The sequence below is a fragment of the Bubalus bubalis genome, chromosome 14 (assembly GCF_019923935.1).
Source record: "Bubalus bubalis isolate 160015118507 breed Murrah chromosome 14, NDDB_SH_1, whole genome shotgun sequence".
NCBI lineage: Eukaryota > Metazoa > Chordata > Mammalia > Artiodactyla > Bovidae > Bubalus > Bubalus bubalis.
Genome location: NC_059170.1, coordinates 29,134,851 through 29,274,594, shown reverse-complemented (window position 1 = coordinate 29,274,594; position 139,744 = coordinate 29,134,851). Strand labels below are relative to the sequence as shown.

Below are 139,744 nucleotides of genomic sequence, written 5' to 3'. Positions count from 1 at the left end.
AATGTCACAGCTGGTTTGAAGCTCAGTGGAGCAGATGCAGTCAGCTCCGCCCCTCTCCTAGGCCGCCCCCTCCCACGCTCCAGTTTATTCCCACCTGCCTTCTCTCTTTCTCTCTACCTTGGCCTTTCTCCTGAGCCATGGGGGAAGTGAGAAGGCAGGGAACAGCGTCCCCGCATTGACTGGGGGCGTCAGAACGTGCACACTGGGGCCTCCACCCTCCAGGTACACCCACCTCTGGGTATGCTGTTATCCAGAACGCCACTGCACCCTCCTGACTGCCCTACCCCGACCAGATTCCCTAAGAGCGCCCTCCCTTGTGTGCGTGCATGTGTCTCTGCACTTGTGTATGTACATCTGTCTCTGGGGGCCCCAAACAGAGAGGCAGGTCCCAGGCATCAACTCTGGGCAGTGACATGCCTGGCTTCCTGCCAGGAGCAGAATACAAGGGCCCAAGACCCCAGCTCTGTTTCAACCCCCACTGATGCTCTTGTGATGACAGAGTTTCTGGCAGCAAATGGTTTTGTGGGCTTAGTGCTACCTGCCGAATTTTCTTCCCATTCTGCTTCCTAAAGACATACTTGATGCCTCCTGAGTGCTAACGCCTTATTTGTTTGACTTTTGTTCAGAAGCAATTTTATGTTCCAAAGTCTCATTTTTCCAGTGTGAGAGTCCCGGCCACCCTAAACAAAAATATCTCAAGGGTGATCATGACATCTTGCTTTAACTGCTAAAAAGAGAGAAAGAGAAAAAAAAATCCACTGGAAAGAGATGTGGAAATTCACCTAGAAATTGCCAGTTCACTAATTACCTGAAAATTCTTAAATCTACATCTCACTCCATCACTTATTTTAAAGGCTATTTTTTAGAGCAGTTTTAGGGTTATAGGTGTCATCATTTCATGGCAAATAGAGAAACAATGGAAAGTAAGAGTCTTGATTTTCCTGGGCTCCAAAACCACTCCAGATGGTGACTGCAGCCATGAAATTAAAAGATCTTGCTCCTTGGAAAGAAAGCTATGACAAACCTAGACAGTGTATTAAAAAGCAGAGACATTACTTTGCCAACAAAGGTCCAACTAATCAAAGCTATGGTTTTTCCAGTAGTCGTGTACAGCTAGACCATAAAGAAGGCTGAGCCAAAGAATTGATGCTTTCGAACTGTGGTGCTGGAGAAGACTCTTGAGAGTCCCTTGGACAGCAAGGAGACCAAACCAGTCAATTGATGCTGAAGCTCCAATACTTTGACCACCTGATGTGAAGAGCTGACTCATTGGAAAAGATCCTGATGCTGGGGAAATTGAAGGCAGAAGGAGAAAGGGACAACAGAGGATGAGATGATTGGATGGCATCACTGACTCAATGGACATGAGTTTGAGCAAGCTCCGGGAGATGGTGAAGGACAGGGAAGCCTGGTGTGCTGCAGTCCATGGGGTCACAAAGAGTTGGACACAACTGAGCAACTGTACAACAACAGAAGGGTCACAGGTCATCACTTTTTTAAAGGATTTTTGGTAGATGGGTGACAGGCTTGCAGAGGTCAAGGACATCTTGGGTCAAACAAGACAAAGAGTAGTACAGCCTGTTTGTGTGCAGAGGGGGCCAGAGACCTGGGACAGTTATTCTGACAGTTTGTGACACCCTCAGCACCACGCCCCCGCTCCTGTATGATGGAAACTTGTAAATTCCCCGCCAGTTGGATCTGCTCAGGGTGGTGTAGGCAGGGGTGTCACAGGCCCCTGATGCTCTGACTGATTCTGGCTTTGCTGAACTCACCTGGACTTGGAGGGCACCTGGCCTGGGGACTCTCAGCCCCATTTTGAGCCTGGCTTACCTGGGAAGGGCTACTTCAGAGAGGCTAGGTCTCCTTCTCACCAGCAAGACCCCAAGGGAAGGGCAGAGCGAGCCGGACAGGAGCTGGAGTGGGAGCCAGGGTTGCAGCAGACTGGCACTGGACACCTCACCCGACCTCCAGCCTCAGTCCCCTGTCTGGGGAATGGGACATCCGGCCACCTCCATGGGGCTGAGGACCAATGCCTGGTGTTAGTGCCTGGGGTATTAGTAAAGTCTAGGGGCTGAACAATTGTTACTCGTGCCACAAAAGCCCACAGCCCCACCCTCTGGCTTCTCCCCACTGGCCCCACCCCTCTGCCTCTGGCTCTGTATCTTCACTGCACTGGGAACCCCCAACGGGTCTGTCCTCTCCTGCGCAGAACTCCCCATGGCCTTGGGCTGCCCTGGGTCCAGTCTGCTGTCCCCACAGCCCTTGTGCCACCCTCACCCCCCGTCCTCTCCCCACCCCTAGCTGGTCTGGACCCGCACGGCTGTTGCTGCCAGGGCACCAGGGCAGGACCAATCTCCAGGGAGAGGAGGGACTGCCCGCCCTGAGGAGCCAAGAGAGGAGCCACTGCAGGGGAGGCCAATCACCCAGGGACCTCCCTGACCACTGCCATGTGCAGGCCCAGCTCAGGTGAGTGAGGCTGGGCTCCAGGGCATGACGGCGGAGGCCCAGGAGCAGGACTTGAGGTCAGAGGTGAAACAGGCCTCAGGAATGCTGATATCCACCTGGCTCCCCAGGTGTGTCTGAGCCCAAAGCAATTCTTTCCAGAATCTCGGGCTCAGTGGGATTTAAAACTTGGGCCATGATATCCCTCCTGAGATCATTGTTATGAAGTTTATAAAACATGTTTATATCCAAGGCTTCTGTGGATCTTTCTTCAGCCATGGGGCTAGGGGTAGAATTATGAGTCTCATGTTATATGTGGCAAGGGCTGGGAGGGTCCCCAAAGACATGTCCTAGGGAGAGTCTGTGGCCTGAGACCATGACCAACCAAAGTGGACAATCACTGCCGAAGGGAGGCTCCCAATCAGGCCACAGGTTGTGGCTAAGACTTGAGTCCAGGAGGCACCAGCTGGAGGGGGCATGACCTCCCCAACTCCGGGCCTGGGGCTGCAGGGACACCTTTGGAGGACTTTAGTCCGTGGTGGCCCACATGCCTGTAGCCTCTGGAATGCAAAAGTCTGCCCTCTCCCCCACCCACCTCGGTGCCTGCAGGAAGGTCCCAAGCCTTCAAAAATGCTGGTTCCATGGTTGCTTCTTGGTTGAGTGCATCTCTGCGAGATGGGTGGGTGCAGCGTTCCATGGAGACATATTTACAGAGCTCACACCAGCTCCTTGAGTCCCTGAGGTCATCTCTTTGTTGTGAAATCTCATTAACCTAGCTCTTGCCAAGTTTGTGGTGATTTGGTGGCCACAGAGGGAAGGTAGCCCATGTGCCCTCTCTCAGAGGTAAACCAAACAAGAAAGGTTCCCGGAAACCACTGAGAGAACCTGCTTCCAGGTACCTGAGAAACTCCTCTTACATGCCTACAGCCTAATCCACTGTGCTAGGCTTTCGTTAGCCTGATTCTGTGTATTATATAGAATTGGAACCAGCAAGCATTGCTCTAAAATCTAAATCTTCATGTTGGTTGTTCTGAATCACCTGTGTTTAGGAGGAACTCCTAGAGAAAAATTAGAACATTAAAACCATAAAGTCCCTATGACTTTGTTCATAGGTGTAGCCAAATTGGCCATCGATCAGGTAAATTTTGAGACCTAAGTTCATTTATGAAAAGACATAAAGGACTGTATGCAAATGAGTTGAGTGTTCAACTCAAGAAGCCAGAGGAGAACCAGAGAGCACACCCACAGAAGGAGAAGGAGGGGAATAAGGGCAGAATTTACTGAGGAGAGAAGTGGCAGAGACCAGTCCATCCCAGAACTGGTTCCTCCAAAACTTATCAGATAGGAAAAAAGGGAGTGGGAGAGAGATGCTAAAAATAGGAGAGAAACATCACGATATTGAACCATGAGTTACACAGACCAGGGGGTATCTGGGCCAGAGGCCCCACCATCCAAGGTTAAGCACGGGGTGGACATTGTCCATCTCCTGAGTTTTGGCCCCGCAGTGGGTGGGGGTGACTCTGGCCAGCAGAGCTGGCCATGGCCCTGGGCCCTTCGGTCCCCACAGTGCAGGAGTTTGAGCTCCATCTGAGCAGGACATCCGCAGATTCCAGGGGGAGCATCCCTAGCTACTCAGAGAGGCGTGGGCAGCGCTGGGTCACCTGGCAGCGTGGCTGTTTCCACGTCCCCATGGGGGGACCAGGGGGTTGTCTTTTGGGAAACGGTTTTGCTGAAGGCCCCCTTGATCCCCTCCCTTCTATGCGCCCCCACCTGGAGGGAGAAGGTTCCATCAGGCATCAGACTGTGACTGCTGACCCTCTGCCCACTCTGCCTCTCCATGGAGAGGTAAGTTCTAACAAAGAGGAGGATGGGACCCCAAGAGGGGTCTCCCACCGCCTCAGCAGAGTGTGTTGTACAGGGGTTCAGTGGCCACACTGGTGTCTGACCCCTAGGGGTGGTCTTTGAAATCATAAATCAAAGGCCACTGCCTTCAGCCCCAGAGCTGGGAATCTCTCCTTTAGGGGGTTTGGGGCATCAACAGCAGCAAGGTGCTCAGAGCCCTGACTCAGGAGCAGGAGGGGGCACACAGCTCTCCCTCCTCCCCGCCAGACCCCCAGCCCTGCCCACAAAGCCCCCAGGCTAAAGACACCTTCATCTTCCTCCCCTCCTCCCACTAACTCGACTTACTAGAAGCCCACTCCCCACCCTGCAGAGCAGCTTAATTACATGGTCTGTGGGTAAGGGGTGCAGAGAGGCCCCCACCCCCATCTGGGTCTATGGTGTCCCTGGCCCGCTTAACCTTGTCAGGAGCAGCCGTGCTGATTGGCCACTGTCCTGAGGTCAGAACAGCATTAATCACTGTGAATTCATTAGGCATTTCACAGGGGACCTGGGGACCCAATGCGACATCAATTACATTGAAATTAAGTGACAGTGGGGACACGGCTCTGGGACCACATGTGCCTCCCAGAGCTAATGGCCAGCAGCCAGCCACACAGCCTGGCTCCCAGGCAGGCGAGACCTGACTGCAGGACTCAGACCCAAGGTTGCCTGGCCTCCCCCTCCAAAGGGGCAGCCAGCTAAGGTCCCTGGTGGCAGTAGGGTCTGGTTCATGTGGCCTCCAGGGCTAATCCAGCCCCATGGTCCCCAGGCATGGCCACTCCTCAGAGCTCCTGCCACATCAGCTGGGCGCTACTTAGAGATATGGAACTGGACCTTCAGTGTCAGAATCTGCACCCTAACACGGGGTCCAGGAGGCTCCCGGGTGCATTGGGTTGGAGAAGCCCGGCTCCAGGGGTCCCTGGCTCTTAGCAAGAACCTGGGCCCATCTGGGCTCTGCTCATAGCTGCCCTGGGCCTGACCCAGCCGAAGTGCAGGGAGGCGGCTAGCTGCGTGCCCCATTGACCGTCTCCCTAGCCAACGGCCGCTGAGTGGTTGATAAGCATATAGCAGAGATGGCGGCTAAAGTGAACGCCGGTGTCTGCCTGGCCTGTTTGTATAGTTCTGATGGCGTCTGAGCCCCCAGGGTCCTCCTCATGGATGGCCCTGCCCGGTTCCCTGGCCAGGTCTCTGGGCCCGTTGTGAGTTGGGCAGCTGGGGAGCAGCCACAGGGTGGGAGAGACCGCAGTCACAACTGTATGTGTGACGCTTTTGGGTGATCCAGCAGCGGCTCGGGAAACGGGATTTGCAGAATTTGAAATTTAAGGAAAATCTCTAAATACTTTAATTTTGATAGAAACGATTTCCACTGCTGACATGTGTCTACACCTATAATTTCAGCTGATGAATTGCTGTAATTTCTCCTCCATTTCGTGTTCTTTGGAACATTAATTGTCGGTTGCAGGGGAGACACTCCAGAAGAGAGAGGGCGGAACAGAGCCCGGCTGGCGCAGGCGCGTCTGGAGGGCGGTTGTGTGCGAGCTGGGCTCCCACAAAGATGCGCTGTCGGAGCCCCTCCCCCAGCCTGCAGCCCCAGACTGAGAGGATGTCGGTCACTTGTCACCACAACATGTGTGTGTGTGCACGCATAACACTGACACGTGCAGACTCTGACACACACGCACACTCACACACACACACACACACACACACACACTGGGGCGTGTGTCGCTGTGACTGTGAGAGAAATTGTCTACTCCGTCTCTCAGACCCCAGCCCTGAGCTCTCCGTGGGAATCTCAACCTGGTCTCAGGGCAGGGCCCATGGTCCTGTCCTCAGGCCAGCCTGCCAGCAAGCTCTTGATAAGGCAGCATCCACAAAGCCTTTCCCAGTGTCCCCAGGCCTCACTCACACTCACATCCAGCTGAGAGGCAGACAAGAATCTGTCTGGATGCTCCATGTGCAGGTGGTACCTCTGCCTTCAAGGTCAACCCCGCATTCATCTCCACCTTCAAGGTCAACCCCATGGCCACATCTGCTATGGCCGTAAGTGATTGGCCAGAAAGAGACATCTCACTCAAGCTGAGTAGAGAGGGTCTCCATCCTAAGATCTGGCTCCAACCACAGGACCCCGCCCACTTGCATTGTAACCTACCTTTGTGGGGGTCCTGTGGACTGTTTCCACAACAGCCAGGTGAGGCAGGGGTCTGACCTCGGGTGTCTGAACAGAGAGGACTAAGGAGACCCCTGGGCCTGGTCCATGGGGACCCAGAGAGATGTCCCCTCACTCTTTAGTTAACCCCCTGCGCTCAGTTAAACAATTTCTCCAGATCTTTGGTGACTCAAAAAATTCCTGATGTTTGCCAAAGAGGAAGAAGAGCGGTAGGGAAACGTGCATAGGGGTATGGAGAGGAATAAACACACGCCCACCCGAGAGGCCGATTTGTCACTGGGACTCCTGGGCTGTATGCTCTTCCCTGAATTTTTGAGAAAATAAGGAGTTGGCCCAGCTGGCTGGTCCAGGCCTCACCCGTTCAGCTCAAATGCTCTCAGGATCCAGTCCCAAGGTCCTCATCCACCCAGGATGCATCCACCCTGCTCTGCCTCTCTCAGACCTGGATGTTTCCCATCAATGAGGTCCTACAGTGTGCATCTAGCTTCCTTAAATCAGCCTCGGGTTTGGAAGGCTATGTCAGAGATTCATCCTTTCACAGGCTGAATCATGTTCCACTTCGCAGAAGGACCACGTTTTGCTTATCCTTCATCCACTGGTGGACATGTGTTGTGTCCATCTCCGTTTTGGTACATAAGGCTGCTATGAATGCGCATGCACCAGTTTCTCTGTGGACATGTTGTTGCTTCTCCTGGGTAGATCGTGGTGTTGTGACTGCTGGAGAAGCGGGATGTGGTGTAACCCTCCAGCCTTCCTCGGGGCCAGTGCAATGTAGACAGTCCCTGTGAGGCGTAATGACAGCCTGGGTTCTGAAAAGCAGGTGCACCAGGTCCTGCCATCCATCTGCTCAGACACTCACGTGAGTGATGGGGGGATGGTTCCCCCAGGCGCCTGGCTCTGAATCTGCTTTGCCCCTGACCTGGAAGTGGTAAAGAGGGGCCCCCAGGCAGGTCCGCATTGGAGGGAAGGGGCAGGGACAAGCTTTGAAGCATGACTGCTGGGCAATCTAGGCCCCCACTCATCCTTCCTGGTGGGTTGCTGCCTCCAGCATCTGCATGGATTTAACACCTTCAAGGTTGGACCCCAGATGGTGCCCTGTACCACGGGGGTGGTTTCTGCGTCCCACATGCAGCCTGTGGTCACTGGGCCCCTTGGCTCACCCTGGACCCTGGGCCTGACTTACAAGAGTGTCTTTGTCACTCCTGTGAGCCCCCCGTGGCCTCCCACCCTGTTACTACTTGGTTGGAACCAGACGATCAGATAATGACCTGCTCGCTTCAGAGTAGACACAATCTGCAGTTACTGCACTGAGCAAGGATTTGTTTCTGGAAAGAAACCTCAGTGCGACTGTGAGGAGAAGGCTGTCATCAGGGGCCTCCATTCCCAGGGCTCCCCTGGGACCAAGAACCATCTGAGGATGGGGAACCACCAGGCCTGGCAGCGAGGACATGGGTGCTCTGGAATATCCCGCAGAGTGCCTGCAGGGCTTTGCGTGTCCACACTGGAAGGACATCCTGACAACCACGATCGGACTGTTGGGATTGCCACCCACTTTCCCACAGGTTTTTCCAAGGAAGCACCCATTCCTGCTGGTGCGTCCAGCACCTCTGTTCACAAAATGGGCCTGAGAACCCGCTCGGCCGCGTGGCTCCAGAGTGTAACATGTCAGGAGCCTTTCTCAGGAAGTGTGTCCTCCTAAATTCTCTCTCCTGTACCAGGTTTAAATTACATTTAATTCTTTTTCAGTAAAAGACAAAGTTATTTTTAAACTGCACATCCGATTGAATAACAATGTGATGGACAATGAGAGGGACCTGTTTTGTTTTTTCATGTTCTTTAAAATTTATGTTGAGTTTCCTTTTTGTTTTTTCATCCTTCGAAGTGTCCCCATTGCTAGGGAGAAGGTGGGGTCTGTGATGAGGTCGAGGCCATTGGGTTGAATGTTTGCAAAGGTGGGGTCACCCTCCTGCCCCCAGCTCTGCTCACTCCCTTGCCCGTCAGCAGATCGAAGGGAAAATCTAGTTTGCTTCCTGCGTTTATCCCCACCCCTTCGCCTCTCTGCAGAGGAGCCTGTGTCTCCTCTGGGATGAAGGAGTGTGGAGATGAGGGTACCTCGGTGCTGGCTCCATCTGTGGGTCAGAAAGGCAAGAACCAGGACCTTTGAATCATGGTGTCCTGCAAGAGCCCAGGAGCCAGGTCAGTCTCGAAAGTTCTGGAAACCATCTCCGCGTGTTGACCAGTGGTCTGGTCCTCTGATCACAGTTGAAGTTGTGACCAGCTGGGTCCAGGGAGGAGCCTGCGAGGATACAGCTGCGAGGACACCCTCCGGGCTGGTCAGTCCCGAGTCTCTCTCGGCTTGTCTGTTGTCTGTCTGTCTCTGTCTCTCCCTCTCTCCTCCTTTTTGTCTCTCTCTCTCTGCCTCTCTCTCTGTCCCCATCTTCACTTGGCCATCTCTCTGCCCATCTCTATTCAGGGCACTGTCCTTGGGTTCACGCAGGGTGATCTCAAGACTCTTTTTACCAAACAGCGTCCCTCTAGCCATTTCCAGGTGGACGTACTTCTGGGGGGCTATGTTCTCACTATAGGAACAACGTAGGAGATTTTGACCAACACCACAGTGACCTAGAATTCACGCTAAACAAATGGTGCAAGCAAGAGCTCTGGAGCCGTGAAGAGGAAGCACCAGACAGGATTCCCCTGGAAAGGACACAGCTGGTGCCCGGGAGCCGCCTGTGCCTCCAAGGAGATCCTGACCCCCTCTGAACCCCCTTGGCAGGAGGGCAAGTGTCCCTGGGGCCCAAGGGAGCTGCCTTCCTCGCTAGGACTCACCCCACTTAGGGGCTGCCGGGTTCCCCTCCCTGGAAGAAACCTATTCTTAGGGTGGGCATTTCAACATAAAGTGAAGAGACAGACAAGAGGAGAAAACTGAGGAATAAAGAAGGTGCAGAGTGAGAAGCAGCTGGAGGTAAGGATGTGCAGACAGGGAGGGGGCAGCCCATGGTGCTGGGAACCAGGCCTAGTGGCCTTGAGTGTGACTCCAGAGCCTGAACACCACCCCCAGCCCCCAGCCCCCAGTCCTCCCAGCCCGGCACCAACCCTGGAGATGCGCCCCAGCCCCGCTGCTAGTGTGAGGTTTGCAACACCTCCAGTGGGCCAGCCTGTACCAGAGGCCACAGTGGACAGCCTGCACGCGTGTGTCCCCAGCCCCTCCCGCTCCTGTTACCTGCCCCTGTCACCCCAGGGCCCACACACCTAACCTTTTCTTCTCGCTGCTAAATTGCCGCTAGCCAGTGTCCCCTACAGAAAGGAAGAGGTTGGTCTAATTCAGAACAATATTGACCTTTTCTGCTTGCCCTTTTCACTGTGACTAAATTACCGGGTACAGCTCCAACTCAGGTCTTTGAGTGGCTGCAGCTCCAAGTGACCTGGGTCAGCCCCCTCTCCCTGCTCAGAGTTTAATCAACCAGCGGTCTCCTTGCTGATGGCATAGGAGGGAGGGCTATGCGGGTGGAGTCGGGGTCATCTCTGTACCTGCCTGGCTCTTCAGGTGGGGCCAAGGTGCAGAGGGAGAAGGGCCCACAGGTGAGGTGGCTGCAGGGGGAGGCAGGGCCTCTGGGGCAGCTGAGGGGGTGCCCTACACTGGGCTCCCGATGGGAGTATAGCAGAAGAGGGACTGCTGAGCCCTCCCACAAGGACTCATGAGGAACCACTTCCCCATGTGACTCCACGGCCACAGCTTTGGTGTCCTTGCATCAAAGTCACGAGCAGGCCCAGGTTTCAGGGGCAGGCCCAGGTTTCAGGGGCAGAACCAAGGGCCCCCTGCGGGGTGACACGAGCCCAGCCAGATGGCCTTCAGATCCCAGGTCAGTGGGGAGGGGTGAGAACAGGCTGCAAGCAGCATTGGGACAAAAACACCGGATGCTGAGGGAGGGGAGGTCCCTGGGTGCCAGCCTGGACCTTCCTGGGGATGATGGAAGGTTTCCCCGGTGGTGCCCGGGCCCTGGGAGGACCATCTAGGTAGAGGGGCCGGAGGGAGAGGATTCCACCAAAGGACTGGGCATTGGGTGCTGGGGACTGAAATAGGACTCATGAATCCGGGCCCTCAGGTAAGAACGCTCTCAGCTGCTTTGGGGCTGTCAATCAGTAATAGGCCCCATGGAGCACCTACTGTATGGGGTCGTTGGACCAGAAAGACCAAGGAGGGCCACACATTTGTCTGGGAGACCCCAGCTCCCCTCCCAAGCAGAACACACCCCCGGGACCCCTGGGGTCAGCTCCTCAAGTCTGTCTCAGCCAGCTTGGCCTGCAGTAACAAAAATGTGGCAGATGAGGGTAGAGGGGGGTCTCCCCGCTCTGGGGGGCTGGAGGTCAGAGGTCAGGATGCCAGTATGGCTGACTTCAGGCTCATGATGACAGATCTCTCTGGGCCCTCACCCGGCAGAGAGAGATTGGGGCCCTGAGCCTCTTCCTATGGGGGCACTAATCCCTTCATGGGGGCTGCACTCTCAGAACCTCATGGCCTCCCAAAGGCCCCTCCCTACACATCACCTTAGGGCTTCAACATGGGAACTCTGGGCACTCCCTCTCAGGGGTAGCAGCCTCCATCTGACCACCGCACATTAGGGAGGGGGGGTCAGGGCAGGAGGACCGACAGAGTGGACAGTGAACACTGGCCTGCTGGGGGCCCTCGCCTTTCCAGGATGGGGCGAACTGTACCCAGACAGGTCGCCTGCCGGGTCACCACTAGGTGACCACTGGGAGAGGAGCAGCCTGGAGTGTACCAGGTGAGTCAGGGGTATGGCTTCTTGCCCAGTTCCTGCCTATCTCCTCCGGAGGGCAGCCAGTGCTGCCCTAGCCCCAGGGGGTTCAGGAGAGAACGATTTTCCTGCAAAACTGGCCCTGCCCAGCCAAGTCCACAGTGGGGATGTCTGGAGTGCCTCCCCGGGTCACTGGTGTCACTCGTAGGGTCAGCTGTGTGCAGGGAGGTAGGGACCGGGCGTGACGTGAGGACACCTGTGTGCTCAGCCGCTCCTCCGGCCAGCGCACAATTACACGGTGAGAACTCCACGCGTGTACAGTAGCCATGGGCCTATGGAGTACCTGATCATTGTTTCCCTCATTGGCGTGTGAATCGGTGTATAATTACCCTGCATAATTGTCCCATCTCATAGTAACACTTTAATTTGCAAAGTGAAAATAACCATGTGATTACCCTGCAATTACACAATACTCGCTAATCAATGACTTGTATGGAATTTGCTGCTGTTTACAGACCAGCTGAGGCCCGTGGCCTATCCTCGAGGATGGCTCTTGGGATGCCCGACTGGCAGCCACCCCTGGCCTGTCCAGGCATCAGTCTCCTGTCTCCCTACTTGTTAGACACACATCTGGAGCCCAGGACCCAGGAAATGCACTTCACTGCAGGAATGGGGACCAAAGTACCCTGCTTGGAGCTTCTCCAGCTGAGAGTGAGGGGCTGGGACCACCCCGTCGTGAGGTGAGGAACCTGAGACCCAGATGGGGCATGCTCTGGGGGTCGTGAGCTTCACTGTGTCAGCCCTGCCTGGGAGGAGTGAGCGCTCCCCACCTGTGTTGGGGCTGTAAGTGTGCTCAGCTGGAAGCTGACCCAACTGCCAAGGTCGTGTGAAAGCTGCTGATCCCCAGGACAGGAGGCTCCAGCAGGGTCCACCCTGGAGGGCCCAGGTGCATCTTTTTTTATTTTTTGATTTATTTTGGCTGTGCTGGGTCTTCGTTGCTTTGCACAGGCTTTCTCCAGTTGCAGTGGGGGGAGGGGCCTACTCTCTATTTGCGGTGGGCCGGCTTCTTATAGCTGTAGCTTCTCTTGTTGAAGAACACCGGCTCCACATACATGAGCTTCAGAAGTTACAGGTCTTGGGCTCAGTAGTTGTGGCACATGGGCTTAGTTGCCCCAAGGCATGTGGGATCTTCCCAAATCAGGGATAAAACCCATGTCCCCAGCATTGGCAGGTGGATTCTCAACCACTGATGCACCAGCGCTTCTTTGCAAAGTGTATCTGACTCCAGAGTTGAGGTCCCAAGTGCTCGGACTTTGCAACTTGTGGCGTTTTCCTCCCTTAAGAATCAGTGCATCATGCCCAGCCCTGGGCAGGTGTGGATGCACCAGACAGGCCCGTCCGCCTGGGGTGTGGGGAGCACAGCTCACCTGGGCAATGACATGGCCCCGGAAATAAATGCCTCCCCAGCCTCGGGTCCCCTTCTCCATAAGCAACCGGTGCGAACAGGGAGAAGGGGCCACTACCCATCCCCACCTGAGGAAGAGAAGGCATGGTTGGAGGCAGCCCTTTCCCACAGGGTCTTGCTAGAAAGTGCCTGCCCCACACTGTGCATGAGCCTTAGGACAGGCTCTGTGAGATGCTCACACCTGCGTACCCCCCACATCTCCTGTGGATGCAGCCCTGATAATGAATGGATGGCCACGCACCCCAACATGCTTGGGCCCTGGCCCCGGTTTGAGTCGACTGGAAGGCCAGTGCGGCCACTCTCTGGTGAGAACTGTGGGGGTGTAGCCGCCCTGGACACCCCTCTACCCCAAGTTCTCTTGCTGTTTGCTGAAATCCACAAGCTTCGACCCTTTCCCTCTGTCTGCGTTGCACCCACCCCGCTCTGTCCCCTGGACCCCTCATCCATTAATGAAAACAAACAGTGCTCTCTGGAGAAGCTGCTCTAAGCTGGGGAACCTGACCCAAGATCCGGGGCTGTGACTGCCTGTCTCCCAGTCTCCTCCGAGGGGCAGGTTGGCACCCAGGGCTCCTCCAGTGAGGTGGATGCAGCAGCCCAGGTCTGGTCTAAACAAGAAGAAGGACTGGAATAAAATCCCCTGCGAGGAGTCCACAGTTGTGAGCAGAGGTGGCCTGTGCCCTGGGAGGGGAGGGGACACAAGGCCTGGCTGCTCCCACCAGCGAGCATCCTGGAGGGGCAGGCGGCTCTCAGGGTCCTCCCCCTCAGCTCACCTGGAGGCCTGGTCTCTGCACAATATGCCCCCACCCTCACTCCTTTCAAGCGAAAGGCGGTGATGGATGCTCAGTCCCTTGGAGCACACCCAGCTGAGCAGTCTGGGCTCCAAGAGGTCTGAAACCGAGCAGGAGAAGCACCGACCTGTGTGCAGCCGACTCAAGATAAGCTGCAGGCTGAGCCATCGCCGGGTCACCCCACCTTTGCTTCCAGGGGGACCAAGCTCAGTGACCACGGCAGTCCTGTCCCCACGAGTGCCCGAGTGGACACACAGGCTGCTGCAGTGTCTCTTCTTGTTGTGAAAAGGCAGGTGCTGTTCTGTGCAGTTGGAGCAAACATATACAAACACATGCAGACACAAACCAGGTACATGCAGATACATGCACACACATGCACAGACTGACACACACAGCCACCGGGACACACAGACACACACTCACAGGGCCACAGACACACACTCACAGGGCCACAGACACACACAGCCACAAGGACACACAGATACACACACTCACAGGGCCACACAAACACACACAAGGACACACAAACACACACAGCCACAGGGACAGACAACACAGCTGAGGCTGGGAAAGGCCCTGAGACCCCAGGGACAGCCATGCCCATAACGACACACGTGATAACAAAAGAACACAATAAACACAATTAGTGTGTATTAAACGGTTTATTAGAGAAGCTCACATAAAATCAGAAGACAGCATTGCAGGCTAGGCTGGGAGAGGGCTTCTCATCCTCGGAGTGTAAAATTCCTGGCTCAGGAGAAATGCGCGTCTCTCGCTGGTAAATCCACCAGCTCAGCTCTGTCGCAATGCGGAAGTGAAGCCCAGGGGCCTGCAGAGCCCTGGCAGGAGCGGGGTGGGCGCTCCTCCCCTCTCTCGGGCGGGGATCTGCAGAAACCTGGGCACCGGCCTGGCTCCCTTTGCTGACCTGCTGGAGGGTCTTGGCCAGCTGAGAGCAGGGGGAGCAGGGGATGTTCTGCCTGAGGGTAGAGAGGGAAAGGGTGGGGAGGGGACACCTGCGTGGTCTGACCACAGACCCCAGGTCTCTTGTGCCCACAGAGGCCCTGGACTTACCAACAAGACAGCCAGTCTGACCTCCCACCCCCAACTGGCTGGCCCCTCCAGCAGCCACCTCAGGGCCCCCTCCCTGCGCTGCTCCCGAGACCAGGAAGCTCAGGGGCCCCCAGGAAGGTGTCTGGGGGGTGGGGGTGACAGGAATGGAAGAGGTGCCCCAGCCCTGACCAGATGAAAAGGATTCATCACATGTGCTTTTGCAAAGAGAAGGGAAAACAGCTTCAAGCTGATCTGAGTAGATTTTCATGGGAAATTGGACAGTAGAAGGCGGGGGTCATCTTCGACAAACCAATCTGGTTCCAGCTGGACCGTGCATCCTAGGCAGGGTTTTCACTGTCCACGATCTCTTGGAATTTCAGGGCAATGGGATACAGAGGGGAACAGTTCAGGTGAGGGCTGCATACCACGAAGTCCACACTCAGCGGGGACCCGGAGCTGCCGGGGCCTCTCCACTGGGGTCCCTCCAGGGCCAGACCTTTCCAGTACACTCTAGGAGGGCTGTCTTGGAGCTAGCCCTGGGGGGCCCTTCCTGAGCACCCCGTCACTGCTGTCCGAGGCTCTCTGGCCCCGTTCCTGGGCCCCCAGGGCTTCCCTGAGCAGCTGGGCAGAGTGGGCCCCACCCGCTAGACCTTGTAGGCCTGCCCCTGCCCCCACCCCAGGCGCCCACACAACCGTAGCCTCTCCTGCCGCCCGCCTCCTGGGGGGCTGAGGGACTGTGTGGTGGTCCCTGCTCAGAGCCTCTTGCAAAGGGCGAGATCGGCCGCCAGGAGCCTCGTGGGGCTGGGGAAGTGCCTGCGGCCCTGAGTGAGCGGCAGGCAGAGTTGTCATCATTATGCTGCTAATTAATTCCCAGTTCATTACGTTTCCTGTGGCTAATTTGTTCTCCGGCTGATTTGATTAAACTCATCTCTATGCTAATAAATGTTTTTTTCCATTTGTTTTAGTGGCTGAAGGAAAAGAGCTTGATATTTACATGTTTTGACGCTTTTCAGAGGAATCGCGGCACCGGAATTAATTCCTCTCTGGTTTAGCAGCTGGTGGGAAGGGTCAAGCATCTCGGTGGGTCAGGTTGCCCTTTCTCTGTGACCCTCAGGTCCAGCCCAGGGTGGGGGTCTCCATCCCATCACAGCCCTCCTGGGCAGGGCCCCGCTCGCCTCTCTCTGTGGGTGTGGGGGTGCCCATGCCCCTCTCCACTGACAGGGAGAGAGGACAGGACAAAACCTGCCCTTGCACCCCCCAGCACTGAGCAGTGGGGGTGACTAGGAAACACGCTACTTCCCTAAACCAACCTCATATTAACTGCGGGCCTCATCAGCCCCCCACACCACCACAGGTCCCTCCAGCCACCGGGTGAGCCCCCGAACCCTGCCTCCAACACACACCACACACACAGAGGCATGGGCAATCAGAGTCAGTGCCTCTGTTTTTCTGATGGAAAAAACTCTTGCCCCTCCTCCAAGAAGGGATCTCCAGCTCCCCTCCCACACACTTGAGCTGTTCAGGGAGAGGGACCAAGGGAGACCTGGAGATGACACTGGCTAAGATTCCTGTGCTAGAAATCGAGAGCTGGGCTGCAGAGAAGGGAGGACTGTGTCACTAGTTGCTGCCCGGGGAGGGGGTCTGCAGTCGGGGGCTCAGGGTCTCTTTCCAACCCCAGGCATCACTGGGCCCCTGACCACACTGCCCACTGAGGTGGGCAAGGAGCTCTGGCCCAGAGACCAGCTTGCAGCAACGGGTCCCTGACAACATGGCAATTTTACAGATGGGGAAACTGAGAAATGAATGACGGTTCAGAAACAAGCCATGCAGTCTTCCCAGTCCTCCAGGGTTGCACCCTTGGTGGCAGACCCAGCACCCCCTCAGATGGGAAGAGCCCAGGCTGGCCACTCTGGGCTGGCCCCTCCTTCCTGTCTCCTTCTCTGGCTGTTGGCCCCATGCATCCAGCCGTGTGGCACTTTGGGTTGGTTTTATCCCCTGGCCAATGCTCAGATCAGGCAGCCTGCAGCCCACCTCCCCACCTGGCATCTTCCTCCTCTCAGTGACAAGAACCAGGGAGGAAGGCCATGAAGGGCATGTGCTTGTCAGATGGAGCCCTGAATGCCGGATCACAGAACCACTCTAACTAACTCGGGCTGGGGTCTTTGCTTCCTGGCAGGAGAGGTTCCAGGCAATGCAGATGGCCTTGAGTAGGTTTTGGAGAATGTGCCCTGGTTATTCATCTGAACATTCTGTGACACTAAGACAGGTGGGGAATGATGGGGTGGCCCTGCCTCCTGGACCACCAAATCTTGGCATAAATTCAGGGTTAGGACCAACAGACAGGCCTGCTTTACACCGAGTGGTGCTAGGGCACATCTGCTCTGCCCACCTTCCTGAACAGAACTCTCAAGGTTGGGAGAAACCTGGACATTCCCAAGTCATCTTCCCAGGGGAACAAGCAGAGGAAGGGTGTCCCTCTCTCTCCTTTGGGGGAATTGCTGTGGGGAGGGAGGAAGAGAGGAGGGGGAGAGGAAGGGAAGGAGGGATTGGATCAAGACTGTGGCATGAAGGATCAATGTCTGACCAAGTTTAACAAAAATACTTCTGCTCCCAAGATGCGCAGGCAGAACCATAACTCACGATGTGTGAAAGAGAGGCCCAGTGGGCTGTGTTTGTCAGAGCCGCTTGAAGCTCTTGGAGGGTGGAATGCGTGTCTTCAGCACCTTGGAGAGTGACACCAGGCCCAGCGCACAGTCTTGGCTGGGTCCCAGTGCTGCGGACAGCAGGCCAGACACGCTAGTGTCCCAGAGACTGGTGGGCACAGAGCCTGGCCCTCTCCAATGGAAGTAAGGCAGGGCAACTGCCAACACTCTGCCAACAACCAGGCAAGGACACACCTTGCCCTCCCTTGAGCTGGCTGTCCTCCGTGGGGCTCTGGCACGTGCTTGGCTGTCCTTCCCTCCCTTGGTCTACTCTCAGCAGCATAAGTGTCGGCTTTCCAGGGTCCCACCTCTCCCTACTCCAGAACGGTGGTCCCCGCTTCCTGACCTCTAAAAACTCCCCTTTCCCTGGAAAAGCCCCTTGAGCTCCCCAGGAGGGAGAGGGTGTGGGGACCCTTTTGGGGTGGGTAGGGTTAAGGATACAGCGCTTCTGCCATGCCCTGGCCGGCTATTCTGTGTGCATGTTCATGGAAGGAAGTATGACTTCTTTCTTGTGCTGCCTGCCCCAGGAAGCCTAGGTGTCTCTGGGCTCCAGGAAAACAGATGGTTTCAGCTGGCGAGGCCTGGGGCCGGGATCCCGGGAGCTGCATCTGCCTCTGTCCTGGCTGCTGTGGGTTCTCCTGCTCCTGCCCCTCCTTAGCATTGGAGGGAGGTGGGGGCAGGGGGCTGCAGAGGAGGGAGAGCTGGTGAGAATTTCCAAGTTCTGAGAGGAGGGGGACCCTGTCCCTCATGGTGACTCCTTCAGATGGGTGCCGTGGTTTGATGGGACCTGAGCAGAGAGACAGCCTTGGGTTCTGACTGGGCCCGTGCTCCTGGAAGTGGCCACTTGTTCACAGTGTGTCTGACAGGCGGATGGGGGTCAGGGCCAGTGGAGAGCAGGCCTGCTCGTTCAAGGTCACCTCTTGATGGCCCCGCCCCGAGGGATGAACCTCAGAACATAAGACTTGTCGACTCCCTTCTACAGGGCCTTCCAGGTGGCAAAACCAAACTGCTATTTACTTATGTCTTAAACAAACCCTGGAAACCTTAAATTCTAAATTTTGTGACCACACATTGCCGACAAAGTCTCAGCACCACCAGGTCAAAGCCGTCAGTCCCCTAAAGAGCGTGCAGGGCCCTGTGCTGCAGAACAAGAGAGAGGGAGGCCCGGGCCAGGGTTCTGCCAGGTGAGCAAGCAGGAGAAACAGCACATAACCCGGGAAAGGGGTTCAGAGCATGACAGATGTTATGATTCCACCCCTGATCCGACATGTAAAATACAGCGTTTCACGTTATCCAACCTGAGAAAAAATTTAACTGAAAACGCTTAAAAATTTAAAGACTTAAAAATTTAAGCCTCAACGCTGAGCCAGTAAGTTCCTACCTGAGAGGACAGAGCGGCACCCAGGGAGGCAGCTGTTCCCACCACCCAGTGTTCTGTGGCCTGTGTGCCTCGTCACACATGGTCCCCAAGAGGCCTGTTTCCAACATGGCCTCCTAAAGGCTGGGAGAGTCTTACAGCCCCAGGGAGGGGGGTCTCGGGCCTCAAAAGGGTCTAGACTGGAGCCCCTTCTCTGGAGAACCAACCACCCACAAGCAGCAGAAAGCCAGTGAGATGGTGGTCATCCTGCCCAGTGCAGACCTGCCCATCAGCACCCTGAGGTCTGAGGTCCAATGAAGGCTGCATCCAGGAGCCGCCCGTGGCCAAGTTCCTGGGGGCAGCCTGAAGATTGGCTGATACTCATGAGGGTTACGGTGCTTTGCCTCCCAGGGAGAATTCTCCCCAGCCCAGCATGCAGGAGCAAAACCACTGTAATCTCGTGAGATTCCCCCAAAATGTATTATTACCCAGTCAGGAAGGGAAGCGAGGGACTTTTAGAGGAAAGTGATGTACCTCTGGCATCCACCACAGGGGTGAGGAGGAGAAGGCTGCTGGTGTTGTGTGTCTGCTGGTGGGTGGCTCCCCAGATAAGGCAGATGGTGATAACCCCGACCCCTGTCACAGCCTGTGATGGAGGCTAAAGTCTGGGGGCACCACCCCACCTTAATCCCAGAGTTGCATGGCATACCTTCAGCCAGGACAACACCCAACCAGAAAGAGAAGCCCTCGGACATGGAGGATGGGATCAGGAAGCAGCCAGGTCTGGCCAGCAGTCAAGTGGGACCCTGTGTCCAAACTTGCGGATGCTCAGGACAAGGGCAGCCTGGCCCACAGGCCAGCAGCCCAGTGCTTTGCAGGTGTCCCTGACCACGAGGCCCCAGATTGAACACCAAGGCTGCATGGTTGTGACTGGAACAGCTGCCGGGGTAGGGGGCATGGGGAGGGGAGGGTGGTAGGGGCCGCCGTTGACACCCTGCACTTGCTTCCTCCTGAGGTCTCTATTTCTGTCCATTCCCCGGCTGTCCTCCTGGTTGGCGTGTTAATTTTGCATCCTCTGACGACTGTTTAGGGCTTGTTTTTAACCACGAAAAACAGAAGCTTGTGATGAACAATAGCTTCTAAAATTATTTCTGCTCTGACAGTTTGGGGAAGAATTAACGCCTTGGCAGAAGATACAAAGATTCTCATTTTCCTGTCTTCGCTTCGAACCGATGCCAGCCTCAGCCAATCCTGGACCACGGAGACAATCAGATGGCTCCCTGGAGACACCCACGGCTCTCAGAGGCTGGAGCCAGGCCGGAGCAGGGTCACCTCTCTGGGCTGAGAAGCATGCATGCATGGGCGGCAGGGTAGCACCCTGATGAGCAGCAAACAGGCGGCCGTGGGTGGACACACCTCCAGACTGCAGGAAGGGGCCTCCTCTATGCCAGAGATGGGCTGAAACCTGGCTCAGGCTCCCAAGCTGCCTCCTTCGCCAGCCCCATGGCCTTGCTGAGCATGGAGCAAGCGAGGAGCCGTTCCTCCTTCCACAGGCCCTTTGCCTCTGGGGGCTGATTCAGACTCCATCTCTCTTGCAGGTTAATTTTCCACCAAAATAGCTGCCCTCGAAATGTTCTTTCTGAAGGGATGTCCTAAGCCGCAAGGTGCTTGCACCTCCCCTGTTGACTGCTGGACCCATGGTCCAGCTTGACTAGGTGGATGCCACAGACCCTGGAGTAGAGAGCGGAGGCTATGGGGTCTGTCTTTAAACCAAACCTGACCTGGAAGTTCTTTCCAGATGGCACCTGGCGGGGAGATGCCTCCGGCTCCATCACGAGGCAGCCCCACATTTGGGGAAACTGCGCGAAAGTGAGTATTTAAAACCGTTTCTCATAATCGCCATTAGCAAAGTCAAAACAGTAGCTCAGGGCGAGCAAGTTTTGACAAGACAAACACATACGGGTGGTGTCGTCAGCCCCTCACTGGCAGGAGATCCACACGGAAGATGAGACGTGAGCATTTTCTTAGTAGGAACGTACGGGCTGCCAGGGATTCCTGTCCGTCCTTGGGGGAAGCCGCGTGGGTTTAAGCTGACACAGCAGCCAAGAGCAAGCATTCCCTGGAAGCTGCTGGTCTCCCCTGAGGTGGGGCAGGTGCAGTCCCCAAAGCCAGTCCCACCCTTTGTTGCTTCCAGAAGCTTCCTGCCCAGAGTGCAGCCACAATGACAACAGTGAGGTACCCAGTGGGTCCCCCTGACCCCAGCAACACAGAAGAGGCTCATGTGTGTCCCCTTTAACAGGAAAAGGAGCAGAACCAGGGGCAGGTGGTGAGGCAGTCTCGTGCCTCCACCTCCGAGGGGCCCGACAATGCTGGATGGTCCAGCCTGCAGGGCCCATTGCCCAGGAGGAGGGTCACCTGTGTGGTGGCCCCAGGGAGGAGGAACATGGAGGTATCTGCAATCAAACAACCAGGGGCGCCATCGACCTCCACACTCCGGGAGGTGCTGAGGACGTGACCAGGAGCACTGTGGGGGCGGGTAACAGGCCCCAGGTCACACCCATACACACATGCCCCTGCAGGCACTCATGACCATGGGTGTACACACCCCCATACATGCAACCTCTCATGCAGAGTGTGATAACGTGAACACATGTACACTCACAGATACACACACACACTCATATATACTTGCAGGTGTGCACATGCAGGAACATGCAGACCCGGACAGGTGTGCACACTACCACATGTACAACTACTCATGCAGAGTGATAACTTGTGAACACGTGTGTACACTCACAGATACACACACCTGTACAGAGAAACCGCAGGCACTCATGTGTGTGTACACCCAATGCAGAACACTCACAAGTGCACATGTGTGCATCCATACATGGGAGAACTTGCACACACACATACACACACCTCTCGAGTAGAGCACACAGCAGGCGTTGGGCAGCAGCCACCTCCTTGGGGTTGCAGACCCTTTTCTCCTCTGGCAGAACCCCTCTTTCTGAAGCTATACACGCATGGGTCTTCCCCTGGTCCACCAGATCCCCAGGAAAGGGCTTGAGGTGGGGAGTCTCTGAGCTACAGCCCCCATGGGAAGGAGGACAGTTAACCCATCTCCCCTAGCCCAGTGCCTCAGTGGGGTTTTCAAGAGCTTTGCAAGTCTTTCAGGACCTTCCTCCCAGACCACACTGCAGCCCTAGCTCCTCCGCCCCCTGCGGGGCCATGACCATCTGGGTTCCCCCAGCGCTCTGGGCAGCGCAGCACCCCAGGTGTTGGGCTGGGAGTGGTCCTGACACCCCTTCTTCCAGCTCCACCAAAGACCAGTCACCAGCAGGGTTAAGGGCCATACGGGTGTAGAGATGGACGTGCCCCGTGGACGTGTCCTGTGGACCTGCCACTAGAGGTGCAAGGCCTTCACTTTCGAGAAGACAAGACCGCAAAAATCAGGGTCTATGTCCTGCTGGGTTCCCCACAACGTACTCCTTCACCCTAGCCCCCCACCCCTGCCCCGCCGAGTGGCTGGCCTGCCACTGCCCTCTGCTGGCCACACAGGCCCACTGCACCCTGGCCTGGAGAGGGAGGGGACCACCGCAAATTGGGACGGTGTCAGCTCCAGTCAGCATCACCGAGCTGGTTGCCATGGCAACAGGAGGATAGGGGAGGGGCTGCTGCGCGGACCTTCTGGAAAGTGAGGAGGTCGTCCTTCTTTGCTGGAGAGCCAAATTCCACACGCTCAGCCTCTCCCAGGAAGCCCATGTGACCGCCCAGCCTGGGGATCGGGGATGGGGAAGGGGCATGGGGAGGAACCTGGCTCTGCTTGGGATAGGGTTAGGTGGGATTATTCTTTCCTCCTCACTGGCCAGTGCCCTGAAGGCTCTGCAGAGACATGCCCCTCCTGATGGACCTGGAGGGTGCCTGAGGGTGGTCACCTGGGATGGTCATCTGGATCCCCCTCGCTGTGCTGGGGGGCTCAGCCAAAAGCAGAAGCCAGGGAGGCCTGACATGGAGCAGGGACCCCCAGCTCTACCGAGGCCTCTGTGCACAAGCCCACCCCTCAGGGAGGGTGAAAGCTGCTGTGGCTTAGATGGAGGTAAATGGCAGGGCTGTTTGAAGTTGAGACCTCAGGCCCACAGCCAGCAGCCCCATTAGCATGCAGCTCACAGCCCTGGGGAGGGACCCCCTCCAGAATGCCCTGGGCCAGATCGCAGCCTTGGGGCAACCCCAACCATCCTACACTCCTCACCTAGCAGGGGGTGAGCAGCTGTGCTCAGAGGGAGGGGGACACCAAGGGAGCCCTCACTGGGGACACCACCCAAGGGGAGGCTCAGGAACTATCCCCAGATGTTCCTTCAACATGAGATTTCTCCTGGTTCTACAGTTGTTACTTCATGTAAACAAACAGGAGAGTCACTGGTTCTAAATAAAGTTGTCTGTCTGTGTGAATTAATGCATCATATTCTCTCCTGAAATAGAATTATTCGTCTCTGGAGGAATCGTGTTAAAGACTGACACTGGTATAACTGCTCATTTGCATATGCAAATATGTCTAATTATTCAACTCACAATTAAAGGCTGTGTCAGCAAATGAGACTAATTAGATACATTTATCTATGATAATCAGCTTTTTACAAACAAAGTAGGTCCCCTTGTTTCTCTGGGAAGGGTCTCAGGAGCCGGCCTGGAGCTTGGTTTTGGGCTGCAGAGAACAGACAGCCTGCCGAGCACAGGCGGACGGGCTGGTGGGGGCCGCTTAGCGCACAGTGCCACCCTCAGGGAACCCCCGGCCCCCACTTCTGTCTTCCTGCCTCGAGCCTGCTGAGCACCAGGCTTGTCTGTGGCCACTGAGGCTGTACGAGCAGTAATGAACACAGCAGGGTGCCAGGCAGGAGAGGGGCCCTTGGGCCTGCGTCCAGCACGACCAGCACAGCTATGTCCGGACACAGGGAACATGGGCGGCTGGACAACAGGCAGACGGGCCCCCTGGAGGTCAGAGGGCACCTGAGCCTCTCCCGGGATGGCCGCAGCGGGTCCCCTCCCCCCTCTCTGGAGCTGGTGGGAATCTAATTAGGAGACCAGTCTGGCACCAAATGTCCTAATTTTCCCAACGCTCGGGGGACACGAGTGTCTCTTCATGGCTTTGGCTCCCAGCCCACCTGGCCTTCGCATCATCCAAGACCGTGTAAGGGGACACCCACAGGAAACCCTGGCTGTTTTCAGAACCCCTAATTAATTAGGCCTAGTCTCAAGCATCACCGCCGTGTTAAAAGGCAGCACACGACAGCAGAATCAGAGCCTCTCCTGGAAGGCACCCCTGGATTCCATGGGGGGTTGGGGGTCAGTGCCACCCCTCCAAAGAGACTCCCCTGAGCCTTCTGGACCCCTCACATCTCAGGGTCCAGGACACAGGGAGAGTCTGTGCAGATGGACACACTGTCCCGATGAGCCTGGAATGGGGCCACAGCAGCACCCAGGAGGTCGGGGGCCTGGGGGGTCAGGTCCCAGGGGTCGAGGGCCTGGGGGCTGGTCTCCATGGACAATACAGTGCCTGTGCTCTGGCTTCTGGGTGGGTTTAGCCAAGAGGGCCCAATAGGAGGAGGAAGTGGAAGTGGGTGTCTGCTTCCATCCCTCCTTTCGTGTCTGCTGTAGGCTGTGCCTCTCCAAGGGCCGGGGACCCGGAAGTCCACGGCTCCCCAAGGGTTCTGCCCTGCATCCATGGGCACTGGCAGCCTCACACTTCCCTGGGCCCACCCCCCGGCCCCCTTTCCACCGGCTCCCCAGTGTTCTGGTCGAGGCCTGTCTCCTGGTGGGGTCCAGCTGGTTCAGTCACTTGCTGGTGAACTCTGTGTCACAAATGTGCTCCCAGCCCCCACAGTGTATCCATGGGCCTTCAGACACTGGAGACACAGCAGCGGGTGAAGCGGGACATCTGTGAGGACCAGACCCCGCATCCTGTGCATGGACAGGGGTGGTGGTGGTGATGGTGACTCCCTGCCCAGGGGCCCGACAGCCTTGAAGACACTCCAGGCCTAGAGCAGCTGCTGGAAAGACACACAGTGGCTGCTGAGGCTGCCCAGACGATGGCCCTCATGAGCCCCTTCCCCAGCCTGGATGAGGGAGCTGTCTGCACGGCCCCCCAGCATCTGAGAAAAGGGGCTCCAGTTCAATGAGGGTTTCATCACTGGCCAGGGCACTCCAGATCTCAGGCACAAACTTCCTGAGGCCACAAAGCTCATGCCCACTGAGGCCACTGCTCTGGAGGGTGAGAGGGCTTCCTGCAGCTTCCCACAGTCAGGAGGGCAGGACCCTGGCAGACAAGTCCCCCACGGCCCAGCCAGGACCCTCCTGGACAAGAGGCCAGCTCCCAGACCTCTGTTCAAGCCAGACTAGTCCTCAGGGGCCTGTGGTGGGGAGAAGGGAAGGGAGCTCCTTCTTTGGCAGATGGAAACAAAAAACCGGGGCAGGTGGGAATTAAGGTTGCAAATGAGATTGGACTCGAACCCTGGCATTCTGAGAGCTCACAGTCGGGAGAAACCCCAGCCTGCATCTTGTTCCTGGGTAGGGGGTGGCCACCTGCCCACTGCCGGGCCCCGGGGCCCCTGTCAGCACCCTCACATCCCAAGCACAGGTTCCCTCCAGGATCACGCCTTGCAATCAACAGTTAACATGTTACCCCTAAATAAGCTAATTATATTATTACTTTTTGACACTGCAGTCACAGATTTTTGTTTTGAAGCTAAATTTGGTAAAACTTTAAATTAGGGTAATTAAATAATTAGTTGTAAGATGACAAGCTAGCAAACAACTCTCCTGGCCCTCTGACGCCCAGTTTCTCAGTGGCAGAAACTGCCTCAGGGAGCAGCGTGCATACAGCTGGAGCCGGCGCCGGATGCTGGTCCCGATGCCAGGCCAGCCTCCGCCTTCCCAACGGGTACCAGGGCGCGCCTCTCAGGCCAGGTATGGAAGGAGCAGAGCCCAGCATGACCTCTGCCTTGAGGCATCCCCCTCTCTTCTGGAAGCATCACTGCTGGAGGGCACTACGGCTTCGGGTTTAGGGTGGACACAGGCCTACAGAGCCGTCCTTGCAGCAAACCAAGCACTGTGTCCCTGGGGAGGCTCGGGGTGGGAGCATGATCAAAGAGCAGTTTGGGATTGAGAAGAGGTGAGCCCATGGCCATTGCGCCATCCCCAGCCCTGAGCCCTATTCCTGCCCTCCTCTCAGCATTCCTGAGAAGGTGCCCCTTAGACAGGGAGGCAGTTGTGTTCCGAAAAGTGCAGCTGTCTGAGGGGACGTTCAGTCTCAGGTTAACGTGGCACCTTTAGTTCCGAGAGTTCAAGAAAGCAATATTTACGGAGTGTTGACACGTCTAAGGCCTCGTTTTTTTTCCAGGTGGGTCCCCGTCAGCGTTAGATGTCAGCTCTGAGTCTTCTCCTGTTTCCTCCTGTTTCCAGGGGTCGGCCTCCAGGCCGGGCCAGCGCGGTGCCCATGGACCTGAGACACTGTTCGTGACCAAGCCCCAGGCTCCAGGAGAAGCTGTGGTTTTCACACTGGCTCACTTGGTGCGATAGTGCATCTGTCAGGCCACGTTTGAGGGGGCGAGAGCCTGCCGCCAGTCTGAGTATGGACAGTACCCGAGGGGGCTGCAGGCATGCTCCTTGAACCTGACCAGTTACACACATCCCGAGTGAACCATAGCACAGTCCCGGGATGGGCCCACCTCCACGAGGCCCTGAGCCCCCAGGAGCTGCACCCACGCGGACGGCAGACCTGGGGACCTGCTCAATGAGCTGTGACCTGCCCAGGACACTTCCGCCTTTGGAGTCATCAGTGGGGGTGCGGAGGGGGCAGTATCATTATTCACTAAATATGGGTGAAGCTGTGCCCACAGATACCATAGGAGGCGACAGTGCAAGGAGAAGGTGACTCGAGGCCAAGGCTGAAGGCCCCCCTGTGCCGCCTCTGCTGGGCCGGCTGCAGAACCCGGGTCCTGAAAGGACACTTTCCTCCTGCCTGACGTGGAGTGCCGGCCAGACCCTGCCCATCAGGGCTGCCCATCACAGAGCCCCCTAATGAACGGTGGGGCCCATGGCCTCCTGACCAGTCAGGCCCCACCCGCCCAGTTGCTGGCTTTCTTCCCAGCACTGGTCACGCTGCCAACATGCCAGTGGCTGTAGAATTCCTGCTGACCTCTGGGCACTGTGACCCTGGAGGCGCGGTACAGGGCAGGTGCCAGGTGACTCTGCCAGACAAACACATGCCCTTAGTAACCTGACAGGAAGCAGTGGCTCTGCCTGAACCTTCCAGAAGATTCTACCTCTTGGATACAATCACATGACCAGCCAGCCAGCGGTTGTGTGGCCTGAGGCTGGAGGCTCAGCCAGGCTGAGGAGTCCACATGCCCTGCATGCTCGAAAGGTCTGTGTCACCTGCTCAGGGCACTGCTGGTGGGTGGCCCCACTGCCTGAGCATTAAACGTTGGCAAACGTTTCTCAGCCTCCAGACCTCAGCAGGTACAGGGCATCAGGGATCCCAGGGTGGCACTTGATGCCCTCCCAGACCCAGTCTCTAGCCCAGAGCCCCCTCCTGCCACAAATAGCCCCCCAGAGCCCAGGAGACCTGGTTCTCTATCCCCAGCACGGCTGTAGCTGGCAGTTTGCAATTTTGTCCTAAAAGGATGACAAAGACAAGAAACCTGGAGGTGAGACCTGCCACCTCTTTGGTGGGGAGCCTGCACTTAACTGAGGATTTAGCTATTTATTTCCTCCCCTCTCTGGTCCAGAACATGAAACATTTATTTTCCCTTTTGCGCCTGTGCACTCAAACAGCCTCAGACCTGTTCCCCACAGGGCCAGAGAGAAAACTGTCCACTCTCACAGGAGGACACACACGGAGGGAACCATCCAGTGGAACCCAGGCGGGGCTTCTGCGGAAAGCCACGCCCCCCCATCCCGGGCAGTCCCTGTCCGGAGGAGCCAGGAAGGAGGCGGGGCCGAGCACAAGGAGCCGCCGACTTTGCCCTTGGGGACGTCCAGAGGCATGGAGCATCAAATGCACCCTGTGGCTTGGCCATCCAGCCAGAGGGATGGGGCATTCAGGCGTCTGTGAGCTTGAACATCAAGAGAAGATGGGAAAGGGCTGGAGAGTCTGAAGCGTCTGGATCCCCTGCCCCAGGGAGGGTAGAATCCTGCCTGTGGCGCCGCCCGCTATAAATAGGGCGGTTGCTTCTGTGGACCCGGTTCCCTGTTTATCCTGAGAGTCTTAAAAATGCAGAAATCATTTCTGAAAGGAGGGCATGCCTGCTCCCGGGAGCTGCTCAGGGCGGGGCAGGGAGTACGTCCTGTTTTGGGAGAAAACAAGGGAGGGACCCAGCGGACCCTACCACCCACTGGGGGAACTGGAGGATGCCTCTCAGTTCCAGAGGGAGGGCGAGGTGCCCACCCCCACCCCAACCCTCCATCAGAAGACCCATCACAGAAGAGGGAGGAGATAAACGGGAGTCCTGCAGTTGGTAACACCGCACCTTAATTGCCAGCATGTTGGGCAACCTGGCCAGTGGAGCCCCTGAGGGTGGCTGCCTGTGCCAGTCACTGGACACCAGCTGACTGTGTCCCCGCACCCGCTCCCCGCTCCAGCCAGGCCAGCGCCCTCTACTGACGATAAGCCAGATTCAAGGGCATCGAATTAACTCCATCCATCTCCACACAGTGAACCAGCCACCCAACCCTCTCTCTCTGCTAAAAGGAGAGGGAGGTGAGCACAAAGTCACACAACCTCTGCTCACTGCAGGGCTGGGTGCCAGGGACACGGGACGCTGCTGCAGCTGGAGACACGAGAGCCACAGCCCAGGTCCCAGGGTGAGTTTCGAGGACCAGCAAGCAACCCCACAGCAACGGACCCAGAGCCATTTCCATCTTGTGGGGGGTGCAGTGTGCTGGCACTTTTCTCCAGTTAACATCTTTATGCTTCACTGTCTAATTTTCGCATTGTTCTAGATTCTGACCTTATATGGAAAATGTGAGTTAATTCTGAGCTTCCACCCTGTTTTTTTTTTAATTTTATTTTATTTTTAAACTTTACATAACTGTATTAGATTTGCCAAATATCAAAATGAATCCGCCACAGGTTTACATGTGTTTTAAAAGTCGCTCACATTTGCCCAATTTCAGTACGTGGGGCTGGATCGGCTGCAACTGTCTCCCATCCCCACCAGGTGGCGCCACCGCACTGAGCCTCCTGGAGCCAAGCCCGTGGACGCCAGCGGGTGGCTGGGCTGATCCCAGCCAGGCTGGGGGCATCTGGCCGCATCTCCTCCTGGTCGGTATCCACGATAGCCGGCGGTCTGCTGTTGACACACGTTGGAAGGTTCTGGCTGCCTCGGGGGCACATGACCCTCATTTCCTCCCTGCTGCCCGTCCCCCTGATTAGGCAGAATGTGGGGCGACATCTCCCAGGACCAGTGGTCTCAGCGGCAGTCCCTCCGATGCTAGGACAGGGTCCAAGAGCATGTGCAACCAAGGTGTAGACGCCCTGGGACCGTCACGACCACCAGCCTGTGTCCAGTCCCTGCACCTGGACACGTGTCATGGCGTCAGGACTCAGACCGAAGTCCCAGGTGATGTGTCCAGGCTGAGGGGCCAAGGAGAGGCATCACCCAGGGTGGGAGACTGACCCCACGGTCTCTCCAAGGAATCTTGGCCTCTCCACCCCATTTTGTGGACAGGGAAATAGCCAGCCTCCTGTTCAGGAGGCCCATGGAAGAGCAAGGCCATCCCAGATGGCGGGTCCATGCTGCGGTCATCCAGGCAGTCCTGACCTATCAGAGCACGCGGGGTGGGCGGCTCACACAGGACTGTCCCCAGACCCATCTGAGCACACAGCGGCCATGCCTGGGCCTTGTACCCGTCTCACAGATAAGAGGGCAATCGGGGGCCCAGGGTGGGCTGTAAAGGGAACAGCAGCTTGGCCTCAGCATCTGAGCCCTGACCACTGTCCATCTGTGCCCGATGCTCCCTCAGCCTGTCCTTGCAGCTGGACCTGTTCCCTTCTGGCCCCAGGCAGCATCGCACAATCGTGCCCCCCCACCCCCGCCACCACACTCCCACCTCCCAGGCAAAGACCTCTGCCGGTGTCTGCAGCCCCCTCTGGAGCTCACCCTGACCCAAGGCTTCAGGAGGGCAGGGCTGCTGCACCCTGAGCAAGACTGGGGAGGCAGCGGAAACTGGGGGCCAGAGATGTGGACAGTGTGCCCCCACCTACAACCCCTGGAGGCACCCATCCCCCTTCTGGACTCCTGTGTAGAGCCCAACACTGATTGCCCTCCTGGCTGCATCCTGGTTACTCCAGAGGGTCCAAAGGGTCTGGCCCAAGGGCAGCCAAGGCCACAGTCAGACACCAGGCTCCTGCTGCCCCCATCACCAGGGATGCGCCACTGGCCACAGAAACCCAGGGGCTTGCTGCCCCCTGGAGGCCAGAAGGAGAACTGCCCCTAAGTGGCTGCTCTCTCCTCTGGACCCTGGTCAGAAGACGACTCTGCCTCTTATTTCTCATCATGGATGCTGGTCTGTAAGGCTCTTCTCTCCTGTCCTTGTCTGGCTTTGGTATCAGGGCAACGCTGGCCTGGCAAAATGAATTTGGAACTGTTCCCTCCTCTTTAAGTTTCTGGGAGATTTTGAGAACTGCTGTTCGTTCCTCTCGAAATGTTTGGTAGAATTCACCCATGAAACCATGGTCCTGGGCTCCTCTTTGTTGGGAGGTTTTTAGTCATTGATTCAATCTCCTTACTGCTGACTGTCTACTGAGATTTTCCATTTTTCATGATTCAGTCTCAGTAGGCTGTCTGTTCCTTGGAATTCCCCATTTCTTCAGGTTTGTCCAACTTATGGCGTCTCGTTCATGGTCATCTCTCATGATGCTCTGTGTTTCTGTGGTATCAGTCACAAAGCACATGGATGTTTATAGCAACCTTATTCACAATTGCCAACAACTAATAGAAGGGATAGACGAATAGATATTTGTAAGTATTTGGGCATTTTAAACAATATGATCAATACATTTGATCAAATTAATTTATAAAGAACACCACATCTCCCCTCAAAAAAGTTTACACAAATTGAGCAGATGAGATAGTCCTAGAGGCTGGGGGAGAGGGAGGGACAGGTAGGTGGCAAACAGGGGACTTTTAGGGCCATGAAACTACTCTGTGTGGTGGATATATCTCATTCCTCGTTGTTCAGTCACTAAGTCGTGTCTGACTCTGTGTGACCCCATGAACTGTAGCCTGCCAGGCTCCTCTCTCCTAACCCTAACCCCAACCCATGGGATTCTCCAGGCAAGAATACTGGAGTAGGTATTTCTGCCCACTCCTAACCCACTCCTAACCCATGGGATTCTCCAGGCAAGAATACTGGAGTAGGTATTTCTGCCCACTCCTAACCCACTCCTAATCCATGAGATTCTGCAGGCAAGAATACTGGAGTAGGTATTTCTGCCCACTCCACATCACTAACCCATGGGATTCTCCAGGCAAGAATACTGGAGTAGGTATTTCTGCCCACTCCTAACGCACTCCTAACGCATGGGATTCTCCAGGCAAGAATACTGGAGTAGGTTGCCATTTCCTTCATCAGCATACATGTCATTAGTGTGTTAGGCGCTCAGTCATGTCTGACTCTGTGCGACCCATGGACTGTGGCCCACCAGGTTCCTCTGTACATGGTATTCTCCAGGCAAGAATACTGGAGTGGATTGCCATTCCCTTCTCCAATACATGTCATTATACCTTTGTAAAAACCCATGGAATGTACAATACAAAGTGTGAACCTAAACTATAGATAATAATAATGTATCAAGGGCTCCCTGGTGGTCCAGTAGTTAAGAATCCATCTACCCATGCAGGGGACACAGGTTTGATCCCATATGCCACGGAGCAACTAAGCCTCCACACCACAACTACTGATTCCACACTCTGGAGGCCAAGTGCAGCAGCTAATGAGCCTCTGAGCCCCAGAGTCTGTGCTCCACATCAAGGGACTCACCACAATGAGAAGCCTGGGCACCGTGACTAGAGAGCAGCCCCCACTTGGTGCAATACAGAAAGCCTGTGTGTGGCAACAAAGATCCAGTGCAGCCAAATAAACAAATATTTTTAAAAAAGAATGTGCCAATATTGGTGTATTGGTTGTAACAAAAGTAGCACACCAGTGCAGGATGTTAATAATAAGGGTGGGGTGGGGAAACGGGGTGTGGGAACTCTGTACTTTCCCATCCATTTGTCTGTAAACTTTAAAACTGTTCTTTAAAAAAAGTGTATAAAATTTTTAAATGCCCATAATGCTGAGTCTAAACCAAATTTCAACAAAGAAAATAAGCAACCACATTCATGTCCTTAGGGAACAAATTTTTTAGATGAATCTTAACATACCCAATATAAGAGCTTAATGGACTGTTGTCAGTTTTTTCTCACCATTTGTCAATTTTTGTGTGATATATTCAATAATATGGTAAAAGACCTTCTCACACCTCTTTCAGCATCTATCAAATACTCAAATAAGAATATAAAGGATTTGAACAACACAGCACACTTGGTTGAAGACACACACACACACACACACACATATATATATATAAAATTTCAACTATGTCCAATAAAATCCCCATCATATATATGAACCATCATATATATGAAACACAATGTGATAAAATTAGAAATCAACAAGAAAGGAAAACCCCAAAGGTATGAAATGTGGGTATTTCACCCAATATTTATTTAGACTAGCTTTCCTATGAGGAAATCTTCTAACACTGTTACAGAGAAACTTAAAGACTCTGGGCCTAAATCTGGGAAAGCAGGCAGTGATCTCGGAGGGAAACGATGAGCCTTGATCTAATGTCACAAGCTTTTGGCCAAGCTTGTCACTCTTAATGAGCCACAGTGGGTGGACATCTTGTATGGCTGGGGGAGGATGTCAGGAGTGCTTCCTGGAGGAGGGGCATTCAGCCCAGCGGGATGGGCAGGGTGTGCCAGGTGGGCAGAGAGCCAAACCCAAGGCACAGAAGCCAGAAAGATGCCCACACTGGTGGCAGTGCAGCCCATGCGGCCGGCGCCGAGGGCAAGCTGGACGGGGCTCTGGAGTGGGGCTGGCAGACGCCCCAAGGAGCAGGGACTCTATCCCACAGGTGACCGGGAGCTACCGGGAATCTCAAGTGGAAGGAGATGAAGTCAGCCAGGAATCTGTGCTGATGGAGAAGGAGGGGCAGAGAAGATGCAAGGAAATCAGAGCTGAAGCCACCAGCGCCAGAGCCCTGGGAAGCCCTGCTGCCTCGAGTTTCCTGTGGACTCAGGAAGGGGCTCTCTCGTTATTACTCAGGGGCAACAGTTTTGCTGCTAACCAAGGAGTATTTGGGGAGACATATTCACGCTGATGCATTCCATGCATGCCACCTAAACACACAGCAGGGACCACCTCCATGGGGGACCCAGAGGTCCAGTGGGTGGGATGTGATGTGGCAGTCGTGAGCAACATTCGGGAGATTCAGAACCAGGGGACTGTCTCCTACATACCTCACCCAGAGGCCACAAGCCAGCGGCTCATACGGCATTAGCACCTCCTTTCCTGCAACGTGGCTAAACTTGGAAACACGCTCAGTGAGAAAAGCCAGTCACAAAAAGCCACACAGCGTGTGAGTCCATTTATGTGAAATGTCCAGAGCAGGCAAATCCATGGAGACAGAAGGCAGATGCTGGTTGCCATGGGCTTTGCAAAAGGAGGAATGGGAGGGATGCAGGTCTAATGTATGCGGGTCTTTTTGGGGTGACGAACGTGCCCTGGAATAGACGGTTGTGATGGACACATAACACTGTGAATAATCTAAAAACCTTGACTTATACACTTTGAATGGGCAAGCTGTGTAGTTAGTACTTGAATTATATCTCAATAAAGGTTTTTTTCAAAAAATTCTTCTCATCACTCTAGACTCTCCCGGCACGGTGCCCACTAGTGGAGTGGAGGGAGAGAGGGAGGGGGGAGGGAGCGCTTTATAAGCTGTCAAATCCTGTCTGCATGCAGGAGGTGGTGCTTCTGTGGGGCTTCTAACAACCTTAACATACAGGTTCTGGTAAGAGGACTGGGAGCCTTTCTCTGCCTTCCCCCAGGGGAAACAGAGACGGTGGACGGCCAGAGGCCACATCTGCCACCTGGAGGTTCTGCAACTCAGGGGGCTTGAAGGGCAATTACCAAGCATTACCCAGAGGTACTTGGCGAGAGGTACAGGGAACACACACCCCTAAAGTAAACCTCGGCCCAGGCCCTCCATCACCAGAGAGCCCCAGAAACAATGGGGGCAGAGTCTCGCCCCAAATGCAGGACCAGTGCTGCCCCAAAGCAGCTGCTAACCTCTTCCCTGCTTGGCAGGACCTGACACTTCCTGGCTGTCCCAACCTGCTGCCCTCAGCCTGCCCATGGGGACCTCACCCCAGAGGAACCGCCCACAACAAACAGCAAAGAGCCATGAGCACATTTAGCCTTCTGCACTTAGGAAATAGCCCAGAAAAAAAATCACAACCCAAAAGCAAGTGTGGGCATGCAACACAAAACCAATAAAAACATGAACAGGTTTGAAATCAGTGTTCTTTGGGCCTCTTTCAGCCATGTTCCAGGATTGGCCATGGAGCCTCTTAGTGTAAACTGCCCATTAGTGACTTTTGGAAAGAAACTGCTGAGACATCAGAAGTGACATAAGGAACAAGGAACACCCTCTGAGCAGGTGGTGGAGCAGGCGGGGTTCTTGTGCCCACCCTGGAAAGCAGCTTCTTCCCCAGGGCTGGCATGGCTTCTGAAGGTCTGGGGCAGCAGCCAGGTTTGGGGTAGCAGCTGCGCCTGGGCGCTTTGTGTTTTACCCAATTCTAGTGAAGCACTGGTCTCTGGAGCCTCCACCTCCAAAAGCAGAGAGGGGAGACTTGCCAAGGTGTCAAGGGTACCTCACTGTGCCTGGCTGTGCCAGGAAGTGAGGCTAATGGGAACCGGAGGGCCTGAGAATGCCCATTAAACAGCAAGGCCCTCAGGTGGAGTGCAATCTCCCAAGCGGCCAGCAGGTGGCAGCGTCTGCCCAAAAACCACGCCTGTCCAGGCCTATTCGGGATTCTCCACCACGGAGACTGCTTCTACTGCCGCTGTCAGATCCCGTGGTGGGGCGGGGGGAGGGCTGACATTGGATTTAACTGAACCTCCCAGCGATGCTGACCTGCAGCCACAGCGGGAGCTCTGCCCCAGCCTCTGTTCTGAAAGTCGATCTCCCGGGTGCCTGTGGTTTCAATGACTACATATTCTGATGACATTCCCACGACCCCACAAGTGCCTGCCAGACACCCCTTGGTTGGTTCAAACGTCCCCACCCTCAGTTTGTCCACTGAGCATACCCTCCCCCTCAACCCCACCCCCAGCCCTGAGGCCCAGAGGCAGGAGGCCCTCAGTTCCCATCAGGCCCCACCACTCGCATGGGCCCGGGGGCATCAGTGGAGCTAGCCCACCTCTGCTTACAACCCTTTTCACCCTGAACAGCTCTGCCAGGCCGGGAGGGACGCCCAGGAGGAAGCGCCCCAAATCCCCTGAGGGCTGCGGTGCCGCGGTTTGCAGAAAGCGTTCCCCTGAGCTCCTTCTGGGTGGCCTCTGTCCTCCCAGCAAAGACCAAACTCCCCACCAGGGCAAGCCACGCGGGCCTCTGACCCCCCACCCCCACCCCCGCCCTCTGCTGCCCCTCCAACAGCCTAGATGCCCCCTGCCCCTCAGGATGCTTCCCCACCCTAGCTCCTGGGCTTCCCCCACTCGCTCTCCAGACCTCGGCCCAGGAGGCAGTGCAGGGGCTCCTGGAAAAAGGCCTCCCCCAGACCCTGTCCTTCATTCCCAGCCGGACGCGCAGGTAGATGAGACCTGCTCTCCTAAACATCAGCCCCAGGTTCTGCTCCCCTCATCCGGGGGCCCAGAGAGCCGGTCTCTGATGTTCCCACGACAGATGATCCACGTGTTTGCGCCTGTCTCCTCGAACACTCCCATCCAGCACCGAAGTCCTGGAGAGCCAGCAGGCCCTGGAAGGGGCGCCGGGAGCGCCCAGTTTGCCCCTCAGGTTACCTGGCTGTGCGGTACTACTAGGACGCCCACTCGGGAGGAGCGCCCCAGGCGTGCGCCCGGCACCTGAACCGGACTCGGCTGGTCGGGCTCCGCGGTGTTCTGCGCGTTCCCTGCTCTAATCCCTGTCTGCGCGACGCCGGACGTAGCTCCTGAAAATGGCACAGAAGAAGAAAAGGAGCCGGACTGAGGCGGGTGCCCACGAGGGACAGGAGCGTACAGCGGCTGCACCCCCCGGGAGCGGCAGGAGGCAGCGCTGAGACGCGGAGACGTCCACCGCGTCCACCACTGTCTCCAACCAGACCCCCGGCTCCCTCATCCTAGCGGCTCTCCCACCCTTGGCCGTCGGTCTGCGCCGCCTAAGCGGCCAGGCTCCGGAAAGAGGCGGTCACCAGGTCCCCTCTGATTGGACGACTGCGAAGTCCCAGCGGGCGCCTCCGCACCTTAAAGGGGGAGTGGCGGCGCGAGTGGGAGGTAAAGCGCTCCCCAGCCCAGCCCAGCGCGCGGCCGCGAGAGGTGGGGGTGGGGTGGGGGGCGGTAGGAGGGAAAGAGACGGAATAGGAGGGGGAGGGGAGAAGGGGGAGGGGGAGGCGACCAGGAGGCGGGGCCGAGGCCCTGGAAGGCTCGGGGACTGACTGACTGCCGGACGGACGCGCGAGCCGGGAGCGGGACCGAGGCGGCGCCGGCGGCCAGCGCGAGCGTGGACCCTGGGGCAGCACGGCCTGGGCCGTAGGAGCACCTGCCCGCCCGGCGGGCCCTCGGGCCCAGAGGCGCGGCCATGGCAGAGCTCAAGTCGCTGTCGGGGGACGCGTACCTGGAGCTGAGCCACGGCTACTCGGCGGCGGGCCTCGCCTACGGGGCGGTCCGGGGGCCCGAGGCGGCCCGCGGCTACGGGATGCCGGGCACGGGAAATGACCTCCCCGCGGCGTCAGCGCCCCGAGCCCCGGCCGCGGCGGACGAGAGCAGCGGCGAGCAGAGCGGGGACGAGGAAGACGCCTTCGAGCGGCGGAGGCGGCGGCGCGGGCCGGGGAGCGCGGCGGACGGACGGCGGCGGCCCCGGGAGCAGCGGTCCCTGCGGCTGAGCATCAACGCCCGGGAGCGCCGGCGGATGCACGACCTGAACGACGCCCTGGACGGTCTGCGCGCGGTGATCCCCTACGCGCACAGCCCGTCGGTGCGCAAGCTCTCCAAGATCGCCACGCTGCTGCTCGCCAAGAACTACATCCTCATGCAGGCGCAGGCCCTGGACGAGATGCGGCGCCTCGTGGCCTACCTCAACCACGGCCAGGGCTTGGCCACGCCGGTGGCCGCGGCGCCCTTGACACCCTTCGGCCAGGCTGCACTGTACCCCTTCTCTGCCAGCGCCGCGCTGCCCTGTCCAGACAAGTGCGCCGCCTTCTCCGGGACGCCCTCGGCGCTTTGCAAACACTGTAACGAGAAGCCCTAAGGGCCCTGGGCCGTCCCTCCTTGCGCACGCGTCCTTTATTTTACCTTGCCCCCATGACTGCCACCCTCCCCCACTGGACTCCGCTCTCGGGAAGACGGCCGCACCTCGCTTCCAGCCCTTGTGCGCTGAGCAGTTGGGCCGGCGGAACAGAAGAGCAAAGCCCAGCCGGGAGTGGGACTGGACCGGACAACGGGGTGCTGGAATCCAGGTCCTAGAGCCTGCAGCGCCCCTGGGCACTCTCCGGACGTCGCCAGCCATCGATCCTGGAGACAGGACGGGGCTGACCAACCGTGTTTGTCTGGGCGCCACCGCTCAGCCTCAAAAAGAAACCCGGGGTCGCAGCGGGAACAGGGATTGGCGCGATCCCCGCGGGGGTGATCCTCCCCAGACCCACCTGGGGGCTCTCAGACCGCAGGGACGGAGGGTAGCCCGGGTCCCGGCCCTCTCGGGGCTCATGTTTGGCCTCCGTCGGCCGTCTTGCCAACCGCAAGGCCACGCTCTGGGTGGACGTATTCCGCCTCCGCCGGCTCCATGACCCCCTCCCCGCGCCGCAGGAGCGGAACTGCCGGATGCTCCCCAACCGGGTCCCGCAACTGTGGTTGCAAGGGAGCTAGACCGCGGACACAAGAAGACCCCGGTTGGTAGCTTTTCGCCTTTCCCGTCTGTTACGTTTCTTTTCTAGCCTGCCTGGAGATGTTGACCTCTGGGTGAGCGGACGTTGACGCCGGCTGCTTCCCATTGTCCTTAAACAGCCCCTGGACTCTCCAGCCACCACCGCCCTGGCGCGGCCCTGGTGAAGCTGTATGGAGACCGAGATGCGCCCTCTGCTTAAAGGCGGCTGCGTGGAGGAGGGCTCCTGGGGTGTCAGGGGAGGGCCTAGTTTAGCCCTGGTGACAGGCCAAGGCCCCTCTCCACCGACCCCGCACAATTCAGGGAGAGGTGACCCGGCCCCGGTGAGTACACGCTGCTGGGGCACGCCCTGGCCAATGATCACGGTGATGGGATCTCTTTTAAAGGCAATTCTCAACTCAGAACTCTGCCACCAGCCGGGGTCCACGCGCCGCGCACAGCCTGGGCCTCCCAGAGGGACCGAGCTGTGCTCGCCGGTTTGCGCTCGCCGGCTCTGCCACAATACCCGGCTTTATTAACCCAATTTCCGCGGCTGTCGTTAATGCTATGCTAATAGGGAGAGGACTGCGGCCCTACAAAGCGGCCTGTCTACAGCGGTTAACTTTAATTAATACATTTCAAAAGGCCCTTTTGTATTTGCAAAATGAAGTGTGTGATTAAGTCTTATTCATAAAGACATATGTTTAATACTGGTTTTTGCTAATTTCCATATTTATTTTTTATTGTCTTTCCCCCCATAACAGACTAGTTTATCCGTTTTGCACATTCTAAAAGCTGAGTGTTGGAAAGTGTGTTTCAAATGCCTTTTAGATAACTGCATACCGAGTGTCATTAACTTCTAGGGTCATTTCAAAGTGACTCTGAATCAACTTTATAAATTAGTTACTTATAATCTGAAACAGAGCTGCTTATTCTAAAGTCAGACATGTTTAGCACATCATTTATATTCAGAATAAAGTATTTGATTTCAACTAATTTTTTAAAATAATATGAAATTTTAATATCAAATTAAATAGTGTTCATTTGTGACAGAACTCATAATTTCAGTGTTCTGAGAGTTGTGTCAGTTTGGGCCACATGCTTCTAAATCAGTCTAAGAAGTCTCTAAGACACAGACAACTGATCTGTAAGCAGCCACTCAGCAAATACACCAAATAGTAAGAAAAAGAGCTTCCCTGGTGGCTCAGATGGTGAAGAATCCACCTGCCGATGCAGGACACCCAGGTTCAATCTGTGGGTTGGGAAGATCCCTTGGAGTAGGAAATGGCAACCCATTCCAGTATTCTTGCCGGGAGAATTCCATGGACAGAGGAGCCTGGCAGGCTACAGTCCACGGGATTGCAAAGAGTCAGACACAACTGAGGAACTAACACAGCCACACAATAAGAAAAAGGTGAAGAAAAAAATTTCTCTGCCCCTCTAGGTGAAAAATAACAAATTTTAAAAAGAACCATTAAAGTAAATTCTTCCAATAACTTCATTTAAGTAAAAGTTAAATTTAAATATTTTTAAAATCTGCAAACCTGTTTATCCATGTCCTCCCAAAATGGTAGCCATGCTGTTCCCTGGGGTTGAGTGAAGGAGTTTTTTAAAGTGAAATTAGGTGGGTTTCTCAACAGCAGCCGCTAATCATGCAATCTGAAATATTAAAATGAAGGCTTGTTTGGCTTCTCCCAAGTTTACACGACAAAACTCCTCATTCTAAGACAACCTAAACATTGGAAGAACATTCCCAACAGGAAGGGTCTGACCCCTCCGTGGCCTGTGCACCCCCAATATAACCAGCCAGAGGTGCCTGTTTGTGAGCCCGGAGCCCTGGGAGCTTCTGGTGGGGGTTCTGGTGTCTTCCTCTAAGGCTCATTTTCCTGCAGGGGTGGCATGAGTTGCTGTGAATGAACTTGAGAAACTCATCACCCAGCGCCTAACCCAGAGCTCCCTCCTGAACAGGGGACAGGCGGGGGCGGAGGCAGGGGAGGAATTCAGTGGGAAAGAGCTTTTTGGAGCTCAGGTTTGACACAGCTTATTTTCAAAAATTGTTCAGTCACTCAATCGTGTCCAACTGTTTGAGACCCCATGGACTGCAGCATGCCAGGCTTCCCTGTCCTTCACTGTCTCCTGGAATTTGCTCAAACACATGTCAATTGAGTCAATGATGCCATCCAGCCTTTGTCGCCCCCTTCTCCTCTTACCCTCAATCTTTCCCAACATCAATGAGAGATCAGTCTTTTCCAATAAGTCGACTCTTCACAACAGGTAGCCAAAGTATTGGAGCTTCAGCATCAGCATCAGTCCTTCTAGTGAATATTCAGGGTTGATTCTTGGAGGAGCAAGATATTAAGGCAAGCCTTTTAAAACTGGGGCTGCCCAACACAGATAGTGCTGGCCATGTGTAGAATCTTACATTTTCTGGTGGCTATGTAAAGAAAATAAAAGTAAATGAAATTAGCTTTAATGACTTATTTATTCCAACATAGCCCAGCTATTATCATTTTAACATGTAATCAGTATTTTTTAATTATTAGGAAAATATAAATTGCTAGAGAAATATTTTACATTTTTTTGTACTGAGTCTTCAAAATCCAGTGTGTCTTGCATTCAGAGCCCATGTCAGTTCGGAACAGCCCATTTCAAGTGCCCAGTGGCCACGTCTGGTGGAGATAGCAGTTCGAGATGATAAAAGCGCAAAGTATTCAAAGTGCAGTTTTTTAATTTTTATTTTTAATTGGAAAATAATTGCTTTACAGTGTTGTGTTGGTTTCTGCTGTACATCAGCCTTGCATAGGCCATCCACACTGACTCCAGGGGAGCCAGTGGAGTGACCCTGGGGTCCTCCCTGCTGTGGCCAAGGGGCTGTCTTGATTCAGCAGAGCCTCTTCCTCTACTGACCCTACAGATGAAGGATTCGACCGCCCTGGCTGCTTGCATGGGTCACTCTCAGACCAAGACTCCTTCACACTCAGGTTACGAGCCTGAGAAGCCCGGCTCCTGGCAGCTTGGGGCAGGCTTCTCAAGCCCAGTGGCTCCATGGGGACTCTGGCTGGGGTCAGAGAGGCAAATTACTTGATCACAGTCCTGCACCTCATTTTCATTTACTGACTGACATGACGGGTGTGGCTCCAGCACTTTTGGTTCTGATAGTGCCCAACACACTTTATGCCCAAAGATCATTCTTTTCTTGGTAGGAAATTCATGTACCTAAAACAGCATCCCAGTTTCCAGTAACAGGTAAGGGCGCCCAGACTCCGGGGGCAGAACTCTACCTACACCAGGCTCTGCCCCCAGAGACCAGGAGCGTGGACTTCACAGAAGCCATCCAGCCCCCATGAGCTCAGGGATGGACCCCCCGAGTACCACACACATGGCTTCCATTGTTTCGTTTTGCTGACTTCATCCCAAAGATGAGGTTTCCTTTTCACATCTGCAGAGGTCATGGAAACCTCCCGGAGCCTCATTTTCCCTTACGAGTAAGCTGAGGAGTGTCCCAGTGCAGATGCTTACTTTGCCAAATACGCCTGTCTGTCTCTTTGCAGTTTGGGAGCATTAAAAGAAGTTCTGCCTCACAAAGGACAGATACATGTTTTCCTGAATTGATGGGGAAATGCGCCAGCCATCACTCCGCATGGCCCAGCCAGCCTGCCTCTCCCTCGGTGCCTGCATGGACCCTGCTCCGCAGAGGCTCCGGGCCCTGCTTAATCCAGCAGAGAGTGATTACAGCAATTTTATCATGTGAATTTGCCTGGGATATGTTTTTAGTCTTTAATCCCTTTGGGCATCCCATTTGAAGGGATGGGATAGAGGGATTTATGATGGATTAAATAATTTCTCCCTCAATTGCCTCTTTGGGCTTGTAACTCGATGTTCCAACTCCCCAAGTCTGTTCATAAAATCAGAGTTAATACACATTTGTACATTTAACCCCAAAGGAGCAAAACCCACGTTACCATAATGCAGGACAGCTGAAATAATTAGCAAAGTAACCTTTGATCCGGTGTTTACCCCATTTTAAAAACTGACTTGTGCCATTTTCTTCCCAGCCCGAAGTGCCCGAGGCATATGCGTTCATATCATGGTATAAAAGCTGTTTTTTCAGTGTGGCTCTGAGTGGGAAGGCGGCCAGAGTTATTCTGGAGGTTAACATGAGGGGATCGAGTTTGTAAATGAGTACGTTTCGCTGTCTTAGCTCTGCAGGACTCCCAGCTGGTGCCCGGTAGGGACACAAAGGGAAGATGCTCTGTGGCCCCCGTGTCTGGGTCTGCACTTCCTGAGGGCACACCCCCCTGAATGCATCACAGAGACCCATGTGGCCTTGCCCCCCACGACCCACAAGGCCTCCTGGGGTGCCAGCCCTGCATGGCGCTGTGCTGCTGCCGGGCACGGGAGTGAGGGAAGTCCTTGCGGGAGCAGCTTGCCTGCATGTTGGAAGCAGCCCAGCCTTCCCAGCAGCCTGGCTTCGCCTCCAAGCTCCATTTTGTCTAAAGTGAAGAGTCCACAGTCAGTTGCTCTCCTGGGGGCCCTGATTCGACCTGACGGCAGCGCAGTCTCCCCAGTTCTGCGTGGACAGCTCTCGCTGCCCTAATGAGGCCAAGGCCAGCCTGGGAACCTGGCTTCCAGTCCCAAGACGCCATAGGGACCCACGGGGCTCTTGGACGGCCTCGAGGCATCTGCCAAGATGCGTTCTGTCGCCTTTGTTACTCCGCAGCCGCTGGCTCGGGGCACCAGCCTGCGTGCCTGCCTTTGACCACAGATGGCACCCAAGTTACAAGATCCTTGGGAATGAGCTGCCGGTCTCAGTGCCTCGTGCATGTGGGGTGACAGGTCTGGGTTGGGCCCAGCCTGCACCTGCTGGGGATCCAGAGACAGGCTCATGTGACGCGGTCCCAAGTCATCACCGAGCGGGTGGGAAGCCAGGTCCCCCCTGCCAAAGTCACTCCAGGTTCCAGGATGGTTTGCGTAGAGCAGCCTGGATGCTGGCCGAAAGCTTGATAGGGCCAGCTCACCACTCAGGAGTGGACACGTTCAGGGGCTTGGTAACAGGGGCACAGAAACCCTACTGTCCGTAAGTTGCTCTCTGGCCCACGGTGCCCAGATTGTGGGTGGGAGGAGCTGGATCTCAAGCCTCTGGGCATTCAGACCCTTTGTCCTTCCAGCGTCTCCCTGAGTAGCTCAGCTGCCCGGCCCTCAGCCACCCTCGAACTACTGAGGGTCTAAGACGGCAGGGCTTCCTTTGAGGCATCACAGACTCATGGGAAGGTGTTTATTTTACATGCAGGAGTCTGGGTTTCCAAAATTAATGTGAAGTCTGTAACCTGCTTCCCGGACGTGAAAACACTACTCTTCATCCACCCTGAGCCCTTCTGGGTTCAGGGTCAGCAGTGATGTTCCAGAGCTTTCCGTGAGCTCCAACCCCCCCCCCCCACCTCAGGGACCTGGGGCTGCCAGATGGGATGAAAGTGCCGTCCTCAAATGTCCCAGGGCTGCTTCCAGGGAACAGAAGCTGCCCCCAGGCCCCCTGCACACACAGCCTGGCTCATCTCCTCCCTCTCCCTCTCTCTTTCTCTGTCTCTCCCTGTCCATCTCTCTGCTGCAGCTACTTCTGGGGAGAAGAGACTATAACCCTCCCTTCCTTTTGGCAAGCCCTCCTCCCCTAACAAACACATTCCTTCAAATATTGCAGGTTTAGGGTCTCATGACCCTGCTCACTGCCAGTGCAGTGCTGGTTGCCTCTGTTTTGGGAAGGCCTGGCTGGTCTGGAAAGGGAACACCTGATCCAGGAGAACAGCTGACCATCCCCTTTCAGCCCAGTCTGGAGCCAGCCTGGGGCAACCATGCTGTCTGCTCAAGCATCACCTGAACGTAATCATGTTCAGGTGAGCACACTCACGTCCATGAGTGCATGTACAGGCGAGTCACGCTGTAGACGGTTTCCTCTCTGCCAAGGCCACAAGGTGCCCTGCAGGGGTGGGAGGGGGCTGTTGTGGAAGCTGGGTGAGACAGCTCTGTAGGTCAGCGGGCAGGACCTGAGGGGAGGTTTCCACTGGGCCTCAGGGGACATCCTCACCGTGAGGGAGCCTGGATGGCCGAATGTGGCCACTGTCTGAAGGGGCTCTGCAGAGACGGGGGTGAGGGCAGTGTTCCCTGAGCTGTGGTCATGTCCTGAGTCCCCCAGCCTGGCCGGCCCCAGCACCCGACCCTCCCCACTTAACCTGTAGCCCAGCCCGATTTCAACAGAGGCAGAGGGGAGCCGGCTGAGAGGGAGGAGGCCTTGGCCGCTGCTGGAGCAGCAGGAATGGTGGGCAGGGGTCAGCACCTACTAATCAGCACGTTGTCGGCAGGTTTGCTCTTGTTTTCTGTTTAACACGCTGGTTAAACAGTGCTTTTGAAGGGCCATGGGTCCCCACACCTGTCGTTCTCACCTCTCTCTGCACTGCAGGGAACGCCGCGGCTAATTAATGTCGTGCTGGGAAGTGGCCATGCTGACGGATGAGGGATGCGGATGAACTTTCAAGGATACTGACTTCATTAAACTGGCTCATTACAGCCGCAGACCTGCTAAAGACCTTTTTGAAACAAGGCCTTTGGCTTTCAACTGCTCCTCCGCCCACCGCGTCTGGGAAGGAACAGTGTTTCCAAAATAACCACAAATGAACAGACATGACTGAGGCCCAGTGAGCATCAGCCCAGCACCAAGGCCAGGATGCAGAGCCCAGCACCCGTTTTCCCCTCCGTCCAGGGACCCTGTGCCTCAGGAGGACTGAGTGGGGGTCCTGAGAAGCAGCTTCCCCCGCTCCCACCCCATCAAGGCTTCATCAGTGCCAACTGTGCTCCCGGCCAGGGGAGGTCACGGCCAGTGTCTGGGATCACAGACTCGGTGACCCTTTGCTGAAGATCCCACCCCCACCCCCTTAGGCCCCCTGCAGAGCCTGCAGGAAAAGATGAGAAGGCAACTGGGTACCACTGCCCCCGAGGGGCGATCCCTTCATTCTTCAAGGGGTTAGTGCTTCCTGTATCTTCTTTTTCTTTTTTTGGCTGCACTGAATCTTTGTTGCTGCCAGAGGGCTTTCTCTAGCTGCCAGGAGTGGGGATTGCTTTTCCTTGTGGAGTACGGGCTCCAGAATTCTTGGGCTCAGTAGTTGGGGGAGCAGTCTTTGTTACCCTGAGATGTGTGGAGTCTTCCTGGACCAGGGATGGAACCCAGGTCCCCTGCACTGGCAGGCGGATTCTCAACCTCTGGACCACCAGTGAAGTCCTTTATTGTATCTTTTTATTGTGGTGAAACATACTTACATAAAACACTGTTTAACCCCTTTTTGAGTGTATGATTTGTTGGCACTAAGAACATTCACAAGGTCATACAACCACTGCCTCCCCACCAGTCTATTTCCAGAGAGCTCTGTTAACACCTACAATTCGATTTTTTCAAGTCAGGCTTATTGAGGTGCAATTTGCACCCAGTAAAATGCACCCCTTAGATGCAGTTCATTGAATGTGGGTAAATGCATACAGCCTGAGACACAGCAGAGCAAGATACACACTCTAGCCATCACCCCAAAAGCCCTCTTGTGCTCGCCTGACCTGAAACCACGGGCCTGCTGTCTGGCCCTACAGTGACTTTCTCAGGAATGTCTCCTAAATGGATTCATAGGGTGTGGGATTGGGGCCTGGCCTCTGTCACTCAGCCCAGGGGGTCTGAAGCTTGCAGAGGTTACCATCTGCTATGTGGGTGGTGGTCTCAATGGTGCTGGAGACGGGGGGCTGGGTGGTGGTGTCTCCTACTGCTCCACCGTGGGCACTGGGCTCTGAAAGTCAGGGGCCACCCTGATTGTTGCAGAAACCACCCTGCAGGAGCCGCCGTGCGTGGAAGAGGCTCTGGGGGATGCAAGCACCCCGCTTTGCTCTTTATGGGGTTGTTTCTGAAGATGACCCTGCCGGCCATCTGGGGCACCCCATAAAGGAGGTCCAGCATCCACCGCTCCATCCATGCCAATCACCCTCTGGAGTCCTCTGTCTCCTGCATTTACTCTTCCTTCCAAAGACACGTCCTCTCCAGGGACACCTGAGCATGGCTTCCCCGACAAGGTGGGGGCAGTGAGGTGGTCCAGGCCCAGGAAAGGTGAGGGAGAGTGGTCACATCCGGCCCCTGAGCTGCCCGGTGTCCACACATGTCCTTGTGAGGGGCTGGGCCAGCGCATCTGAGTAAACGGGGCTGACAGCAGTGGTCAGGGAGGGGCTCCAGGAGGGCCAGGCGGGCAGGTGCCTCATGATATCACTTTTCTGTGAGTCCAGTGCCCAGGGCTCTCGCTAAGCTGCTTGTCAGTTAGCGTTAACCTGGAGACGCCCGGCCCCTTCCTGGGAACCACAGAAGAGCAGCCAGAAGCCTCGGACTCTCCTGAGGGACAGGAAAAGCTTGCATAGTGGGCAGGGCCCTGCCTGGGAGGTGTGATGATGTGACAGTGGGGAGATGAACCAACGGGGAGAGGCGAGAGGCCATGTCTCGCAACCACTGTCTCCACAAACTGGGAATGTGGCCCAGGGTTTTTTGCTCGAATTTTGTCTGTTTTTCCTCCTGTTGTACTTTTTTGATAGAGAAAAATATGGAGAAAGTTCTAGTGAGCAAAGTGAGTGTCATGGGCTGTGGTCAGGGTGAATCACTGCTGCCGGGGTGACCTGAGTGCCCCAACACACCCTGCCTTGTCCTGGAGGGTGGCTGTGGGGGCCCAAGGCACAGACATCAGGGGAAGCTGTCCTAGCAAACAGGAGGCGTTCCTAATCCCCACATGGCAGCTCCATTATCCATCGGGTGGCACGGGGCCGTTCAGATGGGACCGTGATTAAATTTCCTTGCATAACGAATGACCCTGAGTAGGTCTCTGCAATTTTCATTTTATGGAGATTTAATATAAATCAGTGCCCTGTTGCTGGCCCATTTTAATCTGGAATCACTCATTAGATGAAGACCAGCAGACATTGGTGGGCGAGGCCTATGGGCTGAGCCGTGGACTGGACCCACCTGAGTGTGTCCAGATGGACGGCTGCTGCCCTGGATCTGTGATGGGTGCTAATCTCAGGCCTTGGCCCACTTCCTCTCCATTACGCATATTAAATGCAGCCAAAATTCCAGGGTGGAACTGTCCCCGCCACTCTCCGGAGACTCCTCTGTTGCTGTTCCCGCCTGCCCACCCCACACAGAAACAAAGCTGCCCAGGACCCGGGGCTGGGGGGTGCCCACTGACAGATGACTCCTGGAGACCGGCAGGGTCTGCATCCTCCTGGACAGACACACAGCTGGCTTCCCAGGTAAAGAGCAGGAAGTCATTTTAGTAAGCCTCTGCCCGAAGTAACTGCATGCTGGTACTGCTGCTAAGTCGCTTCAGTTGTGTCCGACTCTGTGCGACCCCATAGACGGCAGCCCACCAGGCTCCCCCGTCCCTGGGATTCTCCAGGCAAGAACACTGGAGTGGGTTGCCATTTCCTTCTCCAATGCATGAAAGGGAAAAGTGAAAGTGAAGTCGCTTTGTCGTGTCCGAGTGGGGTGCCATTGCCTTCTCCAGAAGTAACTGCATGGTTCATACTTAATACTGAAGACACATTTCCTGATCATCTCAATTTAGATTGCAGCAGGTTTCCTGTGTTGGTATTTGCTGCTCTGGCCACTGTCCTTGGCCCCTGCACGCTTAGCCCTGAGCCTCCCTGAAACCCACTGACCAGGTCACTCACGTGGCTGCAGATACCCTGGCAGCCCTGCTTCCTAAGACTCCATCAGTTTCCTGGGGGCCAGATGAGCTACAGAATAGTAGTCCCAGTGCAAAATGAAACTACGGGGCCCTGGCTCCCAAGTGATTAAGAATTACAGGATGGAAATTACAGAATTACAGTGCTGGGTTTCTGGCACATCGCTCAGGTCTGGCTGCCTCCTGTAAAGCCAGCCCTGCTGGGGGAGGAGGAATGCAAAGAAGCCTGCCCCAACCCAGGCCGTGCCTGAGACACTACACACACATGCAGATTTGTGCACATACGCTCACACACAAGCGTGCATATATGTATTCAGACACATGTTCACATTTGCACACATGCACACACATATCCAGACACATGTTCATATTTGCATACATGTGTCCAGACATGTTTGCATTTGCACAAATGCTAACGTGTGTACATGCATGCACACACATGTACTTCCATCAGATACTGCCCATTTACGGGCATAGTGACAGGTCTGGCTTGGTTGTGTCCCCCTCTCTGCGTAACTGACTGTAACCTTGCAGGTTCTGCATTTATGAGCTCCCCCCATGCTGAAGTCTGACAGAACACAATTCAGGTACTTCTTGAATCTGTTTCTCCCAGGCTGCAGTCCTAATAAACCTCAAGTAAGCACTAGCATTTCAATCAGGTCTCCATTTCAGAATTTTGGTTGACACACAATAGGCATGACTAAGGATCCTGAGAAGAGGAGCTGTCTGACTCATCTGGGTGTGCTCTGAGTGCTGTCACATGTGTCCACATGAGAGAAGGCAGAGGGAGCTCGGTGACAAGAGCCACAGAGAGACAGCTCCTGCCAGAGTGGGCACAGGCAAGGGTGATGCTCCCTGGAGTCTCTGGAGGCTGTGGCCCTGCCCGCACCTGACTTAGCACCTCTGGCCCCCAGACTGCATAAGAGCAAGTTTCTACTGTTCAGCCCAGGTCTGTGGGCACTTCCACGGCAGCAGCAGAAGCCATGGCCAAGCCCACCCTGGAGGATACAAGGACCCCACCACCCCTCACGGTACTACCTCTCTTTCATGGGCAGTCCAGGGCTCCTCCATGGCTTTATTCTCCCACAGGTTCAGGAGAGCAGGGAAGGGCCCATGGTGGCTGCTCCAGGCCCCCTGGCCAACTGTGTGCACACAGCCCCCAGGGTGCTCACAGCACCACCGTCCTCTTTGCAGGTCAGCCCATGGGTCGTCAGAAACAGCACAGAGCTGCCTAGATGGACCCACAGCCTCTGCATCACTGGGAGCCATGTCACAGAGTTGTGGGAGGGTCACGTGGACCCTGACACAGTCATAAGCTGGGCATGCCTACTGGACCCTCTGGGGACCCCAAGGTGTTAGCTGTCCTGGGAAAACCATCCTCACGTTTCACAGGTGGGAGACAATGGAGCAGGTGAAAGGCTGTCTTGAGTCACGGTGGCCGTGGGGCAGCTAGTCCCTGAGGCAAACGATGATGGGTAACATCATCTTAGAAATCACAATCACCCCTCCCACCACTTTTTATTCATTAGACGCACATAGTTATGCCCAGGCCACACTCAAGAAGAGGGAATTAAGCCTTCTCCTGTGGTGAGGACTGTCAAATAATCTGGAAATGTATTTTAAAACCATCATGCTAGCATAGGTCACTCGAAGGGATGGAAAGAAAATCGCCGAAAGATACCCTGTCCTGCATGTAAAAATGTTCCCACAATCACAGGGTCTGATTTCAACTTTTAGATGTTCATTTCTTTAAGCATCAAGTCTCTGAGTTCTAAAGTTGGATGCAACTGTCTCAACAAGGGGTCACGTGTAAGGAAACTCCTTGTCAATCCTTTCCAAGAGCAAACTGCTGTCCTCTCTCTCGGGGTCTCTGCTGACTGTCCCCTCAGCTCCTGGGTCATGCTCAGAAGCAGGAGGCACTCAATGAGGAGACATGACATGTGAACCCCAACAGGGCCCCAGTCCTCTCCAATGAGTCCCCCAAGCCCAGATGTCTGGCCCAGGTGCTCAGGAGGCAGAGCACCCGATATGCTGGCTCCATCAGTACCCTGATGTTGTCCTTTATTGGCAGTAATAAACACCTGTGCTATTTAATGGAATGGGTTTAATTGTGATAATGACTCTGTATTACAGGAGTGGCCATTCAGAGTCTGATATAAAAGCTACAATAATAAAACTTCCTCTGTCTTTTCATTTCATCTCTATTTTTTTGCAATGTGGATTGTGCTAGAATGTTCTGGAAGGGGTGCCCTTCTGGGCATGGAATGAGTCCTGGGACTGGAACAGCCCACAGGCCATTTCCCACTGCAGATGCTCTGGTCTGGCTGGACAGAGGCAGGTTGTGAGCAACAGATGGGGCGCCCCTGACCAGGCAGGACCCAAGGCCTGGATCGGCCACTGGCCACCTGGAGCCTCAGTGTCCTGGTTTGTAAAATGGGTTAAGACTCTGCTGGGCTGGGAGGTGCACCCCAGCTGCCCACGGGACTAGCAGACAACCAGGTGGGCAGTGCCCTAGTACAAAAGACTCACCTGGGTCCCCTGACATGGTGTTAAGGGTCGAGCGGAGTCCCAGTTTGTGTGTGACTCTCCCGATAATCATGGTGTTCTCCAGGACAAGACCCTTAACTCTCCCACGTGGGTCAGCTCTCGGGACTCATTCTTGGTTGCCAGACCCTGGAGCTAACTGTGCTGACTGACTCTATACAGCCTTGGGGGAGGCCACGTAGGTACAGGGCTTCTCAGATGTCAAGGAGGGCGGATTGGAAGAAGAGGCCCTCCCCCAAGAGGCCTGGACCAGGCCCAAAGGGGCCCAACTGGGCTTAGGTGGTGGGAACTCCAGGCCAAAACCACTGTCACCAGCACAGTCAGAACCAGCAACTCAGGGGTGCAAATGAGACCAGACCATCCATACCCAGAAGGCCTAGCTCTTTCCCCTCTCCCTCCATTGGCAAGGCCAACGGTCCCCACCATCCCAGACCCCATGGTTAGTTCTTCCTGAGCTACACATGCTACACTTGGAGAGCAGTGCTGGAAATCAACCCCTGGATTTAAAAAACAGCCAACCGAGCTCAGGCTTTCTGCTGTTTCCATAGTTCTCAGCTGTCTATGCTCCTCTCGGGGCTCCCATCCCTCCCTGGACCCCACCCCTCGGGGCTCCCCTTTCTCCCTCTCTCATCTTAATCTGGGGAGCGGTCTGCCTTCACAGGCTCCTGGGCTGACCCCCCGTCTCTGCCCAGGTGAGAACTGTGGCCTCCCTAGGTCCCTCTCTTCCTCTGTCTGGGGAGGGCTCTGCCCTCTGCCCTCACAGGGGCCTAGGGTGATCTTCCATCTCCCACGTGAGGGCCATGGCCTCCCGGGCCCCTCTGTGTCTCAGGTGCTTCTGCAGACTCTGAAGGCAGAGTTGCTGTTTGCAGCCCAAGCAGAGAGCTGACACAGTGGAGAGAGGGAAGAGAGGAGAGGTGCCTACCGACCATGAATATTGATGGCCCTTCCTCTGTGACACGTCCCGCCTGGGCCTGCTGCAGAGCAGAGAAGCGGCCGCACTGAGATCCATGTGCCTTTGTTGAGCGTCGGGACGCACGGTGCGACAGATGGACGCTTGCCTTCAAACCCCCGTGCCCAAGCCTGAGCACCGCGCTGAGGGCCAGGACGTTTCTAGTATCACACACTTGCCTCGGGGCTTGTTCTAAATCCCACTTACTGTGGGCTCTGGCTTTTTATCAGTCAAACGCCTTAAGCACTTTGTCAACTTGGACATCTGGCCGCACAGTTTAAAATTTTTTTATTTGCTAAAATATTTAAGATTTTGATATTTCAGGGGTTTCACGGGGGACTTGTGCTGCCAGGCATATGTGGACACCAGCCGCTTCAGCAGAGAACTGCAGGGCCGCTAGGCACAGGCCTGGGCAGCAGCGATAGCAGACACTGTCCTGGCTGGCACAGTCCTCCCTGGTTGAAAGGTCAGAATTCACTTCATTTGGGAAGGGACCACTTTGTCCCTCTTGAAATCGGGAGTGGCTGATGGCCGAGAGTGGGTCATAGGCTCCCAGGACAGTCACAGTTGAGAACAGGGACGCGGGACTTTGGACGCCTGTGTCTCTGCAGCCCGTCAACATGCTCCTCTTGCTGCTGAGTACTGAAAAGGGGCCTAAACCAGAATCAACCAAATGCCCACCAGCTGAGGAGTAACCAACAGAAGGGGCTCATCTAGACATGGGCTATTACTCAGCTACATGTGACACCCTGATGAACCCAGAGGATATTACCATCAGTGAGAAAAGCCAGACACAGGAGACCCCACAGTGTGTGATTCCACTTGTACAAAATGCCCAGAAGAGGCAAATCCAGGAAGACGGAAGTAGATTATTGGTTCTTAGGAGCTGGGGTAAGAGAGGGTTGCGGTGACTACTAATGGGTACCAAATATCCTTTTGGGGTGGTGAAAAGGTTCTGAAACTTGATAGAGGTGTTGACTGTACAACATTAAAACCAGTGAAAGTGGTAAATTTGAAAAAGACAGTCACCACGATGATGTGATGTTGGTATCGATCTTAACGACCTAACCCTGACCAGTCAACTGACTGAACTAATCAAAGGTCATTAATGATCAAGCATCTCCATGTGCCAGGCACAGCTGTCTGCTGAAGACAAATTGTGAGCATGAACAGGCGAACCCTGGCAGAACCCACCATTGAGAACTGGCATGGACAGTAATCAGATAAGTTAGCCTGAGATGAAGGAAGACTTCCTGGAGGAGGTGACCTTGGGCTGAGCTTGGGAGAATGCGGTGGGCAAGCCAGGCAGAGGAAAAGCAGGTGCAGAGGAAGGGATGAGGGAAGGATGAACTTGGTGGAGAGACAAGAGGTTGCGAGGGTAGGGCTAGGGTCCCCGCTAAGCAGAGGTGAGGAGTAAAGAACCAATGGTGAGAGGGTCCCCACAGCAGTGGACACCGCTGTAGGAAGAAGGTGAGTCCAGGGCAGCTCATGTGCCTGGGACCAAGCCTTTCTCTGAGCCTGGTCAGCACCTTGGACAGGGCCTGGGGCTGGAGCCCAGCAAGGACCCCAGAAAGAGTTCACAAGGCTGTCACCCTGACTTCCAGACAGGAGGACAGCAGACATGACATAGCAGCAGGCACTGGACCTGCTCATCCTGGCAGGGGAGAGGCAGCAGAGGCCAGGGATGGGGAGGGAGAAGGAGGGGAGAGCAGGCAGCACACAGAAGCTGGCATGCCCATGCAGTCTCATCCGAGACGCTGTGTCCTTGTCACTTCTTCCAAGGGGAACTTGTCCTCCTCTCAAGGAGACCAGCTCCCCACCCCCCGTCCTTGGGTGAGCTTTTATGTCCCACAAAGGCCCAGAGTGGACAGGAAATAGTCGGCAGATCCCGTGCTCCACTGGCCTGTGTCTCAGGCTGACTCTGGTCACATCCATCCTCCAATGATCCCCTGCTTCCGTCCTGCACCCGATCCCTGGTGGGTCTGGGCCTGCAGCCCCCTCCGCCAGCAACATGGAGACCCAAGCCGGCTGGTTTGGATTCTGTTGTTTCTCTTGCCTTTAGATGTTCAACAGCATGAATATTCTTATTTTTTATTTAAAACTAATTTGGAGTTCTCACTCTCCAAGGGGCTTCTAATCACCAAAAAGTGCCTACGGCAAGAGCTGATTGACAGGCCAGCGTGGCCACTTCTGAAGAACAAATTGGCCATTGGCAGAGCCACATACAAAGGAGGACGCCCAGGGCTGGTTATTTATGAGCTATTAGGGAGGTGCAGTCAGCATCTGCTTCCCACATGGGCAAAAACACCTGTCAGACATCAGGAGGCCATAAAACACACACATTTAACAGTTACTTTGTTTAAAAAGTCATTAAAATTGAATGTCAGCTAAAACTTAGGAAAACATTTATTCTTCAAACCCCTTTGAATCTTGCTGGTGAGCCAGAGACAGGACTGTCTCTAACTCAACAAAGACACGAGTGTGTAAACAGGCAGGCGAGGCCCCGGAGTGCCCACTCTGACAGAACAGAGTGTGGGAGGAAAGGCACCCACCAGGGCCGCCCAGGCATCCTGCCCACCCCGCACTGACAGCAGACGAGCTGGTCCTCCACCTACAACGAGGCAGCTGCTGGCCCCCCACTCCCATTTGCCCAGAGCTGCCCATTAGGCCAACTCTGGAGACAAGTCCATGATGGGAACCCACTGGACCAGGCCCAGGATGGGGTCCAAGCAGCAGGCAGGACCTGGGGCAGGGGTTAATCCAGGAGTTACAGCAAGGCTGGGCCAGCCCTGAGGGTCTCCTGCCAGAAGGCTGAGACCATGTCCTGCTGCTTCTGAATCACAGAGGGTAGATGCCCAGGACGAGAGCGTAAGTGGATATAGGTCCCAGAGACTGGACTTTATAACTGGTCAATTTTGACATAAATCAAGTAGCCAAGCCGTGTACGTTTTTCACGTAAAAGGATTAACCCTAGGACTTCCCTGGTGGTCCAGTGGCTAAGACTCCTCGCTCCCAATGCATGGGACCCAGGTTCGATCCCTGGTCAGGGAACTAGATCCCACAGGCCGCAACCAAGAGTTTGCATGCTGCAACAAAGTTCGAAGATACCGTATGCTGCAACTGAGACTTGGAAGAGCCAAACAAATAAATTAAAATAAATATTTTTTTTAAAAAAGAATTAACCCTGGGAATTCCCTGGTGGCCCAGTGGTTAAGATTCTGCACTTCCACTACAGGGGGTGCGGGTTCAATCCCTGGTTGGGGAACTAAGATCCTACATGCTGCACAAGTGTAGCCAAAAAGAAAGAAAGAATTAACCTTGGTGATTTTCACTTCAGAAAAGGAAGTATGGAAATAGAAATGATAAAAACATGAGTGGTCCCAGGGACAGATGACTGATGAATAGGCAAAGCCCAGCAGTAGGGAGATAGGTGGGAGGGGGTGTAGCTCTGGGACCTTCATCACCTGGCTCCTTGGACATGTCCGTGTTCAAATCATCCACTTGGGGCAAAAATACTGGAGGGGGGAGAAGACAGAGAAACCTCCTGAAGTCTCACCAGCCTGTGGGGAGAACTCCGGGAAACTATGGTGCTGAGGGTCTTTAGGACTCCGGACTCTGAGGTGCTGCAGCGCCGCAAGCGTCTCCCACCCCCGAGCCCCAACCTGGCCAAGCTCGTTCTTAGCCAAAGAGAGAAAAAGTGCTGCCTGAACCCAGCTCCACTGTCCCTCAGACAAATGAGGGATGGGCTGCAGGGGGCTGGTCCCCACCTCCTCTGGGAGCAGGACCTTGCTGGGCTGTCACTTACTGATCGCCGTGCCCTGGGGCCTGGAGGGCAGTTCAACCGTGTGGCATCTCCTACTAGTTTAACAGATGGAGAGTCTCAGACGCAGGAGCTGTATGTCCTTCCTGAGCGGGGAGGGTTCTGGGAGCCCCCAGCTTGGGATGCAGGGCCTGCCTGAGCCCAGGGGCCCCTGCAGATGAGGCTGAGGTGGAGATTTGCAGCAGGAGGTCATGGAGGTGGTCTCAGCATCAGTGGTTGGGGCGGGGGTGAGGAGGCGGGGAGCAGGGGAGGAACTGGGGTGCTTTGCTGCTACAACCGAAGTCTCCACCGCCCCATGGGAGCTCTGGAACCTATATCCCTTAGGGTTGTCCCAGCTGAGGCCAAGGGCAGGGCCTCTGTCCTTCCATGCTGGAGAGGGGTCAACCCCAGGAAGGAGACTCAGCTGTGAGCCGCCAGCAACCCCACCCATTCCATAAGGGGGTCTGAGCAGCCCACAGTACCCACTAGGTCTCCAGGCAGCTTCTCCTGGTTCCTATGGCTCTGGGCTCAGGAAAGGTGGAAGTGGGGGAGCCACACTGTTATGAGCTGAACGAGGTCCCCAAAATTCATATGTTGACATCCTGAACCCCCAGGATTTCAGAACGTGAGTGTGTTTGGAAATAAGTCCTTTCCAGGCTGGGGATAACTTTAAACCGAGGTCCCTAGGGTGGCCCTGATCCAATCTGCTTGTCCTGATAAGAGATTAGGACAAAGACATACATGGAGGGACGAGCCCATGAGCACATGGGGCGGGGTAGGGGGGTCGCCATCCACATGCACAAGAGAGGGACCTCTGCTGGAACCTCCACCCCAGACTTCCAGCCTCCAGGCCTGCAAGAGGTCTGCTGTCCCAGTCCCGAGTCTGAGAGCTTGGTCCTGCAGCCCCAGGACACTGCCATCTTCACACCTCCCGGAGAGCTGGGCTGTGCCCTGTGCGTGTGCCTTGTTCTGTTCACAAAATGTGTCCACACGCATCAGAAGAGAACAGAGACTTGGAGCCCACAATGGGGAGGAGGGCTCAGCCAACTGGCCAGGGGGTCTTCCGTCCTGCCCCAAGGTCTCAGGGCACTGCTTTGAGCCCCCACTTGCAGGACACTGGCCCGCAGGGCTGCGCGGACATCACTCTCTGGGCCCTCCTGCCCGGGACCCCTCCTGGCGCTAACCTGTGACCCCACAGGACCCCACATGGCCACCGCCTCTGGGCTCAGGGAGGAGCAGCCAGGGCCCTTGGCCTCAGAGGGGCTGGAAGGCAGAGGGTCCCGAAGCCGGAGGACGCCGGTCCCCTGAGGCCTGCACCAGCCTTCCGGCCAGTTTCTTTGAAAATTCAGAGCCTCTTTTGTCTTCCAAAGGTCAAAGGGCCAAGCTTGCCTTTAATTAAAATGCACATCCTTTAATTAAAGGCCCCATAACACATGAAGGGCATCCACTGAAATACGACGTGTGACACAGTCATTTCTCTGCTGTTAATTACTAATTAATGAAGCTATTTCAATTAATAGCTTCCCCACCTCGCTCCCCCTTTGACAGGCCCCGTGCTGTGTGCGTCCTGCAGTCCTGCAGTCTGAAGAGGCTCCTGCCACCTCGCTGAATATTCATGCCACGGCCTCAATGGCCTTCAATTAAACATGATAAAGCAAATTCCCTAAAAGTGTGTTTCTACGTGCAGCTCAGCTCCCTCTGCTGCGGAGGTGGGTAGTGGCTCCACTGTACACGGGAAAGAACTCGGCCCTGGTCCCCAGAGTTGGGGGTGGCCCAACTGCCCAGGGTGGCCCCCGCACCTCCCACCCAGGGAAAGGTGAGCAAGGGGTCCCCAGGGGCAAGAGGGGACCCACAGGGCCTTGCTGTCCTAGGGCTGAAGGACAAAGCCAAGGAATGGGGGTGGGGAGCCCAGAGGGGTGGGTCTAATTAGCATGCTAATTACAGATATTAAGTGGCTGTTAAAGATCCTGTTTTAAAGAAAAGACAGAAAAGAGTCACTTACTGAAGGGGCACCCTACCTGTGGGGGTAGGGGTGGGGGTGGGGACAGAGGGGTGTGGGGTGGGGCACCTAGTGAGGCCTGTGTGGGGCTTTTGGGGTCTAGGACAGGACCTGGGGGGACTTCAACCGGCCCTGAGCCCTTCAACATCCTGAGCACCGGAGGGACCCCAGCCCCACCTGAGGCCAGACTTCCGTAGTCCCGAATGGGGGGGGACAGTCCCGCCCCTGAGGACACCTGCGCCCTGGGGAGAGGCGAGGGTGGGGGGAACGGACCTCGGGGCCTCCAACCATGAAGTCCTGCTGGCATGTCATCTTCTTATTAGAAGTGGATACAGAAACCCCGTGTGTGCAGGAGCCCTGGCGGCCAGTGGGAGGGACCCAGACTGGGGGAGAGGTGGTGAGAGAGGGCCTCCACCCCCGGAAGTTGCCCTACGTGCGCACTCCCAGGCCCGGCCACTCCTGGGTCCCCCTCCTGCCTCAGGCTCCAGTCTTGTGCATCCTCACTCCTGGAACATCCTTCCAACTTATCCCTTCCTACGGAGCCGAGGGGCCCGAGCGCCGGTGCACTGGTGGCCAACTGGATCCCTCAGCTCCCAACCTGGCGTCCCAGGGAGGAGCCAGGTCGGCTTCTGGGGGCCGGCACAAAGCCCTGTCGGACGGCGCCCTCTGTCGGCCGGCTGCGGGCAACAACAGCCTGGTCCTCCCAACGCACTTCCTGGCCGCGGGTGGTGCAGGCATAGACACGTGGCAAACGCGCACGCGCGCACCCCCCCTCCCCCACCCCCCGCCCCCTACACCCCGCGCACAAATGCACACTCATGGCCCTGGGCATCCAGAGCCCCTTCTCTCGGGAGTGAAGGTACAGCAGGTTTGGTGTCCAGGGTCTAGTGACCCTGCAGAAGCCTGCCCACTCCCTGCCTGCCCCCCTTTCCCCGCCATTGCACTCAGGGTCAGTGTTGGCTCTGGGATCCTGCCAAGGCCACCCAGGGGTGAGGCCATGTCTGGGCCTCCCTGCACCAGATAACACATGGCCAGGGCCAGGCCTGCCCACCAGCAAATGCTTTCACCTGGAATCCAAGGAGCCCATTCCAGGGCCCAGCATTGGCCTTGGGAAGGGGTGGGGCTGTACCCAGATCCCAGAGGACGCTCAGGACCAGGAACAGCCGTGATGGGAGAAGGCCCAGCTGCTTACAGCAGGCCCAGTGCCCCCACCCCGGCTCCTCCCTCTCCTGTCCCGTGAGGCGGTGACAGTGAGGCCGTGACAGAAGTCCAACCAGACTCAGCATCCAGGAGGCCTGGGATCCCAGTTTACATGAGTGCCCTGGGCCCCCATCCCTCAGGACTCAAGCACAGAAACACCAAATGGGATGGCTGTGTTCCCAGAGGCAGGGCCATCTCTCTCAGTCTCTCCAAGAGTTTACAGTTCGCTGTGGGTTAAAGACAAAGAAGAGAGTGAAAGAAGATGAGATGGTTGGATGGCATCATCAACTCAACAGACATGAGTTTGAGCAAACTCTGGGAGATAGTGAAGGACAGGGGAGCCCAGCGTGCTGCAGCCCATGAGCTTGCAAAGAGTAGCACACGACCGAGTGACTGAACAACCAAAGACAAAGGTGTTATTCTTACTCCTAGGCTTACAGCAGTGAATGCACAGTGGCCAAGAGGTAGAAGCAGCCCGTGTCCCCCTGATGGATGAAGAGATAAACAAGACATGGTCCATCCATACGATGGAATATTACATGGACTTAAAAAGGAAGGCAATCCTGGTACATGATGCAGCACGGATGCACAGTGAGGGCATCATGTTTAGCGAAATGAGCCGTCATGAAAGGACAAGTACTGTAGGACGGGTTCCCAAGAGGGCCTCGAGGGGTCAGCGTCATAGAGACAGAACACAGATGGTGGGCGCCAGGGTCTGGCAAGGAGGGGACAGTTCTTATTTGGGAGGAGAAAGTCATGGCGGAGATGGGGGTGATGCTTGCCCAACAAGGTAACATACAGCGGCACTCATAAACAGCCACAAGCCCATAGCTGTCCTGCATCCCGGGTCCTAAGGAGGGCACCCCACTGTGGGGGAACTTTCTGGGCTGGGCTCCCATCTCAGAACAGCACAGCCTGGAATTCCACCTGAGGGTTCTCGTGAAAAACCCCAGCCAAGCAAACAGAAAGGCCTTCATGGTAAATTCATATTCTTGCTGCATCTCTGTAAACAATCAGGCCAAACCTACAGAGTCCAGACTCACTTTGTAATCGAGAATCTTTCTGATTCTTCCCAATCAAAAGCGGGGGTGGGGGGCTGTCGGGGGAAATCTTTGTTCACATGGAAAATTAGGATTTGTCTGATTCTGGAATCCGCAGAGGACAGCACGGCCAAGTGGCTCTGACACAGATGTGCAGACAGGGTCTGTCTGGGGCGGAGCAAGGAAGGCCCACCTCAGTGGTGTTTGTGCATTCGTGTCAGCACCCACATGGATCAGTGTGTCTGTCTGTTCGTGATGTTTTCCTTGAACAGTTTGTAACGCTTTGCTGGTTTCCTCAAATGAATGAAATAAATCTTTAACATGTGTTTATTCTTTTTATAAATAGAGAGTTAAATGACATAATGGACTTTTTAAATAGTTTAATAGTCATAATTTAAATAAGGCTTTGGTGTGATTTTCCATATTTTCATAGTTTCTTTTTTCTACATATACATCTTGCAGAGTCTATTATTAATCTGTAAGACAACTGGCCCCTCTACTGTAAACAGGGAGGGAGAAAGACAAGGAGGACAGGGGGTTTCACTGGTTCAGGTTGTGTCCTGCCCAGGAGGGGTGCCCACGCACCCTCACGAGGCACTAGGGGAGCAGGTCCATCAGCAGTGCCCAGGGATTCACAGGAGGGGCACCAGGGACAGGTCTTCTGGGGACACTTGGTTATGTCAGGAGGCAGGGCTGGCTGTTGGGACTAGGGGCCTGTCTGGTGGGTGGGGGCCAGGGATACTGCTAAAGACCCTAAAGTGCATAGGACGGCCCCCTCCAGAGCATGATCTGGCCCCCAGTGCCGAAACACAAAGCCAAGCAGGTTCTGGGGGGAGACGCCAGTTGACCGCCCGCCCTGCACCAACATGACCCCAGGGAGGGATGCCCGCAAGGGGCACATATGAGTCTACACAGAATAGACTGTGTCTGTCATGAAGCTACTGCTACTAAAGATACTAATCCACCCACACTGAAGTTTCACTAACTGGAAGAAGGGTGCGACCCCCATGGGCAGGGGAAGCAGGCCACACCCCCCTGGGCTGAGGCTCTCTCCCTTTAGGGCCAGGAGCAAAGGGGCCCCTAAGCAGGGCCAAGTTCCCTGCTGATGGCCCAAGGTCCTCAGGGATGTAGGTCAGGGAGGCTAGAGGTCCTCATGGGCGGGGCTCAGGTCCACCCGCTGGGCCTTCCCAAACACAAGGAAGGTGCACAGCCCCAGGCTGCTGATGGCAGCCACTAGGTTGAACACAGACGTCCAGGAGCCCGTGGTCTCGATGAGGTAGCCGCCCAGGCACACGCCCACTACACCTGTACCGCAAGAGGGGACAGGTTGGTTGGGGGACAGACAGGCCGGCTTGAGGACAGGCTGTCCAGCCCCTGCGAGGACAGTGTGGAGAGAAGCTAGGGGCCCTGAGGGCACCAGCCCTGTCATTGCAATCCAGTCCTTAGCCTCTGAGGACCCGCACATGTGCAGGGGCTCCATGTCACCATGGAAGGCAGGTCTATTCTTGCCCTGTGGCTAGCTCCAGGGTCTGAGCTCCCCGAAACTGCTCTAACACTATGGGACCCTCCGAGGGGTACCACGCCCCATCCTGAGGGCTGAGGCAGAGGGTGGGAGGACACGGAGCAGGGCAGCTTGATACCCGCAGGCAGGGGATCCCAGCCCACCTCTCACCTGCCAAGGCCCCAGCTGTGTTGGCCACGCCTGGAATAGGACAGGGAGAATGAGGATTGGTCAGTGGAAGCCCACTGGAACCCTCCTACAGCCCACCTGCCCGAGGATAGGCCCTAGAGGCCCTGAGCAGGAAGGGGCAGCTACTCCCTATTCAAAGAGGGCCTGTGGTCCTTACCAAACAGAAAGCCGGCACAGGAAGGGGCCAGATCCTGGATATTAACGGAAATGCCGCTGCGGGAAAGAGGAGAGAACGAGGGCAAGTGACCACAGGATGGCTGCCAGCCACCACGCCAGCCGTAGCTCTTCTGATCACCTGGATCCCAGAGGCCACCCAGGCCTGCCCACCACACCAGGAGGTCAGCCCCAGCTCAGCAGTGGTGATGGCATGGGACCCACTCCCAGGATGAAATAAGACGGGAGGCAAGCTTGCTTGAGCACACACGCGCTTTGCTGCCCAATAATTTGGAAAACAACATCAAGTTCCAACTCAGAACAATTCAGAGCTGTTTTCCTGATTAAACCCTGAGCTGCAGTGCAGGTTGGGGGACATGAGGCTGGATCCCCACCTTTGGCTCAGAGGGTGCTGCTCAGAGATCAGCATCTCTTCTGCTGGCCCCTCCCCAAACACCACTTCGTTTTCCCAAAAAGCCCGGGTCCTTACCAGCTCCATTCCTCTTCACTTTGTGGCTCACTCGTGGGGGCCGGTCACTGCCCACCCTCCACGTGCACCACGGACCACAGGGCTCCTCCCCTGCACCCAGGACCAGGGAGCCCAGAGGCGGCATGGGGGGCTCTGGAGGATGAGGCGCCCGGCCCTCACCTGTGGTTGAAGGTCTGGAGGCCAATGGAGGCTGACGCGAAGACCACGGAGTTACAAAAGCTCGACGTGTGGCCCAGACACAGGGCAAAAACACTGGACAGGCCGAGGCCCATCACCTGCAGGAGAGACAAGCGGGGACGCGGCGGGAGCCTTGGGCCTTCCTGGGCTTCCCTGAATGAGGGTGGGTGGGGCTCCCTCTCAGATTGGGCCTGCCCGGAGGACACGGAACAAGGCTATACTAACCAGCTGGCCATGCTAGTTGCAGCCAGAGAAGCCCCAGTCGATGAGCGATGGGGCTCAGGGAAGGGCCTCAGTTGGCCAGACCAGTCCCCATAGCTGACCCAGGGAGCCCTCCAGCCGCTGTACCACATTAGCCACCTTCTAGGTCAGGGGCCCCGGGAGCAAAACAGTGAGAGCGGGAGAAAGTCGGGAGAGAGCGGTCTCAGGACCTTCCTACCTGCATGAACTTCCGAACGGTGATGGTCCTGTAACCTGGACAGGGGGAGACCAGAGCGTCCCGCTGGCCATCTGTGCTGCCCCACCCCCGAAGGTATCCAGAGGGGTCCCACCCGGCAGGGCTGCGGGGAGAGGAGGGCCGGGCCAGGCTCGTGGGAGACAGCATGTGTCATCTGAGCCACGTGCACACGTGTATGAGTGTGTATGTGTGTGCACTTAGAGGCCAGGCAAAGCAAGTCCCTCGGTGATTACAAAATGTTTTCTTTGTGTTTCTGCAAATTTCCTACTTTTCCCTCAGTGAGTGGGTGGTTCCTTTGGTAACAAGGACAAGACTGACATTTAAGGCCATGTAGGGCAGGGTCGTAGGGAGCCTGCCTGTGAGACGGTCATCCTCGGGGCATGGGTGTATAGGTCTGTAGTCTGACCCCACCAGGGGGACTGTGTCTAGCACCCAGGTGGGAGAATCGACTGCTCCACGGTGACTATGTCCCCTTCATGGGGAACAGGCTAGGGAGGTGGCAGGCTGGAGGCAGCCATTGGCTGTCAGGCCAGGAGCCGGGCACCAGGGCCCCCGGGGCTGGCTCTCTGGACCGGGGACCCACATCATGGCCAGTCCTTAGGGGTGTGGCCTCCTCCTTGCTACAGCGGCACCCAGGAGGGATGCCCCCCTCCCCTCCCCCAGGGCTCACCCTGATTGATGAGATGGTCGGAGAGAAGCCCGCTGAGCAGACTGGCGGGAATGGCCACCAGCCAGGGCACCACGTTGAAGACCCAGCCCTGGAGGGAGGGAGTGGAGGGACCTAAGAGGCGTCCAGAATGGGCACCTGGCCATCCGGAGAGGACAAATGGGTGGGGTGGCCGCTGCCCATGACCACTGCGCAGTAAGTCTCTCTTCTGCCCACAGGCTAGGCCTCCCAGCCCCTAATCCATCCCCGACATGGACCGAGCACTACTGGTGCTGTCTCCCCTGTGAGCAGGACCTCCCTCGTGGCTCCCCACAGGCTGGGGGCGGAGCTGGGGATTGCATCCTGCCCAGAGTGTGTGACCCGAAGTTCCTGGTCACCAGACCGGGAGGTCTGGTGGCTGAGCAGCTGGGGTGAAGCCAGCCAGGCTGACTGCAGGACATCTGTGCCCACATCAGGAACCCTGCATACCCCCCAACCCCAGAAAGGACTGTCCACAGTTGGGTGGGCAGACAGGGCAGCAGCTGGGCCTCTCCTGTGTGCACCCAGGCTCTGGCACTGAGCCACACGGTGTCAGAACTACCAGAGCCTGGATGGAAGGAACCCAGCTCTCTGCACATGCCTTGCGGTGCCCCCCATCCTGTGAGCTGCCTGGTGGCCAACCCACCTTGGAGCTGGGGAAGGTCTCCTTAAAGAAGGTCGGCAGCCAGGAGAGAAGGATGAAGAAGGAGCAGGCCGCAGATAGCTGGGAGATGATGGCTGCCCTGGGGGGTGGGCGCCAGGCTCAGCATCCATACTTGGAGCCCGTCCCCACACCAGGGTGGCCAGGAGCTGAGAGCGGGGAGCCCAGAATGGAGCTGCCTCCATGCCGGCTGCTCCCCTGCGGTGGTGGATCCAGGCCCCCAAACCCTGTCCCCACAACAGCCCGCTCACCAGACAGAAGTCTTTCGGAAGAGCTGTCTCCAGGGCACCTTGGTGTGTCTGGACACGGGCAGGCCTTGCGCCAGGATGCCCAGGGCCAGGATGAGATCTGAAGGGGGAGGCAGGCCCACATGAAAGCCATCCAGGTGGGAGGATGGACCTGCTCCCAGAGACCAGATGCTGGGGGCAGCTTGTAGGTCCATGGCTGTGTGTGGGGGCTGTACACCCTCTCTGCCAGTGCCTGGGCTCGGCAGCACTTGCCTTCGGGGGTGGACATTAGTGCTGACCATCTGTCCCCTGAGCCCTCAAACCTCCCAGGCCCCACTCCTGTCACCGGAGGCTGCCACTTCCCCTGCAGACTGCCTGTGCCGGCCGAGTGGCCCCTGCATGTCCGCATTCATCCAACAGTCCCCAGACTTGACCATAGCCCAGATGAGACTCAGGGAGTAGGCGTCCTCTCTACCTGGAGCATCCTTCTCTGGAGGGCAGAGCCGCAGCCCCGGGTCCCTGGGCCCACCTGCTCTCGGGGTTCAGTGGCCCCTCCCTGGAGGGGATGAGGCACCAGGAGTGCACCAGGCCTCCCAAACTCCCCTGGGAGTGGCACGTACCTCTCTCACTCAGGAGACACCTGTACACGTAACCCACCCACAGCAGGGTGAGCCCACCCGAAAAGTAGAAGACACTCGGCCAGCCGTACCAGTCCAGGAGCAGGGAGCCCACAGCCCCGGTCACCAGCGTCCTGCAAAGACAGAGGGCGTGGCCAGAACCCTCGCTTCACTGGGGCCAAAGCTGCCACTTGGACCCCACCCTGTGTGAGCTGAGTCCCTGGAAAACAGGGCACCCTGTCATCTGTGAGCAGCTGCCCAGGAAGGCAGGGTCCGTGTGGGATGCTAGGGGTGCGAGCTGGCAGAGCATTCTGATGCCATGGGCCAGTGTGGACTCAGGCACAGCCATGCAGCCATGACATGGCACAGGGGCCCTGCTTTGTTCTAGGATCTCCCTACTAGGCCTTCAGTTGGCCCACATTTGCATGTGAATCTTTTTAAAATAAAAAAAGGCAATGAGAAGACAGTGGTGACAAGAATTCGCTGATATAAAACCTCCACGCTGTTTTCAGCTCCTCGTTATCAGAGAGAATGAAATTTCAAAAAGACTTCTAAACGCAGAAACAACCTCCAAACCCAACTGCCTCCCTGTGTCCTGCTGATCCTGTCTCCTGGGGACCTCCCCGCCACAGGCTGGCCTGTGTGTCCAGGAGCTTCTCCCCACTGCCCCTCGTCTGCCGAGGCTCGACCAGGAGATGGTTAAAGAAGAAAATAGAAGGAAAATGCTTCCCACCAAGGCCCGTGGAGGCTGTCTTCTGCTTTGAGCCTCCATTCCCCCATCTGAGGGGAGGCGGGTGGGCATGGTCTCTCCCTGTGTCTCCCTTCTACCTGCTCCCACCCAACAGGTCCAGGTCACCCAGTGAGATGGGATTTCAGATGCACTATGAACCTTTCTTGGTGTGACTTGTTTCATATTGCTTCTCTGAAATTCACGTTTCACTGGGCACCCAGGGTTTCCATCTGGGCAGCTCCCAGCACCCCCACAGGCACCCCTGGCCCCTTTGCATTCTTGCCTGGAACTCGGCAGCAGTGAAGTGAGACCCTAAACCCAGGGGTTGTGAAGCCCCATTAGGACAGCAAGACACCCCACGGAGGGTCTGGTGCTCTGGGGGACATGCAGTGGGGAGGGACACAGGATCAGATCAGTCATGACTGGACCACGATGGGTGCCCTCTAAAGCAAACGCAGGCCACCTCTCCATGGGGAAGGCCCCCATCCAGTTCTGTCAGTGCAGAAGGAAGGGAATATAAGTGGGCAAGAGCCCCAAAGCCCACTTCATCTGCCACTGGCCCCAGGGGGACAGAGCAAACACAGTGGTGGTGGCGGGGTGGCTGGGCAGCAAGCGCCTCCAGGAGCAGACTCTCTATGTGTCACCGTCACTGAAGCTGAATCGCCCTGTGGCATTCACACGAGTGGCCTGTCCCCACCAGCCCCAGGCTGGGACTTACCCGAACTGGGAGCCGGCCCCCACGGTGCTGTAGGTGAAAGCTCGCTCACTCTCCCGCACCTTCTGGGACAGCAGGCTGGTCAGCGCAGGGAAGTAAACCCCTGGGGCAGGTGGAGAAGGAAGGGGCCATGTGGAGCTGTGTCCCGAGCCAGCTGGCCCACGAGGCCCACCAGGGCAGCAGGTTGAGGCATAAGAGATGGGCTGGAAGCACCAGGGGCTCTGGGTGATTATCCAAGCCCAGGTCTCCTTCTTCCTTGCATCACCCCTGGGACAGTGGATGTGGGCTTTTCCTGACACTTGGCTAAGGAGACACTCAGCTGGGGCGGTTGCAGGGGTGCGGAGGGGGCCTACGCCAGCTCTCAAGGCCACAGGGCTTCAGAGTCCTGGCACCGACACGGGTGACCATGCACACACGTGACAAGTGCACACACTAACACACATGGTGCACAAATGTCAGGTGGGACCTGAACGGCCTTGAGGGACCACAGCGCCGGGTCCTGGCTGCAACACTGCCCTGTAGCTAAGGGATACGTCACTGCAGGGAGGTGGGGGGGCAGGGGGCAGCTCGGGGCCTCACTGCACCTTGCATTGCAACTTCCTGTGAAGCTATCATTATTTCAAACTCTAGTTTTGAAAAAAAAAAAAAAAAACTGTACTGGGGGCCTGCAACTCTTGCCTGTTACACTGGGTTTTTCTCCAAAAGCACCCAGGAGAAGCTCAGAGGCTGGGCACTGGGACAGGACATGGCCCCCACCTTCCCTTTGGGACCCAGCACTGCCCACACCACACTGCTGGTCACCCAGGGTGAGAACTGCCCCTGGACCCCTGGTCTTTTCACTGTAACAGGCCACACAGAGAAGTCCTTCCATCTCCGAGGAGGATGGGGAGAAACAGCTGAGCTGACGGCTGCCCAGCCGGGTGCCCAGTGGGCAGTCCCCAGCCAGGTGTCACACAGCTCAGTCCTGCCTCAGCTGCAGGACAGACAGTACTAGCCATGGTCACTGGGGTGAGTTGGAAGGAGCGCAGGTGCTGGACTGCCTGGAGCACGAGGACCACCTGCAGGCTGGGCTGATGAGGCTGATCAGGAAGCAGGTAGAGGCCCAGTCCAGGATGTCTGGGATCCTGGGGGTGTGGGCTGGAAGCAAGCCCACCCCCGGCCCGGGCTCTGGGAAGCTGGAGATATGGTAAGGAAGGAGGTCTATCCTGTCAGATGCCAGGCTGGGGTAGGGCAGGAGCTCGGAAGGTCATCCCACCCCCGGAGGGAGGGCGTGAGACCCTGCCACCAACTACCCCCGCCCCCCGGAGGCCTTTGAGGAGGCCTCTCTCCAGAAGCGTAATGTCCCCAAAACATGAGACGCAGAGGTCTTGGGAATGCTGGCATCCCTCTGCCCGCTGGCCCAGCCAGCATGGGTGTGGCCTCCAACTGGGCACACTCCTGTGGTGGAGTTGACAGCACCACGAGGCAGCCTGGTGGCCACCAGATTCCTGGAGCAGACTTTGTGGCAGGAGGACATGTGACATTAGAACATGCCAGCCAGCCTGTGAAGTGACTCTAGAAAACAGAAAGTGCTTGGGTGCTAAGGCATCAGAGCACAAACACTGGTGCAGGGATGTGAGACAGAGCTGGCTGCGTGCCAGTGGGAATGGTCCTCCGCTGACCACCTGCCCCACCAGGCGCGGCCTCACCAGCAACAGCCTTCGGTGTTAACGCACCCTCTGTGATCTGAGGTAGAGTTTGAGGCATACCATACACAGGCCCCTACACGAGGACACGTATGCTTGCTCAGGAGCACCTGCCTGAACACACGCCCATATATACAGGTACACACGCACACACTCACATGTGCACACAATCCCTTGCTCTGCTGCGCTTGGGCCCCCTACCTTGGAGCAAGCCGGTGAGGATGCGAGAGAAGGTCATGAAGGCCAGGTGGGCGCTGCCAAGGTGCGCAAGCAGTGGAGTGGCCACGGTGATGAAGCCCCAGGCAGAAGCCGAGAGCAGAATGACCTTCTCACCGCCGATCCTGCAAGGGGAACGACAGGGTGGCCATGAGGAACCGCGCGGCCAGGTTGCCAGGATGGGCCGGACTAGGGGATCCTGCTGAGGAGCGGGCGGGGTCCCCAAGGAGCCAAGCACCCCAAGACAGCTGAGTGCTGGCCCAGCCCACCCCCACTCGGACCTTGGGTCTCCCAGTCCCCACATTCCCTTCCTAGGAGCCCCCTCTCCCAGCCTTGCCTGGGGGGCGGGGATTACCGGTCCCCCAGGTGGCCGCCCACCACCTGAGTCAGGCAGTAGCCCCAGAAGAAGCTGCTGAGTACAACGCCGGCCTCTTTCTTGTTCCAGCCGAAGTCCTGGCTCATGGAGGCGGCGCAGACAGGCATGCTGACGCGGGCACAGTAGAGCAGGCATGTGCCCAGCAGCAGTGTCCCTGTCCATACCTGGCACTCGGGCCTGGGGAGAGAGAGGCTGATGTGAGGGACAGCTCGGCCACCTCTTGAACACCCACCTGTCCATATCTGGTGACTCCTGGGAGGAACAGGCAGATGCTAGAAATGATGCATGAGGTCCCTGAAACAGCGGAGGTGGGAACACACGGTGGCCAGTGAGGGCAGGTTAATAAGCTGCGGTGGGGGAGATCCAGTGCTCCAGGACACGGGTACTCGGTTTCCATGGACCAAGTGTAACCCGTGAAGGGGGCAACGGGCTGTCACGAGGACCCCAGTTGAGGCAGAGAGCGGGTAGGAGCAGTGACCCTGCAAGGCCCCCAGGAAAGCTGGGTCTGCTCAGCAGGGGACCCAGGGGAAAGTGGTGTGAGGTGGCCAGCATGCTGAGGAGGCCAGAGGGCCCTTGGAGGAGCCTGGGCAGCAGGGAGGCAGCCCGAACCTTCTAGGAAGGTTGCCAGACAATATCCACATGGGGACTGTCCTCCAAACTCCTGGCCAGAACTCCTCAATTATCAGTCACCAAATCAGGAGAAGCCAGAGACAGGAGCCCAGGGACTCAGCACCTATGGGACCCTGGTCCAAGGTGGGGTGGGGATAGGCATCCCAGGACATCAGGGGGAAGGGCAGGACCCAAGCAAGTGTGGCTCGGTGGCAGTACTGTCCACGGCAGTCCACGGATAGTGACAAGTGGACACTGATCTGGGATGTGAAAGGAGGACTCTGGTGTGGAGCACAGGGAAGCCTTTACTGGCGTCACGGTGGCTCTGTAAATCTGTGCGTGCATACTAAGTCGCTTTAGTCATGTCCAACTGTTTGAGACCCTACTTTGGGACTGTAACCCTCCAGGCTCCTCTGTCCATGGGATTCTCCAGGCAAGAATACTGGAGTGGGTTGCCAGGCCCTCCACCAGAGGATCTTCCTGATCCAATCTACAACTGCTCTTAAAAATGAGATAGGGGTGGTGGGACTTCTAAATGAGAGAGAGAAGAGCCTCAGTGCCCTTTCTGTGGGGGGAGGCGGGGCACCACGAGTGACTTGTGATGTCTTTGTGCAATGTGGGGACATCCCCTGCAGGGGTCACAGCAGTGGGGAGTTCAGGAGCGGGGAGGCCTTGAGGCAGCCTTGGGGTGCCTTGGGGATACTGCATACACCTGGGTTCACCTGCCTAACTTGGGCAAGGGTTCTCCTGGGGCAGGGGTGAGGTGGGGGGGTCAGGAGAGTGGGGAGGCCTTGAGGCAGCCTTGAGGGGGTGTCTTGGGCATCCTGCTTACACCTGGGCTCACCTGCCTAACTGCGGCAAGGGTTCTCCTAGAGCAGGGGTGAGGTCGGGGGGCGGGGGAGTGAGATGCTGCTCAGGTTGTGGGGAGGAGACAGGGCAGAGGCTTCAAGTCTGCTCCCCCACACCCCCAGGCCTGGCAGAAAGGGGCCAAGGCATCAGTGCTGTAGGGCCTTGGGCAGGCCACTGGGCAGGCAAGGTCGGCAGGAGTGCACGGGCAGTTCTCAGAACAGTTTAGTTCAGTTCAGTCACTCAGTCATGTCCAACTCTTTGCAACCCCATGAACTGCAGCATGCCAGGCCTCCCTGTCCATCACCAACTGCTGGAGTCTACCCAAACCCATGTCCAAGAGAGGGAATTCCCCTGGGGTCCAGTGATCAGGACTCTGGAGTGGGGGGTGGGGGGTGGGAGGTGGGTTTCAATCCCTGGTCGGGAAACTAAGATCCCACAAGGCATGCAGTGGTGTTGCCAAAAAAAAAAAAAGGAAGAGAGGACAGCAGGGACCTCAAACCTGGCAGATGAGCCAGGACCCTGGAGTCTCACCCTGGTGCCCCAAGCCCATTCAAACCTTTGAACCCCTGTCTGGACCTGGCGGGGGCTCCCTTGGCTGCCTCGCTGGGCATTGACCTGAAAACAGCAAGAGGGGCCAAGGGCAGCAGAAGCTTGGGCTCCATCTGTGGACACGGGGGCAGATCCCCTCCCTGTGGCATCCCCCCAGGCTGAGGCCGCCTTGGAGGACAGTCCAGGGTGAGGCCAGGACCGGCCCTGGGAGGGCCAGAGCCCTTGCCTGGACGCCTCCCAGGAGTAAGAGACCTCAGAGGCCCTGAGTGCAACTTTGTGCTCTGAGCCAGTGGGCGTCACGCGCACCAGGAGCCTGGTAAATGGGCACGATGGGCCATGTCCATTATCTCCAGGTCAGGGCCACTGACACCTGGGGCAAATGCAGCCACGTGGGGGGTGGGGGGTGGCGCGGCACGGGCCCAGCCACCGGGCCTCCTGAGCTTCAGTTTCCTCGGTGAAGATGGGCTTGTTCCCCTGACGCTTGTCTCCTTCACAGGTCAGTGACTAGCAAGGTGACTGCCAGCACCCGAAGCCTCAACAAGGAGCCATTGACTGGGGGGGTGGGGCCGGGGGAGCCTTGGCAATGGCATCCACCTCCTCCCAGCATTTCTCCCCCAACCCCATTCCACTCACCCTGGCAACTTGGTGCACTTTCCCACAGGCCGGGAAATGAGATGGGGAGCCTTTCTGTGTCTCAGGCTTGCAGAGGCCCTGGGTGGGGGGAGGCTCAGGGCCACATCATCCAGCTGCTGCCCCCACAGCTGGAGGCTGTGGGGTCCTGCAATCCCACCAGTGGAGACAGACCTCCACTCAAGGGGACTTGAGGGGCATAAGCCCAGCCTGCTTCCCCAGAGGGTTGTGTTTGCCGGTTAGGAGTCTGGGAATTACGGTCCAAATTGCTGTTAGCTCTGGATGAAGGGAATGGTCTGATGTGATGAGCAACTCTCCCAAGGAGACACTTGGGTGCACTCTGGGCCCCAGCCTGACTAGGGGAGCCCCCCTTTCCCTGGGCCTCAGTTTCCCTGGGTGCACTGGACCACAGATTTCATGCTGCATCTCTGGGTGCCCTGAGGAGGGGCAAGGATGGGGCTCCTGGGCAGCACTCTGTGGCAATTTGCATTTTATATTAGAGCTTCCTATGAGTCCAGTGGGAAAGTGTTCTGTGCTGGAAGGTCCGCCGTTCTGCACTCCCAGGAGCCATCCACTCGACTGGTTGGGGGCAGGTGCCCCCTTGGAAACTGCCTAGTGATCAGGGAGAGGCCATAGTGCCCCCACCTTCCTTCCTGGTTGGCAAAGTGTGACTGGAATGACTCAGAAGTGGGGATAGCAGCACAGTGGCTGACGGGGCATGCCCCTCTAGAGAGGCAAAGCGGGGGCAGAACCCCACAGGGCAGGTTGAGGATTCTCCTGGGGCCTAGTGGCCCCAAATGCTAATTTTCTTTACAGAACCAGACTGTGAGTGGGGTGTCAGGGTAGGACAGGGGAGGGGCATCAGGAAGGCCAAGGAGGCCACAGGAGGCACTGGCTCAGCAACCCCCAGAGGAGCTCAGGGACTGTCTCCCCTGGGGCTCCGACCGTGGAAATGATGCCTCCAGTCCCCACTCTTGCCCCCACTTTCCTAGCCTGGCATGGCAGGCCAGCCGGCAGGAGCGGGCAGAGGACTGGTGAGTGCAGGTCCATGAGCCTCAGAGGTTGGCGCAGGGTGACATCCACAGCCTACAGGTGAGCCCTGCAAACCCAGGCGCAGGGGAGCAGGGCTTCTAACTTCCATGAACAGCCACAGCCGGAAGGTGCCTTTAAAAAGGAAGCTTTGTTCCTTTCTGTGGCCAAAGCTACGAAGGGTCACCTGCATAGATAGGACCGCGCCCCCGGCACACCTGCCCCTCCTTTGGATGCAATTTGCCAGCGCTCCAGGAGCCTGGCTCTGTTTGCTCTCTGGGTGGGAAGTCCAGCTGGAAACTGGGGAAAGCTGGCTGAGACTGGCCTACTCTGGAAGGCTGACAGGGCACCGAGAGGTCAGGAAAGGCATCAGCTTCCAGACCACTGGTTGGCCCTGAGCTTAAGGCGCCAGAATGGGGACCCCCACAGAAGCTGGGAGGCCAGGTGCTATGGGCTTCCTCCTAGGGCCCTGGAGGACCCGCAGCCCTGTCCCTGAGCTGGCAGGCAGTGCCGCTGGCCGGGCAAAGGGACATCCTCCACAGGTGCTGGGGACACAGAACCAGCAAGTCTGCTGGTGCAGGCGACCCAGATGTGGCGACTGATCAGAACGCCAGACCCAGAATCCTGGTCTCCGGCAGGGCTTGCTGGGAACACGTAAGGTCATGACAGGATCAGCCATAAAAAGTCCGAAGACCTTCATCCCCTCACTCTGCCCAGTCCAGAGTCTCGTCCATGCCCCCAACTTTTCTAGAAACTTCTGCTTCCTGCCAAAGGCCCCCATGCCTGAGAAGCACCCATGGTTGAGCAAACACGAGGTCACGTGGACCCTTGATTCAGAAAAGGGAACTGTGCCTGCTGCTGGGGACAGAGGGCAAGGGCCAGAGAGAAGCGGGGCTGAGGCTGCCAGCTGCCCTGTCAGGTATGTCCCAGGAATGGCCCTGCCTCTGGGTGGTCCACACGGCAGTCAGCAGCCGCACAGTCCCCACAACCCTTTGTCACAGTTCTCATCACCTTTATCCACACAGGGTATGCACCACTCCACCCAGCACCCCACTGCCTGCCTGGAGGTGCTCCTTTCTAAACCAGGCAGGGAGGGAAGGAGGTGGTGAAGGCAAAGGCAGACTGTTACAAAGCAACAGGACTCTCTAGAAGCTCCAGCCCTCTGCCCAGCCGCCTGTAGAGCTCCTGTCACTTGGGTTGGCTTCTGGGTCAAGGCTCCTGGGTCAGCTCGAGGGAGGAGGCCTCGCCTAGACAACCAGCAGGGTGGGGAGGGAGCAGGTGAGTGGGAGGCAGGTACACCCAGTGGGCAGCCCTCCTGGGCACCTGGCACCTGGTGAGTGATTTGGGCTCTAGAGCTCCCCTGTCCCTGGGCCCTGTCCCCAGGGAGCCCCTGGCTCCCCAGGTCTTCCTGTGACTGGCTCTGGGAGGCTGGGGAAGGGGAAGGCACAAGGCAGGCCCACAGGATGCAGAAGTGGAGGTGAACCGGCCCTGGAAGCAGGGCCAGCTCAGGGGAGGCAGGGCCTGACGTTCACGACTTGGGGACCTCAGCCCCCCAGAACCGGAGGGGAGCCTCTTGCTTGCTTCTGGTCACTGTGTGAGTCACGCTGCTGGGCGGAGCCCCCAGCCCGGGGCCATGACCTGCCCAAGGTCTCCCTGTACGGTAAACCCCCAGCCCCGGGGGACCTTGTGTGCATCACACAGCTGGCACAGGAAGGCAGGGGTCAGTGTCTGCTGCAGGTTCCAACGTAGCCCCCTGCCCCCAGCCCACTGACTGCGCACCTACAGGCGACCCTCAGGTGGGTGGGCACAGGTGGGGGCTGGGGCCTGTCAACGTGTGTGGTCGTGAGCTGGGAGGCCCTGCCCCCAGCCCTCCCATCCCACCAAGACCCGACCTGGACTGTAGAGAGCAGACCGGGCACTGGGGAACCGGGCCCTGGATGGAAGGGAGGCGGCAGGGAGGTACGTGGCCCCTAGGCGGAGCAAAGGTGCCGCCGGCGGGAGCTGTCTCCACCCAGGACGCCCGCACCCTCCCCTGACCATCCCCCGACGCGCGCGGCCCCACCTGGACCACTGGGTGTCCTCGGCCGCGTCCCTGCGGGTCTCGTCTGGGGGCGGCTGCATCGGGCGTGGACGGCGCGGGCGCAGCGTGTCCGGGGCCGCTCCCGCCCGGCCCAGCCACCGGGCAGCGCCGCCCAAGTCCACGTGTCAGTCCCAGCGGCGCTTCCGTCCGGCGCGCTCCCAGGACTTGTCGCCCCCGGACGGCCACCGCGGGGGGCGGGCGGGCAGGGCGGGGCCCGCAACTCGGTACCCGCCCCACTCACATCCGTCGGGGAGGCCGGGCCTGGCGCTCCCCCGGGCGGGGCAGACCCCTGCGCGCCCCGGGGCCTCCTCGCGGCCGCCGCGGACGTCCGGGACGGACGGCGCGGGCGCTTCCCCTGCAGCCAGCCGGAAGGATGGGGCTCTGGAGGGGCTGAGCCGGCGGTGATCCTGGCGGGCAGCCTGCATGCCGTCCACACATCGGGGGCTCCTCACCTCGCAGGGCTGTGCACACCTCGGGTGAGAGTTGGGGTTGGTCTCACCCACTGGAAGGGGAACAAGACTGGAAGGGAACCAGTTTCAAAATGGGTCTTTGAAGGTGGGCTCTGGCCCCGGGACCCTGGAGCAGCAGGGGGAAGGAAGCCTGGCGATCCAGAGCCCACGGAGGAGACCGTGTTCTGACTCCTGTCAGGTGCCAGGCCCCGCCCTCGGATCCCCGGATCCTCGCTCTTGGGGGGATTCTCATGACTTCAGAAACCTTGACGCCCAGGGGTGGTGGGCACAGCCACAGAGAGGCAGCAAGTGGACTTCTGGGCAATTCTGCTTCTCCCAGGTGCTTGCTGCCTCTTCACACCCACAACCCCAGCTCCGCGCCCCCCCCACCCCCTCCAATCCATCCTACACATGGCAGCCTGGTGAACCTGGCCAGGTCACACTAGGAGGAGGCCCTCTGAACAAAACCTAAAACGCCCTACCCCTTGGCCTTATCTCTCCCCCAGCTCCTTCTGGGCAGTGGTGCCCACTGCGGGCCTGGCTTGCCCTGCTCCACACATGCTAGCAGCAGACGGCGCTTCTTCCACCCATATGATGCTCAATGGGACAGAAAGACAGTGTGGAGAGAGCAGTACTCCCCCAAATAACCCAGGACTGAGGAAAGTGTGAGAATCCTTGCTAAATTCTACCTGGCAGCTCACTGCCACCCACTGCCCCAGGAGCTTTGATGATGATTTTAAAAATTTATTTTTGGCTGCATCAGGTCTTTAAAAAAAAAAATCTATTTACTTTAGGCTGTGCTGGGTCTTTGTTGCTACACAGGCTTTTCTCTAGTTGTGATGAGTGGGGGTTACTCGTTGTGGTGCGTGGGCTTCTCATCGCGGTGGCGTCTCTTGTGAAGCACAGGCTCCAGAGCATGCAGGCTTCAGTAGTTGTGGTGCTTGGGCCCAGTAGTCGTGGTTCCCAGGCTCTGGAGCACAGGCTTAATAGCTGTGGTGGACTCACTTAGTTGCTCCGTGGCATGTGGGATCTTCCCGGATCAGGAATTCAACCTGTCTCCTGCATAGGCAGGTGGATTTTGAACCACTGAGTCACCAGGGAAGCCCTGCGTTGAGTCTTAGTTGTGGCACGTAGGATTTCTCACTGCAGTGCGCAGACTTCTCTCTAGTTGTGGCATGCAGCTCAGCAGCTGCAGCACATGGACTTCCTACTCACCCCACAGCCTGTGGGATCTTAGTTCCCTGGTCAGGGATCAAACCTGTGTTCCCTGCATTGGAAGGTGGATTCTTAACTACTGGACCACCAGGGAAGTCCCTGATGGTGATTTTATATGAAAACCTAGAGCCGCACCATGGGGAACATTTGTCATTTGCTTACCTCCTGGAGCTGTGTATGAACAAAACACAGAAAGGAAACCGAGAGGGCAGAGAAGGGTGGCTTCTGCCATGGGATGGGCTGGGAAGTGTCCCTGCAAAGACCTGCACATCAAGTCTGAGAGCAGAGAATGAGCAGGGCATGTGGGTGGGGTGGGCAGAGGCCCAGGGCAGCTCCAGGACCACAAGGAGCCTGGTGGGTGAGGGGACAGGAAGGGGGACAAAAGCAGTGGGGAAGGGCAGGCTCATGGGTCTTGGTGGTCAGCTAGAGACCAGCCAGGGCTCTGACACTGGAAACCCCAGAGAGTCACAATGGAAGCCCCAGAGGGTCACAGGATCACCCTGGCTGCCGTGAGGACCACTCAGGGTGGCCAGGGCAGAGGCAAGGAAGGACAGGCCACTGCAGTACTCCAGGCCCAAGGTGAGGAGGCTTTGGCTAGTGGGGAACAAGAGGTGGAGGGTTGTTCGGAATGCACAGAGACCAATGGAGGGCCAGGGGTGAGCATCTGACCCCTTCCTGAGCCTCTGAGCTGGACAGGGCCATCCTCCATGAGGCAGAAGATCTGGGTGTCAGCTAGGGCCACTAGACCACGTGTCCCAACCCGAGAGGAAGCCACGCTCATGCTGGCAGCAGCTGGACATGCCTCCAGCTTCCAGTAACCTCTGTGAGGGACCTCATATCCAGCCAACCCACTGTTCCTGAGTTTCAAGGTGGAGAGTGATCAGTGGGTCATGTAGAGACTAGCCCTGGCCCCCAATGCTGGTGACGGCTGTTCCGGCCGCGCCCACTGGTGTTGGGGCCTCGGCTCTTACTTGTTTGGGGCCTGTGCACCTTGCGTGAGTTTTACTTCCAGAGTTGCTGTCTAGACACACCACAAAGGCCTCACTGCTATGTCGTGACCTCACCTTCCTCAGCCTCCAGACCCAACCTTACTGCGCAGCACAGATGGGCTGCTACACCTGGCACAACTTCTGGTGAAGTGCAGCCCTGCTGGACCACGGCCTGGGTGTCCCCGGGGTCCTCGCCACCTCTGGCCCCTGTGCAGCCCAGTCAGCACTTGGGGAAAGCACAGACGTCACACTGCTTTAGGAAAGCTGCCCACCATGTGCTTGCTCTGCATGTCTGTCTTCAGGGGGCATCCTGGCTGGACGGCAGAGCTAGCCTTGCAGCCACCAGGCTCACCCCTGGCATTTCAGTCCATGACAGGACCCATCCCAACCAACAGCTGCCTTTTCTAGAAGCTGGAAACCTTGATTCAAATAACAAAATACAGTATTTCTCATGTGCCTTGCAATAATCTCTATGCTTCGGAAGAATCCAAACTAGGGGTCATTCCTCATCTGACTTCACAGTATCAGGAACACAGAGCACCAAAATATTGTCACGTTTTATTTATTTCAAGGCACTTTCCACCAGAAAGTGTAAAAAAGAAGACATAAACTACCCTGGTAAAACATCACATTTTAACAAACATGACAGCAAGATCCAAATGAGATGAAGTAGAAAAATCGATATACTTAATGTTCATTACCTTGAAATGCTTGCTGAAAAAAATAAGACTGCAAGAGGAGGAAACAGAAAAGTCTGCAAAGCCGTCCCTTTAAAGATTTCCAGCCTGTGGGAAAGGAACCACACTCTTTATACACAGGGAAAGAACCCAACAGCACCATCTGAGCTCTCCACCTCTCACTGGCACCCAGCTCACATGGGTCTTTGCACTCGCTGGTCAAGCCCCTCACCGACTAAATGATGAACAAGCCAGCAGCACTGCTCTGAAGCATCCCACAGCACTTCCTACACGTGACAGGCCCTCCACAGGTCCCCATGGTTCATGGATGGTTCTTACCCGGTAATATACATCTCAAACCCACTGTTTTGAAAAATGTCAGATTGATTGTATGTTAATGATGCACATAAATTATCTTATATACACTAATAGTAAAGGATAGGAATATGCTGAATTACTTCATGCTTTTCGAAAAATGTAATTTTACCTCTACTTCCCTAATATTTTTCTTCAGCTTCTGCTGTATTTAACTATCACCTGAAGATTAAAGGCCCCTTTCTCCCTACTTTTATTCCCAAATATTAAGAGGAAATGATCATACAGAAAGGTCACATCTGAGTTGATGACTGAGACAGAGCTGAAGCTCATCACTTCCAGGGGCAAGGGCCAGTCCAGGGCCTGATGGTCTCCTGATGATCTACAAAGACCTCAGTGCTTTTGCCTTTGCTCTGTGACTGGGGAGGGAAAACTCTGCCTGAAGCTGTACCCACTGAAAACCAATGACCTGCAGCCTCCAAGTGCAGCCGGAAGTGAGTGGGGAGAGGAGCTGAAGCCACAGACCCTGCAGGACAAACACTGAGTGTGTGGGGATGTGACCAAGACGCCCCGCAGCCGGAGAAGACCTGACCTTCCCAAAGACCTACCCAGTCGAGCACCAAGGCCAACAGACTCTCCAAATTTGGCTGCTGATGGCGTGCATCTCTGCAGAGCCCAGGTGCCAGCGCAACCCACCCTGTGGGAGGGATCAGGTGAGAACTGAATCCCAGCCATGCAGGTGCTCCCACCAGAGGATGTATGGGGGTCACCAGCCCTGGGGAGCTCTGCACGCCAGGGCCCCTCCACCTCCACCAGCCTCACTGAGGGCCGGCAGCTCTGCACTGGCACCCTGGGCCACCTGCCCCAAACCCCAACACTCGAGCCTGCACTCAGGACTCAGTGACGGCAGTGGGCACCGGGCAGGGGACAGACATGAGGGAATAGGAGCTGGATGTCTGCCAGACTGGCTGACAGAGTGAGAGGCAGAAGTGTGGGTCACAGAGCCCACTGTACCACAGTGCATGCCTGGCACTGTCACGTGTCACCGGGAGCTGCCCCTTTCTGGCTGTAGGTACCAGACAGTGTCACTATGGTCACCCCAGGGAAGCCACTCCAAAAGCAAAAGTTGTGCTCGAGATGATGAATACTTCTGAGAGACCACTGTGGTCGTTCTTGAAATTAAGGAGAAACCTTTATTTTCAACAAAAGTGCCCAGGAGAGATGGTTCATTGATCCACTAGGAAAGAGTCTCTCACCACTTACAGCACCAAAATATATATTTAAAAAATTAAAAAACACACAGCCCGCCCCGCATACACACACGCACACACCCATCTCCCCCAAAGCCACATGACCCAGACCAAACAGGAAGACAACCAAACTTAGTGCCCTCGCACAAAAGAAGTCTTTGAATTGGGATTTACAAATTCATATAGTCTTTCCTATGAAAAAAACAAAAACAAACCAAAAACCAAAGAGGGAAAGAAAACACTTCTACACGAAGGCCGGCTGAGATGGGGGGGAGGAGGACACGCTGTCCTCCTGGATGCTGACAGAGCAAGACGGTCATCAGTGCTGGCCAGTGCTCTGAGCGGGGCCTCGAGTGGACTAGCGGCCCTAAGATGAGGCGCCTTCAGGAGCTGAAGTGCCCAGAACGCTGAGCACAGGCCATGGGGCAGTCCTTGCCGGCCTTCCAGAAGAGACGGTATCTTGCACTGGGAGTTTTCCAGTGCTTAAAAGGGCCACTTTTCCCTTTCAAAATGATGCTGGGTCAAAAACAAAACAAAACACACAAACAGTAAAAGACGGGAGAAGAGAGTTCTCTGCTGCCGTAAAAATCTTCAGTCCCAGGTGGCGCCCGCGGGCCCGGGGCCATGTGGCGGGGCCCCACACAGACTACTTGGGCTCCTCAATCACGCCTTTGCTGAGGTCTGTCATTTTGGGGTATTTTACTTTCTTCTGGTCCAGCTCATTCTGAGCCCAAAGGAGTAGTTTCAGCAACTTTGCCAGCTTGGGTGTTGACTCACGATTCTCATAATCCAGGACAGCTTGGTTCACTTCACTCCACACCTAGAAAATGGATAGCCAATAAAAACCACCTCACACACAGGGCACCTGCGAAAAGGAGCCATTATAAGATGCATCTTATACGTCTTCAAAACCATTTTTACACGAGAGGCTGGCTACTTATTTAAACAAACATGAAGCCTGTGACCGTCGGGCACTCTGGGGATGTAAAACACAGTCCTTGCCCAGAGGGGCACACGGTATGGTCAGCAGATCTCACATCCAGCCTGGGCATGAGGGAACTGGCAGGGAGGAGACACCAGTTCCACCCAACAAGCCCTAGGAGGACACCTGATGCGGACCCCAAGGACACCCTCCTTTCAGGGCAGTCAGGGCAGTGGGGAAAGGGGACTGCGGTCGGGGAGCTGCCCTGTTGGTGGGAACACAGAGGCCGTGGCAGAGAGCAAAGTGTGGGATTTTTATCAAAAGATACTTGGAACATCCGTTCCTAAGAGTCTCCACACAGTAAGCCAGCTCAGATTAAAAAAAAAAAAAAAAAAACTGGCAAAGAGGCTTAACTATCGTTTAAGGGTCTCAATACCCTGGGCTCCTAGTATGTCACAAGTAAAGTGTGGGGCCCTCCCAGCAGTGTCCTGGTCACACCACACACACTACCCTGTTTCTTTGGAAATCCTGCCCTGAATATCCACAGAGGGTGTGGACGGAAGCCCTCTGGAGCCCACCTTCTGCCTCTGCATCATGTTGAGCAGGTCTCCGAAGGGTGAGTCCTCGGGGTTGTCAAAGGCCAGCAGGGCCAGTGTGCGTTCCATCTCAGTCAGACACTCGCGGCTTTCCTCACCCTGCTCAGCCAGCTGGGTCTGCGCAAACTCCAGCGCTGCCTCCGTCTCCCGCTGGCGGATCAGCTCGATCAGATGTTGTTGCTGGTTGGGGGCCAGGCAGACAGGGTGAACAACTTGCGCCCAGCCAGTGACACCCCCCCACCCCAGGGCTGCACCTGCTTCTTATGAAAAGGGCCTCTCAGAGGACAGAGTTTTTGAGTACTCCAAGCTCCTGACTTTGCATTTGCAGAGCAAGAAACAGCTTCTGAGGTACATGGCAGAGCAGCTAACTTAAACCCCTTCCCTAGTCAATAACAGCAAGATTCTAATGAAATTAGCCTCATTACCTCTCAATAACAGCAATCAGCTGTCCCCAAGCTTTTTGGAAAAGGGATCAGCTACTCACTCCAGTATTCTTGCCTGGTTAATTCCATGGACAGAGGAGCTTGGCGGGCTACAGTCCACAGGGTCGCAAAGAGCTGGACGTAACTGAGTGACTAACACGTCCACTTGCCAAGCTTTCTGCCACCAAGGACCTGTTTTGTGGAAGACAATTTTTCCCGACTGGGGTAGGGCAGGGATGGTCTGGGATCACTCAAGCACGTTATGTCTATTGTGTCCTTTATTTCTAATGTAATATTGCCTCTGACCTGATAGGAGGTATCGGTCTGTGGACCGGAAGTTGGGGATGGCTAACATGAAGAACCTTAATTCATCAAGTGTCCACAAGCAACTCACTTGCAGATGGAAGTAGAGATAGCGGTTTGTATCCAGCAGCTCTGGGTGGAGGCTGTTGATGAGCGCTATGGCCTCCTGAATCTGGCCTTTCAGTATCATCTCACGGATTTTGATTCGCTCGTCAAGTGTTTCTAGATCAACGCTGGGTTCAATCCCAGATTCCATTCGAAACTTCTCCGCTGCCTCCTTAAAGCCCTCTGGAAAAGAAAACTACCTTCAACTGCTTGGAAAATCAGTAAGATACCAACACCAGGGCTTTTTATCTCTAGAAAGCCCGTCTTCTGTGAATGAAAACCTCTAGTAAGAACTGCACTTTCTTGGGATGTGGGATTAACACCTCTGTGGCTTACCAGCTACACTTCCTTTCCTTCCACCTGCCCCACCCCCTCAACTTCCAGTCAGGGGAGGATGGGCATTGAGGCCCCCGCACTGGGGTCCAGGCCTATGTGGAGAAGCTGCCAACCTGCTCCAGGGGCAGCACAGCGCCCTCCCACTGTGAATGAGGACACAGTTCCTTCAGTCTCAGAGACTGATGGGGGCCGAGGTCACTGGAACTCCAGGAAGGAGACTCACTTTCTGGAGACATGTGGGTTTTCTCACCTCTGCAGAGCGACCCTCTCCTCCACAGGGTCAGGAGGATGGGGTGTTATCACAGAGCACTTGCATTACCTTCCATAGGCCCCTCCCCCTTTCTTCTTTTGACTTGGACACACCTTCTGAAACAGTCCAGTATCATTTACCAAACTGGCCAGAAGAGATTAATTACTTGGACTTTAAATCTACTTTTGCACATTGTTAATGATGTAGATCAACTGCAAAATGTCAAAGGCTAAGAAATAGTTTTTTCTTTAGATCTCAGAGACCTGGAATCATGATTTCATCTCTAGAAGAGGACATCTCTTTAAAATGGTAGTTCCAAGTTGGTTACAAGAGCACTGTGTTTCCATGATGCCTGAATGCAACCTCACTTTCAGGACCCTCCAGTGGTAAAGCCTTGCTTGTGAGCCCAGAAAGGGAGAATGGTGCCCGAGAGGCAGCACCCGTAGCACAGCCCTCACCTGTGACCAAGTAGTTCATGATGAGACGGTTCATGTCTGCTCGTTGGACATGTAAGTTATTGAGCTTTTCCATCCACTCATCCTTTGTGATTTCATCGGGTTTTTCTGTGTAACTCATTCTGATTTATTTCTACAGGGAAAAAAAGTAATATTTTAAGAATTGGTGAAGAATTCTCACAATTGTGATCATTTCAGATATAAACACAGCGACCAGGAACCAAAGGGTAGAGAGAGGGAAGATACTTAAAATGTGGAAAACAGCACATGAAGAGGGCCTGAGACTCAAACACAGGCTCAGGGACCAGAGAGAAGGTTGGGGAGGTTCAGAAGGCAGGATGAACATGAGCAAGAGCCAGGAGTCTGAGGACCAGGAGGTCAAGAGGTCAGTCCAGGTCAGATGAAGGCCCTCCAGGCCCAGCAGGAGTCTATTAATAGATGGATGCTCCTCTAAGCACAGGGTGGCACGCAGAGGTATAAGCTGAAGATTCACCTGCTATGATGTGTGTGCTCAAGACAAGCCATCTCGCACACCCTCCAGGCTGACAGAGATGAAGCAGCCTGACAACACCAAGTGCTCACACAGACATGTGCATGGCCTCTTGAGCCCCTTTACCCTGTGGTCAGAACGGACTGCACAGCAACACACTCAGCACACACTGTGCATGTGTGCTCCGCTCCTCGCCGATGGCTCTTCTGCTAGCTGGGACCCCGAAAAACAGCCTACTGTGTCCCAGACACAGACAAGCCTGTGCTCAGAGTCACTGTTCACGATGGCAACACTATGGAGACTGCCCACCCAGGAGTTAGTCAACAGCAGCAGGGACAAGCAAACGATGGTTCATAGGACTGCAGTCCCAAAGGACCAAAGCCCTGGGGCAGACCAGTTTCTGACTTCAGAATTGTTCAGGTTGTACAAAGACTATTTGGTATATGTATCACAAGACATCCTCCCAGGGGTCTGCGGCAGCACCCCATGATTGGACATGACTGCTTAAGTGAAACCCATGAGGATCACACCGAGTGGAACAGAAGTTACTAAAAGCTTTTGCAGGGTTGGGTTCTGCCAAGAAATCAATTAAAAATAAGATCAAAAACTTTTGGTTTTCAAAGTTTTGTGGATTTTAGGGCCACTGACTGTATCAATGGAACAGAATTTACCAAAGCAGTTAAAATACATGACCAGGCCCACACAGGGGACTTAGAAACCAGCTGCATGAAGAGAGCAGGTTGCAGCAGAGACCCAAGGGCAGCAGTTTTTTAAAGAACAAAAACAAGACAAGTTATACAATTTTTACTTAGTAGTAAATACATTCATAGCAAAAACCATGTTATTTTTTCGAGTAAGAGCGTGAACCCTGAAACTCAGGAGGTGGTTACTATGGGAAGGGGGCCCTGGGAGCCCCAGCAGGGGTGTCAGGATGGGTGGTGAGCCCATCCACTGTCCACTTCCCTTTTATCCTTTGTTACTGACATAGGTATTGTGGATATTACTTTATATAAAGCAAAGCACATGCTCAATTACCTCAATAAATAAAAGCAATTTAAAAGATGGCTCTGGTTTCCCAGTGGACATGGGATGACTGTGGGGTGGTGAGAGCTGAGCAGGAAGACCAGTGAGGAGCCACCCAAGCAAGAGGACAGCAGTGGAAGAACCAAGAGCACAGCCCACAAGACTTCGTGGACTGAGCCAATGGGCCTTGTTGCTGGACCCAGGGGGAAAGTATAAAAGAAGATTCATGGACCATGGAGGGGTTTCAAGCTTGAGACCTTGGAGAATGTAGTCCCAAATAAGGAAAGACTAGGAGAAGAACAGGTTTGAGGAGTCGGGCGAGTTTGGGGTGACTATCAGACCCACAGTAGGAGAAGTCAAGCAGGCACCTGGATTACAGGTCCCCAGTTGGGCGATGGAAACATTAATTAGGGCAATGTCCACCACAAAATGACTGAAAGCCAAGAGTTCACCAGAGATCGCCCAGGGAGACAGTGTCTGTGGGGAAGCAGAGGGGAGCAAGATGAAGTCCCTGGTCGCTGGGGGATGCCATGCCCAACTCTGATCCGCCTTAGAGAACTTGACTGAGACAAAACCAAGGGGCCGTCCCTCACACAAGGTCATTTCTCTAAGCTGCGGCCACTAGCGAAAACTCTCACTCATGGGCGACAGAGCAGTACTGGAAAGTTAACAACTTTGAAGAACCGACCCATTCTGTTTTGTGCAGGAAAAACTGAGCACTTACACACCCCACAAACAGTACGGACGGCGAGGAACCCTTCGCCCCACCAGCAAAGTCCTGTCTCGGCAGCTCAGTGTCTGCTCGAATGCGGTCCTGGTGCAAACAGTTCCCGCCGCAGACCTGTGCGACTTGTGAACTATCACCTCCCAGCAGGCGTCGCCGCCCCTCAAAACACGCTCCATCAACAACAAACACCGAGTCCACGCCCGGACTCCGCCGCCTTAGGAAGAGGAGACAGTTGGACCTGGAAACTCTTGAGGGAGCCGCCTCCCCCCGAGAACGCGGCCCGAGGACACCTGCTCGGACGTCCGAAACCGGCAGGCCCCCTGCACAGTCGGCCGGCCAGCGCAACCTCGCAGCCCGGTCAGCCTCCTCACCGGCCCGCCTCGATCCCTCCCTGGCCACGACCCCAGAGTCCGGCCCTCCGCCTCCCGGCCGCCGCACTCCGGCGGGGACGCTAGGCCCGGCCGCCTGGGCTCGCCGCGGCCATCTTACCGTGCGGATCCCGCCTGCCGCGCTGCGCGGTCTCCGCGGCCGCTCGAAGGGCCGGGCGGGGCCGGGGGGGAGGGGGAGGTGGCGGCGCCGGGGTCTGGGAGGCGGAGGCGGGCGTCGCGGCGGAGGCGGAGGCGGGGGCGGGGAACGGGAGGGCAGACACACCGGCGGCCGCCCCCTTAGCCACTTCCCGCGAGATCGCGAGATCGCGAGTCGGCAGCCAATCAAGTGCCTTCAGGAGGGGGCGGGGTGCGGCGGCCGCCCGGAAACGCGGGACTCCAGCTTCCGTCCTTGCGCAGAACTCCCTTCACGGCTCCTTCGCTCTACGGATTGGCGCGAGAGTCAAAAGGCATCGGCTGCCTCTGGGTAAGATGGCCGCCGTGCAGGCGTCGTTGTAGGGTAACTTCGCGCCGAGACGGCGACATCTAGACTGAGGCGAAGGTCCCAGTGTCCTTCCCGTCGTTTGTGTAAGCCCGAGGGCATGGGGGCGGGGAGGGGGTACAGGCGCCGGTGCTCCGCGCAGCCCCGAGGAGGGGACCTTCCCGACCCGGTGCCTGCCTTCGCGCAGGCCCGGGAGGAGCCGCCCGAGCGCGGACGGCGGGAGCTCTCGGTTCCGACGGTTGGGGTGGGCTCCGGGGCACGCGACCGCGGCGGGGAGCGCACACCAGCTCGCTCCAGAACAAGTCTACAGGGCCAGACCTGCCCTCAGGGAACCTCCCACGGGCCCGGCGGTCTTTCCCGCCCGTGGTTCAGAATCCGCGCTCAGGTTGGGCGGGGACCGCAAGCCTGTGCAGCTGGGGCTTCGAGGTACTGCGGCCGCTGCTCAAGGAGCAGGAGGGTCTTCCTGCCCTGCGGCTGGGGTCGCGGAGGCGCAGGAAGACATTCACGCTTTTATTCGGTTATTACTGTGCGTCCACGGGAAAAGAGTACAGATTACGTCAGAGCAAGGTCTCGTTTTCCAGGTCAGTTCAGTTCTGTCGCTCAGTCGTAGCCGACTCTTTGCGACCCTGTGGACTGCAGCATGCCAGGCTTCCCTGTCCATCACCAGCTCCCGGAGCTTGCCCAAACTCCTGTCCGTCGAGTCGGTGATGCCATCCAACCATCTTATCCTCTGTCGTTCCCGTTTTCCAGTTGCTGGAGAGTCAAGTTAAAAGATTTTAGAATCCAATGAACTCCAGTGTCTTCCTGTTAAAAGTCAGAGTTAGATGGTTTCGTGTGATTGCGTGGAAATGCAGTGGGACTTGTTGCAGAAAGTAAGTGCAATTTGGTAAACAGATTAGACAAAGAAGACTAATGGTGGATATTTCTCGCCAGTGAACTGAGCTAAATCTGCAAGTCCAAAGCTTTGGCCCTAATCTATTTAAAATGCAAATACAGTGTTCTGCAATTACATCCTTTTCAAGCACTTAATCCTCTGAACAACTTTACACACCGGCTTTACAGTGGGCGAGGGGTGCAGATTTTTAAAATTCTTTTCAAGGGTGCACAACAAATCCGGTGCCCTAAAGAGCTAGGGTGTTCCAGCCTAAAGAAGGTTCAGCTGCGCCTTCTCTGCGGGTCATGGGTTAATGGCCCCTCACCCCCAGAAGTGGTCTTGCTGTGCTTTAATTCTGTCCAGATACTGGCTTCCTATTGAAACCCATACAGCAGCTAGGGTCATCTCTCTTGTCCCTGGCCCCCTCTTCACACCCATCAGCGACTCCCCAGTTGTCTGTGCAGAGTGAGCATAGCTGAAAGCCAGCCTCAGCACCCTGCCCTTCCTCTGGGCTCTCAGGAGATGGGTCTGTGTGCAGCACTCCTAGGCCAGTGCCTAGGAGTGGGAACACCATCCCAACAAGTAGGGTGTTGTCCACTGCTTTGTGTTCCCCTGGTCCCTAAACGATCCCTTCGTTGTCTTCAGCACACCGTTCTATGTCACTGATGCCTGATAGTGTCACAGTTCTCCACCAACATGTGACCCTCACAAGAGCTGAAACTTTTAGTACGTGGCAGGGGTTCCATAGATACTTGTTGAGAACGTGGAGTAACAGATGAGTGAGTGAGGGTGAAGACCTTCGCTAAAAGCTGTCTCAGTAGATATGGACAAAGGACGGGAAACAGCGGTCCGGGCGGAGTGAGAGCAGAGGAAGAAGTTGAGAATGGCACTGAATCACCCAGATCAGCAGTCCTTTATTTAAAAAAAAAAAAGATTAATTCCTGGCTTCGTGAAGGTTTTCCCTAGTTGAGGTGTGCAGGGTTTTCATTTCAGTGGCTTCTCTTCTTGCAGAGTGCGGGCTCTGTAGTGCACAGGCTTAGTTGCCCTGAGACATGCGGGGTCTTCCCAGATCAGGGATCAAACTGGTGTCCCCTGCATTGGCAGACAGATTCTTAGCCTCTCAACCACCAGGGAAATTGAGCAGTTTTTAAAGAGAGTTAAGGTTTATTAGTTTTAAAGGAGCATGCAAGAATTATTTTAAAATGAAATGTGTTTTGGTAATAAAATACACAGTGCCTCCTTTAATCAAATCCTGGACTATTCAGCAACCAGGTGTCAGGCACATTTTACAGAACCACAGTGTTTTGGAGGGTGTTTCTGTCTTACTGTCAAACCCTCAAAGCATGAAGTCAAACGCCTGAATGCTGGAGCCCTGCTTTCCAGGGAATTTGGCAAATCAGACCTGTTTCCTCAGGGTAAGGCATAAGCTGATTGGACATTGCTGCTCAGAATTGTTACTGGTTCTTGTTGTCGTTGAGTTGCTAAATCATGTCCTACACTTGTTGACCTCATGGACTGCAGCACACCGGGCTCCTCTGTTCTCCACCATCTCCCAAAGTTTTCTCAAATTCCTGTCCTTTGAGTTGGTGATGCTGTCTAACCAATAATGGCTAGATGTCCTTACCACTCAGTTCAGTTCAGTTCAGTGGCTCAGTCGTGTCCGACTCTTTGCTACCCCGTGAATCGCAGCACGCCAGACCTCCCTGTCCATCACCAACTCCCGGAGTTCACTCAAAGGTCAAGTGCCATAGCCTTGACTTTACTCAGGGTCTTCTCAGATTCATCCTGAAGCTGTTGAAAGGAGTAAGGAAGACTGTTTTTACGCTTTAGTTCTGCTGCATGTATCCAGATGAATTAGCTGAATGAAGACCCTGTGAAGCATGTGTCATGGGGTCTGAGATGGTCGCCCTCCCCCTCCCTGCTGGACTGTATTTCCCTTTCTGGATTATACCACTAAACCAGCAAGCACTGGTTATGTCATACATTTCTTTGGATGGGTAGAGTAATATTTTTCTGGAGTTTTTAATTCCTGCAGAGGACGTAACATAAACTGTCCAGCATGGTGCTAACCTAAAACACATGGCCTGGGCTGGACAGCGGGGCACGGGCAGCAAGCTCAAGTGGCAGTTTACCTACCCTGTCCAGGCAGTGGGCTGCAGACCGTCTCTGCTGAAACTCTCCATTCCCTTCCCTCTTGCCTGGTGAGGGCTTTGATAAGTACATTGGTTATAGATACAGACACGTGCACCTGTGTATATAAACGCCTAATAACATATATGTGCACAGCTATTGAAAATTTATCTGTATATGCTTTAAGGGGTTTCTTGTTTTTGTTTGGTTTTGGTTGTTTTGTTTTTGCGTTAGCCCAGTTCTGATCAGATGTCTGATATGGGAGATAGAACACTGAATAAAGATGAGCCATTGTTTCAATTGATAACCATGTGTTCCTTTTTAAAAACACTTGCCAAATTTTGTTTTTTCTTTTTTTGACTTTAAAAGCCTCTTATGTTTACTCTTTAAATGCTTTTACTTTCCATTGGAATGAGAGGAACTTTTGTATGCTGACAGAATTCCAAGATTTTTCGTTTTTCTGTATAGTTGTAAAAGGCAACATTCTTGGTCTCCTATATTGATTTGTTGAAATTTCAGAATAAAACCTGTTGGGTATCCTTTTGCAATTTTCTAATAGCTCGACTTGTATTATTCTTGTTGAGATTTCCTTCAAATACACTTTTTTCACTTCATTTTGTTTCTGTGATCCAGGCAAGCACAGGAAATTACATGGTTGTTTTTTTTTTCCTCTTTTGGACAAATCCAAAAAGCCACTGTTAGACCTGACTTTCGTGAATCTTTCACTTTTCAAGTATTTTAATTTTGGAAAAAATAATCTCTTAAAATGTAGTCAGTACAGTTACTTAACGCTTCCCTGGTGGCTCAAAGGTAAAGAATCTATCTGCAGTGCAGAAGACCAATTCAATCCCTGGTCAGGAAGATCCCCTGGAGAAGGAAATGGCAACTAGGTCCAGTAATTCTTGCCTGGAAAATCGCATGGACAGAGGAGCCTGGCGGTCTACAGTCTATGGGGTTGCAACAGTCTATGGGGTCGTGTCAGACGCGACTTAGCGACTAAAAAACAACAGTTATTTGTCGATGCATACTTGCGTCTGAGGACTAGCAGCTGTGGCCCTGGTCTGGGACCTTCCTTGTCTCAGTTGACCATCCCCTCCCACCCTGTGGAGGGAGGTTCCTGTTCCTGCTCACCAGCCGCCTTCGGAATTCGGTTCAGATCTGTGGGACTGTTTCGCCTTTCTCCTTTGTCACCTGCCCTTGTGGTGTGATGGACGAGCTAGTGAGGAAATGCAGAATCTAGGCACAGTGTGGTGGAGGCAGCACGCCACGTGCTTGTGTCCACTTTACTCTTAAACTGCTTTTCTGTCAAAACTGCTTTTCTGTGAAAGAAGTTGATTTTTCTGGCTTTTTTATTTGGTGTGTTCTTTTAGAGACTTGAGATGAAACTAGCCAGCAAGGAAATACAGTTCTTATGCCTCATACTTATTAAAATATTTCTTCTTAAGTTAGCTATTTACTTTTCACTAAATTTGTGGGGAAAGTAGTCTTAGTATCAGGAGCCATCCTGAAAGGTAGGAGTAAGCAGCGTCGTTCTGAAGTCTGAGCCTTGCAGCCCATGGCCCCTGGGGTTAGAGGGCACATGCGTTAGCTATTCAAAGACACCCAGTGGTGACCAAGGCCAGGGAGGAGGAGCTAAGGGGGTCCCACCGTGACTTTGGCCCTTGGTTTCCTCTCTTCTCCCCGACATCTCCCCTCCAGCCCAGACCTGGGTCTGAGTTTGGTCCAGATTCACTGGTGGACCTTGCCCACCATTGACCCCGACTTCCTGACCCCTTCTTGGCCTGCCTGCAGGGTGGGTGCTAGCCTGTTCATCCTTGAATTCTGAACAAGAGTAACAATAAAGCGACTTGGCTGCTGCCTCACCTAGTTTTAAATTGTCCTTGGAGAGGGTCTTGACAAACTTTACCTTGTCTGTCAGGGTTACACTTGACCACCAGGAGAGGGGGTGCTTTGCTCAGGACCCTGCTTTCCAGTGGGCTTTAACTCGGGGGTGAGAGAAGGCCGAACACCAGGAAGCGGTCTTCTAAAAAGGATTGCTGACTTTTCCAGTTGTGCTTTTCCGCCTTCATAAATTTCCTCAGAATTGTTCGTGGGTGTTTGTGGCAGGACCTAGTGTCCACACATGTTGAGGATGCATCAGTCGTATTTTTCCCATACTTTTCCTCAAAGACTGAAACCCCTTGAGGCCTGGAAGCTTGCTTAGCTTCCTAACCTCTGAACCACTGCTGTTGTCAGTTCCCTGAACTTCAGGATTTTTATTTGTGTATTTGGGGTATTTGAGTCAATTGGAGACTCCTTTTAAACCTGTTTGTTCCTCTGTGTTTAGCTATTAAAGTAAGTTTGTTAGGAGAAGGTATTCCTTAGCTGAAAGTGCAATGAAAGTGAAAGTGTTGGTTGTTCTGTGCTGCCCCATGGACTGTAGCCTGCCAGGCTCCTCTGTCCATGGGATTCTCCCAGACCTCCTGCATGTCAGGCAGATTCCTTACCATCTGAGTCACCAGGGAAGCCCATTCTTAGCTAGTAGATGTCAACGAAAAGTACCCAAACTGCAGTTCTAGAAATGCCTTTTGCACCAGGGAAGAGCAGCTCCTATGAGGAGTGACAGTAGGTGAACGGAATTACCTGAAGAGGTTGTAGAAGGACAAGGGCCTGACTCCTCCCACAGGTGGCAGATGCCTCTGAACCTTGTAGCCCATGGTCACGGCCAGCTCCCACTGGGAGGTTAGAAAGGGAGGCCAGTTATAGGGGTAGGTGGGGAGGTGCAGTTTCCTTTCCTTTGCTGCCGGAGTGCCCACTTGAGCTGCCATCCCCAACCCAAGTACTGTAGTGGCACAGGTGGGCTTCCTGTTGGGCTCTTCTTTCTGTCCCCTGAGCTTTCTGCCCAGAGCTTCCTCCTGTTCCATCGGCAGCCCCATCTTCCATGTCATTCACAGGACCCAGTGCCCTCCTGAAGCCACACACAAGTTAAAAAGAGACACAGATGTAAAGAACAGACTTTTGGACTCTGGGAGAAGGCGAGGGTGGGATGATTTGAGAGATTAGCATTGAAACATGTATATAATCATATGTTAAATAGATCGCCAGTCCAGATTCGATGCATGAGGCAGGGTGCTCAGGGCTGGTGCACTGGGATGACCCTGAGGGATGGGATGGAGAGGGAGGTGGGAGGGGAGTTCAGGATGGGGAACACATGTACACCCATGGCTGATTCATGTCAGTGTATGGCAAAAACCACTACAATATTGTAATCAGCCTCCAATTAAAATAATTAATTTTTTAAAAAAAGTGAAAAGACAACACAGATTGGGGGGAAAAAAAAATCCCACCTAGAAAGACATTGCTGCTGGGTTTGCTTCATGTAAAGATTTTCAGCCAGAGAGGTTGGGTGGGGTTTCACCATTCCAGCTCCCATTTAGGGAGCCTTTTGCAGGGAGCTTCGCCTGCACCCCAGCATGAGTCCCATTCAACAGACGGCTTGCCCAAGATCATACTCCTGGTTCAAGCCAGTTTCCACTTAATCTGTCATGTTTCTGAACTTTTCACTACACTCGTCTGGGACAAACCTGAAGACGGTCAAGATGTTGGAGTATGAAGTTAGTCTGTGCAAGATTCCATGGAAGTGGTCGGTCCTAATGGAATCACCCAACAGAAACAAATTGTGTTGGAATTCTTTGAAGAAAAGGGGCATTCTCTGAGAGCCTTGGCAAGCTGTGTGGTCTTTCCAGATGTTTATTTAGAAGCACACCTGCTCCCAGGCCCCTAGTGCTCCCCTACAGGAGCACCTGGCAGCCCCCTGTAGGGTCTTGGGCGCGCACAGCTTTACTACACACAGGGCACTTTTTGCCGAGAGGTTCCTGCTTTTAAGGAATGTGGAATAAGGGACCTGTAGAGGCAGTGATGGAGACAAAGGCCTTCAGCCAACGAGTTACTGTCCTGGGGCCAGCGTCCCAAGGTAGCAGGTGTTTCCCCTCTGAGGTCTGCTTGTTGAGTATTTGGGGAGGGGCAGGTGCGGGGGAGCTTCCTTTGTGGCTCAGACGGTAAAGAATCCGCCTGCAATGTTGGAGACCTGGGTTTGATCCCTGGGTTGGGAAGAGCCCCTGGAGGAGAGCATGGCAACTGACTCCAGTATTCTTGATTAGAGAATCCCCATGAACAGAAGAGCCTAGCGGGCTGCAGCCTATGCGGTTGCAAAGAGTCCAACGCGACTAAGCACGCACAGGTATTGGGGTGTTAATTGATACTAGTCAGCACTGAGTGAAGAAAATCCAGGTGGAGGGTTATCATTTGTCAGATCCCTTTCCTTGCAGCCCCCGTAGGCAGGTGTGCCCGGTTGTGTGCGCTGAGACTGGAACTGCCCCGGCGCTGAGCTGCTTGGCTCGGTAGGGAGCAGGCTCGAGTCCAGAGAAGCTGGGAACGCAGTCCGGCGGGAAAGGAGCGCGGCGCTTTGCTTCTGCGTCCGGGTGCCCGCCTTTTCTGCCACAAACTGGGCCCAGGGTGGCCGACGGGAGCCGCGCCGCCTACACTGCCAGCCTTGGCCCTTGGACTCGGCCACTATGCGGCGCAGGGCAGGGGCTGGGCCTGGGCCGGGCTCCTCCTTCCGCCCGCCGCGCCGGGGCGCTGCTCGGGGTGCGGCCGGCCCGTCTACCCCTGGCGTCTCGGTGGCCAGCGTCTTATCTCCACTGAGAGCGCGGGCGGCCCCTCTACCTCACGCGTCTCGGTGGCCGGCGCCAACCCCGCCCGCCCACTCTGCGGCGCTCGGAGGAAATGGCTGCGAAACCCTGGAAGCTTGCGGCCCACGGTGAGTGGCGGCCGGGGCGCTGGGCGTAGGGGCGGCCGCCCGCGGGACCGCGTGGGCCGGGCGGGGATGGCGGGCCCTGAGGCCAGCCAGCCTGGCGCCGCCGGGCCCGCGCCCGGCCGCGCTCCGCCGAGCGGAGAAGATGGCGGCGGCCGCGGGGAGGGGGAAGGGAGGGCCGCGCGGACAGTGGGCTGGAGGGGGGCGGAGGGCGCCCGTCCGCTGGGCAGGGTCCACTCCGAGGGGCCGGGCGCGGTCCGCTCGCTGCGGGCGTGTTCGAGGGGCCGGATCGTGGTCGAAACGGATTGAAGTGCGCCAGCAGGACGCCGCCCGGTGACCCGCAGCGGGGTGACCCTAGAGCGGGGCGATGCTTTTTTCCTAGAAGTTCCTGGTCTAGCTGCTGGTACATGGAAATGATTCTGCCTTAATTGTGTAACATAGGGTTGAATTCCCCCCTCCCCACCACCCTTTTTTTTTTTTAACCAGAGTTGTTTCTCTAGACATCTTAAAGGAGGTGAAGTTTCCCTGTCGGTCTTTTTTTTTTTTCACCCTGAAGTGTGGTTTTTGTCGCTTTTGTTTCTCTTGTTGCTAGTCGACTACTCTTGTAAAGGATAACATTAGGATAGTTATGTGGTATTTGATGCTGTGGGAAGCAGAGAACAACGAAAAAGACTTTAAGAAAATTGGTTTCATTTTTTGAAAGAGTATGTGCCTAGCCGTAAAATGCAGATTTTTAGCTTTTATTGCGTCGCTTGTCGATTTGATGTAAGATTCAAATTTATGTTGTATTTTATGCTCTGGTCGACCTCACAGTAGAAAGGGGTAACTTTCAGCTTCCCGGGAGATGTACCCCGCCATCCCCTTTCTGGCTTAGGCCTCTGGGTCCTGATCCCACGCCCTCGTTTGCTTTCTCTCTGTTATTTCTTGGGAGACCCTGGAGGTCAGGGCAGGTTTTCTGCTCTGAATCCAGCACTCCAATTAATGAGCTTAGGGATGGGACCTTAAAACAACAGCATGTGAATGAAATTGAAGATACTGTTTAATTCGTGTGTTGGCCTTAAGTAACATCCGTGTAATTTGTATACTTGATGGAATGAGATTTGAGCCTCATGATCTTGGGGATTTTGCAGGAAGGAAAGGCAGATGTTAAGATCTTTTTAGTGTGTTTATGTGTTCACATACCTCATTGTAGTGTTGGTTGGTATGGGGGAGGCTGAGCCTCCATTTGGCAACAGTTCACAGTGGGCAGTCCACCCAGGCTGACCCTGTTCTGAGCAGTGTATGTGTGCTCATTCGTTTCAGTGACTATGATGCTCTGTACCTGTTCTAACCTCCCAGAAGCTGAAGCACCTGTAAGGAGCTTGCCCAGGATGGAATACCTGGGTTCTAACTGGGCCTTTGGGCCAACCCCAGACAAATGTTCTTCGATTTCCTCAGAGCTATGTAGTTCTGGTTTCAACGTGCTTCCAAGGAAGGTGCTTTAACTGGAGACTTTAAGGAAATAAGATCTGTGACCTTTAGGAAGACTTCTCATTGTATTCAACAAATATTTTATTGCATCCTGTGTGCCAAGCACCCTGGCTGTAGCAGAGACCAGAAGGGTGGCCTTCTCAGGCCTGGAGACTTGTAACAGGGACCTAAGAGGGTTGCCAGCCACATAACCTGGAGCCTGGGGCCCTTTTTGGCACTTGGGGTTGGCGCATAGATATAACCGTCTGTATGACTGGCCCACTTTAACATGGCATAGATGTGTCAAGGGTTAGCTATGGAGACCCAGCCCCAACCCTGTTGTGAAACTCCTTGCCTAACGCACTTGCTAAGCATTGTTTCCCAGTTGGTTGTGTTCTTGCAGGCTTATTTTAGCAATGAGTTTAGGAATAAGGTGTATCTTTAACTTAGTTCTGATTTTCCACCAAGAACTGTCCTTTATTAGTATTTGATTATTCAGGCTGTTTCAAGTGAAGTGAATTATGTGCTGATAAGAAAGGGCACAAATTAAAAGTTGTGCAGTTGGCTGTTCCCCTTACCGTCTGCTAGTTCCCGCAGTGACCTTTGCTTTCTGGCCAGCCATGCCCCTCACAGCACACACGCCTGTGTGAACATCACAATGGCTTGTTGAGGAAGTGTGTCATGGGGCTTGGACATGGTGCCCAGTGCTTCAGGTGGGCCTTCATGAGGGTGGGATTTGTCTTCACGTTGAGGAGAGGATGGATTAGAGTGGGGACTTGGGATCCCATCTTCTTTATGACTGGAGTTGTGGGACCTGCTGTTGACACTGTAAGTCTTTCTATGACCACAGAGGCCTCAGAGGCTCTGAGCCCCTTCCCAGGCAACCCACAGGCTGGGTCTCTTTCGTATGTGTTTTCCAGATGTTCCAGGTCCTGGTTGTTTTATATTCCTATTAACAGGACATGTTTTCCCTTTTGTACACACTTGTCCCAAGATCCCTGGTGACTTCCACTTGGCTCCTGAGAGCCAGGGTTGAGTTTTTCACAGGCTGACTCACTTCGTCCTTGGGTCCCTAAAGTTGGCACTGTGTCCAAGAGCAGACTGATTTCTCATACACCTGGTGGCCTTGAGAATCCTTTAAGAAAACTTTGCTTAAACAGTCCTTTGTGCACTTCTTATTTAAACAGTGGCATCTTTAACAGTGGATACCTAACATGACCCTATTTATGGCCAGCATCAAATAATGTGTGTTAATTCCACTGCAGAATCTCCACGATTAACAGTTAATGGGCATATACTAATTGGGAAGGTATAGGCCAAACAGTCCTCACTTGATGTGAAGTGTTCACACTTCCTGGAGTCTCTTACTCAGGCCTTTTTTTTCCCCTAAACTTCTGATATATCCTCCTACCCAAGTATGCACTTCCCCTCTGGTAACCATAGCTTTGTTTTCTATGTCTGTTTTGCTGTTTTGTAAATAGTTTTTCTCTGACTTACTATGATAATCTCTGGGCCCATCCGTGTTGCTGTAAATGGCATTATTTCATTCTTTTTTATGGCTGATAATATTCTGTTACATACATATAGCACATCTGCATTATCCATTCATCTGTTGGTGGATATTTAGGTTGTCTGCGTGTCTCAGCTCTTGTGAATAGTGCTGCGGTGAACTTTAGAGTGCATGTATCTTTTTGAGTTAGAGTTTTCTCCAGCTATATGTCCAGAAGTGGATTACTGTTTTGTATGGCTATAGTCCGTGGGGTCGCAAAGACTCGGATGTGACTGAGCAACTAAGCACACAGCACAGCATGGCCACTCTTAGTCTTTTCCTCTTTCTGAGTCGTATAATTGACCCTTCAACCACACAGGTTTGACCTGTCCAAGTCCATTCGCATAGAGCCTGTTTTTAAGCAGTAAGTACTACGGTACTGCACAGTCTGCATACACAGAGGCCGAACATGAGTTATATGTGGGTTTTCAGCTGTGGGCAGGTTGGGAGCCCAATTTGTAAAGCAGCTGTTTCTCTCACGGGTATCAGGTGCTATGGTTTTGTTTTTCATACGCTGATGCAGATGTGTAAGTGATATTTAATATACCTTTACAACAGGAAGGTAAATGGGGCCTCCCCAGTATAAAGACAGCTGTACTGTGTTTGGGTTGCAAAGATAAATTTATACATAGAAAACAAGACAATATACAGAATATAAAGAAAGCAGAAACCCCAGAAAGTAGCAGCCTCTGGAAGCCCAGTTACAGCTGTGGACATGTTTGTGAGCTTGGTTTTGGGGGGTGGGGGGTAGGCAGGATGTGCTGTGAACTGAATGTAACCTCCTGTTCCACTTGGGCGTGGGGCTCGTTCCATGGCAGGGGCTCTAGAGTTCATCCTGCTCTCATTACAATCTTACTAGAGAACACCATCACATGGATGTTTCTGGATTTCTTTCAAACCGGTCTCCTGGTGATGGTCATAGATTTGTGTCCATGCTAGGAGTACCCATAAACACACCTGCTCTTGCCTAGTTCTCTCTACCAGGTTGCAGTGAAGCAGCCACCCCCGCGGGGAATAGAGATGCTGCCTGCTCTGTGTGGAGCACTGGGGGGCCCTTGATAAATGTTCACAGACTGTTCACGAGGGCCTGTTTTCCCAGCCACTCACAAGCAGACATTGTCGTTTTCATAAACTTGCCATTTATCCAGCACTGACTGGTACTTGATGCTGTGTCGTTTCAGGTATCCTGTTAGGAAACGGAGGTCATGGTCATCTCCATATACCTGGGTAGAGTACCTAGCTGTTAGGTTTGCAGCTGGGGTTGAAGTCTGGGACACCCTCGGACTTAGGCTTTAACGTGGGAGGGTCGTGCTGTGGTCATTGAGGGTGGACACTGCTGGCTGCCTTGGTCAGAACGGGGGATGCTCAGCTGCACCAGGGGGAGTGGTCCCCCTGAGATGCCCCATTTAGACAGGTTAGTACAGCGCTACCCTTGGCTCTTTAGGTTGTAATTTAAAAAGACTTGACCCTTTCACAAGGTGTTCCAGTACTAAGGTGCTCTCCTCAGCATATCCCCCACCCGGGCAGCAGTGGCAGCTGTGGGGAGTTGCATCAAGTTCAGCTCTGTGTGGATCTGTAAAAATCAGTAGGACAGTCCTGTTGTTTATTTTATAACCGTTTTATTTAAGCTTGGGCCTTCCCCACTGCCCCCCCAGACCTAGACGTTGGCCTCTGCTAATCTCAGAGAAAGAGGACAATTCCAGCTGAAGTGTACAGTGTGGGTCTGGACTTTGCGTGTCCGCGGTCTCCAAGCATCATGCTTGCTCCATGGCCTGTGGCATGAGCTGCAGCTGCACTCGGGAAGCAGATGCTTGTGAGAAAGCAAGCTTTGTTTCTCCCCAACCACTTTCTCTTTGGACGTGGGCGGCAGTCCCTCTGAATGCTGCAGTTTCATGATCAGTGCCTCTTCATAGTCCTGGAAAGGTGGCGTCCTGAGCCTCACTGTCAGGGCCCTGCAGTCTTACAGCCATCTGACATCACCCTTCCTGTCAAGTCTACGCTGTCTTTTCTCAGACTGACCCCTTTATACCTGAAATGAACAAGGACCCCAAGGGCTTTTGTTTCTGTTTTATCTATTGATATTTCCCATGGTTGGCATTAAAAATGAGACATTAAGTTTACTTACTCACTTAGAAATAATAGCAAACACCTGCATATTAACATAAGTAACACTCTATGGAAACTATGTTCCAAGATAAGAAACAGCTTAAGGAGAAAGGTGGCTTGGGGTTTTATATGTCTGACTTAGGCAAGGCAACAGTAGCCAGATTCTCCTGCCTGCTTCTGCATTCCAGCTATCATCACACCAACATCATTTAGCTTCTGAAAAACTACCCTGCCCCTGAAAGGTCACAGAACACTTCCATGTTATTATTTAGTCACTTTGCTAAGTAGTGTTGTACAAATGCTTTGACCTTGGAAGTCAGCTGGAAGGTCCGGGGGCCACACTTTGAGAACCTCTGCCTAGATCATGATTAGAAATGCTCTTGTTGAGAAATGAAAATTGAAAAAGACAGTTGTCCTGAACTTTAACACCTGGGAAATGGATTACTGTTAAGAAGATAGGCAGAGTCTTTGAATGTGGGCGTCTCAACGCTTTCCTTGCTTTGGGGGAAAGGAGTGGAATACGGCCAGTTTGCCGTCCCCAGTGAGGAGGGTTCAATGCACACGTCTCCCTCTCAGTGGGCCGCCTGGAATGAGAGGCTTGGAGTGTGGCCAAGGTGCCTGCTGGGTGAAGAGGTCTCAGAGGGCTTTTGACCTGAGGGTGTTTTGCCTTTACTGTACGACGTCCTCTCCTCACCCACAGCCTCCCACTGGACCCTAACTAGCAGCTCTTGCCACCATGAGACAGTCAGGGCTTGCTCTGGGCACTGTGGGTGATGTGGGATCTTGTCCCTGCCATGGGAGTAGCCAACCCAGATGCACTCGGGACCCAGATGGACCATTGTAGATACAAAAGCAGTAGGGCAGGCAGTGGGGAGCTGGAGGGTCAAGGTTCTATGTTAACAGCCATGGGACTTGGAGATGCTGGGGAAGCAGCTGCTGGGGTGCCTGCACGGATGGCTGTTCTGGAAGGTACTTTCCATGTCCAGGTCCCGGCTGTGACCACACAGTCACTGTTGCCCTCTGTCTTGGTTGGGGAAGGGGAGGCGTGGCGCCCATTTGGGACCCCATCCCAGTGCTGTCCTGGGCATTTAGCGGTGGCCAAATTCACCCCATCCTGCACACTCAGTAAGGATAAGAGCCTGTGCAGTTCAGAGGGTCCCTAAGACCCCAGCGATGGCCTTACAAGCACCAGCCCCCAGGGTATAGGGTTCAGGTTCCCTTGACCAGTGTTTGAAGCCATGTTTTCCTGTTCCCTGGGAGGCAAGAGGAGCTGCTGTGACAGAGACCTAGACTGAGGGGTTTTACACAGTGGACTTGAGTTTCTGCAGCTCTGGGGGCGGGAGGCCTGGGGTCAAGGTGCCGGGGCAGTTCGATCCTGGTGGCAGGGCCATGGGTGAGCTCTGGGGCCTCTTGCCAAGCCAGTCACCCCATCTGTGAAGGCTCAGGGGGTGCAGATGTGCAGACCACTACAGGAGCTTGTCTGCGGTGGCAGGGCTCTGTGGAGGACAGGGGGCCTCGTTTCTTCTGTGACCTCGACGTGTTCGGGTGGCTTATCCGGTCACAAGCCTGTGTTTTCACTAGAAACTGGGGAGAGACACTGGAGCAGCCACTGCCACCTGCACACAGGGCGCTGGGGGCCTGACCTCGCTAGAGCTTGGCCGGGACAGACGTCAGTCCAAGCGAGTTTTTAAGCAAAAAGTTTTGGTTTTTGTCTCCACATACCTGTAAAGCAAAAACACCTCAGAAATGTTAAACAGCAGGGTTGTTCCTAGATTTCTCTCTGCGATTACCTCTTGAGAAGCTTATTGTGCTGCAGGCACCTTTGATTCAGGGTAATTTTAGTAACCTCAGGGTTATCCTGATGGGGCTCCTGAAGGACTGAAGTGTCATCTGTACATTCGAGTCAGGATGAGTGTGGGGTGACCTGTGGTCAGAGGACACCCACCCTTCAGGGTGTTTCCCATCATCTGAAATTCCTGGACAGGCCGTCAGTAGTGACTGTTCTGTTAATAAAAACGGAATAGTGAAAGGGGCTTTAATTGGGAAAGCTTGCCTCTTTTTTTCCTGGTAGGTAGTTTAAAGAACTTTTAACATCTTCTCAGTCCCTCTTCACCCACAGCACAGAATTAGTCAGACGGAAGACCCTTAACATGAAATCTCAGTAGCTGTGAACCTTGGCTTCACCTGGCAGAACTATAAAGTGAGTTAGCACAGCCCAGAGTAATGAGGTAATACTGTGCTGCTGCTGCTGCTGCTAAGTCGCTTCAATCGTGTCCGACTCTGTGCGACCCCATAGACGGCAGCCCACCAGGCTCCCCTGTCCCTGGAACTCTCCAGGCAAGAACACTGGAGTGGGTTGCCATTTCTTTATCCAATGCATAAAAGTGAAAAGTGAAAGTGAAGTCGCGCAGTCGTGTCCAACTCTTTGCAACCCCATGGACTGCAGCCCACCAGGCTCCTCCGTCCATGGGATTTTCCAGGCAAGAGTACTGGAGTAGGGTGCCATTGCCTTCTCCAGAGGTAATGCTGTAGTTGGGAATATTTTGCAGTTGTGAGGTTTTGAGGACCAGCCTGTTTTGCTGCCAGGTACGGCAGGGCACGGAGAAGGCAATGGCACCCCACTCTAGTACTCTTGCCTGGAAAATCCCAGGGATGGGGGAGCCTGGTGGGCTGCCGTCTATGGGGTCACACAGAGTCGGACACCACTGAAGTGACTTAGCATAGCATAGGGCAGGGCAGGTGTGTGCTTGCCTGTTACCTTCTTGAGAAACGTAGCTGTTTGGTCGTTGTACTATGAAAGTAGGAGCTTCATTGCAGTTGTATATTATAACTTAAAGTGTCTCAGAGAAATAAACCCTCAGTCCATAGACCTGAACATCTTTAAATGACCAAGATGTGGTTACTTGCATGTTGCAAGTTTGTAGAAGCCAAGCCTTCAGATGTATCTGGTTGTAGAGTCCAGTTTCACCCACGTTGTTGGGGGAGCATGTTTTTTGTTCTTAAGAAAATCATTTCTGGCAGCTTATTTTTCAAGGGTTGGACAATGTGAAGGGAAAATTAAGTGGTGGTTTTAGACCAGTTTTGTGGAAGGAAATGTTTGTTCTCTTCCGACCCTAAAGTGTGAATACGTGTGACTGCTTGACATGGATCCAGCGTGTCCTTAAGCAACTAGAAATGTCATGTTACAGATGTTCGTGGTGTGTATCGAAACCCTTTTGGAGGGTAGGCTTGGAAACCCTGTCCAGGCTCACAGCCTTGTGAGCAGGTCCTGCCAGTGGGCACGCGCCACTGGCACAGAGGTTCCTGGCAGCGTACCCCCAAGGGGACAGAGGTGCCCGCAGAGCATTGCTGCTGGACTGCATTTTCTGGGTGTGTGGCAGGTGTTTCCTCAAAGATACACAGTGTGAGTCTTGAAGAAAGCAATGGACAGTATTTGTTACTGATGAAAAAATGCCAGCTTAAGATTAGAATTTTGAAAAGCTTTTATCTGCCACCATGAGCTTGATTGTCCCAGTAAGGAAAAACATTTCAGGAGATGGACGCTGGCATTAGCAGACGTGTCTCATACTGGCTAATGAGATATGCCAGTCTGTGGACTCTGTACGTGTGCACATGGGCACAAGAGGCACTCTGAGTGCCTTAACAGTTTTATATAGTTAGGCTGTAAGCCTAGGAACGTGTGCAGAGTTCACGGATGTGGCTTCAGGTTCCTGTCACAACCGCTTTTTGGGGAAGTGCAATTTGTCAAGGTTTACTGTGGTATGAGGGAATGTCCGCAATTCTGAAAGTCTTCCTCAGGTTTAATTTTGGAAATACACATCCCACATGAGCAAATGCTCTTTGGGGCCCTCAAGTTTTAGGGATATCACCGGGCCTCAACAACAAAAAGTCGGAGTGGAGAGCTGCCTGGGAGGTGGGCTTCCGCCTGTCCTCGGGTGCTGATGGGTGCCTTCAGCACCCCCAGGGGAGCCTGGGGAACCCACAGTTTCTCGCTGGTATTTGCACGTCTACTTAGTAGGAAATGGAGCCGTTTTCAGCTGAGAGGACGTTTGCATTTAGGAACTTTAAGATTGTACATTTCAGGGTATCCAGTGTTTGCCTCTGGGTTTCTCTTTCCCAGTTTTAGGAGTGCCTACCATCCTTTTCCTCTCTGGAGTCGTCGTTGCTGGTACAGTGTGATCACTGTTTGGTGACCTGCTGTTGTATGTGGACCTACTTTAAGTTGTGTTATTTTTTTTTAACTTGCCTTGATCTTAGAGGTTTCGTTTTTTTTTTAATCTTGGTAGACTTGTTTCATGACCTGAAATTTTATGTTTGAATTTGTGAAGAAATCATGAAATTGATTTTGCAAGTATAAAATCAAGAAAAATGAACCAAATTGTCTAAAATTATATTATGTTTTGAGTTAAGTATTTCACTCCACTTAACAGAAATAACTGGATTTTCCTTTTTTGATTTTTCAGAACTCAAATCCAAAGGCATGATTTTTTTAGATTAGCATAAATTTTTAAAACTTTTTTTTCCTGAGAATGTCCTAATTTCTTTACTTTTTTCATTGTTGTGAAATATAAAAGTAAGAATTATTTCCAGTACCTTCTGAGAAGTTTCTCATTTTGAAATGGGTTTACCACTTGAAAGAGATGCAGTGGCCATGGTGTTGGGGATGGAGGGTGGCCAGAGTGAGATGGGCTCTGTCCCTTTAAAAGGAGGTGTGATGGAATGTTTGTCCTGAAGTCACTAAGGAGACCACAGTTAACAGGGGAGGCAGTTGGAGTGAGGCGAGGAAGAGGTGAGGTGAGGCGAGGCACAGGCAGGGGTCTTGGGTACAGAATGTGAAATGTGTTAAAATGTTAATACTGAGAATTTACCTAGAAACAGAAATGTGTTTGTGGAGCATTTAGGTATGATGATTGAATGAGGAGACAGGAGGAGAAATGTTCTGTAAATGCATAAATACACAAAGATAAGCTGTACCACAGGGATGTCCAATAATTATTAGTCTTCTGAAATCTTTATTAGATTTTTTAACTAAAAGGACGACATAGCTACAGTGTTAAGAATTTCTAAATAATTGCTTTCACATATAATTTTCTTGTTCATCTTTTCATATCTTGTTCCTGATTCTCCCTCTGGTTTTTATTGGCCTGGGTCCATCAGAAGTAGGGTTGTAATTAGGAAGGAGCTGATACCAGTGACTGATTTTGAAATCCTCCCGCCCACTCAGGCCTCTGCACTCGACCACCAGCTCCCTCTCCACCAGGGTGCCAACCATGGCCTGTCCCAGCCCTGCTTTCATCGTGTAGTCAAAGTATGCATCTTCCCTTTTTAAAAAAAGTCCTTGCAGGGGAGCCATATTTGTGGACTGGGTGGATGTCTTTGTAGGTCATATAATGTAGACTTAAGAGATTGCTTGGAAAGTTTTGTGCCTTTTTTTCCCTTAAATGTGATTTTAGTTCTGGTTGCTTTAGATCTTTAAACTGTTTTTTTTTTGTTTGTTTGTTTTAGGAGCTTACTCCGTGGACACAGTCTCAAGATAATTTACCTTGTGATCTGTGAACAGTGGCTGACGACAGCAGCATTGGGGGCCTGGCGCTTTCCTTGTGCCACGAGGTTGTAACGGCCCTGTTTGTGCTGGGTTTAGGAAGTCGGGAGAAGCGCCCATGCTTCTGTGTGGGGCAGGTAACAACGGCAGTAGTGTTGACATCTTACTGACCAGAGATGTACTGATGCGTCTTTTGTTATCCAAATGTTATTTACCAGAGACATTTCAGTCTTACATAACAAATTATTAGCCACAGTTTTGTTTTTGCAAAACTCCCACAGTTGATAATATGTTAAATGCCAACAACACAATTTTAACATCAATGTCATGTTTTTATTTCAAAAGTGGCATTATATATGTATAAAAACTGGTGTACCATTAATATTTGTTGGAAATATTCTAAACTTTAGCCCAAGAGTGTCTAATCAGTCATTAGATTGGATGTTCCTTTAGTTTACAATGACATGTATTCTTGCTGGTGAGGGCTGTATCTTGTAGAGGAGAGTCCTTCCTGCAGAAAGCCTTGGGTGACCAGGACAGTGGCGTGGCCCTTGAGGGCACGATGTCACAGGGTGGGTGCTGATGTCACAGAGCGTGGGCCAAGGCCCAGAGTGCAGAACTGCAGGTCTGGATGGGGGATGGGAGGTGACACCACTTGGTGGGAACCAAACAGAGAGTTCCGTGGTGTGTGACTTGGAATTTTGTGTGTTTTCTGTTTGAAGGTTTTCATTCTGTACGAGTCCTTCCCCCGGGATGGAACGTGGCATAAAATCTGAGTTGTCATTAGCATTTAAATGTAATTGAAGCCTGTACAGCTTGGGGAAAAAATTCTTAAGGTATATACTGTATTTTTTCAGGCTTTTTTCATTTGAAATAAGAACAAAGTTTTCACGAACCGGGGCCTTTAATAATCTCTTAGAAGAGAGAAGAAATAGATGCACGAGGTGCCATCTGGCTGAGTGTCCCTGCTGCGGACCTGAGTGCAGAGCTGGGTGACCCCTGTTGTGTCGACACAGTCTCGGCTTTAGGATCTGGGTGGGTTCGGTGGGGCTGGGTGTTCAGGGTGCAAACGAGCCCGTCTCCACCCTTCCCCTGCTGGATGGTGGACATCTTACACTCTGGGGCTCCAGAGTTCTGGGCCCGGAGCCAGCCAGGTGGGAGGTGGGCCCATGTCTCCCTGTGGGGAGCCAGAGAGCCCCTGCTGCCCTTCCTGCCCCGTCCTGGCAGCATTACTGCCCAATTCCTCATTCTCCTTGACTTCTGGTATACATGCTTATCCTCAGCAGTCAGGGGACACATTCATAGATGCAGTTTGCTCGCTGGGTTTTCCTCCTGAGCATGGGATTCGTCACTGAATCCTCCTGCACTGTAGAAGCATTTTTGCTTTCTGTAGGTTGGGTTCTCCCATGTGTGAGGGAGTGTCCCCTGTGCTTGCTCGTAGCTGATGGGTGTCAGGCCCGGACCGCAGCCCTGGCTGATGCCTGACATGGCCTGGTTGTGTTTCCTTGTCAGGTATGGATGACAAGGGTGACCCAAGTGGTGAGGAGGCGCCCAAAGCCATCAAGCCCACCAGCAAGGAGTTCCGGAAGACTTGGGGCTTCCGGAGGACCACCATTGCTAAGCGCGAGGGTGCCGGGGATGCGGAGGTGGACACCCTGGAGCCGTCGCCCCGGCAGCAGCAGAGCCCATCCCTGCGGCGCAGTGGGCGGCAGCCGAAGCGCACTGAGCGGGTGGAGGAGTTTCTAACCACTGTGCGGCGCCGTGGCCGTCGGAGTGCCCCCGTGTCCCTGGAGGACTCTGGGGAGCCAGCGTCCTGTCCAGCGACAGACGCGGAGACCGCCTCTGAGGGCAGTGTGGAGAGCGCCTCGGACGGGAAGAGTGGGCCCAGGTCCAGCTCCACGGGTGCTAAGCAGCGGCTGGCCTCCTCGGCAAAGGCCAGAGAGGGCGAGGACGAGGACGACACGTCCGACAGCGACAGCGACGGACTGACCTTGAAGGAACTCCAGAACCGCTTGCGGAAGAAGCGTGAGCAGGAGCCCGCGGACCGGCCCACGAGGGGCATCCAGAACCGCCTGCGGAGGAAGCGGCGAGAGGAGGACCCGGCTGAGACCGTGGACGTCCAGGCAGGGGATGTGATGGAGGGCTCACTGCCCGCCTCACGGGAGCCTGAGGGCGACCTGGGGGCTGCGGCCCAGGCAGCAAAAGAGGACAGAGAGGGCCGGCAGGATGGGAGAGTGGCCCCAGGAGGGAGAGCCGAGGAAGCCGCAGACTCGGTCCGGCACAAGCCGGAGTGTGAGGTGTACGACCCCAGCGCCCTGTACTGCCTGTGCCGCCAGCCTCACAACAACAGGTGGGTCGTGGGGGACGGTTGGGGGCAGAGCCAGGGAAACTGCCGGAGACTTCACTGTTCTCTTAAGAGAGTCTTAAGCTGGCCTGAATGAGTGACTTGTTCGTTGGGAAAGATGAGCAAGTCATTGTCAGAAAGAAACCAGTGGAGTGGGTGGGCACTACCCAGAACCATGCCCTTTTCAGGTGGTGGCTGGTGTGGGATGTTGGCTGCCTGGTTACACCAGCCATGGCAGTGAATGGGTGTGATGGCTTGCACCAGAGTGGGTCTGCTGCCCAAGAGAGCCCTCAGGACGCTGCTCAGACTGGCTGTGACTGGGGCACAGTGTGGACATTGGGTAGTTGCAGGGGTAAAGGAGTGGCTGCCATTCTGTGGACAGGCATTTGCGGTCCAGGGCAGGATGCCCTCGAAGAAAAGGATGTAATTTGGTAATGTACAGTGGTAATAGAACTGAGAGAAGGGCACACTGACATTCTTTATGCTCCGTGTTTCTGTAATTTTTTTTAAAAACAGAGTGAATTTGACTTATTGATATTTTTAAAATTGAGTTTGTCTCTCCCTTTTCATTCCTGATACCATTGGCTTCCCTGGTGGCTCAGGCAGTAAAGAATTCGCCTGCAATGCGGGAAACCTGGGTTCAATCCCTGGGTTGGGAAGATCCCCTGGAGGAGAGAATGGCAACCCACTCCAGTATCCTTGCCTAGGCAATCCCATGGACAGAGGAGCTTGGCAGACTACAGTCCATGGGGTCGCGAAGAGTTGGACACAACTGAGTGACTAACACTTTGACCGTTGTTTTATTTCAGGTTTATGATTTGCTGTGACCGATGTGAAGAATGGTTTCATGGTGACTGTGTGGGCATTTCTGAGGCTCGAGGGCGCCTCTTGGAGAGGAATGGGGAAGACTACATCTGCCCCAACTGCACGATCCTGCAGGTGCAGGATGAGGCCAGCTCAGAAGCCACAGACATGCAGGACACGAGGTCAGGACCCCTGGGTGCCGACAGCACGGACTTCACCAGTATAGGAACCGTGGAGCAGAAATCAAGTGAAGACCAGGGAATTAAGGGTAGAATTGAAAAAGCTGCAAACCCAAGTGGCAAGAAGAAACTCAAGATATTCCAGCCCGTAAGTACTTATTTCCTGAGGCCGATGGTAGAGGTGACTGTAAGCCCTCAACTGCCTTTGGCAGAAACATCAAGATCGGAAGCGTCTGTCTTCTGAGATAAGTTAGGTTTTCCCTGCAGTGACTGGCGTAGGGCTGGGCTCTGTGGGCTCTTGGGTCCATGCACCTGCTCAGGGCCAGCATGGCCTGGTCTGTTTTTTGATGTTGTTAACTGTGTCTGTCTCCTGTGCTGTGATTACTGATTTAACGTATTTCATAATTTTTTAAAAAAATTAGTCTTTAGTGTTCTCACGACCAGCATCCTGAGCTTAAAGTTTAAGTGCATGTATTAAGAAAATTACTTTCGAGTCACAGAAGCACATGTGCACCTGTATCACCTGCCCTGTCTTGAGAAAACCAGTAGTCTTATCCCCACCTCAAGGCAAGATGCCGAGGCCACCCAGAGCGGCGGCACAGCTCCTCAGGGTGACAAGATGACTGTGCCTGATACACCCTCTGTGATGGTGTTCCCCACTCGCCAGTGTTTGTGCAGCTCTTTTTTCCTCCTTTCCCAGCTCTTTTCACACATGTCTTGTCCAGGGGTTGTGGTTTCCGTGCATCTTGAGAACTGTCTCAGGTGCTCACAAGTGTCATACTCAGTGTGTTTTCACCCCAAGCCTTCCTTGAATTAGGGGCCCACCCCACCACCATGGCCCATCTCTTGTAGGTGTTGTACACGCAGGGGTCCTGTGGTGGGGTCCTGTGGTGGCCATGTCAGCACCCTTGCCATCACCCCCTTGCAGTGAGTTAGCTTTGAGGCCTGGACCCTGTCCTGGGGGTGTGAAGAGGCACTAAGTGGAAATATGAGAATAACTAGTAATTAAGGAAAACATAACAGAAATGGAAATCAGCAGGAAGCATCATCTTCCTGCTGTGTTTAAGACTGCACATAAGCTTAAGTGTTTTTTCTGGGTAAAACTTGGATTCTGTGGAGGAAAGTCAGTTAAGTACATTATTTGAGGAAAAAGATTTTGCTCAAGTGCATTTCATGTATATGTCACATACATTATTAGTCTTGACCATTAAAATGTGCTTTAGTAATCATGGCCACAAGCAGCTGTGTTCAGCCCTTGTCATATTCCAGATTGCTGCTGGATAACAGGTGACCAGAACTTAGCGACTTAGACAATACACGTCCATTAACCCAGAAACCCAGGCCTAGCTGAGCCAGGTCCTTGGTTCTGGGTCTTATAAGACTGCTCTCCATGTGTCAGTGGGGCTAGGGTCTCATCAGTCTTGGCTGGGGTAAAATCCACTTCCAAAAGCTTTCACGTAACTTAGCATATGAAGTATGTTCCTGGCAGTTTCTGTGGCATGCTTATACTGGACCTGTTGTTTCTGAGATCCGTGTGTAATTGGGTGTTCTGACTGTTGCCTGAGGTCCTTGACTGCAGAGCCCAGGCCTGGGCAGCCTCCCAGCAGAGCCAGCAATGGAGTGTTCACTCTTCTGGAGGCTCAGTTCCTCTTTTGAGGGTTTTTACCTGATAAGTCAAACCTTTGGACTAACTCAAAAGCCTCTTACCTGGTATCTTAATTAAATTGGCAAAATCCATGCCCATTCGGTCAATGACAGAACCTAATTCTGGTGTGAAATCCCGCTGTGTTGAGAAGTGTGCAGCAGAAGTCCTCTCAGAGTTCTGCCCACTGTGCGGGGCATGAAAGGTGGTTGAAAACGTGATGCCTTACTCAGTGGAGGAGGGTTTATGTGTTTTGAATAAACAGATACATTTTTATGCATAATCATTCATACATGATTAAAGGTGTTAATCTCGGTACCATAAATAGTGACCTTACAGAGCATGGTGCCTGCCCCAGCAGGGGAGTACCTTGAACCCGTGTCTGGTCTTGCAGGTCGTGGAAGCGCCTGGTGCTGCCAAGTGCATCGGCCCTGGGTGCTCAAGCGTGGCACAACCCGACTCAGTCTACTGCAGCAACGACTGCATCCTGAAGCACGCTGCGGCCACCATGCGCTTCCTGAGTGCAGGGAAGGAGCAGAAACCCAAAGCAAAAGAAAAGCTGAAGACAAAGCCAGAAAAAATCGTTCTTCAAAAATGTAGCGTTCAAGTAAGTTGACCAAGACCAGCAATTTGCGTAGTTGAAACCAAAATCGCCGGGAAGTGCCAGGCTTGGTGGGTTGATTGAGAGAGAGGAAGGTACACAGGCCTAGAGGGGCCAAGACGCCTGCACGCTGCCCTCCGCCTTCCCCACCAGTGTTCTGGTCAGAATTATGAAGAGGCACGTGTTCTCATGTTTTCTTCTCCTGTCTCTAGCTGAGGGACTAACAGAAACACGGAAGCCAGTGGCTGCATGGAGTAGCTCCCCCTGCAGATCAGCCCTCTTGGGAGCGAGTGGTCCCTGTTGGAGTCTAGGCAGTGGGGTTGGGAAGCGGGCCCTGAGGGTGCCCACATTGAGTGTTTGGGGGGGTGCAGGGGTACGCCTGTCCTCTCCATGTGCTGTTAAGTCCACAGCCCCTGTCTGGACAGTGTTGCTTGGGTGCATTTTCAAATGGGGGCACTGCCTGCTGTGCTCGCGCTTCATTTCACTGCTTCGCTCCAAAGCCCCTCGTTGTCCTGTCAGCCTGGCCCCTCAGCAAGATGCTAGGGCGGTGGCCGATGCAGCTCATGGGCTGGGGTGACCCAGGAGCTGAGTGTGTCCTGACCTGCGCCGCTGAGTAAAACAACTGCAGGCTAGCTTCGGTGATCTCCCTAGTGATTGGGGCTTTACTGATTATCCAGGCAGGCATTAAAATCTCTTCTGTGCACAAGAGACTGGCTTCAGACAAGAAGGAAAACGTGGTGAAGAAGGCAGCAGTGGCCCCTCCCAGGAACGAGGTCCTCACTAAGGAGCCAGTCTGTGAGAGCAGCACGCCGTCCTGGGCCAGCGACCACAATTACAATGCAGTAAAGCCAGAACAGACTGCTGCCCCCTGGCCGCCACTGTTGTATAAATGTATGTATCACCCAGGGGGAGCTCTGGACCCTTCCTGGTCTTTCTGGACGGCCATGCACTCAGGCCTGTTCAGAGCTAGGAGTTGTAGCCATGTGTGGTGCTGCACCTGCAGAGATTGGAGCCCTTGCCCGAGGCCAGGAGGCCTCCTGAGCCTGGCGCACCTTTCCTTAGTCTGTCGGGACTTCCTGTCAGTGTTTCCAGAAAGCTGTACCAGCTCATGGCTGAATGTTCACCTCTGACCATTGATGTCTTTAATCACTTTCTTTATTATTAGGCTCTGGTAAGTATGTGTAGTGTCTTCAACAGAACCTGATGGTGGGGCACTCATCCCACCCCCAAGGTCCGCCGGAGTCTGCCACGGTGCCACCACCGCCGGGAGCTCTCCACATGGGGCTGTGCCATGCAGCCTGCTCCCTACACACGTGACCCTCTCTTCTCTGTATGTTGTGGGAATCTCTTACTGCACAGTAGTGATGTAGCTGATTTTCAGCTGAAGTATGATTTTCAGGAGTTAAATTATTTTTGACCAAACTGGGATTTTTTTCACGTCCAATTCACATACTACACATGACATAAATACACATGCCAGTCCTGAAGGCCCTGGCCCACTTCCTGTGCTGGAAGGTAAGTGAACAAGACATCTCTGCGCTGAGCAGCACCCAGACCAGGAGTCCCGCCCTGCCCTCCTCCCCCGCTTCCTGGGAATGGGCTTGGATGGGTCAGACAGGCTCATGCAGTCCCAGAGGAGACTGTGCAGCTTGACTCTCCTCTGTTCTTATTTCTCAGCCTCATTCTCCAAAATTAAATTTTGGACGCTTAAATTGCTCCAGGGCACATTGTATTCTGTGATTGAGATTATTTTGTGCTCAGGTTTAATTTATGCTCTTAAACTCTTGCAACTTTTTTGAAAGCACCAAAAGGTTAAGTGGTCCTAAATTTCCAGATTACAGGCGAGTGCTGCCTCCCTTCAGCCCAATCTTAAGCTAGTCCCCCAAAGGGGGACCTCCTGGCTATAATGTGGCTAGAAAACTGCATAACTAGATGCATTTTTGAGAATGTAAATGACCCAAGACCTAAGAAATGAAGTTGCAAGTAAACTGCAAAGTGATACTACGTGTATGTATGTATATATATACATATATATATATATTTTCGGATATTAGGAGTGAGTGGTTAAATATTAACCAGATGCTGTATTAAAATGAGTTTCAATACACCTCAGATTGTTTGAACTAAGAACTTCGTGCTAACAACGTGTCAAATTTCCATCAAATTATAGCACCTCAACACAGTAGAGGTACACCTCTACACAGTAGCACTTTACAGGGCTTATGATTGGACCTAACTGTAACCATCACCCGGCTGTGAGCGGGCGGGGAACAGCCTCTCTGGGATCCTGTGCTAACTGCTCTCGGTTGGTTGTAGGCATGTGGCAGAATAAAAGGAAGACCGGGGTGTAGCCACAAACTTGGGTGATTGATTTCTCTCCAATTTCCTTCTCTGTCGACCAGGATCCCCCAGGCTCTGAGCTAGGAGTCAGCTGTAGGGTGCTCCACAAGTTAGGAAAGTTGACAGACAGGAGGGGTGGGCGCTTGTCCCCCAACTCTTTATTCTGGGTTTTTGGTGGAAGACTGGGGTGGAGGGGTGGGGAGGTGGGGAGATCGGCCCACGAGGAGGCAGTGACTGCTCACAGGCGGGGTTTTCTCTTCCCTCTGCCCTGCCTTTTCTTTCTGCACATCAGCTCCTCACTGACTTTCCCAGCACATTTACGGCTCAGAACCATGTGGATGGATAGCCACAACTTTCAAGCCTGCATAAGGCTAGTTTTTGAGCTAGTTGAGCTAGTTGCTTCTGATGATTTTTTGTTATCCCAGAAATGTCATCTTCCCAAAAGATGATTGGGAGGAGCGTTAAAGGGCGCTGGTAAACACCCGACTTCGCCTCGGTGAGTAGCAGCTATGCCTCTGCCTCTTCCCCAAACCACCACCTGACAGGGCGGGGGCTGCGGACCTTCCCCAGGGCCCTGCACACACACTCAGCAGGACCCTTACCTGCCACCCGAGCCTCAGGTGTGACTTTTCTCTGGGTGCAGGTGATGCCAGGACAGTCATCAGGAGGGGGCGTTGTCCACATGGCCCTGGGTCCAGGTCAAGTCTTGGGTAGATGTTGGGAGGTCAGCGTGCTGCCCCGGCGGTGCTCTGGACGCTCCTCTCCCAGGCTGGCCCCGGCCTGAGGTTGTGGGTGAGGGGCAGCCCTTGCTGTGCATGAGGGCTCTGACCTACTGCCCCCGCGGACGTAGAGCCCTTCACATCCTTGGGGTGATGGGAGTAACATGTACTTGCTCTCTGATATTTATTTATATTGTTTTTCAGAGTTTCTGTACAGTTTAGCTTAGGGAAACAGTTGCCGTTTTATTTCTCCCCCAAATTATGATGTATGTTCCTGTTTTCATAGTTCTGAAACTCGTTTTTCCTCTCCACCTCCTCCTCTTCACTTCTCAGTACTATCCAGGCACAAAGAGGGCTGAAGTGTTTTTTCTGAAGTGTCCCTGGTTTGTTAGAATTTGAAAGTGGGACTCTGACAGACTCAGAACATTTCCCCATATTTTAGGCTCCCTCCATGGCCCCGAGGTGATTTGAACAAACACGGGATTTGAACAAAATTTTGAATGAAAATGAAATTTCTGCAGTTTCCTTTAGCTTTGAGAATTAAAATGGGAACCCCTGGCAGAACCTGTGCGCCAGGTCCAGTGATGCTGAGCAGCCTGCTGGGACACAAGTGTGGCCCCCGTGAGCCACGTGTCCAGTCTCCCAAGTTGCGGCTCCGTGGGCTCCAGGACCCAGGGATGTGGTTTCATAGGGGTGCAGGCTGTGAGAGGAGAAGAGCAGTCAGTAGTGATGGCCCCCTCAGAGAGACATGTTTTATCAGCTGCATGAGCCATTTTTATCCGTCTCTTCCAGGATAGTGGCAAAAAAAAAAAAGTGTTTGGTGACAAACTAGCTTTGCACATCTGCATCTCTCCCCCCACTTGGAGTCAGAACCTGTTCTCATACAGGGTTCACCAAGATGGCTGTTTTTTGTTACCCATACAGCTGGAATGTTTTTGGATGTCATTGACATTATCTGGTATTTTTAAGTATTTTACTTCTCACAAGTGTTTGATTTTTTTAATAGCCAGCTGTTCAGAAAGTTAGTGCAGGGAAGGTTTTGCATGCACAGGTGTTTTCTCTGACAGACCCTCAGGTGTGCCCAGGCTGCCCCCCATAGTTCTGGTGTTTCACCGGGGGCATGGGGTAGAAGCTTCCAGCAGGACCGGTCTTGCTCACCACGCTTGCTCTTCTGTGGCCTGCGTGTGGCCTGTGGGGCTCTGCGTCTCCTGTGACACATGCAGACAAGCCCTGAGGCAGAGTCCCGAGGTGGCATCGAGTCCACAGGCCTCTGAAGATGCAGCTGTACACCCTCCCCTGTGGTTCACGGGGCTCGGGTGTGTTTGAACAGTTAACACCTTCGATGTTTGTTGCATATCACTGTGCACATAGTTATAGTCTTTCTTCTGAAAGTTAAAGAAGTTAACCTAAGAAGATCGGTAAAATTTTCCACTTTAAATTTATGTAAACGAAGCTTGGGGCGTTGCCGTGCACCAGGAGGCATCAACAGGACAAACAGCAAGGTAACTGCCGCTTAACCCTCCGGGTCAGCAGGTGCCTTGGGCCACAGGCTCCACTGAGCGCCACCCTTGGGGACTAGGGGCCTGCAGGGTGGGGGCAGTAAGCGTCCAACCTGCCCCTGGCCCCATCATGGTTCTTAAAGTTGTAGATGATTTAGGCACAGACGAGTGAAAACTGAACCTCATTAAAGTGGTAGGAGTGCCTGGTGGCAGGGTCGGAACTCAGGATACGCAGCAGCTCTGCTCCTGGTGGGGTCTCGGGACAGGGGTTACCCCCACCACTAGCCATGCAGACAGGACACGGGAACACTGCCTCCCATGGCCTCCGTCCCATGTCATCCTAGTGATTCCTGTTGAAGGGGTGACTTTGACCGTTTCTTTCATACATTACCAACCCATTATGGATCATTCAGTATTTTATTTTCAAAATGCTGTATGTGAAACTATTAAAACAGGAAGGGTTGTTTGCCTCTGAAAGTGTACTCGGTTTTTTTGCAAATTTATTATGGATAGTTCTCTGCACCTCTCTAGGTGTAAGTCACTCAAATACTGGATATCAGTAAGAAAAAAGTCCATCTGGACAAGCTTTGGCCCCAAAGCAGGACAGTTAGGCTATGCACCCACATACAGACCCCTGCTGTGAGAGCTCGGGGCCAGAGCTCAGGCCTCCCAAGTTTTCTCTGTACCACCGCCCCCCCCCCCCCCCGCCCCCGCCCATGTAAGCATTACTACTACTACAGGAGAAATTCACTGAAGAATAATTAAGCAAAGGTACAAGAGCAAAATGGTGTTTTTCACACCAGGAGGAGTCAAAAAGTTGAGAGGCAGCATCATACATGGCCAGGCTGAGCTGAAAATAGAGCTGCTGATAACAGTGTGCGGAGTCCATCCCCCAGATCTACTATGGCCTCTGAGCCCTGGCTGGTCGGTTCCCTTACCCGATCCTTGGGCAGTAGCTGCCTTGTCTGGGCAGGTTTGTAGCCACGTGGGAATGGGCAAGGGGGGAAAGGGAGGGGGTCCTCTACTCACACCATGCGGTGAGTCGTGCTTGGCGCCTGGTCACACCAGAAGCTCTGATTCCTTTGACATTTACAGCCCCGTGCTTCCTAAGAAGTGTCCCCCAGCCCGTGCTTCCCCTGTACCCCGCTTTCATTGTTACTCTAAGCCTCGTATCTAGGGGCCTTTAGGGTAAATTGGCACCTCGTTTGGGCAGGATGAAAGGCATAAAGCCATGGCCGTCCCTCAGGGTTTCTCGCCGGGCCCTGTGAGGAGCCACCCTGCAACAGCCTTGACTGGGCGCGGGCAGCCCGTCGCTGCTGCCTCGTCCTGCTGCAGCTGCAAAGCACTGACTGCCCGTGGAGGGCGGCCCTCCACGCCGCTGTCCTCCCGTCCCCACCGAGGCCCACCAGTGCCACCCAGTGGCCAGCGAAGCTGTAGCGCCACAGCTGCCTCACCGAGTGACAAGGCCTCCGGTTTCATGCTGATTGGGAAATTAGCCAATTAGAATGTTGCTGGTCCCTGAACGCACCGGCCTGCCTGGTTCCTACCGGGCTTCACCACAAACAACTCATTTCCAGTACAAACCAATGGCCGGACCCAGCAGAAACGACGTCATCTGGGGCAGTGACCTGGCCACCGGGCAGCTTTTCCTCCTGTAGCTGCTTCCCAAGAAAACACCTAGCCTGGAACTCGGGCCACTCTTTGCCACAGGCAGGACCCCAGGATGACCCAGACTGGGCACACACTCCTGGGGGAGGGGGCTATGTTCCTCCAACTTGCAGGCTGGTAGTCTTCCCTGCTTCCTGACAGCACTGGGGGGGGCGGGGGGGTCTGCCATCTCTGGAGCCACGATGCCCTGGGGGTGCTGCTTTCCTTCCCTTCTGTGAAGGTGCACACACGGTAACAGGAGTTTGGGTGAAGAGTCGGCAGGTGCAATTTAAGCTCTACACAGAAATGAGTGTGTCATTGTCGCACTCCAGTGCTGTGTGGTGTCCTGCCATTCCGGCAGCAACCAGCCCACATGTGACGGTGGGGCCAGATGGACAAGGGGGACAGAGACAACTAGCTGTTAAGGTCCACCAGTGCCCATATTTTTGCCAGTTTCTTAATTTACACTAGTTACACCTACGTACATACTCTGAGATGCAGGGAAGACAGGATGAAAGGTGACTTTAAAAAGCCAGAAGCAACTAGTTTTCCAAGAGAGCAGAAGGCTGGTTCAGGAAAGCTGTCCCCTAATTCTCAGGTGATGTTCACTTACTGTACCTGCTCCTGGACAGCAGATCGCTCACTTCAGTCACCTGGACTGGGAATGGCCCAGAAATAAGCCTCTGGCTTGTGTTTCCAAGTGAGGGTGCACCGGTGAGACAGGACAAGCATGGGTCTTAGGGAGTGAAGGATGTGAAGTTAACAGGAATTGTCACCTGAAACAATGTAGATGCCACGTGGCAGGATTTGAGACCCCATCACAGGTGCCTCACTGAGGATTCTGGAAGCACTTTAGGCTACCATTTTGGAGTTATTTAAAAATGTTAAGAATAATCTCAGTGGAGTTTGTAAAAAAAAAAAGCAGTGACTGGGCTGGTTTTAGGTCTGGATTTTAATCCTGACAGGCTGGTTCCTTCATCCCCTGCTGGTGGTCACGTCTGGGACCGCATCCTGCTGCACTCTGTTCTTTCCCCCAAGAAGAGGGCCTCCACCCGTCTCATTTAACCTAAACTCTAGCAGTCCGCACATTAGGTGCTGCAGACCCTCTTAGCCAAGTCAGCTGGTGAAGAAAAGTTTCCATGTACTGAGGTGTGGCAACTCCCTTAGGGACGTGAACTTGAGCTGATGAAATAATACGTACAGAAATGTAATTTTTCATTTTAGTCACTGTGAGGTCCCCAGTTTTTACTGTACGAACTGATTTGCTGATGGGATGTGGGTATTGGCCAGCAGGGTGGACGTAGAGCATGAGTGAGCCCTCCATGGGAAGTGGGTGGTCTTGGGAAAGCCTAGACAGCATCACATGGGGGTGCCAGCAGACACGGGAATAGTGGTTGGGACACCGTGGATGAGGGGCATGGATCAGGCTTTGTGAGATGGAAATGGGAGACTGGTAGTCAAGATTGTTGCTTGATGACAATGAACTGCCTCTAACCCGACTTTTAATTAAAAGTGTTGGGTGTGCATAGTACCCCTATTTCAAACTTGGTTAAAAATTAATTTCCTTTAAACTATGAAGTGGAAAAAACTTGCAGTCCTTGGGCTTTTAGCACCCTGTCTGCCCTGGCATTGCCAGTGTTGGAGGCAGGGCACTTCTGGAGGGCAGCGCTCTGACCCTGTGCCAGGATGGCCCTGCTTGATGTTGGCCATGATGCCTTGGGGCTGTTGTGGGGTCAAGCCTTAGCTGCAGATAGGGTCTCACTTTGCTCACTGGACTTTCCCTGGGTCTCCCTAGGACAGTTGTAAGAAGCACCAGCAGGTGACAAATCGGTGGCTCTAATCTCTGGGTAAAGTGGGAAGGTTGCTGGAACATGAAGTCTCCCATTTAGGTGCTGGGGGCTCACCATGCCGTGGGTGTTTTAAGTCTGCACCTGGGCAGGCAGCCTCTCCATCGGTCCCATGTGAGATGACCACCTGCCCCAGGTGGTGTCCCCATGCTGTCCCAGCTCGCACCCTGGACCCGCCTGTTCCCCCATCCTGCCCATCTGGGTTCAACCATTCTGGGCAGTGGACTGGAGCGGGGCTGTCTGGGAGTGGGCCATAGAACCCAGTACCAAGGGACTGTTTGTAAAAAAAAAAAAAGTCAGTGACAGCTGGTTTTAGGTCTGGATTTTAATCTTGACAGGCTGATTCTGAGAATGACCTGCTTTGCTTACCTGCAGGTGCAGCTCTCTCGGTCTGATACAGGGTTAGGTATACTCTGTCAGCATGAAGTACTGGCATAAAGATTTCCGTTTTAGCTTTTGGCTGCATCCCTGTCTGGGTTAAAAGCTTGAACCTACTGTCTTAGCCAGTAACAAGCTGCAGCTGGAGGCATGTGAATGGGAATGTGTTGTGGCCCTGCCACCCGGCTCCTGGTATAAAAGTAGCTGGCCTCCCCCATGTTGCAGTCTTCTCCCAGAATCCTGTGTCTCATTAATCTTACCATGTCCAGTTGACTTTCCGAAAGAATGATGAACACCTGTGAGTCCCTTACCCCTGGGATGGACTCTTGCTAGTACTTTCAGAGCCTTGTGGTGTTGGGGGGGCGGTGGTGGGCAGTGAACATGCATTTAAAGAGTGTGTCTGCAGCATTCTGGAAAGGTTTTCTAAGTTCATGTTTACCAAAAATTGCACTGGAGTTCTCCATGAGAGTGGTCTTTGAAATTATACCTTTTCTTGATAAAGTGAAATTTGCCCTTCAATTTTCAAGTTATGTTAGCGGTTTAAATTTAGCCTTTAACAGCTTACTGGATTATTGGTTTTTTAATTAATAATAAAGCATTTGTCCTCGAAGTATATAGTCGCTATCAGAATTGTTGCTGGTAGTCCTTTTTACACTCCGTTTGTGAATTCAACAGTTACTTTAAAAGTTCTCTTTAAGTCCATCTCACAGAGTGATGCCTGGTTAGCCCTGCTGGTTTCTGGTGCACATGCTGTGTGGGCCCCCCACGCCCCCACCTCACTAAGCAGGTCTCTCTCCTTTGCAGCTGTGAAGGAGGACAGACGCATGGAGGACAAGACGGCTGTGGTGGTGGCGAAGAAGTTGGCTCCTCCAGGCTCCTCGGGGGCCGGCAGACAACCCCCGGGCAGAAATCTCCTTCCAAAGAAGTCCCCTTCTTTTGCAAACACAGCAGTGGCCAAGCCCACTGTCAGAAAGTCGCCCTCAGGCTTCAAGGGCACCATCCCCAAGAGGCCATGGCTCTCGTCCACCACCTCCCCCTCAGGCAGCGCTCCCCCTGCCAAGCAGGCAGGGCTGGTGACTGCTGCTGCCGCGTCTGCTTCCAGAAAGTTCCCCAGCTCTGCTGCTTCTGTGGGAGCTGTCAGGAAGCCTGGGAGCACCTCCGTTCCCCTGGCCTCTCCAGCGCCGGGACGCCTGGGCCCCGTGAGCCCAGCCTCATCCCAGCCAAATTCACAAATTCGGCAGAACATAAGACGCTCCTTGAAGGAGATCTTGTGGAAAAGGTGCGCTGTTTCACTATTTCCTATCTGTTAAAATGGATGGCTTTCCCCATAAAAGGTGGCAGTTTCATGGTAGCCCCACTGTTCAAAGGAAAAAGTCACACGTGGGACTTCCCTGGTGATCCAGTGGTTAAGACTCCTCGCTTCCTCAGAGGAGTTTGGGTTCAATCCCCGATCGGTGAACTAAGATCCCACATGGCACATGGCACAGCCCAGAAAATAAAGTCACTTGTAAGTGCAGCAGTTGATTTGGGGCTTTTTTCATTCCTTCTAGAGTCAATGACAGTGATGACTTAATTATGACAGAAAATGAAGTAGGGAAAATTGCACTGCTCATCGAGAAGGAGATGTTTAACTTGTTCCGAGTCACGGACAATCGGTACAAGAGCAAGTACCGCAGCCTCATGTTCAACCTCAAGGACCCCAAAAACCAGGTGTGTGCCAGACCCTTAGGAGTGGGACAGCCCTGGCCAGGTGCTGCCCAGGCCTGCGGTCAGGACACTCGGTCCCCGAAGTGGCTGTGGGTGAGTGCTGTGCACTGTCCTCATGGGGCCGAGCACTTGCCTGGCCAGGCTCCTGCCTGCCTGCGCTACCTCTTAACTCCGTACCTTCTTCAGTCGGCTGTTTTCTGTGAGGTGATCTCTAGCAGGGTTGGTGCAGCAGGCCATCAAATCAGCTGCCCACCTCGGGGCCCCTGTTGTCTGGGCCCTCAACTGGCCTCGGGGAAGGAACTTAACCTTGCTGTGGTCTCCACATCGTTTCTAGTATCTTAGAATCAGACCTGCAGAGGTTTTGAAGGCATGAATGAGACCTATTTGTTTATAGGGACTTTTCCATCGAGTTCTGCGTGAAGAAATCTCATTGGCAAAACTGGTGAGAATGAAGCCAGAAGAACTGGTCTCCAAAGAGCTCTCTGTGTGGAGAGAGCGAACGACAAAGCCTGTGAGTACTGGCAGGAGCGGTGGCTGGAGGCCCAGAAGTGAACTAATAGCCTGTTGGTGCAGGTGAGTCCTCTTGGGGAAGAAGGGCTAAGGCTTTATGTCTTTCTCATTTTAGGTGATGGAGTCCAGAACGAAATTGCACAATGAGACTAAAAAGCCTGCCATTAAACAGGAAGCTGTTCCCGACATGGAAGACTCTCCACCAGTGTCAGACTCTGACGTGAGCACCTGCACCTTTGGGGCTTCCAGATATTGCTGGGTGTTTGAGTTATTGGGAGGACACTGACCTTAAGCAAGTGTGTGGAGTTCTACTGCTCCTCAAGTTCTTGTGTCCAGTGGTCCTGTTCTCTTTCTTCAGTGATCCTTAGTCATGTGGGGTGCTTTCCTCATGGGTGCTGTTCATTTGGGGATGGGTTGGAAAAGAAGTGACCCCTCTGCCACTTGATGTGTGTTAGGAACAGCAAGAGTCGGTGCGGGCGGCCCCCGAGCGGAGTGCAGCGCCACTGCCGGGCGTCTTCAGCAGCATGCTGCAGGACACGACCAGCCAGCACCGGGCACACCTCTTTGACCTGAACTGCAAGATCTGCACGGGTGAGCAGGCCTGGGGACACTGGAGGCCTCTTCCTGACCTTGGGCTCAAGCCAAGTCAGATAGTCAGGAGCTGGAGTACGCCCTGCCTTCAGAGTGCCGCTTCTTAAAGCTGGGGTCGTCCATCTGCTCACGGGCAGGCTTCGCCCTCCACCATGTGGGATTTCTCACGCAGGCCTTCCTCTTGTTCTCCAGGTCAGGTTCCATCCTCGGAAGATGAACCAGCTCCGAAAAAACAGAAGTTATCAGCCTCTGTCAAGAAGGAGGAGTCCAAGTCCAAGCGCGACAGCCCCCCACCTGAGCCAGTTCTCAGCGAGGCAGATGACGCGGCACCCGAAACCCCACCTGAAAATGCCTCAGAGCCAGACCTGGAAAGTGCAGCTCGCACCCACTTGGAGAGGAAGTACCTCCCCGTGCCTCTGGAGGACAGCCAGCCTGAGCCCCCCGCCCTGGAAGGTCTGCCCTGCCCCACCCCTGGTGGTGGCAGCGTGCTCACCACAGTCACAATGTCCGGCCGGGACCCCAGGACTGCACTGGGCGGGCCGAGCACGGCCACAGCTCCCGCAGCAACCCACCCGGAGGGCACCACCCCAGCAGAGCCCCGACAAGATGCACCAAAGCCAGTGCCACCCTCCGTGACGGTGCCCAAGTCCATCCTGGCCAAGCCATCTGCATCCCCCGAGCCCAGATACCTCCTGTCCGTGCCGCCGTCCCCAAGCATCAGGTGCAGCCTCTGCGTTCTTCCTTTCCGATGAACAGGGAGAGCAGTGATGAGTGATTCAGTCATTCAGCTCTGAAATCCACCCAGAAATGCAGCTCTCTTCAGTTTTCTGTTTCATAAAAAGGCATTTTTTAAAGCTTCGGTTTTAGGGTGACTAGTTATCCTCTTAGAGATACAGATCTTAAAAACTAAATTTAGAGCCATCTGCTTTTGTTGCCTATACAGTATATATTTCTTTGACCAAAATATATTTGGTGTCTCAGATGGTAAAGAGTCTGGCTTCCCTGGTGGGTCAGACAGTAAAGAGTCTGCTGCAATGCAGGAGACTTGGGTTCGATACCTGGGTGGGGAAGATCCCCTGGAGAAGGAAATGGCAAGCCACTCCAGTATTCTTACCTGGAAAATCCCATGGACAGAGGAGCCTGACAGGTTACAGTCCGTGAGGTTGCAAAGAGTCAGACATGACTCTCACACAATTTAAGTAAATACTGGCAATTCTTTGGGCAGAGAGAGAAGGTTCACTTACTTTCTGTGGTTTTGTTTTGCAGCATCTCCGAGTCCCGGTCCCCTCCTGAAGGAGATACAACCCTCTTCTTGTCTCGACTCAGCACCATTTGGAAAGGATTTATTAACATGCAAAGTGTAGCCAAGTTTGTCACTAAGGCGTATCCTGTCTCTGGATGTTTTGATTATCTCAGTGAGGTTAGAACTGAGAGAGAGAGAAGTGTGAGAGTGTGTGTGTGCGCACGCACGCATGTACACACCTGTTTTTCAAGGAACTCTGATCCCGCACTGGAGTCAGATGTGAACCAAGAGAGAAGTGTGTATGTGTGTGTGCGCGTGCATGTGTGTGTGTGCACGGGCGTGAGCATACCTGTTTTCCAAGGCACTCTGATCCTGCACTGGAGTCAGAAGTGTGACCGTCTTCCTCTTGAGTGTCTGGATGCACAAGCTCCTCTAGAGGCAAAATAGGGGTTGTTTGTGCTGGGCTGAGTCTGAGATTATGCAGTTCACACAGTGGTGGGAATTCAGACCCTTCATCTTCCCTGAAAAAGCTGAACTCCTCGTCCTCCTCCCTCTGCTCCACTAGAGCTTGTATAGGACCTGGGTGGGTGTATGTGTGCCCAGCTGCATGTGTGCAGGGGCACACACACAGCACCATTGTTTTTCAAAATTAATGAAACAGCACTAGCATTTTAGACTCAGCCAAGAGGGCTCAGGCACTTCTGAATCACACCTGATTGTTGCTCTCTGTTCTTAAAAGAGAACGTTAAAATGCTTTGCTGTCACCCTAGTTAGTAGACGGTTGTCCTCGTACCATCCTTGGGGTTGGTCATTCGTGATCCTGGATGTTAGTTAACTGAGCAGAGTTTGACTGTGTAATCGCTACTTTGTTTGGACTAGTGTGGTTTTCTTGTGAATCTGGTGTCTGGGGTCTCTCTGTGACCACCAGGGTTTTACTGGCCACTTACTCAGAGTCTGTTCCGTTTAGGACCTGCCCGACACGATTCACATTGGTGGGAGGATTGCTCCAAAGACCGTTTGGGATTACATCGGCAAGCTCAAATCCTCAGTGTCCAAGGTACCTGCCTGCAGCCTGGTCGCTGTGCCCGAGAAAGGAGGGGTTTGTTAGTACTTGAAATGTCTCAGTTTGTGAGATGTTTCGAGGTGAATGTTTCAAATCCAGCTGACAGCTGGCCGCCCTGTGAGGGTGTGTTTGGGGAGCATGGCGGTGGAAGCTTTGTGATGTGTGTGCAGCTGAGTTGGTCAGAAACACGGGTGCTTTGCTTCCTTACTGTTGAGCTGCTGGAGTGGGCAGCGGTGGGGGGCCAGCGGAGATGTGGACTCAGCTATGTACCTGCATGTGTGCTGCTCTTTGGTGGAAGGGCTCTGGATTTGTTGCGGTCACAGAGGGTGATGACCCTGGTCCAGTTCAGCCCTTGGGTTTCAGAGCTGCAGACAACTCATCACACGCTTCGTGGTTTCTTAGCTCTGTGTCAGATACTGGCCCTACACGCAGATGAGCCCTTTGGTTCAAAAACCCCATGAGGTGGAACCTGTGTCGAGATCCCCCTGGGACTATAAATAGAAATAATTTTAAAGAGGCTCCTCCGAGACCAAGATGGAACCCAGCAGTCTTGAGTCTCGGGCCTGTGCTCCTTCACCGCCCTGTTTTTCTCACGTGTTGGGCAGCAGGACTGGGCACTGCTTCCCTCACAGCTGCTCCTAAGGCTCAGCAGCTTTTCCGAGCAGCCACAGACCCATGCTCCCGTCCTGTCTGTCCAGGAGCTCTGTCTGATCCGCTTCCACCCCGCGACCGAGGAGGAGGAGGTGGCCTACATCTCACTCTACTCCTACTTCAGCAGCCGCGACCGCTTCGGCGTTGTGGCCAACAACAGCCGGCACGTCAAGGACCTCTACCTGATCCCACTCAGCGCCACTGACCCCATCCCCTCCAAACTGCTGCCCTTTGAGGGGCCAGGTAAGCACCAGCCTTCAGACCCCAAACATCCCCTCCCGCCGACGCCAAGCCTCCCCTAGACCTGCCTCGGCAGCGGAACTTGGAGCAGAGCTGAAGCAGCTTGGGCTGCAGAACTTCTAGGGTAGAGGAGGGGGCACTGGAAGTACCCTGTCAAGGCGTGAATTGTCTTAAAGAGTTTTGTGCAGAGGGCCAAGCCTGCAGTGTCCACCTAGAGCCTGCCTGGCCCCAGGTAAGCAGGTGTTGACGCGCAGGAGCAGGGGCAGTGCGGGGCGGGCCAAGGTCTGGCCTTTCGGTCCTGCCTTCCTCCGGACGTCAGCCGGGCTGTTCCCCCTCGTCTTGGAGATTCATTTCAAGGAGTTGCAAGAAATGGCAGTGAAATAGGAAATGGCTCTAGAAATAGGCACTTTGAAACCTGCTGCTTGAGTTTTACCTTCAGTGGGCCTCTTTCTGCTTGCTCCTTCCTAACAAAGTTCTGCGTGAAAGCGTGACTTACACACTGATCTCTTGTGGAGGGGCCAAGGTGGTTCCAAGGGGGATGTGGTCTCTGAGGGCCCTCTAAACCCTGAGAGGTTGATGTGACTTAAGTTTCACAGAAAGATGCCCCCGTGGGAGCATCCCCTTGGCCATGAAGCCCCTAAGACTGATAGCCCCTCAGAGATGCCGAGTCCACCACGTGTTCAGGGCTCTTGAAGTACTTTACTTCAGGGGTGGTGGCTGCATCTGGCATCTTTAGAGGCCCCCTGCACCTGGCATCTCCGTGTCCATGGCCATGCTCCTGCCACAGCCACATGCACACATGCGTCCACCTGTGCTGTCTGGGCCCCTGCAGGGCAGCTCACCCCTGGTGGGTTCTGCAGCTGTGCCTCCCGAGTCCTGTCAGCCCCCACAGCCACAGGTTTGTGCTCTTAGAACCACACACAGACTGTCTCAATGCCAAACACGTGTCAGAAGCCAAGTGCTTTGGGGGGCCGTTGGCCTTCCTTGTGCTAAAGTGGTGCTGCCTGATGGGTGGCAGGGAGGGCTGTGGCCAAAGTTCTTGGCAGGCAGCTCCTGAGGCTCTGGCCAGTCCCCGGACACCGTGTTCCAGATGCTGCAGTGACGGTCGTGAAGCCAACTACCCGACACTGTGAGGAGCCCCTGGTCAGTCCTGAGGGCGGTGGCCTTTATGGGGCCTAGCGCAAGCATAGACAGGGATAGGCACACACTGAGTGCTTGTCCAGTGGGGCAGGGAGACCGTTCCAGCCTTGTCGGAGCCCCTCTTGTAGCTCCACCTGCAGACTCCATGGCTCCGTCCCAGAGTATCTTGTCACATGAGCCAGGGACTAGCCAGGTTTGGGGCCACGGGACAGTCCCCGGGAGACCAGAGGTGGATGAGTCAGGTGTGGGGATGCAGTAGGGAGGGAGTGGCCACGGGGCCACCAAGGAGACTTCTCCAGTGAAGCCCAGACAGGAGCTGACACTGTGCCGTGCTGGGTGGGGGCCACACTGGGCATTCCGGGTGACACGACCATAAGGAGGGCTGGGTGGGAGTGCTTGCCTCAACCGCCAAGTGACCACATTGGGTGACTAACAGGGAGGACATCATTCCTACCCCCACATTCCCGAGGCTGAGACTCCTGAAGGGGCACCCCACAGCTCCTGTGGCAGATTTTCACCCACAGTAGAGAGAAGACGTTTCAAGACTTTTTGATTGAAGGGCTTCTAAGTCTGAGCTTGTTTAACTTGGTATATGTGTTTTTAATTCTCCTGGGATGTTCATCTGACAGTGGTATCTGTGTGTCTTCTCTCCACTTGCACGTTGGCCACACTCCTCCTCCCTGAGCCGCTTCACACACTTAAATCATGATGCGGTGCAAGTGCTCACAGGCAGGTCCCAGGCTCATGGCGTGTGCAGTGTCTGCCAGGTGGGTAGGGTGCTCTGCTGTCTCTGCACCGTGTTGATGGCACAGGCCTAGCCTGAGGGGCGTCATGTCCCTCAAAGCAGCCAGCCCAGCTGAGCACCCGCAGTACCTGGGGGTGTTGCTGCCTGAGGTCACCAGACTGGGGAGTGTGGAGCCAGGGTCTGCCCCGGCCCTGCCTCCGTCCTGAGGCCTCACTGGGGCACAGAGCTTTGAGCAGCCCGCAGGCCGGCTGCCGGAGCTGTAGGTGGAGAGTGACCCACTCAGCATGACTTGGTCTCTGGAAAAAGTTACCGGTGACCCTCACTACTGAACTTAGGAGCCAGTGGGTTTTCACTGTGTGGCTCACACCCAAGAAGCAGGTGGAGACAAAGGCTTTGAACCCGTGTCCAGAACTGGGGAGGGCTGCACCCTCTGCCTGCTCTCAGCATCCTCTCCACCCCGCACTGTGGGGATGGTGGACCTGGAGGGGTCTCCACGCAGAGCCCATAGCCCAGCCCCCTGCACGGCGTCCAAGCACACCCTGAGCCTGCTCCACCTCCAGGACCTTCTGTCCTGTGTGCTCTCAGACTTGTCCCAGAGAGGCCAGGCTGTCGTCATGTCACACGCTGCCCCGCGTGTTATTTCGGGGGACAGCTGGGAGGCCTGCGTCCCTCTGACCCAGCTGACAGTACTCATGGCCCAGCTCGCTGCCCCTCATGTTGAGAGAAGGCTCCACTGCTGGGACGCGGGGTCTCAGCCAGGGCTCCGCAACCACACTGAGCAGAGGGCAGGGTCATACCTTCTAAGGTGTGGCAAGGAGAAGGCCGCTTTCTTAGCAGATGGGGTCAATCCGTGGTGTCTTCTGTCTTCACTCCTAATTGTCTCCTGAGTTAGCTGAAAATGTCCACGACTTACAATGTTGTCAGGTAAGCATGTCTTGAGTGTCTGCTTGTGTTTGTGTGTGTGCGTGCGCGCCTAGTTGTGCGCTTCCGTAACCGTGCAGAGATACTGTTATCAGAGTCACAGTCATGCCATGAGGAATGTGTTTCTCTCTCCTTTGAAATCAATAAAAAATATTTCATGGAAACTGGTCATTGTTTGTCTGAGTTTGAACCGTCTGCTAGGCCTTGGTCCCTGTCTAGGTGCACCGTGACTGAGGACTATCTGCCTGCTTTGCCTACGCCGACTCCGCGAGCTTCTGGCTGTGCGGGCGGCACTGCACGGGCTCCTGGTCGCGGACGGACAGCACTCTGCTCACTGGGACCACAGGTCTTAGGGACCCAGCATGGGAGGTCTGCTGGGGAGTGAGCGTGCGGGGTCAGGCAGGGCTTCTCCACCCAAACACTAAGGGCGGTAGCTGTTAACACCAACAAAATTTCTGTTCCCGCAGGTGTGAACATTTTGTCTTGTCAGATTCAGGCCATAAGAAGGTTTTCACTTTAAATAATGAATAGTGGAGCATGCCAGGTAGAGTTAGGGGTAGGAGCATCATGATGATGTGGTTAAGGAGGCTGCTCTCTGCTGGTTTGTTGATTAAAGCTAAACCTCACCCTCCAAGTGCCACATCTGAGGTATCTGGGGGCACCCCCACCCCGGGGAGGGGGTTGCTGCTTCTCATCACTTTCCCTGGCCACCCTGTTGCTGACACACCCAGACACAGGCCCCTGTTTGGACCTTGGCTCAGGAAATAATCACACACCTTTTCAGTGAGTCCACTTCTGTCTGTATGGGCAGTCTGGGACTGGCCCTCCCAGTGTGAACCTGGGGCTACGTGCAGCTGAAAGACTTGTTTCACCCCCTTGGAACATTGTGGACCGTTTGCTCTCACAGTTTGGAGAGTCGAGTGGGGGTACCAACATCCTGGTGCTCAGTCTGGTCAACACCCCTTGTCTGGAATCAGTAGTTCAGTGTCCCCCACACCTACTTCTCATCTACTTTCTCATAAGCTTCACAACCACCCTCAAAGGGAGGTGGGTACATCAGCACCCTGGCTGGTCACTGCTGCTGGGGCTAGGGGTGCCCCATGCCCTCTCTGGAGCCCCTGTCTCTGCACACTCTTCTCAGGGTGCCTCTCCTCCAGGGCTCACACTCAGCAGTGGTCATGGCCACATTGGCCCCAGTGGACGTCTTTGGGGACAGCTGTCTCACCACTTCCCCAGTGGCGGCCTTGCCAGACGCCCACGTGTGAGAGTGCAGAACGGGTGCAGTGGACATGCCCTCATCTCCATGAGGGTCACTGCCTAGGCCCCATGTAGTGCAAGGAGTTGTAGGTCTCCCATGAGCAAGTCCTTTCCGAGGTGCTGGTGACATTTCAGATCTGACTGCTTCCAGATAGGGGCGTGCATTGTGAGACGACCCAGTTTAGATGTAAGATCCTGGAGATGAGTAGGGAAGTTCAAAACTAACACTCCTCCTACTCCGGAGCTTGATGAGGCGTGTGCAGATGGGGTAGCTGAGAGCAGAAAGCATTTAACCACAGACCTGCTCAGGGGATGCCAGGGAGCTTAGTGTTTTCAGAACAAATGTAAATGTGAAGCAGTTCCATCATAACCTTATGTGTGATGGCCGTGACCACAAAGGCAGAGTCTGAAGTGTCTTGCCGAGTCTGAGGTACACTTTGTTGGTTAGGAAGCATCTGGAGCTGGTGCGAGCCATGGTGGGAGCAGTGCTGACAGGACAGCATGCTGACCCCGGAGCTAACGTGGTGACGACGGTCCACACACGGCCACTCTGGCCCGAGCTTGGTTCACACCCCAGGCAGGCCCTAGAGTTGGCCCTTCAGAGGTCTAGCTCTTCAGAAGTGGCACAGCCTGTCTGCGGTGAGAACCGTCATGGGCCCTGCCCTGAAAGGATGGCCCTGGCCAGGGCTCCTGCCCACTCTGCCTGCCATCGCCAAGCACATCAATCTGCTGCTCACAGGGCCGCCGAGGCTCCAGCTTGTGCTCAGCATGGGGACCCGTTCTGCCAGCTCTGGGGCTGTGTCGGCGACAGTCAGCCCAGAAGGGCCTTGAGAGCCAGCTGAGCAACTGACTACCCCAGTCTGGGTTTTTGTGAGCTATGAATACTCAGTAGAAGGCTGTTAGAGTGAGAGGCATACCAAGTTAAAATAATTCACTTTGATTAGAAAGTGAACTTGATGGGTTACCTTTGACATCTGAGCAGAGCTATTTGGATATGATGCTCGGTGCAGTGGGCCTGGCCCTCCTGTGCCCATGTCCCCGTGACCCCTGTGTCCAGCTCCTCTCTCCACAGCTGTGTCAGGTCAGACAGAGGACATTCTGGAAGCCACTCCTCTCACTAGTGGGGTTCTTCATGGGCCCTCGGCCATTGAACGTCATCCTGTGAACAGGAGGCCCAGAAGCCATGTGGGGAGGGGCTGGAGGTGGTTCGTGTGGAGGTTACCCGTGTGGACGCTGGCCTGGCCCAGCTCACTCTGGCGGGCCTGGCTCTCCTCGTCAGCACCTCTCTGCTGGCATTTAGGAAGGGCGACAGAAATGCTTGGAACCACGTGATGATGTCCAGAGACAACTGATTTGTGAGCAACTTAAGATCACAGAACAGGAAAAGCAGTCCCAATTTTCTTAGTGAATAAATAGGAAATATATGAATATCTATAAATAGTGATTTATCCATAAATTGAAATTATACAATTTGATTAATTTTAACTGTCTTCTGCTGTGGAAACAGAATTTTTCTCCTGTGTTTATCATTTCTTCCTAAATCACTGATTTGTGACTTGGGTTTTTCTGTTCCCCTGTCAGTATTCTGGATTTATTATGAGTGTTGGGGTGGGGGGCATTACTGAAACAGTAGCGTTTCTGATATAGAGTACTACAATTCAGCCTTACTGAAGAAATAGTCATTTTAAAGAACTATGCTTTTTCTGAAATTCTCAGCATGTTTTCCATCTAGCCTGTCCATCACCGCCCCTGTCCTGAACACCTGTGCACTTTAAGGCCCATGTCCTCTGTTGACAAAGACCTGAGCATTAAGTAGCTCTTGATAAGTTACTGGTCATTGAGTTTCTTTCTAAACCTGAAAGAACGTTTATTTTAGCCCTTTCAGTCAGCATCATTTTTCCTGTTAATTATAATTGTTGACACAAGTGAGTGGTGAACTTAATGGAATGCTGTGTGCTGTATTGATCATTGTAATTGAGTTGTAGAATCGGTCCCTAATTGAATCTTCAACATTAGTATAAAATAAATTATATATTGCAGCTCATAAGTTAGAGTCGAAAGAGGGTGCTACCCTCCTGATTTGTAGTTAGAGACAAATAAAAGAACAGAGCTCAATTTTAGAAAACATTGTGGTCCACACAGGCTTCATGCCCAGTATGTTAACGGTCTGGGGCGGGCGCTTCTGTCTCAGCATTGCGTGTAATTGGAAACCTGTAGGATCCCAGCCACTGGGATGAACGTGTCTGTAAATCAGGCCCCCAGTTCGTGGGTTGTGGGGCGTCAGGCCAGGCAAGTGTGCAGTGCTGTCCTGGTGCAGTATGCGTCTGTCACCGTAACTCTCCCAACACTTGATTTTATCTTGCCATAGAATCTCCTCCCCCTCCCTGCCCATAATAAAGCTTACCTCTCAAGGACAAAGGCTGGTTTTGATTCTCACATTCTCACAACTCTTGTTTTTTAGGTCTCGAGTCACCTCGTCCAAACATAATCCTCGGGTTAGTGATCTGTCAGAAAACAAAACGGCCCTCAGGCGCTGGCGAGCTAGACAAGACAGAGGAGAAGCGGGCTCGCCTGCTGACACAGGACGAGGTGGAGCCTGTCCATCCCAAAGTGCCTGCTGCCCTGCCGCCGGAGAAGAGGCCCGCCAAATACCAGCTCTGCCCAGGGGACGCTGCTGTCAGCAGCACGCCCCCAGGCTCTCCCCCACCCCCACCCCCTCCTCCAGAAGCACCTGGGGCGCCAGGCTCGTCTTCCATGTTGAAAATACTGTCGACACTCAAACCAGGAGCCACAGCGCCATCCGGGACGGCGGCAGCAGCTCCAGCGGCTGCTTCCTCTGTCTCTTCTACTTCAAAGACCGCCTCGCCCCTGGAACACATCCTGCAGACTCTCTTTGGGAAGAAGAAGTCCTTTGACCCCCTCTCCAAAGAGCCTGTGGAGTCGGCCCCAGCCCCCCACCAGGACTCCAAAGCCAAGACTGATGGGGGGCTGACGGCAGCACCCCTGCTGGACCCCATCGTCCAGCAGTTCGGTCAGCTCTCCAAAGACAGAGCCCTGGAGGAGGAGGAGGATGATAGGCCGTATGACCCCGAGGAAGAGTACGGTCCTGAGAGAGCCCTGGACACTCCGCCCAGTGACCGGGCCAGGCACCAGGACGCGGAAGAGGCCCCCGAGGCAGCTGAGCGGGAGGAGGTGGCCTACGACCCCGAGGATGAGACGATCTTAGAGGAAGCCAAAGTGACCATCGATGACCTGCCCAACAGAATGTGTGTAGACACACGTGGCGGGCCTGGCCTCTCTGCCCCCTCCTTGGTGGAGCAGCAGAAGATGATTGAAGAGCTCAACAAGCAGATCGAGGAGCAGAAGCGACAGGTGGAGGAGCAGGAAGAGGCGCTCAGGCAGCAGCGGGCCGCCGTTGGGGCCTCCATGGCCCACTTCTCTGTGTCAGACGCACTCATGTCACCGCCTCCAAAGGCCACACTGCCCAAGGCCGAGCTGTTCCCGCAGGAACCACAGGCTGCAGTCAAGCCGGCTCCGGCCCCCACCACCAACCAGGCCCCCGGCCCAAATGCCGAGGCACGGCTGAGCCGGGACCCCAGGCAGGCCCGGCGGTTGGCCGTGGAGAACAATGAGAGCGAGGCTGCCCTGAGGGCCCCACCGGCCAGAGAAGCACCTGGAGGGGTCTCCGCTGGTCCAGGGCTGCTGCCGGCCCAGGAGGAACCTGAGTCGGCCCCTCCGCCATGGACTCCGGGTGAAGAGGCCCCACTGCCGGCCAAACAGGATGCTCCCCCTCGTGAGCCCTCAGAAACCCTCGGGCCAGAGAGCATGGCTGGCCTGGACACCGTGGCCAGACCTGCCCGGAAGGTACTACTGCCCACACCACCGGGCGCCTCCTTCCAGCCTCTCTACCCTCCGCAGGGTGAGGGCCAGGCCTTCCCCCCTCCTGGTTTCTCAGGGCCCATGTATGCACCTCAGGAGAACCCGATGGGCTCCTCTCAGTACGATGACCCGAGAAATGCTCAGTTTGCCGAGAAAAGTGACACCCTGGCCACTGACACTGAAGGAGACAGAGAGCCCCAGCCCAGGCCAGGCGAGGGGGCTGGTGTGTTCCCCGCCTTGGCACAGAAAGGGGGACCTCCACCCCAGTTTCAGGGCCAGAGGGAGCCCACACCGCGTGCTTTCGGGATGTCGGGCCTTCACGGCCCCAGTTTCCCGGCTCCTCGGGGGCCAGTCCCTCCATTCTCAGAAGAGAACACTAATAACGATGGGCCAAGAGGAGGCCCTCCACCGGCCAGATTTGGGCCTCCGAAGGGACCCATCCCTTCCCTGTTCTCAGGGCCACATGGGCCACCTCCCTATGGGGATGGCAGGGGCCCCTCCCCGTCCCACCTAGGAGGACCCAGGGGAGCAGGGCCGCCTCTGTTGGAAGAGCGTAAGGACGCACACGGGGAGAAGAGAGAGTACCCGGATGCCCTGTACAGCGAGGCCTCAGGTGGCCCTGCCCAGTGCGAGGGACCTGAGCAGGCCCCATTCCCAGGAGGCCGGGGTGCCACACCGTTCCAGTTCGGGGGCCAGAGGAGGCCTCTGCTGTCGCAGTTTAAGGGACCCCGAGGTGGCCCTCCTCCCTCTCAGTTCGGAGGTCAGCGAGGACCCCCACCCGGCCACTTCGTGGGCCCAAGGGGGCCACACCCTGGGCAGTTTGAAGGCCCCAGAGGCCAAGCGCCTGGCTTCGTGCCTGGACCCAGGGGCATGCAGCCTCAGCAGTTTGAAGAGCAGCGGGTCCACTCACCGCCCCGGTTCTCTGGCCAGAGGGCACCTGCACCCCTGCCCTTCGGGGGACCCCGGGGGGGTGCCCCATTCCCGGAGAAGAGTGAGCCGGTGCCTCCCCGCTTCCACTTCCAGGGTCCAGCTCCCCCCGGCCCCAAGCCAGCGCCCAGGCCCTTGCTGGAGCTGCCCAGCCACCCTCCTGCATCGTCCGCCGCACCGGCCCAGGGCCCAGAGGCCGACTTCCGCGAGGGGGGCCGGGGCCATGAGTACAGAGGCCCGGCCTTCGAGGGGCGGCCCCGCGACAAGGCTCCAGAGGAGCCTGAGGCCCCACCACCTGACAGCCGCTCAGGCCGGGCCCTTGATGACCGGCGGCGGGAGAGGGAGCGTGGGAAGCCCTGGGAGAGGGAGCGCGGCCGGACCTGGAGCCGCGAGCGGGACTGGGACCGTGGCCGAGACTGGGACCGCCACCGTGACAAGGACGCTGGCCGCGACTGGGACAGGAGCCGCGAGCGGAACGGGGGCAGGGACAAGGGGCGTGAATGGGACCGGGGCCGAGAGCGGAGCCGCAACAGGGACCGCGACCGCAGGCGCGACCGGGAGAGGTCCCGCAGCAGGGACCGCGACCGTGACAAGGCCCGCGAGCGGGAGCGCCGCAGGGACCGCAGCCGGAGCCCGGAGCGGCCCCGGGACCCCAAGACCGAGACCCCTCGGGCTGCCGCTCCGACTGCCCAGACCTAGGGCCCTGCAGCAGCCACACTCCCTGCTGAGCAGATGGTCTTGGAAAGAACTGGGGGCTCATGCACAAATAGAACCTTATGGACTTGAAAAGTTACTGTAATTTTGTGTATAATGGTTTCTTACAAAATTTCACACCTTTACAATTCCGATGCTTTTTTAGAAACAAAAAACTAAGAACTCTTAACATTTCCATTTAAATATACTGAAATGGGAACGTACCTACAAAAGCATATTGCTTTTTCAGATTATAAAGTTATCTTTTCTAATAACTTGACTGTTGTAAGTTGTGAGGGAGTTTAGTGGCTGTTAAAGCCATACCTTTCCTGACATCTCACCTGTGTGTCTGTTTCCAGAGTCTGTTTTCACAGGGTTCGGACCTGGTGGCCATGGGTTTCTGTGCATGGCTGTCAGCTAACCTCTGGATGGTTGAGAAATGCCAAACTTAACAGATGCATCTTTCTCTCGTCACAAAGAAATTTGAATTACAAATTTCAACCAGGAAACAAAACATTTCTTAGTTTTGCTCAGTTTTTATGTATTGCCTTACAGTTTTTCTTTCCCCCCAAAAAAATGATTAAAAGCAACATCTGAATAGAAACTGTTGAATTTTAAATAATATTTAGTTTAAAAGATTTAAATTTTACCAGTCTAAAGAAAGGAAATAAATCAATTAAGTGTAATTTAAAAGGTGGGGTGGGGTGGGAGGGCCGTTCTTTGACTTGAATAATCAGGAACAGTTTTTTGGTTGGACTTTACCACCTGAGCAGTTCTTTCTTATGTCCCAGGAAAAGTGCACTAGCTCCACACTGCTGTCCTTGTCAGGTGATAAATCTCAGCATTTGTCGTTGAAATGGAACAATATTTGTATAAAGCCTGAGGTGAAAATAGCGCTATTAGCTCAAAAACTGCAAATTAGAATGCTTTTCACCGTGAAGCACAGGAAGCTGCTTCCCGTCGTGTGTTTCCAAGTATTTCTGAAGTGGAAAGTAGAGGAAAACTTGCTAATTTATTTGACTGTATAAATATAATTTGGTAATTTTTTTTATATTTTCATAAACTTAATTTTGCAAATGTAAAGTTAGAGAATTTCCTTTGTTCTTTGGTGTCTATTCCATTGTACATCACTACAGATTCTTCCCTTTCTAGCACAAACGTTTAAGCTGCGAGAACATTGAGAACTTAGCAGTTTGGGTGATTTGTGGGTGTTACAGACCCTATCAGTAGGTTAAGTTACATTAAAGTGGTGACGAGTTCCAACATCTAATGTGATGTGAAGGTTTTTTTTTTTTACCTCTAAAACAAAAATTTTCTAATTTAAATACAACCAAATGTAAAAAATCAAGTGTGTTTCTTTAGGTTTACTTGATAGAAATTTCTGTAAATTGTATTTTATATTGCAAAGTATTATATCACTGTACATTTAAACATGGAACTTCATAGCTTTGTTACATGAAGTAGAATAAACATCTACAGAAAGTTTTTCTGTCTTGTGTGGCATCGCATTGGAAAGTCGGGTCTGTACAGGACATCTTGGCTCCCTACTTCCTGTGGGTCAGCGTGTTGTGGGCAGGGGGTGCCCTTGGCCTGAAGACCCCTCCCAAATGCACCCCCTTTAGGGACAGTTCCAGTGTGGGTCCCCACATCCAGCAGGAAGTCCGAGGCAACAAAAGGAAAGACAGAGAAGCACGATCAGGGATGACAGGGACGTGGGGTCTGGGGATAGGCAGTCGACGCAGATCCCTTGCAGGATTGGCAGGCACCCAGAGTCCCAGTTGCTGACTCGGGGCTTAAAGGTGCATCGGGCTGGCCGGCAGGTTGGTAGGGAGCATGTGGTGAGGCAGAGCAGGTGGGCCAGGCACCATGCAGGGTGGAGTAAATAGTCGGGGGTGGTGGAGTGGGAGGTGGGGGCATGCGGTGCTTTCAGGTCAGGAGAACAGCTTGGGAGGAGACGACGAAGCTGTGGGTCTTGCCCTTGAACTTCAGCTGCATGACTAGCCCCAACCTGGTGACCCTGGCACCAGCATTTGGCTTCTTAACAAAGCTTGTGCACCCATCATCCTGCTGTGAGCCAAGACACCCAGAAAATGTCCCTGGGGCAGGACAGACTCCACCCCGTGGGCTGAAGAGTCAGTAACTGACCATCGGTTACCCAGCTGAACACATGAGAAACCAGGGGTGAGTGCAGGGACCCCAGCCTGGGGCCACTGCCACCACTGCCATCTTGGAAACGCATCAGGCCCGCTGACACACAATGGCCCAGGAAGGAGGCTGCTCAACTGTGGAGAACCCATGGTGCTAGCCTGACCTTGGTGACTCCTGCCAGAGAGAGAAGCCCAAGTGCTGCAGGACAGACGCTGGGCAGGGCTGGGGGAAGCAGGTGCACCAGGATACGAGCCCCAACCACAACCCAGATCCCTCAAGATGAGGATCGGAGCTCCAGGTTTCGAATGATTGTGAAGCCTGCTTCTTGTCAGACACTTAAGAAAGGGGAGACCCACCGAGACCACCCACACCTTCCCACCCAACAGGTCATCAGCTGTGTGCCTTTTCCCTTAATCCCTTTTCCCTCCATTTTTCTTTTACACAATTGGGATTCTATACGTTCTTGTATCTTTTTTCACTTCTTATAACCTGGGTGATTCCCAAAGACATCAAGTATTCATCGAAAGCCTCATTTTCATTTTTCACATTGTTCAAAAGATTTCAAGCTTCTCCTTCCCAGAGAATGTATGCTCCCTGGAGATATGTGGGGTCCCACATGTTCATGGAATGGGGGCAATGAGAGGTGTCCCAGGGAAACCAAGATTCCCCAGGTGCCGCCGTCCAGAGGCATGAGTTCCTTGCAGTGCCTCTGGCCTCCTTTTCCTGTACCTGTGGTCCTGGTGCTCAGGCAGGGATCACCAAGGAGGTACAGAGATTTTTGCATCTTTGAGCAACACATGAAGGTGGGGGACAGGCAGCCCCAGCAAGTGGACTGACTTATGATGTCACTGAGGGTCCCCCGCACTGCCATCCACTGTTTATGACTCTTGTCCTCCGGTTTGCAAGAAGGCTGCCTTTGGAACCATCACATCATCCCTTTACTATTGTAGGAGGAAGCCAGCGTCGCCCCTTTAAAATGTCTGGTTTGACCTTGTTGGCCAGGTGGGCACACAGCCACCCCTGGCTGCAACAGAGAAATCAGGGTATCAGTAAAAAGAAGAGGAATTCAGCTGCCATGGACACCGCCCCAGGAAAATTACACAGCGTGAGTCAGAAAGCTGATAGTGGCAAGTGCTGGCGAGGACGCAGGACAGTGTAGAGGGAAGGCAGCACCCCCAGAGAGCTGCCAGTTTCCAGTCAGTGACTTGTCACTGAAGTCCATGCAAACCAGCCATGCCCCTCTACATTCACCCCAAAGCATGTACTCCCAGGGGGGCAATGTCACCCCAAGGGTGCGAGAACTTGAATATTTTTAGTGATACATATTCACGATCGCCCAAAGCAGAAAACCACCCAGGTGCCCTTTAGCCAACGTAAGGGTGGATTGAGGCCCAACTGCCAGGGGGAGCCACGTGCGTCCAGTGAGATACTGGCCCCAGGCGAAGGCCATCAGCTGCAAGACTCTGCTCAGGACATGCCAGAGGGGACAGGAGGCAGACAGAGCAGGGTGGTGGGCATGGCAGCAGGGCGGAGGCATTCGGGGAACAAGGGGTCCTGTCCCATGGCAGCTATGGAGGCTGTTTGCTCTCATGACCTTGACTGTGAGTGACACCCAGACCCACAGGGAGACTGTGCTGGGCTGGCAACTGCTGGGTGAGACCCAGCTCCTGCCTGTACACACATGCACATGGACACACACACACACACACACATTGCACGTCAGGAACAAAAAGAAAGCAGCTCAAGCCTGAAAGGCAGCTCGGCCGAGGTCACACCTCTCCCCTGGACCACGTGCATCCTTTCATCTGTGATGATGGACTGGCTACCCATAGACATCTGTCATCATGTAAGTAGTAAAGGAACACTTTCCTTTTGTTTAAAGAACACAGAGTGGGGAAGGAGGAAGGGGTGGGAGCGAGGGAGAGAAGGCTTGGGTCCCTTTGCTGCTTCCTTCTCTTCACCACGTGGTTGAGTGGGTCAGGACACCCCAGCTTAGCCATGGCTCTGGCATCCTGCTCCATTGAACTTTTCCCAGACCAGTCCTGAAATCTCTCCACCGAGCCCTGGACATTCGGGGCTAATTCTCTGCAGCACAGGTCCACCTCGGGCTGCTTTTAATGTGTTGTGATTTTGCGGTTTTTAACTACAGCCTCCCTGGTGGCTTCCCTCTTGGCTTCCCTGGTGGCTCAGGCCGTAAAGCGTCTGCCTGCAATGAAGGAGACCTGGGTTTGATCCCTGGGCTGGGAAGATCCCCCTGGAGAAGGAAATGGCAACCCACTCCTGTGCTCTTGCTTGGAAAATCCCATGGACAGAGGAACCTGGTAGGCTACAGTCCATGGGGTCACAGAGTCAGACACAACTGAGTGACTTCACTTTACTTTTTAACTATAGCCTCAGCCCTCTCCCTGCCTCTGGTTGTCTGACTCCTGCGGGCCACCTGCCCATTGTCATGGAACTGTTGATCTCTTGACCTGGCAGGCTGATGCATTCATTTCCTTGGAAGTCCAAGTTAGTGGCTTTAAATTTTCCTTTGGTTTGTCTTTCCTTGTGTGTGTAATTTATTGATACTTTAACAAACGAGGCACCTTCGAGAAAGCAGAGGGAAACTTGTATTTTGTTCTGTGTCCTATTTCTTACTCCTATCAATCTATTAAACAGTATTTTTAGAAATATTTAAAGATAGTATCAAACACTTAAAACACAAAATTAAATACTTAACAATTAATTTTTGCAAATATTTAGTAATTGGTCACAAAAATATTTAATCAATTTCTCCCAAGTTGCTTCAAGGAACACACATCACAGGCCCAGGTCATGTGACAACAAATATTACTCAGGGCTCTGCGCTGTGCTAGCTGCTCAGTCTTGTCAGACTCTGCAAATTCTCCTAAGCAGCTGATTAAAATCACATCTCTAACAAAGATTTCTCCACTCATCTTACTCCTTAAGGAGTGAATGAAACCTACAAGTCACAGCAACAAGATGCACAGCACACAACATGAAGACTTGGAGCTGTGGGTTTCAGTCGCTTCGTTATCTGGGTCAGGGGGAGACAGGGAGGGAGAGAGGGAAAGTCATAGAGACAGGGACAGGGTGACACATCAGGGCTTGGTCTGCAGGCTTAGCTTGGCTGTGGGAGCTGGATAGACAGGACCGGCTGAGGGAAGGTGTGGAGAATGGGGTGAGGACAGGTCAGGTTCCCTGAGGAAGGACCGGCTTCTCTCCTACGTTTTTTTGCACCCCCAGCGTTGATAGTCCGGCCTGAGAAGCTGGGCACTGTATCGTAAGGCTTAGAGGCACACTGGGCTCAACAGAGGCTGAATGGGCCCCTAGGAGGTGGAACAGCGGGTAGAGCTGCTGTCCCCAAGAGGGGGATCGCCACACGTGTGGCCCCAGGGTGTGACCTCTGAGTAGAAAAATCTGTGAGGCTGTAGCTCCTCTTCTGGCCTCCAGATTTCGTGCAGAACTGTCTCTGCTGACCCCCCGATCACGAACACACAGGAGAGGGGCTGCTAGGAACGTGGCCCAGCTGGCCGCGCAGGTCTCCCCTACAGCATAGCCTGGCCACAGGGTGACCCCTCTTGGCCTCAAAAGGCAGCCTTTTGCACTGCTCCACGATGCTGTTTACTTTTTTTTTTTTTTTTGGCATGTTTGGAACAGGGGCTTACTTTTGGCTCAAGGGAGCCAAGTGTTGGGGGTGGGCTTTGTCCCATCCTGACCTACTTCCCTGGGCTCTGCCTGACTCCTCAGCTAAGAAGGGCTGCCCCGGAGGGCTAGACGAGAACTGTTGGGAGCCACATTTAGAGTCTGAAGTAAGCATGTTTGATATTTTCTTCACATTTGATTTATAAAATAAGCTTCACTAAAGCCAGATCATTCTCATGTTTCATGTCTAAATAAAAGAAGGCTCAGAAACTGCTATTTGCAAGGAATCCATGCAAATCAAGAAACACAAAAAACACTGTAGGTGCCAGTGATCTTTATTTCTGGTAAATGAAAAGCCAAGTTGAATATAATCTTTATTTTCTCTTTTAAACACTGTAAATTTCCACGTACTCTGTGATTCTGCTACTCAGAGTGGGGTCCACTGATCAGAGGCACACACATCAGCTGGGGGCTCCCTAGAAACGGGGCATTCTGGGACCTACCCAGGCCTGCTGAATTAGAATCTGATTTTTTTTTTTTTTTTTTAGAATCTCCTTTTAAACAAGATCGCCAGGGCAAGTCTGTGCACATTATGGTCTGTGTTGGTGTCATGCTTAGAATCATCTCATATATTTTATTGATATCATCCTGTATACTTATTGGTTATACAATTTTGTATTTCAATGATCTGAAACTAATGATTATGCTGGTGTGGGGGAAAGCATTCTTAATTTTTTCTCTATATGTTAATTTTTTCTCTATATATTAATCTCTATGATTAATCAGATGTCCTGCTATCTTTTATTGAGCAAGTGGTTCATCATTTCCCTACTGGGGACATACTAAGTGGA

The 139,744-nt window shown here is 54.3% G+C and overlaps 4 protein-coding genes and 1 long non-coding RNA gene across 13 annotated transcripts; 3 read left to right on the top strand and 2 right to left on the bottom strand.

Annotated features, from left to right (window-relative positions):
• The first annotated feature begins 36,326 nt into the window (after positions 1–36,326).
• Positions 36,327–38,498, top strand: BHLHE23 (basic helix-loop-helix family member e23). The gene has a single exon (XM_025263833.3). The coding sequence runs from the start codon at positions 36,518–36,520 to the stop codon at positions 37,184–37,186; it is 669 nt and encodes a 222-aa protein (XP_025119618.3). The 5' UTR covers positions 36,327–36,517; the 3' UTR covers positions 37,187–38,498.
• Positions 38,499–59,440: 20,942 nt separating this feature from the next.
• Positions 59,441–73,883, bottom strand: SLC17A9 (solute carrier family 17 member 9). The gene is made up of 13 exons (XM_006068850.4): positions 73,683–73,883; positions 67,934–68,131; positions 67,564–67,703; positions 65,681–65,780; positions 64,236–64,366; positions 63,640–63,736; positions 63,374–63,470; positions 62,713–62,800; positions 62,025–62,059; positions 61,568–61,683; positions 60,923–60,978; positions 60,748–60,777; positions 59,441–60,380 (listed from the first exon to the last, which is right to left on the bottom strand). Exons 1-13 carry the CDS (start codon positions 73,739–73,741, stop codon positions 60,217–60,219), a joined length of 1,311 nt encoding a protein of 436 aa, XP_006068912.1. The 5' UTR covers positions 73,742–73,883; the 3' UTR covers positions 59,441–60,216.
• LOC112578770 lies at positions 70,083–81,918 on the top strand. Its single transcript, XR_006544192.1, has 3 exons — positions 70,083–70,457; positions 80,849–81,164; positions 81,782–81,918. It is a non-coding gene; the product is annotated as an uncharacterized LOC112578770 (long non-coding RNA).
• GID8 (GID complex subunit 8 homolog) lies at positions 78,516–84,847 on the bottom strand. 2 transcript variants are annotated; one of them, XM_006068851.4, is made up of 5 exons: positions 84,714–84,847; positions 81,988–82,117; positions 80,930–81,126; positions 80,096–80,293; positions 78,516–79,415 (listed from the first exon to the last, which is right to left on the bottom strand). In XM_006068851.4, exons 2-5 carry the CDS (start codon positions 82,103–82,105, stop codon positions 79,242–79,244), a joined length of 687 nt encoding a protein of 228 aa, XP_006068913.1. In that variant the 5' UTR covers positions 82,106–82,117; positions 84,714–84,847; the 3' UTR covers positions 78,516–79,241. The 2 variants fall into 2 exon arrangements, with proteins under 2 accessions (XP_006068913.1, XP_044783382.1); XM_044927447.2 differs by lacking the exon at positions 84,714–84,847 and adding an exon at positions 84,226–84,515.
• A 94-nt stretch (positions 84,848–84,941) lies between these two features.
• DIDO1 (death inducer-obliterator 1) lies at positions 84,942–134,585 on the top strand. 8 transcript variants are annotated; one of them, XM_025263832.3, is made up of 17 exons: positions 84,942–85,076; positions 103,497–103,601; positions 104,256–104,369; positions 105,046–105,883; positions 106,687–107,008; positions 108,897–109,109; positions 109,781–109,994; positions 118,338–118,812; positions 119,084–119,243; positions 119,635–119,751; positions 119,866–119,970; positions 120,206–120,341; positions 120,534–121,062; positions 121,608–121,761; positions 122,552–122,641; positions 123,346–123,541; positions 130,063–134,585. In XM_025263832.3, exons 4-17 carry the CDS (start codon positions 105,048–105,050, stop codon positions 133,104–133,106), a joined length of 6,591 nt encoding a protein of 2,196 aa, XP_025119617.3. In that variant the 5' UTR covers positions 84,942–85,076; positions 103,497–103,601; positions 104,256–104,369; positions 105,046–105,047; the 3' UTR covers positions 133,107–134,585. The 8 variants fall into 8 exon arrangements, with proteins under 8 accessions (XP_025119617.3, XP_044783335.2, XP_025119616.3 ...); XM_044927400.2 differs by having other exon boundaries at positions 103,497–103,670; XM_025263831.3 differs by having other exon boundaries at positions 85,023–85,177.
• The last annotated feature ends 5,159 nt before the right edge of the window (positions 134,586–139,744 follow it).

Coding starts and splice junctions, on each gene's coding strand:
- GID8 (XM_006068851.4), bottom strand. CDS start 82,105: ATGAGTTACACAGAAAAACCCGATGAAATCACAAAGGATGAGTGGATG. Junction 80,294..80,929: donor ATCTCTACTTCCATCTGCAA/GTGAGTTGCTTG, acceptor GCCCCCAACCAG/CAACAACATCTGATCGAGCT. Junction 79,416..80,095: donor ACATGATGCAGAGGCAGAAG/GTGGGCTCCAGA, acceptor TCCATTTTCTAG/GTGTGGAGTGAAGTGAACCA.
- SLC17A9 (XM_006068850.4), bottom strand. CDS start 73,741: ATGCAGCCGCCCCCAGACGAGACCCGCAGGGACGCGGCCGAGGACACC. Junction 67,704..67,933: donor GGCGGCCACCTGGGGGACCG/GTAATCCCCGCC, acceptor TTCCCCTTGCAG/GATCGGCGGTGAGAAGGTCA. Junction 60,778..60,922: donor CTGTGCCGGCTTTCTGTTTG/GTAAGGACCACA, acceptor GTCCTATTCCAG/GCGTGGCCAACACAGCTGGG.
- DIDO1 (XM_025263832.3), top strand. CDS start 105,048: ATGGATGACAAGGGTGACCCAAGTGGTGAGGAGGCGCCCAAAGCCATC. Junction 105,884..106,686: donor CGCCAGCCTCACAACAACAG/GTGGGTCGTGGG, acceptor GTTTTATTTCAG/GTTTATGATTTGCTGTGACC. Junction 119,244..119,634: donor TCAAGGACCCCAAAAACCAG/GTGTGTGCCAGA, acceptor ATTTGTTTATAG/GGACTTTTCCATCGAGTTCT.
- BHLHE23 (XM_025263833.3), top strand. CDS start 36,518: ATGGCAGAGCTCAAGTCGCTGTCGGGGGACGCGTACCTGGAGCTGAGC.